Source organism: Acanthochromis polyacanthus, chromosome 13 (genome assembly GCF_021347895.1).
Source record: "Acanthochromis polyacanthus isolate Apoly-LR-REF ecotype Palm Island chromosome 13, KAUST_Apoly_ChrSc, whole genome shotgun sequence".
NCBI lineage: Eukaryota > Metazoa > Chordata > Actinopteri > Pomacentridae > Acanthochromis > Acanthochromis polyacanthus.
The window spans coordinates 14,551,063-14,661,887 of NC_067125.1; the positions used below are offsets into that span (position 1 = coordinate 14,551,063).

Genomic DNA, 110,825 nt, shown 5'->3' on the forward strand with positions numbered 1-110,825 from the left:
ACCTTCATCTCTGGACTCCATGGGCCAAAATACTGCGAAAGATGTTCCAAAGACAAACCAGAGAACATGACAAGAACAAACAAGTTCAAAGCTTCACTTTAATTTGCAGCGACACGCTTAATCCATCAAAGAAGGCTGTAAATCTATAGGTTGTTTTGAGATCAAGTGGCATCTCTCAACAGTGAAACTCAGCTGCAGCATCCTGGGACAAAACCCTGTCAAATAGCTGGCGGGTCTATTTGGAGATGCCTGAGATAAAAACAACTTTGGGGACCTCATTTGTTGGCCGCTCCTCTCATGTTACTCCACTCATCTCAAAGACACTTCAAGAAGTCTCTTTCCCTCCAGATTTTTTGAGGCGGGTGAGCGATCCACGGGCAGGAAGGCAGATGTTTTATTCAGTAGGTAAGCGATAAGAGGGGGGAAGTGTGATTATGATAGCGATCGGCCATGCATCGATACTCAAGCCTCCCGAGCAACGCGACACCCTGCAAGCGCATCGATCGGGCCCCGGTAACCGGAGCCGCCGCCGCAGTTTGTTTTCAAGCAGAGCCACGGTCCGGGTGTCAGAGCCGGCAGGCCAGGTGGGAGAGTTGGGGGGAGGATGGAGGAGGAGGAAGGCTGATGGGAGGAGAGTTATCAGCTCCGTAAATACAAACACCGCCTTCACTTATCTCTCTTTAAGTGCGGCTGACAGTAAGAGCATGCGACACGTGGAGCAGCAGCCCAAACACAGGATCAGGTGGATGTAGAGCAGCACCTGTTTACAAACACACCTGCTGCAGGAGGAGGAGGACAGAGGGACCAGCTACGACCAAATCTGCTCATTTCAGTTCTAATCAAAGTGTTTTTTCCACTCTAATTACTCAGCATTAATCCACTGTGGTTGCATCATGATGTATTATTCCAGGATCGTACACTGATGTCTTCAGTACGAATTTCCACTTTAAAACCCCTCATTGACAAAGACATCTTTTACTAAATCATGTGCTTATCATTTTCTTTTCAAAATTCTGGTAATTGAAAAGCCATTTCACATTTATAAATTCCAAAAATCTGGCATTTCATTTCATATTAGAATTAATGTAGAGCTTGGCACTCTTTATTTCACATTGAAGAAGTGCTTTGCAGTCAAGTTTCAGACATATTGATTAAAATAAATATCAGAATCGGTGTTTAAAAATTCACAATAATCTGTAGGATATGTATGAATATGTAAAAACTTCCTCCATGTAATGCAAATACCCAAATTCCTCAAAAATGATCCTCAACACACTGTTTTTTTTTAAAAAAAATAGTGGCATAATGCATCACATGATATTTATGGAGTCACAGGAGTGCCAAATCAAAATATAAATAAATAAATGAATAAATAAATGTGTAAATATAAAGAGAAATAAATAAATAAATGTGGAAATATAAAGAGAAATAAATAAACAAATAAATAAAAGGAAAAAACAAAACCCATTTTTATTTATTTATTTATTTATTTATCTTTATATTTCCACATTTATTTATTTATTTCTCTTTATATTTCCACATCTATTTATTTATTTATATTTTGATTTGGCAGTCCTGTGACTCCATAAATATTAGGACATACTTTTAAAAAATATTGCTAAATTATTGATTATTATGTATTATTTTATATTGTTGAAAATTTGTACAAATGTGTTTGAAATTAATTCAGTGTAATAATTACAACAACAACAATAATAATACATTTTAATATTTCCTCTGAGACGGAAAGGAAAAATGGGACCACTGTGGTACTGGTGGATGAAACTGGACTCTGAACTGACACTGTGTTGAATGTTTGCAGCAGCAGACAAGATGTAAAAATAAACCATATAGCGGCATTTATGTTGTATTAATAAGTATTCTGTTTTGTTTAGTGGATGCTGATGAGACTTGCTTGAAAAAATAACACATAAAAGACTTAATGGGTGTTTTTTATTCTTGGTTAGTCATAAAAAAACAACAATGTCAACCTTTTAAAAAATATTAATTTAAATGTAATGTTTTTTTAAAGAAAAGCTTGTATTTGAATTTAATTAATTTTTAAAGCATCTGCATTACCTGTTTATTATCACCAGTTACTTCCAAATGAAGCCACAAGACACCCTCGCTATAATGGTGCTGGATGAAAATCCCACATTTAATTTTTAAAAAAACTATTTTACTTCTTTCCCTACTCTTAGAGTTGTTGTGACTCTTTTCACTTGGTACTTGTTCAAGCAAACAGCAGCACACTGTTACACATAAGAGAAGACATTCATACTTCACACATACATTACTGCATGTCTTCCACATATTAAGGTCATATTGCCACCTAGTGGAATAAAAAATAACATACAGATTCAAAGCAGAGACCCTCATTCGGCTTCTCTAACAAGCCCTTCCAGTTGAATGCAGCGTTTCATGAAAACTGACAAATTCATCTTGAAAGCATTGTCCAATTTGGTACACGTAACTATATATGATATGACATGAAACTAAAGCTTTGAGACATATTTTCTTATTTTAATGTTCAGTATAGTGATCTGTTGTCTCTAAACCTTAGTGTGCTGATGTTAAACTGCAGCATATGTTCAGTACCAAAAGCAAACCATGAATTTATTTATTAGGCTTCATTAGTAGCCCAGCTTCCATTGTCCCTGTGTAATGGTCCCAGTTGTCCCCATGAGGAGTTCAGGGCCTACATTTAAGGACATGTCATTCAGACTCTCTCTAAAATCCTTCTGCTGCCCTTTGCTTTGCTGGCCTCCAGCCCAGACCTCTTAGTTGTGTCTCGCTCCCATTTACAGATTTCACCCTCCTCCAGTCGCATTCCTCCCTTGTCAAGAAGAGATGGACGGAGGTTTAAAGCACTTGAACAGTAACACTCTTTCTCTCTGTCCACTGGGTTCATTTATAAATACGACTAAACAGCGTGTTGGACAGAACGGTCCATGCTGTTATTCTTAATCCCTGTCTGGCTAAGTGCTGCCAACTTCAGGATCCAGACTGACACTTTGTTTCCTCGGTTGAAGTTCAGTTGTGTAATTCTCTTTGTTCGCCTGCTATTCAACCCCGAGTGGAGGCTGAGGTTTTTAGACGCTGCCTCGGGACTGTATGCTTTAACCAGTCCTGAACTCCCTGATGTAAGACATAGTAGAAGTGCAGTCTGTTTACATAACAGCCTCTCTGCAAACTCAGACAGAGAAAGATACGTATAGTTAGAATTTTGCCTGGCTGACTGAGCACGTCTACTTTGTCCAAATCTTGCTGTGGCAGCTTGTCCCACTTATTCCATCGACTCCTTCTAACAATACCTCTGAAGATCTATTGTAGCTGCTTTGCTCCAGTTCTTGTTGGGTCCTCAGTGCTGCCGTCCAACGGGTCTTCTGTCAGACTGAGGATACCAAACACACCCAGTCATGCATTTAAATTCCTATTTAAGTAAAATGACAAAAGTATTAGTCTCAAAATATACTTTAATCATCGAAAGTAAACATACTCATTAAGCAGAGTGAAGCATTTCAGAATCACATGCTGGTTTTTGTATGATAATTGTTCATTAATTGATGCATACATCAAGAGATAATTTTAATGACCTCATAAGACTCCATCTATAATAAATGTAGTATAATCTATTAGGTGAATTATTTTGTATCTGAATGATCAGAATCAGCAAAGTAATTAATATAAATATAGTGGAGCACGAAATGCAAGATTTGTCTAGAAAATGTAACAGAGTGAAAGTAAAAAGGTGGACATTCTTAACTACAAATACAAAAATATATACTTAAGTAGAGAACGTGAGTAAATATACTTAGTTACATTCCACCACTGTGACCAACTGACGTCAAGCTGTGGAAATAAAGCTGCGGTAAATGGGAGGAGCACCCTGAAATTACTGCATGACTGTCTCTGATTCTTTACAGGCTACTTTCTGGGAATAGAACCAACTTTTCTGAGCCTTCGCCACCACAAATCACACAGACACATTCACACATGTTGTAGAGCACAAACTCACACAGGAGCCGGTGTTAATATTTGCAAAACTGCACTAGAAGCTGAGGTTTACTTGAGAGTCTGAGTTTCAGCTGGCAGCACAGTTAACAGAGGGACACATGGCTAAAAAAAATACCAGAGCAGCAGTTGCTCAGAGCAGTCAGCTAGTATGTCTGACAGTGTGTGTGTAGCCAGACTAAAGGCATATTGGCTTTCTGGATGTTTACACATGCCATGCAGACGTAATGCATTCCTTTCACATCCTCTCTTCCACTTCTGTCCCCATCAGGGGGCTTTTACTATGTGCAGTATCTCAGTGCTGAAAACTGGGCCATGTGAGGCCATCCTAATGTCTTTTTCCCTTCATGGTTTTATATTACTTCACCCTCTCATATAAGATATTAAAAAACTCGCTGTGGTTCAGCTTGGAATCTTTGTTGCTCATCGCCCTGAAATCTATCCGCTGAATCAAAGCTGGGATTCTTTTGTTTATTTGTTTGTTTCATTCCAGTAACATTACTCATTAAATGCTAAAAAAAAAAATCCTGTCCATGGACTGACCACAGAAGCCACAGTAGCTATTAGAAACCTGAAGTTACCAAGACTGCCGGCAGGGCGAGGTGGAGGGCTTGGCAGGGCCCCTAGCTGGGATGAGATGCTGCCTTCAAGTGCTATTGGGAAATAAAACTGACATCCCACAAAGTTTGAATTGGGGGAAACTGCAAAGGGAACGTCTCATGCATGATTTGTCTTATTGTTAGTGCTGCTTAAAGTCCGTTTTGCTGAGCTATTGTTGTCTGTAACATAAACGATTGCACTGAAACACATAGTTTTCTTTGTCACTTATAGTCACAGTTTAAGCCTCTGTCAGCATGCAGTATATAAATACTACATTTCATCATCTTCCTTCAACCTACTGAGAGCTGATGCAATATGTGTGCGCATATGAGTGTTTAAAGGGTGTATTAGCTCGTAATGGGTTAAAAAAAATGTATCCATATATCCATCCATAGTAAGAAGTGTGAATTATTGTGTATCTTTCACTGGCAGCTTTATAACGAAAGCATCATATTTTCATACATCTTGTGGTCAAAGTTTGTCAGTGAGACCTCCATTTATACTTATCATTTCTTCAAAACTGGACTTCTGAAGCAACAAGGAGTGAGCGTTTCTCATTTTTATTTTTACATCTGTGGCTCTTTAGCTATAATTGTCAAGCACAGTGTGACTTCTGCTCTAGAACATCTAAATGTATTTACAGCTACAGGTCATACATTGAAGTTAAAATTACATCTAGAAGAGAACTTGATGAGAAAGATGGCTATGCTTGCTTTGGTTTTCACTTAACTTTAATATAGCTATCATGGTTACAAGTTTATATAAATGTACTGAAACTACTACATTTGTGTCATGATGTATGCTATACAGATGAACATTGTAGGTTATTTTAGTTGAGTGCATAAAGATTGCTAGAAATATGTACTTAAATTGTTAAAAAAAAAAAAAGTAAATGTAACCAAACAGACCTTGCCAATTAAATCTTATGATTATTCCCTGTGGTGAATTATTGTATAATAGGAATATTAAGTTGTATGTACTGTATGTTTTAATAACAAAGAAGTGTAATTTGTAGACTGGGTTTAGATGTAAAATACTTATCTTCAAACTAACTGGAACTGTTAAGTACATGGAAGGGAGTTCAGTACATCTATGTAGTGCTGTAGAGTAGTTTAACAGAAAGGGGTAAAATTCTAAAACAAAGGCTAAGTTCACTTAAATTGTAGGTTTCAGGTGGATGCAACCTGAATGTGCCCTCTCAATATTTAGAACATATGCAAAGAAATTGGTACATAAACATTTATGAGACTGGAGGGAATTCAGTGTTTGATGCTCCAAATTTCTTGCAAGAGGACAGGACCACCAGACCCTTCCCATAACGTGCCTCCTAATGTTTAAACAAAACCTTCACGCTCATGACTTAAGGTTGGAGTAAATGCAGCTGTTACCCTCCACCACAAATTAGGGGGTAAACCAGACCCCCTTAGGAACAGCGTCTAATTTTTAGTTTAAAGTACCCCCCCCCCCCACACACACACACACACACACACAACCTTTCAAAAGTCTGGGGTTGCCCGGGCAATTTCACATTTTCCATGAAAACTCACACTTTTATTAATGTGCTAACATAATTGCAACAAGGGTTTTCTAATCATCAATTAGCCTTTTAACACCATTAGCTAGCACAATGTAGCATTACAACACAGGAGTGATGGTTGCTGGAAATGTTCCTCTGTACCCCTATGGAGATATTACATTAAAAATCAGCTGTTTCTAGCTAGAATAGTCATTTACCAAATCAACAATGTCTAAACTGAATTTCTGATTAATATGATGTTATTTTCCTAGAAAAAGGCTTTTCTTTCAAAAAATAAGGACATTTCTAAGTGACCCCAAACTTTTGAATTGTAGTATATATATAGTTAGTTAGTTAGTTAGTTAGTTGGTTAATTAGTTAGCTAGTAGGTTAGCTAGTTAGTTAGAAAAACTGCTTCTTATGCATAAAATATACTTAATTTTCAAATTTCTTTGTTGCTCTTTCTTTACCTGCAACATAAATGTTAGCTAACACACATCAAAATAGTCTTTGATGGTTTTGGTAAACAGTTTCGTTATTGATGTACTCATCTAAATGAATGAATGAATGAATAAATAAAAACTTTATTATGATGAATATTAAAATTCCTGACAAAAAAGTATAAAAAAGCAATTATATTACAATAAAATATAATGTCAAATCATCATCACTATGGATGCTTAGACTACAAGAGTAAGGATATAAAAAAGCATGTTTTTCATGTTCAAATGAAGGGATAAGTTTCAATTTATCTCTCATGTATATAGTAACAGAGGGTTTTATATGTATATTAATTGAAAAAAGAGGACAGTTTTGCATAGTTAAAACAAAACCATTTATTTCGGTTTCCCCTCACTGGTGAAATGATTTTAATGCTATTTAAACATCAGGAGGGAACATATTATCCAAGAATAGATCTGAAATGAAATCTAGTGGTTACGAGGGGATTTATGGTCTGCTGCTTGCCTTCTAAGATTAGTCGCACATCTCAAAAGTCAAGCGAACGCCACTCAAACTTCATATGAGCTTTTTCCGAGGCGGCCCTGAACGCTGCGCGGGATCGTAGCCTACTTTGAAGCCGGCGGGTTGGGCCACACTCCAATGAACCTACAGACCGACCGAGCGAGAAAAGCCCGGCGGAGGTACACCGACGGCCCGAAAACCCCACAAACAACGCGGTAAAGCGGCTCAAAGTGTGACCGGAGAAGTTTTAGTTTTCGGTTTGGCCGCTCTTCTTCGTCGGCTTCACCTCGTTCCTCCGTAGACACAGTGTGAGATAGTGATTGGAGTTGACAAGACCGCTCCACTACTGTATCTACCCCCTCCTCCCCCGCCTCCTCTCCCGCTCCGCACAACCAGGAAATCGTCGAGGTGTGCTTCTTTATCCCCGCCTGTGACTACCCCGTTTGCGGGTGTAGATGTGTTTGTTTTCGGTCGTTTTTTTCCCTTTCATTTTTTAAAAAATTACCCCACGAGTATTGACTTTTAGAGCCGGGCTTCACCCTCTGAAGTCAGTCGAAGTTGCCTGCGAGGAGAGGGTCTCCACTCTGGCCGAACAATGAGGTGGGTAAAGCGGCTCAAATCCCTTCATCTTCATTGTGTTTCCAGGCTACATTTAGCTGCTTCCACAAAGGCTGTCTGTTAAATTCTGACCCCGTAACGCCTCTCTGGGCTCTGAATAGTTGTTCGGCGCATTAAAACGCGTTTCTCGGTCAGAAACGACTCGAGCTTCGCGGTGTTGTTTCACCCACATGATAGTGTGTAGCAGGTTTTTGTGACCTTTGCTGGGGATTAACTTGATGCTGTGTTTGCGTGGTCCTAATGAATGCCTACCTGCACTGGCGGAGTCGCCTTTGAGAAACATACTCGCATGTTTGGGCAGTTTAGCAGGCTAGATGACAGCATACTTTTGTATCCGTTTTCATTGTTGTCTGCTTGTTTTGTCACCACTTCCTCTTTTCTGCAGCAGTGCACTATTATTGTCCATTTTTCTGATTTAAACCCTAAAACAATGCTATAAAACCCCCACAGCTGAACAACAGTGCATTCATAACTGAGGTCAGAGGTCAGGTTAGTTTATAAAGCATGAAAAAGAAGGTTTCGGGGTGTTGCTCAAAGGCACTCCAGCACCCATGACTTTTAATAGGGGGCTCCTTCAGCTGCATATTAATCACTAGCTGCCCTCCAATGCATGAGCTCTATACATCATGTCATGATGCATTCCTCAGACACACAGTAAAATGAACCCTTTCCTACTATTTTGCTCCCTCTGGGACTGCAGAGATTTGCACCAGGAACAAAATTGCCATGTGGAAAGCTCATGTCCACAAATTCCACGTCCTGTCGCAGCCTGTGCAGTTGGCAATTACATGCTTTGAAGCCACTCATGTTAGCTGGGCTGACTTTTTTTCCCCCGTCTCCCAACCCCCCATGCTCTTTCGCATTTAAAGCGAATTGGGAAGCTCTTGCATTCTTGGGTTTGAAAAGTTGTGAGTTTAATTCTGGGGCCGAGAGGTGGAGCAGAACATGGTGGTGCAGAGCTGATAACCTGAGTGACTAGTTCCTTATCTCAAACCTAGCAGCGCTGCCCTTTTTCTAACAATGTATCTCAGGTCAGATGCATGGGCTGGTCCCGGGATTTGTATTTGTTTTGCGCATATTTCTGCCCAGTAACTTTGATTACAGCGGGAACAGGAGGCACTCGAGCTGCCTGAAATCCGGTCACAGTAATGCATTAAACATACCCCTCTAATGAGGCCATTAAGTTAATGCAATAATCAGCAAAGATTACTGGGCAGCCGTACGTCACATCATAGCCACTAAAATATCAATTTTGGCTAGCAAAGCAGTAGAAGCTGTAGTCTTAGCTGCGGAAATCTGCTTTTGTCTTTGATGTACAATGTAAGGATTGTGTAAGAGTTATTCTCAGACACATAGGTACACATTACTATGACAACACACTGTCCTGCCCCTGTAGTGCACAATAAATTCACAACTTGTCACAACAATAAGATAAGCAAACCGTTTTACTGCCAAACTGCTCGCCGGCGCTAAAACAATGTACTTCCTTGACCATAAACCACTGCAGCAACTGCAAAACACAGTGTAAGTGTTGCAGAGCTTTGTGGTTTCATCGTGCTGCGCCTCGAAGTGAAGTCTCCAGCAGCTGGAACGCAACATTTGGCTTAATGATTGTAGTTCTTCCTGTATATGGGTATTGCTTTGCCTCTCGGTGCATTGTGGCATGGCCTAAACCGTTCATGTCACCTTTCATAATAGGTAAAGGCTGGTATGCTGCTCCACTGCTGCTCATTGTCATTTGTCCCTGTGGAATGCAAATGTTGACACAGAAGTGCAGTCAGTTGGCCAAAAGTTCAACAATTGACCCAGTTCAGTAAAGCATCCCCACTTGAAGCCGCCTCTTTAGATGAGTCAGTAGAAACACCCTGATAATCTTTTCATGCAGCAGCACCTCCACCGACCACCTTAAAGTGCATATGTGTTGTAGGTGCTGCAGGATGAAAATTGCTGCTTTTTCAGAATTCTTGAAAAGCTGCACACATGCAAATTTCTGTACATCTTTAACATTTTATAAAATTGTTAGAATTGCAGTGTTCACATTTACAAATCTGCCTCTTTCACCGTGAACTTTGACCACGTTTTGGATCATCGCGGCAACATTTCAAACTGTCTTATCCTCAGGTTTGCTTAGGCGGTAGAGGAAGTGCGTTCATCTGCATTGTGATTCACTGTTATTGTCGGTAAGACGGCCGTGACTCACTGGCGGGGTTTGTGACTAAAAGACCTGTCCTATCTGACATCAGTGGTATGGTTGCCTCGGGCCAGAGAATTAACACGCGTGATGTGATTGTACACGCAGACAGGTGTAATGCATCTGCTTAACAGACAGTTTTCAGTCTTCTGCAGAGCATCCTGAGCTCGACCTGTGTGGAAGTGATGCCAAACTGGACTCGGCCTCTGTTTTCCTTACTCTGAAGCATGAGCGTATTATTGATCAGTCTTAAAAGCAGGGAAATGGCTCCCCCCCCCCCCCAGTCTCCTTTGTGTCTCGCCTCAAGCTTTGGAATGGAATGGAATTGAAAGGAATGCAGCTCTCACAGTGAACTTTGCAGTTTTTCTGTCATGTCATCTTCCTCTATTAACACGTTCCACTTTTTGACCTCATGTCCCAGCAGACCAGTAGCTGTTATTTAAGGCATTTAGCAATATTAGCGCATATGTCCATGTAAGGATAACAAGATGAAACTCATTTAGGTTTCAACAGCAGCGTGTTCCTGCCGTGGTGGTGTTGTGTAATGTTTGAGTGTTGTGATGCTGACTTTCGTGTCTCCACTTGTTCTCCTAATTCCCCTGTGAAGTCAGATTTTTCTTTTGAAGTCTGATAGCACTGGCAGGCGACTTTCAACCTGCAGCCACCTTTTGTTGCACGCAAAAATGTATTCTGCGGTCCAAAATATTAAACACAGAAATATTTGTACACTATTTGTACTAGCTATACCTGAACACACAACAGAGATTCTTCATTCATATCCAAGAAATCGCTACACTTTACAGTACAAACACGCCTTTTAAAATTTGTTTCTCAGACAAAGACCTCCTAATATCCACACTTACCCCTGCGCCCCAGAAGCAATAACAATTTCAGCTAATTGAGGAGTGCTTGTGGGAATTCTTATCTATAATGGATTAAGAAGAATGGCTTTATTTCATGCATCATAAAGACTTGCATGTTGATATGCACTTCAAAAGGCTCCTCAGCGCGTCGCCGTGCACTTGCTGTGACAGTGTGTCTAAATGATCACAAAGCCCCACATGCTTCATCATTCCACACTCTCCATTATTGAAGTGGCCTTGCCTTGCGAGTTTTTCTCCCACAACACCCAGTCACTGCTACCTACCCCCTCCCCTGAAACAATTTGCCCCTCTTGGCCCTCCCACCTCTTGTGCTCATAAATAGGCCATTATGCCGGCCTGCCTCTTGGATTAGTCGCTTTGCTACAGGAGTTGCTCAACATACAAAATCCTCTATTGTCTACTTGGTGACAAATCCATTTTCCTTGGTGGTGGCTGATGTTTTTCTGTCTGTAATTGTGCCTCCAGGCTGTTTTGTTCTCTCTCTATGGTGCTTTTTTTCTGCTGTGATCACTCATTTACAACATAACCTTTAGCCTAACTAGTTTGTTGGACATTTGTTGGTTGTTGTTCTGTGAGCTTAGTGCTAATTCTGAAGCTTTTGTCCTTGGAAATTAAGTGGGGGGGAAAGTAATATGAGTAATATACATACCACAGAGTTTAAAGGGATGACTGTCTTGGTCTAATTCATCTCATCCAAATCCTATTTAATAAGTAATTCAGGCCCTAGCGATGAAGCTGTTGCTGGTAAAGATGGAAAACAGGATGTAAACATTTTTTTGGAGGCCGACCATTGTCCAAACAAACATTAGCATGGCCTGAAGCTCAGCAAAATGCTTCTGCTCCAAAACAAGTTGTGTCGTTTCAACAGCCTGTCACTGACTTCGTGCTTACTGACTTCTTGTTGGGGTTGGCGGAGCTTTAGTGTTAAGCACCTAATCCAAAAAATAAATAGGGCTGCTACTAAATGTATTTTTCTGTAGGTTATTCTTTTGACTATTTTACTGATGACTAAAGAAAATGAATCTAAACATTTAAAGTCCTCTAAAAACACAAAATCACAATTTCATTAAGGTTCTTTTTTTAAAAACATACAATAAGTTGTTGTATATTCTATGAGGAAACCAAACAAAAGCTGATCTTAAAATTGTTATGTATCATCAAAGTTACTTGCTGGACACTTCTTATTCACAAATTCACCACAAATTAATTGTTTGCTGTAGCCACATTCTGGTCTGATTCCATTGAAGTTAGTGACTCAGCTGTGAACAATGGTGACGTGACAAAAAAAACAGGAACGTTCTGGCCTGACAGTACTGAATTTCAGACCGTTACACAGAGCAGATAGGAAACAAATTAAATCTGTTTGTAGTCTAGTCTTTAGTATGTGGAATTTTTTCATTATTGGTAACACCTGTGGACAAATGGTGGCACATATTGATTTGAGCTTTGTTTTTTAATTTGTTGAATAGATTAGCGAAGAAAGTCAACTTCTGTTTATTCCTTTTTTGGAATACATTTTTGAGTTCCCTTTTCTTCTAACCATGGTTGTGCTGTTTCTGTACAGGTGCAAGACTTTATTTTGTAGTGAAAATTGAGCCCACGGTGAGTAAAAATGGGACAGGAGCAAAAAAGGCACAGAGACTGCTCAGGATTCAGAGTTCAACTGAACTCAACACGATAAAAACAAATTAAACCAGGACTTATTATTTATGTCAGGATCACAGTTTTCAAAGAAACCTACATTTCTTTTAAATTCCCTAAATAATTTAAAAGTTGGATCTGTTTGTAGAACAAAGTGCAACATGGACACTGGATATTTTACAAGATTTTTTACAGATCAACTAAAACAACTGAATTTGTCAATGTGTAATTGCTTATTGCCTTTTATCATATCTTTTAATTCATGAATATATGTATTTATATAGCAGAATTCACAGCACAGACGTTAATGAAACTCCTGAGTAGGATCAGTTTGTGGGACAGCATTACTTTTATAAAATTAGGATGGTTAACATGGAATCTTAACAGGCTACTGCATTTCAGTCACTATTTCACTCTCATTCTAGCGTCTGACACCTGAAACCTCAAAAAGTGTAAATGAGGACAGCTTTATTGGGAATTCAGCTCTATTAAAATCTAGTATATGTGAGTAGAGGGCCAGAGGAGCAAACAAATGCCTTAGCATTTTATCTGAAATAAATCCAAACCAGTTTAGTGATCCCAAGTTTGAGGAATTCTTGCTTTTTTTCTGTAATATATTTGGAATAAACTGTATATCTTGGACATTTGATTGAATACAGTAGACTATATGAATAAATAACCCTGGGGTGTGAGACTGAATAATGATCATTTTTACTAGTTCTTGTTATATTAATCCTACATATGTTTATTAATTTAAATGATGGAATAAAAGTCAATAGTGAAACCGATCTGTCGCACCAATAGAATTTTCTGCCGTCATAGATCCTGTAGTGGTGATTATAAGAAGCAGTTATCCCAACATTTTAGATTTGAGAATTGACCTACATCCACCTGCACACCTTCTCTGATATAACATGTGCTTGTTGATGTACTGTAGTTCTTTCCATTTTTCTGAAGCCATTTCTCAGAAATGTACCCAGGTGGCTAGTTAAAAATGATCAGGGTTTGTACTGGCTCTGAATGGACCTTCAGTTTGGTGACTACACATGACAGTAGGCATGAGAGCAATGAGTTTGTGTCACCAAATTTGACCAATGTGAACAGCCTCATGGGGCACAAAAAGCACTGCAGAATGTAAAGTGAGGATTCTTTTTAAAAAATCATGTTGTGAATGGTTTTTAGTTACAGGATCTAATAACTTTGTACAATGTCTAGTCTTTTTAGGTGTGTACAGTCAATAACATACTTGGTATGTTGGTTATTGCTGCTGTGGATTCAGACTCCTTCATTTGTTTCTGTCTCTTCATGTAATCCCCAGATTGACTGGATGTTGAGATCAGGGCACTGTGGGGGGCATCTGTTGCAGGACTCTTTGTTCTCTTTGTCATTTAAGACTGTTCTTTATGACTCTCGCTCTATATTTTGGGTTGCTGTCATTCTTGCCACGCTGCAGAATAAATTTAGAACCTGTCAGACAGTCGCCTTCCTGATGTTATTGTGTGATGGACAAGAATGAAAACCTCTAAAGTGGCTAAAACTTTTACAAAGTACTGAGCATTTATTTGTAAATGGCAAAATAGGTCTGAGATCTGGGTCTGAAATCACAATACTAACATAAGGGCATGTAGATTTATGTTTGTTAGCTCGTTTGATTTTTCTTTTGGCAAAGATCTTACTATCTTCGGTGCGAAATCAAGCAGAACAACTAATCTTAGAACAACTCTACGCAGCCTGCATTTGCTGCAGTAGCCAATCCGAGTGACATCATCCCAGCTGATGGAGAGTGTGGGTCTTACACTGTAGTGAAACTGAAGCTTGTTGTGGGCAGAAAAGCTGTAGTGATATACTGGATGGTCAGCACTGCTAATGGGCACAGAGATACAGTGAGTTCATCAGGGGTCCACGGCCTAATGGAGCATAATGGATGCCAGTTAGTTTAAAAACAGCTTTATACTGTCAGCCATTTGAACGATTCCTATCATTCAGGTCCTTGGATCTTAACTTCACTTGACAGGGAGGATGGTGATCGACAAAGGCCGCATTAGATAAAACATTTGGAGGAAATCAGTACGTGCTTTAGTCATCTGTTGGGCAACTTCCTTACGTTATCATTAGGCACCACTTAGAGTCAGGGTAGTAAAGAGGGATGATATTGCCCCTGGAATTTGGCTCCATATTGACTGAGGTTGTATTGCTAAACAGAAAAGAGCATACATACGCTTATGAGTTTACTTCTTCTGTAGAGGACTGGACTATTTTCTGCATGGGTGACATGTTTGTGCATGAACAGTGATGCGCATAATCTTGTTTACTGAAACGATTTCAGTTTTTTTCCGGTTTGTTTGCCATCCTGGTTGCTATACCAGACTGACGGTTGTTCTCTTTCTCACCATCTTCTAAAGTCTGAGGTCTGTCTGAGTGTGGCCTATTTGCGTGGTAAGAGTTAAATTGAGGAAGGAAGAGGTGAGTTGTCTAAGTAGAGTCTTTATGTTAAAGAGTCATCTGTTCGAGTAGATAATGCCAAATGTGCAGTCATGGGTGATCATTGGCCTGAATGCTACTTGTGCTGTTAGTTTGGACATAGTTTCAGTGTTCAGGAAATTATGTTTGCGAAAGAAGCCACAGATTGCTCAGTTGTCAAGCGAATGACAGTCCGGGTTTATCAGCAAGGCTATTTCATGCCCCTGTAGGCCAGATTATGCCCCCACAAGCTTGCAGTATTAGGTTTTTGATTGTATTCCACATGCTGATGAAACAGCCGTATCCACTGTAATACACATTTTTACTTACATTCCTCTTGCTTTCACCTAGATTCTTGCTAAACTATCATGAGCTGAACAAATTATACAGTTGACTTGGTATGGTAATGATCTATCCCTGAATGAATCCAAAAGGGAACGTACAGAACAAATGCTCTTACTACCCGAGTCACCAACTTCAAATTTTAGGAATTTCCAATATGGCCAACAATCTTGCTTCTGATTCCACTGTGACATTTAGATGTCAAACTCAATAGCTCTCAAGTACAATTTCAAAACTATCAGGAACTAAAGTGTGATTTGCCACAAACTAATTACTTTACACAATGACTTTCTTCTGCCTTTGGCCACAATTTACTGCAGGGTATAAATTATTCGAGGATGTTTTGTAACCTGGGGTGAATTTTGGCCAATAGACTTGATGTGACTAACTGATAATATTGCCCAAAAAAGTGGTACTTTTGATTGTGACATAGCAGAAAAGAAACCTTTGTTTCTCTATGCTCTCTCCTCATTTGATGTTCATCTTCTATGTGTTGCATCAGCATGTTAGTTTTAAGCCTCTGTTGGGGGAAAAAATAATCTGGACCTTGAAATGCAGACTTATTTATTAAAACACAAGTGGTTATCTTCTAGACTATGGTTGTATTGTCTGGCCTTAGTCATAACTTATCTCAGGGTATAAACCAGCCTACATTGTTTTATCCCTCAAGGGTATTAGGCCAGAACTGGTGCGTTTAAAAGGAATGTGACCGAGTGCAGAGTAGAAAAAAAACTGGCAGATACAAGGGGAGCATTAACGAGTAACCACGTTTGGGAAAGTAGACTCATTTCAGGTCAAAATCTGTGCACTCATGCTTTGATGTCAGTTAGAGACAGGAAGTCTGACAGAGGTGTTGCCTCCTTCCTCTTCTCAACTTGAGCCCAAAGTTGAGAAAAATATACATGTCTTCTTCAATGCAGAGGAAAGGGGTGTACAAGTCGGGGCAGCTGAAAACAGGGAGGTTAGTTCAGCGGATTGTTTCTTTCCAGCCTCCTTTTTGGCCTGAGTCAAGGAGGATGTGCTTCAACCTGTAAAAGGAATTGAGCTCGGTGAGGAGGACAGAGGTGAGATGGTTCCAAATATGGGCATCGAGTGTGCCAGCTGTGTTCCACCCCCTAAACACACACACACACACACACACACACACACACACACACACACACACACACACACACACACACACACACACACACACACACACACACACACACACACACACAGCTTGTAAAGCAGGAAGGAATTCATCTCCGCTCTTGAAGTGGTCAAACAACAAAGTGAATGTTTTTGGCCAAACGTCTGTTCAGCTTTTCCACAATGCTCGATGCCGGGCAAAGGATGAGTCAGCGCTCAAAGAATGCTGAGGGGTTTTCTCAGCAGAGGAGTTTTAGCTGGAGATGTCTCACTCCATTCAGACGGAGGTATTAAGAGGAAGCGTTTAAGAATAGCAAAGATAGCCTGGGTGCCTGTTTCTGTGCGCCTGATTCATGGAGGCAGAAAGCAGTAGCCCGCAGCAAGTGTGTGTGTGTGTCTGTTGCATTTGTGTGCCTTTAGCAGCGTGCTAGGACCTGTGTGAGAAGAAACACGCAAAAGGAAGTTTGAAGACAGAGTGAGCGAAGTCGGAGAAGCAAAAAGTGAAGAGAAGACTCACAAAGATGCACCTTTTCAGTCTCAGTCTTAGTTGTAAAAGCATTTAAAGTTTTAGCGATGCTGAACTGGGCAGGGAAACGCACGGAAATTACATGCATTTTTTCTGAAGGAGATGCTGATTGAGGTTAATTGCAGTTCTTAAAAAAAGTAGCCCTATTCTCTGAAATGTCACTAAGTTATGTTTCCACCCTCGGTTAGTTCTGCTTTACTATCCCTTTTTAAAATGTTGGATATTTCAGCAAAGTCCTTCCTGTTTCTTAAAAACAAAGAAACCAGCAGTGTAATGCTCAGAATAATTTGCATTTGTGTGACGGCTATTTTGTGATGTTTGTGTTCCTCGTTCGCTTAGCAAGTGGAACAAACCAAGCCGCATTAGTAGGAAGTGTAATCAGAGTCTGCACATGAGCTACATATTAACCTTTATGGGGCAGATGTGTCTCACTGGAGGAGCAGGACTTTGCCAACTTTGCAGTTTGTAAAGCTTATCTTGAACCTCAGGGCATAGTCAGTGAACAGTTTTCAAGACAGTTCAGTAGGTTGGTTTCAGAGTCATGTGGACCCAGCTGAACGTCTCTGACAGCTGTATACATGCCCTCCGAGGGTGACATGAGGACAGTGTACTGTCAGATGATCAGATCCAGCATCAACAGCTCATTGTGTGGGCTCCCCATGTCCGAGTCAACATCAGAGGTCAAGTACTTTACCACCATCATGACCTCAGTTCATTATGTTTTGACTAACAAGCTGTACTGGCAGACTTTAGTGAACTAATTTCCTCTAATTATTTGCATTTGCTCAGTTTTTCTCCCTGTGATATTTTACTGAAAAAACGTATAGGGAATTGACTTCGAAGCACAAAGAATGGAGTTTCAGAATACGGCACACAGAGAAGCATTCACGTTCTGGCACATGGCGGGGTTTCCCACGTTACCCCCTCACAGTTAGCGCTTCCTTTTCTCACTTCTGTCCACAGCTGTGTGTCTGCAGCACGATTTTCCCAGCTTTGTCTCGTGTCGAGCCGTTCTGCTGCTGTGGCGGAAAGAGAAACTTTCACTCTTAACTCAATGATTTTATGTACTGTATATCCATATAACCATATTGTAATCTTATCAGCTACAGATTTTATTTTGCCAAATTCTCAGTGTAAAATACTAAGTTAGCAGTAAATCATTTTTAGCTGACCGTAACATTTCTAAGAACTAAAGGATTCACCTTCTCCCTACACCGGAAAGCCACATATAAAACATTGGTCTTCTGCACAGGCATAAAAGTTGATGCTTTTCTCGGAATATCAATGTTTATCATGTGTGACCATCATTTGTGAAATGTGGTGCCTATTATTATCCTTCTGCGAACTAGAGGGAAGTAGCACTTTGGTTACACGCAGATATTATTAAGTGACTTTTTGTCAGTCCATGTCCGGTTTCAATATGACGTTGTGTTGAAGGAAAAGATGGAAATAAGTAATGAATCATGGATTGCTCATCTAAGGTGCAGCGCAGCCACCTGGGCTTTACTAATTTGAGTGTGACACCTGTTTCTCATCTTATGTTTCATATTGTATTGTGAATTGTGTGTAAATCATCCCTTGAGGCTATTCGTGTTGGTCTGTATCACTGTATCTGGAGATTCATAGAAGGCCACAGTAGAAGGCATTTACTCCTGGAGGCAAGAATAACTCAAGAAGTCTGGACATCATTAAAAAATGATACTTGGCTGTAGTTGCGAGGGGGCAGCTTTTCATATTCTGGTATTATGCACCCCTGGAGGAGAAAAAAGTATGATGAATTATGCGGGCCTGTCGGAGATGGATGCAGAGACAAATAGCATTACTCTCCTTAGTGTCTTGACAGCGCTAAGTAACTTCAGTCTGGTTTGTGTTGGCGTGACGACTGATGTATTTTATGTATGTGTGTTTGGTAAAATATTATCGTGATGAACAAGATAAATAGTAAAATGTGGATTAATCTGTGCTCAGTTATTCTTCAACTGTAGTCAGTTCTACTTATTCCTGCACTGCATATACAGCACTGTTATATAAGAAGTATCTCTGCAAGGATGCCACCGAGAGGGCTCCTTGTACAGATTTTCTGCCTGTTAAAACTGTTTGATTTGGAGTAGAAGAATGGCACAGGAGCACAGTGGGAGGGTCAGGTAAGAGCAGGAGCAGCAGGAGGAGGGAAGAGACAGAACCACTGGGCCTGACTGTACTTGCCAGCACATTTGGAGAAAAGCTCTGAGCACAGCCTTATACAGACATTTCCAAGTGAGCAAATGCCCCAGCCGTGCTCTGATTTCCTGTTAACCCCTCAGTGACGAAGAAGACCAAACCGCAAAAGGGGATGAGGAACTTTCTCTGGTTGCAGTAAGTGAAGAGAGACCAGGTTGAGCTTCAGCAAATGAGTAATTTGCATATTTTCCTAGTGGTCACGTCTGCTGCTGAAACCCTCGGTTGTGTTGAGTCCTTTGAGGTATTTTAAAGATGAGTGTCTCAAATCCCTCCTAGAGCATCAGCCAGTGACCCATCTGTGATTAAGAGAAAACCTCTTAAGTCAACTGTTCGCTTAGTTAGCTTGACAACCGGCTTCACTGACCTCACTAGTGGACTTGGTGGTCTTCATCCAAGGAAGGACAGGAATAGATTGTTTATGGCCGCGCCTGTCGTGGTTTGTAACACACAGTCCAGTCTAACTCGGTCGCGAGGCCTCTGCAGCCCGCTATACCCAGAGGGCCGGGTCAACACGGACACACGTGTTGGCAGGTTGACAGGTGGAAGAGTGTGCGCAAGTCGCTGTCTTATTGCGCTTGTGCCGCACACGCTTTTAGCGTCTCAGTGTCCGTCGTTCTATCAATAATGCAGCTGCTCACTCTCAGTCTCACTCCTGAGCCCTCGCTTTCTCTGCCATTAAATATGCATCCGTTTCCCAGTCCTAAGTCTCTGTCCCCTCCAAGTTCCCATAAGCCCCCTCTGCCCGGCACATCGACTGCCGGCTTGATGCTGATGAGATCAGAGAATATTGCGGTGCTGTGTTTGATGTAGGATCAATGCAGCCATACGAGGTTTTAACCTGCTAGAGTGATTGATGGCCAAGCCTTTGTCTGCTGAAAGACTGTTTGGAGTTTGCCTAGTCTTCCTTGTAAAAATCCTCTTTATATACACAATTGTTAAAATAGTTATGCAGCTTAGATCTCTGTGTGCAGGACTTTCCTACTTACATTTAAGCTCAAATAACAAAACCAATATCCAAGGTAGAGCTCTAACATTCCAGAGGATTTTGTGAATCTGCAGAAACTTCGCCATGCCTTATTAAACTGTAGTATTTGGTTTCAGAACACCCTTTGAGTGTTTCTGAAGCACCTTTAATGTTAGCGTTCAATACAAACTGGATTTTAGAGACTGATGGAAATTCGTATTAAGAATTAGACAACATCCTATAGTGATAAATCTGTCTGAACATACAAAACAAAGACTACTGGTAGCGACACTTCAAGGGTTTTCTCAGAATTTTGATCAAGATTCATACACAGTGGGACATTGTCATATAAAAATATAAACTAAGGAAATCAGTGCTTTTAAGCGGATAAAATCGGTATAGGCACACAGCGTCAACATGATTTCAACCACATCTTTGCCATTTCTCTAATATACTTATTTATTGACCAACATTATAGAACTGCAGTTAGCTTAATCAGCCAGTATGTCAACCCCCACAATTGATCTGTATTTATCATCTATTTAGACTGAGGCATCTGTACAGCACACTGAGACTGCGTACAATATTGGAATAAGTGTATTTATATTCTGAGTAATTTTAAAATTCTGGGGTGAAAAAACACATAATAAAAATGACCTCTAACGCTGAGGTTCCTACCTCAACCGGTTTCATCCACTACTATGTATCATACAGTGAAGTGAAGTTCGTCTTCAAAAGAAAATATTTTGCACATCATATTGCATTACCTATCTAGGAAATTACAGTTAGATATTTGCTCCATATTGTTCAACCCTGTGTGAAAGTGTTTCTCATGAAATATTAAGACATTTGAAGGAAAATGGAGAGATATAAATTTATATAACAAATAGTTGATTTTTTTTATTTTACTGTTGTGATATTTTTTTAAAAATTCTATCTGAACTATAGTAAATATGAGTAAAGTGCCAGACTTCTGCAGGGATCTGTACAGGTTACCAAAAAGCATGAAGAAGTTAAAATCACGATGAAAAACTGAACCGGCATTCACTTTGGGCACAATTATTGTAAGACTTGTGCCAAATAACGCAATCACAGGAAGGTGTTTTGAAGCTTATGTAACACACTTTTTGCTGTGATTGAAAGCAAACCCAAGATTATCTGCGGTGGTGTGCACACAGACAGATTCTGGTGAAACTTGCAGGCTAAAATACTCTTGTTTATAAAGATGCTTGGAGGCCTGAACATCTGAGTAGTTCCTGGTTGGAGAGGAGCCAACATGTGAACACTTAATCAGTGAAATCCTGCTTTACTCACTATACATTCTTTCATTTGGCTGTGTTGTGAGCATCAAAGTCAAAATGTAATTTCCAGTTAATATGGACTGAATTTAAATGTTAACTTGTTGAAAAATGTACAACCTGTGTGTGTGTCTGTGTGTGCATTGATTGTTGAGGCAGGAGCAGTCCTTATTAGGCAGTGTTAGCAGCAGGAAGGGGGTTGTGGCTTTGGTGCTGTGTCACCGGAAGTAGCAGATTGTATCACGGGTGGGACAGATGGAGGGAGAGGTGGAAGAGATGGATTAGGGGACTATAAGGAGAGCATGGGGGGCAAATAAGGAGAGGAAGGGGGAGCAATGATTAAACAATTCAAGTTGGAATCAGCCAGTCTTTGTTACGCTGTCCTTAAAATTTATATTGCTTCTTGGCAAACCAGAAAATGCAATATATATTGAAAGTTGTGCAGGTAAATTAATGCATGCAAACTGTGCATTATTTGCGAATGCTTATTGACGTTTTATCAGATAGCTTTGTTCTTTGTTCACACATAGCAAGAGCTTGCAAGTGTGTGTGTGTTGTTGCACAGGCGGCTTTTTGTGGTATATCTATTGTGGGATTTTTTTTCTAAAAGGAAACATTTTTCTGTCTTTCGATTTCAGTGTCTGAAATGCAAACGCCGTCTGCAGCCTCTTTGCTGCCTAACCTGTATCTTAATAAATACCTGACTGATGTGTAACTTTGTGTTTTCTGCCCACTTGGAACTATAAATAAATGTGTTGTCACTGATCTCACAGCACATCACATGACTGTTTTCTTACAAAGTGTGTGGAGGTGGAGGTTGATGCGGAGCAGGTGGAAGGTTCCAGTGCCTCGTCTGTTTGCCGGAGCTCGGCACAACTTCCCGTCTTTGTCAGCCTCCATTGTTGTCTCACCTTCCATCTTGTTGAGGATCAAACTGATCTCTGTTTTTCCAAGCAGACAACAACGCTTTACTGCATTTGTTTTTTCACATTTGCTCCATCTTCTGCCTTTCATTTGCTTCTCCCTACAATTTGTACATACGCAGAATACTTCCGCATGTATGTCAGCGAGTAGCCAGTCATACAGTTTGGTGTATGTTTCTGTGGTGTCTGGCAAGACACAACCTGAAATTCACATATATTCACACACATATATACCGTTTGAGTCAGGTGCTGGTTATGTCCATGTAGTGTATGGTATATGCCTAGCACACATTCAGAAGGACTGTGCTGTGACATTGTGGATTAATTAGAATGAGTGTAGGATCATCTGGAAGGACTGACTCTCATCTCTAAAAATGCTTTGTTTATAACGGAGTGTCTTTCAGTCATTTGTCCATCTGGTGTCTCCAGTTGTCCCTCAGCTCCCTTGTGTTTGCTTCTTCCATTTAAGCTACAGTCCACATTGCATGCTAGACAAAGAACTAGTTGTTTTGATGTGAAAATAGATAGAAATGTTACAGGACCAGGACTTTGATAGTCAGTATCATTTACCTTCCACAATTGTCAGTATCAAAAATATATATACTGAATTTCAAAATAAAGATTTTTTTAAAAATCTGCAAAAATGTTCGAACACCCACGTGGATGTACAGCATTATATTTTGCCATATTTTGAATGTTTTATGTTAGAATACAAACATTTGGACGATATCTAGTCAATACAAAGTCACAAGCTGAGATTCTCACTTTGAATGCTTTGTGCAGTTAGGATGCTTAAATAATGCTGAGACGTTTTCTCTTGCTGCTTACATTCTGGTGTTTGGTTGTCTTTTTTTTGTCCCTGCTCAACTGATGGGACTGTAAAATAATAAGAATCATAACATTACATTATACTCATATAGCGCTTTTCAAGAACCTCAAAATATCTCCATACAAGACTCCAGATGTTCTGTTTCTTTTCTCCTCCACAAGTCGCAGAGTCATGGAGTTGTACTTGTGTAGTCTCTCTCAAATCTATGAAATCTGTGGCTTGTGGTACCATAGAATAACAAGTAGTGACTTAGAGCTGCAGTTCTTGTGATGTCCATACACACAGTCATGAGGATATATTGTCAACAGACAGTAGATCTCTCACTGTCATCAGATCAATAAGTGACGTGTTCATAAGGATCATTTGTCGCTGAGGTTGAAGTCGCTGCCACACATGGTTGTGGTTCAAATGGAGAAGAAGTTTAATTTTAAGCATGTCTTCTAGTGGAAAGGACAACAATCTTTCTTAACTATATCACCAGGTGAGATCCTCATACTCTCATGACTCACTTATACCGTGCTGTGAATTAATTTTGTCTTTTTTTTGTTCCGCCCTCTGTCTCTCCAGTGAGTCGAGTATTTGCCAGGCTCGGGCCACTGTGATGATCTATGACGATGGCAATAAGAAGTGGCTTCCGGCAGGCACTGGACCCCAAGCCTTCAGCAGAGTCCAGATCTATCACAACCCCACCAACAATGCCTTCAGGATAGTGGGACGCAAGATGCAGACGGACCAGCAGGTGCGGCTGCCAGCTTTGGACTGATTATGTGTCCGACAGACTTTGTATGTTTGGTGTGCGTGAAATATTTTGCCTCTGGTAGTGTGAGTCTTGTGTGTGTCGCTCATCTGTGCCTGTCATGTGGCCCGTGGGCGTCTGTGGTGCCTGCAGGTGGCTGAGTAATCAAGTGTGAGTCGGTCTATATTTGTAAATGCCCACTCATTCACATTATCAATCTATAATAAGACACACTCAGACTTTAGGTTGAGTTTGTGGAGAGTATTTCCTGTATATATGATTAAAGTTCTATTAGAGATACCAAAGAATCCATTATTTTTAGCCAATCTATTGCTTTTAATGCACTTAATTTGCATTGATATAGATATATGACAGCATGAACAAGATACAAGCAAGAAATGTAGTGCAAGAAGAACTAACTGGTGTTACAATAAACTGGAGCTCCACTGAAGTTGTTTACCTTATCAGCATAGAGTGGCTGTAGATCACCTGTGCTGGTTCATGTTATCTCATTTGATCATAAATCCTGATGTTTAGGGAGGAATAAAGCAACAGAGGGTAAAGTATGTTGGACTTATTGTCTCTCCCATGCTGTAAGTTACTTTACTTAATCCGCTTGTTTTGTTCAACATTTAATGAACAAATGTTGTGAGAGGAAGCTGGAAGCCAAACCCAAACTCACAGATGAGCTTTATGTTTTGACTGAGTGCAGCTTGTTTTTATGATTTTCTACACTGCAGTACTTTTAATCTATTTGGTCAAACTGGAAAAGGACTAAGATTGCTGTGTTTTAAATGTAAGCTTGTGTTTAAATTCTTTTGTCTAAAAAAAAAAATGACATGCTCACATATTCCCCAGGTTGGGTTTTGTGCTTAACCCCTTGGCACAGAATGCTAATCACCACTCTTGGACCTGGAGCTAATTTTGTGCAGCTCATAGTGTTTATTTTGGCCATGATGTTGGCATAGTGAGGATGCCCTGTAAAGCCATATGAGAAGGAGAACAAAGAGGGTTCCTTGTTGTTATCACCAGATAAAGGTGGGCAGTTTCCGAGTTAAAAAGCTGAATAAACTGAGCTTGGGTGGGTCTATTCTCGACTACACCCCTCTCCTCCCTGCTGCTTCAGTGTCTCTCTCGTTCTTTGAACATTCAGCACTCTGAAGCGTTCCCCAGAGACAGCTCTTAAAGTGGATGATGTTTCCTGTGAGATAGTTAGTCTGTTCAACCATTTCCTGTGACAATTTGGGAAGAAGCCTGATACCCAATAAGAACGCTATATTTGTGTGCGATGGAGACATGCTGCTGGTTTAGAGCAGCAGGGAGCAAATCAGAATAGTGTGGATGTATTTTCTCTCTCCTTCCATGTTCTCCTTTCTACCTGCTCTGTCTCTGACTGTCTGCATATAAAGTAATGCTTAGTTGCCGTCACACTTGTGTTTTCAATTAGTTTTATCCATCCTGGGGTGATTGGATGACTTCAGCAGCACTGGAAACAAGCAGACCTGTGGCATTAAGGTTTTCCTATGGACATTCCGGTTTTTCAAACATGCGGCTTTCTCTTACATAGATTTTCAAAATACTATTTATAGTGACTCCTAACGTTTCTGGCCACATCCTTATTCTGTCATCATGATTGAGATGAGTTTTGGAAAATACCACTGTCTGCAGTAGCAGCTGAACTTGCTACCCTCTCTTTTCATGTTTGCCCCCTATGATAGCCACTCTGACAGGGTCTCCTCTCCTCCCCTCCGCTCTGTGGAATCCAGAGGCTGTTAAACAAATAGCGAAATGGCGTGTCAGCACATTCAAGCAAACCCATAACATTTTTCTCCCTGGTTCATAGGCTTCACGCCACCTGCTGGGTGGAATATAAACCAGGATAATCCATAAAAACACAAGCTCCATCATTTTGGACTAAAGCAGGGATGTGGGTTTGTGGGGTCCTTTAATAGTTTTTTTTTCCAGTTTTTCAGAGATGGTTACTGTTCCCATATGCTACACGGTGTTTTTTCCTGATTTGGGTATTTAAATATCTGACCAGCTAGTTCAAATCTGGTGTAATATTTTAAAATAAGAACTTTTCGAATGGTTTACAATTTACCCATCAGTGTTTACAATTTTGGAATTCATTTATGATTTGTATAATGTTGAGGGTCCTCTTATTTACTGTATGTTATCAAAAATAATCATTTAGTGGGATGATGTTATCAAAAATCTCATCTTTCTTTGGTCTGTGGGGTATTAGTTGTGGAGTTATAGTTACTCCTTTTCAGGCTGGTTTCTCTTTTTACTACACTAACTGCCTGATGAATATCAAGCACAGAGTTGTCGAAAATAAGTGTATTTCTGCAAGTTAGACAGTATGGGGAGTCTGTTTGACATTTTTGGAAGGGCTCGTCTACCTGTTGCATGAAATAGATGTGTAAAGAGTTTGTTTAAATATTGACAGATTGCCACAAAGCTTTCATTTTGCTAACCAGCTCTATCATTAGGATCCTTGTTGATTGACCATCTGTTGTCCTTCTCTCACAGGTGGTAATAAATTGTCCAATCGTGAAAGGTCTAAAGTATAACCAGGCCACACCCAATTTTCACCAGTGGCGGGATGCCCGGCAGGTGTGGGGGCTGAACTTTGGCAGCAAGGAGGATGCTGCTCTATTTGCCAATGGCATGGCTCATGCTCTGGAGGTCCTCAGCTCCATGGCAGATGCAGGTAAATGAGTTCTCGCTTCTGAAAGAGGAAAGGGCACTGTGACTGGCTTAATGTTTGCACAAGTTGTAAAAGAAATGTATCCTTGCAAATCATAGATAAGATTTTAAATGTGCAACAAACACAGCAGTAGCTCGGTTAATATCAGTGTACTTCCACTTTGTGGCCTAAAACAGCCAACTGATATATTTTGATTACCAGTTTTAACCTTTAGTTTTAGCAGATTATTTTCTCTCACAGCATTAGGGGAATGCTGATGTATTTAGAACAGAGTTCCTGGAATGTGCTTCCAGTTTAACAGCAAACATGATTCACCAAGACTCAAGAAAAGCAAATCAATCGCCTGAGACGTTACAAAAACATGATGCACTGGCAAACCCTATCCTGTTGTGTCTTTGTTTTGTCTTGTGTGTTTTAAAAAGTGCCGTACTAGGTCTGGTCTGAGTGTGGGTTTTCACAGTGTAATTCAAGATTGATACCATTTGTTTTTGTTTTTTTCTGTTGCACATGCAGTTTTTAATCAAATGCGATTTTGGTTACTCAGATCACATAGTATCAACTTTTTTCTAGTTTATGAGAATGCACATTAAGCTTGGCATTGTTGTAGCTATTATTTCTGAGGTCCACAAAAAGCTTTACATTTTGACATTTCACTATAGCAACTGATCATAAACATTACAAATGCACATGATGGCAACTAGAATGCAGAGCAGGCAAGCTCCTGACAATAATCAAGATCTATGAAGTATGAAAAGGTTTTCTAGGGTAATATTAATCCCTGCTTACTCCGTTCTCCACTGTTACTCTTCCCCATGTGACCTGTTTATGACCTGTTCTGCTATAATCCATGTCTCAGCTGTTAGAAACTTGTTTTTTGTGGCATTAACTCTTATTTTCATTGAACAAAAACATGATTAGAGCTACGTTTTTCACACTGCATTTTTTATATTGTCCAAAGTTAATCTGTTTTATGGTATTTTTTCAGTCTTTGTTTATACAAAGATCTGATTATTTCAGTAACATCTGATCCTTTATGCATTTTGTGCAGCTGCACAATAAAACTAATTAGAAAAAACAATAATGTACTTGATTGGTGTACATCACCGTTTTTAGTTCCTCTGTCACATCATGGATTTCTGTACCTTCTACAGACTTTGTACACTCAAGGATGGAAAATCCACATACATCAATAAAAACACATAGACAAGGACACAGTTCAGCGAGGAATTGTTCAAGAGCAATTAAAATATGTTTTCTGTCTTTTGATTTGACAGGTTATGCAACCCTCCCCCGCCCAGTGTCAAATGGACCTTCTCCAGAAGAGCTTGAACAGCAGCGGAGGTAACTTCAGCCTTCCTCAATATGCAGTTCGCCTTTTATTTTACATTCCTTATTGTAATAAACCACTCATCCCATTTAACTGGTGTTCTACCTTTATGTCCTCTTAGTCTGATGGAGCAAAAAATAGTGTTTCCAGCTGATAACGTTTCCAGATGTCTTTGGGGTTTTCAGACTGAATTTAGAACAGCAAATTCAACAGATCAGCCATATCGGTGTTCAAACATCCAATGTTTTTTTGGCAGTGAGTTGTTTGACCACATACCCCAGTGTGGTGTACAGTGGGGCCATGTGAAGTTTAATGTTTCTGACAGAAACAAGCTATCCTCTGGGTTTAGTTGCATAACAATCAATAGCAAATCAAGCTGTCTTGGCTTTGCAGTATTTCAGTTGGCACAGTTTTGCACACACGCATATGTAGAGGATTTGATGGCATTAGCCTGACACTGCTAAACCCTCAGTCAGCCTCTGTAGGTTAAAGGTTAGAAAGAGCAAGGTGGACGCCTCTCGCATCAACTCCACCTTCTCTCCTTCCATTTGTCTGTTCCTTCAGCGAGACCCAGTGTTGTGACTCCATGCATGCCTGCATTAGACTAGGCATTAACCTTTTAATCCCATTTTAGACTAAAGGGTGATATACTGCCCTGTCAGAGAGGCTTTGTGATTGGCTGTAGGGACTGCCTGTTAAGTTACTAGCTATCCCATTTGTTGCTGGCATGCTGTGGCTTAGTGAGCTTTTAAAACCTTTGGAATTCAGTATAGATGAAGGTGTTTGTGGATGGTATTTGTATTATTGGTTTTAACTTTACAAGAATAAAAAGATTGTGAAAAACAGATGAAGTAAAATACTTGAATGTGATCTCCCCTCATCCTTTCCCAGACATACAGTTTTAAATTCCAGTTTGTGTGTGTGATTGTGTATGGACCTGTGTGTTTATGAGTGATTGTGTACATTGTACTGTTTTGCATACAGCTGTTGTGAGTGGCAGATGTTTGTGGGAGAGGGGAGGGAGCAGTAGCGAGCTGAGGCGGCTCGAATTAGGCCGCCTTGTCCAGCTGTGGACTTTTTCAGTGGTAGGCTAATCAGATGTGTTGAAATCAACCTTCCATCTTTTCACTAACTTCACTGTGTTGAATATGAATCCTGTGTGTGTTTCTCTCCACCCAGTGTTAAACGCTGTAATTAGACATGGTTGTTTTGTGCACAAATCATCCAATAATCTAAAAATATAAACATTAATTGGGGGTGGTTGAAAGCCTGCATTGCTTATCATTACTCTTAAGTTCAACTCATTTTATGGTTGAACTGTTTTTACCGATTTGTATTGATTAGGATAACTTTTAACATAAAATTTCTGTTGTCATAATTCGCTACTTTGTTTTAAGCCTGTTTACATGTGCTTATAGCAGATGTGTTTGTTTGTGCACAGGTTGGAGCAGCAGAGGCTGGAACAGCAGGAGCGAGAGCGACAAGAGAGGGAACGACAGGAAAGAGAGAGACTGGAGAGAGAAAGACAAGCTGCTGCAGGTCAGGAAACACCTGGGCTGGTCACCAAACTGTAGTCCAGTCATAGTAGTTTTCATCATATTTCGTTATTTCTCTTAGGTAGTTGTGCATGACTGGGTTGCCTTAAAAGCACACTTGCAATTTCGTCACATTAAACTGTGTGAGATGGCGTCTATTAAAACTGTAAATAAATCTGTCAGACTGTATGATGCCCATTTCAGGCTTGTCAGACTGTAATACAACCCTAGTGATTCATAGTGCTGCGAGGTAAATTTAGTATGCATATGCATTAGCAGAGATGTGTCACCAGCAGGAACAAAAAAACAAGCTATGGTAACACCACTGCTTTAGTCCATGGGCCTGGACCCAAAATTTCTAGTATCGGTACCACTCAAGGTGACCAATTCTTTTTGGTATTTTTAACTTGCTATATGTTTGTAGTTTTCATTTGGATATGACAGCCATTGCAAACTCACAGCTTAATATCTGTTATCACTCATTTAATGGACATAATGAAAGGGTCTGAGCCAGAAGTCGAATTTGATAGGATTATTCCTCGTTATGAAAAATAAGAAGTGCCACATGTCATCTGTGTTAATAGCTTTATAACACATAAAAATGCTATAACAAGCTTGAGTTTTAGAAAGATTTTGTTGCTATGGTAACAAGATCGTCTGTAACAAAAACAAGAAACGGAATGACAGAAGCAAGATACAAAACAACAAAAACAAGACACAAAAAGGACAAAAAAAGACACATAAAGTAAGGCACAGAACAGAAAAAACAAGACACAAAAAGGACAAAAAAAGGCACATTATATAGCAAGGCACAGAACAGAAAAAACGAGACACAAAATAACAGAACAAGACTCAAATAGACCAAAACAAATAGCATTAAAAGAAAGTACAGACAAACAAGAAATGCATTTCTCAAACAATTTTATTTGATTATTGACTTACATTAAATCTGATCTTTGCATAGAGTGAGATTTAAATTAATTGTTTAATATCGCAGTTATGGTGTGAATGTGACAGTTTCACAAATAAGTGATAAAGCTGCCAGTGTGGAAAGGCTATCACATCTTAATGTACTTACATTAAGACAAAGTACATTTTAGTACCACTTAGGTTTGGTCACCTGAGGTGGTACCAATGTCTGGTCTGGCCCATGGACTGTTTTTTTTAACTTTATTTAAAAGGCTGTATAGGCCCTGTTTCCTGACATTGATATGTGGACATGGATCAAAGCAGAATTGTGATTATGACAACTTGATCCCTCCCTCTTTGAGCCCAGAAGCTCCACTGATCATTTATGGATATGATCTAGGACCCCTGTTCTAGATTTTTTTCCCCACCTGTCTTAAAGCCAGTTCATGCTTCTGTGTGCTCACAAGATATATGTAGGCAGCCCAACATTTGTGGTCGTGCGGACGACAAATGAGCTTGGAAAACAAATGATGCTAAAACCAAAGGCTTGTTTTGAAGAGAGACTGTGCAGGAATTTCATCCATAAAAGAGCAATCCTTGTCAGACTTTGGAGATGCTTTGATTTGTACATCCTTTCCTTTTCTCTCAAGCACAATGAGAAGTTGCAAATTCTCTGAAAATGTGCTTTGTCCACCCACTGTGATTGGGACGAGAAAGCAACAAACTCAGCAGCAAGCTACTCTATCACACAGCTCAGGAGTAATCAGTGGCCAAATATGTATCTAGCTGCTATATCCAGTAAAAAAGTGTGAAGTCACAGTGTTTTAGAGCAGAGAATCTGTGTCTTTTTCGGTGTTGAATGTGAGGGGCAATGTGACCGTCTATGCAGCAGACCGACAATTCCTTATAGTATTTATTGTATTATGAATGGCACCACAGTCCACATTCAAAGTCACATGGGGATTTAGAAACATAAACTGGACTTTACCTGTATCACACTGCCACTTGTGTGCATCTTGATTGTCCTTGTTTTTGAATAGTTAGTGATGGTCCCTCTCTGTCTTTAGTCCAAGCTCCTCCTGCCCCGCCGATGGCCCCTGGAGGCCCTCCTCCTCCACCAGCCCCTCCTCCACCCCCTGGCCCTCCCCCTGCTGCTGGCGTCCCTCCCCCTCCAGGACCACCTCCCTCAGGACCTCCACCAGCCCCACCCTTGCCCTCTGCAGGAGGTGGTGGCGGCTCGGGTGATGGTGGTGGCGGATTAGGAGGAGGTGGGGGCTTGGCGGCAGCCCTGGCCGGAGCTAAACTCCGTAAAGTATCCAAGGTAAGCATGTGTCAAATTTTAGAGTTTGAGCTTTTTGTTAGGACTGTTACTTTGCAGCTGTTTGAAGGCAAGATTATCATAATGGGCAATCACTGAAGCCATCCTGTGCTTTTCTGATTATGCAAATAGTATTCTGCTGCCTTATTGATCCAGTCTAGCAGTCGTTTACACTTGCAGACCTAAGATACCATCTGTGTTTTTGTTATTTGCTGCCCTCAGCAGGAGGATGGAACTCCTGCACCTTCAGCAGCCAAGTCTGACTCCAGCCGCAGCAGCAACTCCTCCATTGGAGGAGGCGGCGGAGGAGGAGGAGGAGGAGGAGGAGGAGGTGGAGGTGGAGGAGGAGGAGGAGGAGGAGGTTTGATGGGTGAGATGAGTGCCATCTTAGCAAGAAGGTGAGTGACACTACAAGTTTGCAGTCACATAAACTGTCCAATACTCATCGAGTGTATCTCCACTTGCGCCATATTTCCTCTTTGGGTAATAATTATATTTTAAATTTATGACACATTTTCTAAAACTGACTCTTCAAAGTTTCCAGTCTAAATATGTTATAACTTAAAGTGGTCCTTTCGTAACAGGAGAAAAGCTGCAGACACTGGAGAGAAACCGCCTGTGAAGACACACGACAATGTAAGGGTCTGCTGTTGGTCACATCATTTTTGAGTAACACCAATCAAGCACTGTTCTGTTCTTTTTTTCTTTCTTTTTTTGCATGGGACCAAATACTGTAGATGATGGATAGCTAGCTTAAAAAATAGAAATAGATTGAGGATGACTCATTTTTAACAGAGCATCCCTGATCTTTTCTCTGCAGGATGATTCAGAGCCTCAAGGTCAAAGCGGTGAGCACCATACAGTTTTATTGGTAGCACTGCCTACGTTCATCTCACAATGAAATGAATGTAAAACGCAATAACAAAATTTAACAGCTCATTTTTTTTTTTTTTTTTTAACATTTTCTCTCAGAGCCTGTGAGAAGACCTTGGGAGAAGGCGTCCATGAGCAGGTAATCCTACATTCAGTTATTTGTCATCAGTGAATGTGTAACCCCCAGTTGTCCTCTGTCTTTACTCACCCTACAGACAGTTCTCCATCAGTGTGTGTGCATTTTTGTGACCATGTGTACATCTCTGCTCACCTCTGGACCAGTGTGCTTTTGTGTGTGAATGCTGTCCATTTTCATTCTAAGAGAAGAGTATGTGTGTCTCACTAACAGGAATAACTCCATCCCCAAGAGCATGGACTCCACTCCCTCATTGTCTCAAGGTTCCAGGTATACATGCTGTCCCATTCACTCATGACCTTAGCTCCCCTCGTTCCTTTCCCCCTCATGCTAGCACAGTGTCACTGCAACCTACATATTAGGGTAGCATATTTTGCAGATGATAGCACCATCTAATGGATCAGAAAATAGCATGCACCCAAGGGACTGGAAGATGTACCAGCGGAGTGTGTTAAATGTAAAAACCGAGAAATAAGATGGATGACTGGCATTGCGATTAATGCTTATTTTTACGTCATTCACTGGGGTTGGTTTGGGGTGCTGTCCTTTCATGGGAAATGATGTCACCCTCTGACAGTGATGATGTGATTGATAACTTAGCTTGTCTGTATATTGTAGTTGATGTGCACCTACCAGTACAGACTATATATGTTTGCAAAAAGCATCACTATGTTTCCCATAGTTACCCGTTTGATTTCTTTTCCAATCAGTACCAAGTAAAAGCCAGGCTGGTATTTCTGATACCAGTTAATGCTTCTAGTGTGCAAAAGCTTAATGTGTTCAAAAAGGTAAATAAAAAGTAGGAGGGATGAGAAATTGACATAGCCTCGTTGTTTATATACACTGACTAGAAATGCCAGCAATTGCATAATGATATTCCAAAATAAATGTATAGGTGAGTCAATAGTCTGTCAGCTGTCCAGTCAGAGCAAATGAAACTGGGTCAGTGAACACCGCTGGCAGCTCATACATTTAGTAACTAACGTTGTTGCTTATAGAACGAATCCTTTCAAATGGCTCTGTAAATGTCATTAAAATATGTAGAGGTTTGGCAATAAAACAGATTTCAGCATCACAGGCTCGTAAAAATAATACAATGAAGAGATGCTGTATTTTCTAAGCTGAACTGAGTATTTGCAGTCGTAGGCTTTATTCTATTATGGTGGTATTTATTTATTCTATTCATTACTTCACAACCACATGCATTTATGTTGCTGTCATACATACTCTTATCAATATGAATAAAACTGCAATTTGTCGTTTTAAAAATGCAGGGAACTCGTGTCGTTTAAGCATCAACACACAAATGGCGCCTAATATACATGCAAACCAGAGATAGATGTTGCCATAGTTACAGTATGTCTGTACCTGAATATTAACTTGTCATTGCCAAAAGACTCAGTGATAGAAGTCTGTCTCGCACCTCTCTTCTCTTCTTCAGAATGGATTTAGTGACTCACATTTATAGGGCTGTGACTGACAGGTGGAAGTAAAACTTCCTGTTGACTGGGTCTTATTTTAGAACAGTTCCTGCTCGTAGCATATGAACATTCGACTGTTTCCCTGATGATGATAAAATCCTCATTTACCCCAGTCACTTTTGCAGAAGTATTGATATTTTAGTTTCAGGTTAACCTTATTGAATCTCTGGGTGTGTATTTCTTCATCAACCATTCACTATTCTTTGTTTTCTTTGTATTATTGTGTTGAATTTAATTGATTGTTTCCCTGTCTATGCAGCACCTTTTAGTGAAACACAAAAATAAATCTTTGTATTTGTCTTGTCTTTTTACAGGGCAAAAGTTGCAAGCAACAGTAATGATGCAGGTGGACCGGATGACTCAGATTTAGAGAAAATGAACAGGTGACTTTCTTCTTGTTCTAGTATTATCGATCGTTGGCCAAAAGAGCTGAAGCAGTTTAATCATTTTACTGGAGAAAGCTGACAGAAATTAGTTATTTAAAGGTGGAGTAAGCTATTCCTTGTTGATATGTGAACGAAATAGTCAGAAACCTACACCCTTCCCTTCAGTGCTCTTTACTTACTCAGCATCTGACAAAAAATGTTCAACCCTTACACAACATGGATGTGGATTTTCTCCTTCTCATAGTTCAATCAAAACAAACATAAACTTCAAAACTCTTCAAGGAAATGACGTATAAAAAACAAAAACGGTAAAACCTAATGAAACCTAGTTGTTTTAATATTGACTGCAAATCTGATTTTCCAGCCTGCTGCACATGTAGAGATTTGCAGTCACTATAGTGTACATGAACACGTTCTTTAACACTTTGTCTGATGTTTCTGCAGGAGATCTTGGAAGAAGTGCGGAAAGAATTGCAAAAAGTCAAAGAGGAAATTATTGGAGGTGAGATTGCTTTGTACTGTCAAAAAAAATCCAAATTTTAATGTTGTTTCAGTGGAAGGATTTCGAGAACCTTATGCTTGTTTCTCGTCTCTCCTTTTCCAGCCTTTGTTCAGGAGCTTCAGAAGAGAAGCACATAGTTCTGCTGAGTGTCAGGTGTAAAGGAGGGATGTGATAGATGGAGGTGGTTGAGGCCCCATCGAGGCCTCTCCTCCACTGCGCCCTCTCATGTAGCCCAGGGATTTCTCTTTTTCTCCTACACATTTTCTCTTTTCTCTATCTCTCTTACGCAAACACACGTGAACTGCTTGCTTCATTGTAACAACATGCATATTCACTTCATGTAAATGGTAACCCAGGGAACCTCCTCACGCCGCCATCCAACACTGTTGATGATCACTCATACGTTGCGGCGGTGATCCCATCCTGTACCATCTCTCCCTGGTCAGTCATCCCGTCCTCTCGTGTTCTCCATGCGTTCTGTTCATCTGCACCAATTCAGAGCGCACAGCTACAATCGCTCTCGCGTTTGTCATCATTACCCTTTTTGCCGCAGAATCCTGCTACTTGTGTCCTCTCCCTTCTGCTATCAGACGCACCATTTATCGATAGTGCAGTATTCGGGACAGTGTATGAGTCATATTTTAGCTGTATAGCAAGATGCTGGCATGCTGGGGATCATTTTCTCTCCTCCTCAGTTGGCACAAATTGTTCAGACATCTGCTAGTAGGTTATCCTCTCTTGTGCTAGTTGGAGGTGGAAAAACCAACGATAATCGAGATGGATCAGAGAACCCAGCTCCCTCACTACTGATCTCCGTCAAGTGGACTTTGAGCTCCCAGCAATGACTAAGAACTCGAACAGCACAACTCAGCCTTCACTGCTGCAACGAAGAGATGTTAGAGGAAGAGGAGACAAGCAAAGGGAATCTGATGGACAACCTGAGTGCTGTGAAAGAGAGTTGTGTTGTAGTTTTATGATGTGTGAGAATGTATTCTCTTGCATTGCACTTGTTCCAGAGGAAGTGTGTCTGCGTGCCACACTGCCTTGATAGACTATTCCCTCTCACTCAAAAATGAGATATTTGTTGGCCAGTGCAGTGGGTCCTACTGTAAACTGTGCTTCCGCTTGTTGTTTTCTTCCATTCTAGCTGTTTTCTAATTTGAAACATGAAAAAAATGGCCATGATGAGGTCAATTAATTTGGCCATGACCAACTGCCTTGAGAATAAATATATAAATATAATATAATATATATAAGGAAATATATATTTGTTTTGAGGGAAAAATGAAATGGTGTTTTCTATTTAATTGAAATGACTGGTGAATTGGGATTTAATTTTTCTTTTTTCATTGATTGTTTTCTTATGAATGTATTTGGGTTTACTGTTTCTTTTCTAATAGAGTCTAGGCTTTTTACACTGAAATATAAAGAAAACAGCTTAGAGACACTGGATTAGAAATGCCTTATAGTCGAATACAGCTGCTTCTTAAAATGCATCCCTTTGTCTCGAGTCATCTTTTGCATTCTGCTGCAAACCTGAACAGTAAAAAGCAACCGGACCTCCTCACAAGAACCAAAAACAGAAGTCCAGTCGCTTTCCAGTGAAGTTCCCTGAAATACCTGATGTGGATTATTTAGAATCGACACAGACATCTTGTTTTTATATTTTATTCCTTCTTTCGACTTCGGTCCAAACTAGTAGAATAGAATGCTTCGATACAAAAATTTGAGTTAGAGAATGCAGTTAGAGTAAAGAAATTACATCTGATATTTGTCATGTTAATAGCAGGATTTCATCTGGTTCATGACCAAATTCTATCTTCAAGACAGCAGAGATGCAGAGTAACATTTGAATGTGAAAGATTATAGCAAAAACAAAATCATACAAATCTGAATACATTTTAATAAGTACATAGTTGAAAGTAAAAGTGCACACAATTTTTTAGAGAATAATTCAAACTGATGCACTAAAACATCAGAAAATGCCTAAGGTGAACAAAACGTGAAAGATAATGTATATTTTAGACAAAATAGAAAAATAATCAGTGAATAAAAATGAAAAGTTTAATAACCAGACTATCAAATAAAATTTAAAAAAATGAAGAGTAAATGTCTTTAAGTTGCTTAGATTTTTTTCCTCAAAGGGAAGTAGTGAGGCATTTTAACTGTACGGGTTTACAAAATTTAAATTTTCGTGAACTGTAGGATTTTCTCTGAAGGGTTAATAGAGTAAATCTTTAAAGATATGCTGTCAATTATGTTTTTGAAGAAATAGTTTTCAAATTTGTTACGAAACTGGCGTACATGGGCGCATTTTGGATTGATTTTAAGGAACACGGAGTATGGCTGCAAAGTGCAGAACACAAATAATAGTCTTATTTTTTTATTCACACTGAAAAGCTTGAATTTGTTGGTACATACGAGCAGAGCCAGTGTCCTTCCAGAGCTCCCTGGATGTTTCCGGACTGGGAAGGCTCTGAGCTGTTTCCGCCGCCATTGCGGATTTTGGACAGAAGATCAGCCGCTGCTATCCATCGATGCAGTGCAGGAAGTACATGCAGAAGGGGGACGTATTTAACGGTTTTATTGATACCGGATTTCGGAAACACGACTAACAATACAGCATATCGTATTTTTTGATCGCGTTATCGTTTTCACCGACTGGCTCTGACCTACAGTGAGGAGGTCGTAGCTAGCGCGGTGCTACTGCCGAGCTAGCTAGCTACACGGCTAGAATTTCAGGACTCCGGAGAAGCTCAAGGAAACCACCATGGCTCAGATACTACCTATCCGCTTCCAGGAGCACCTGCAGGTATGTGGGCAAAATGTGCACCCATTTAAACTCCAATATTTTCATTACTCGTTGATTTATCTGCTTAACGGTTGTTTGACAGCTTGCTAGCCAAGCTAACGTCAATACCCGCAGCAAATGAATGACCTCCCCTCCCCCGTTTAGCCAACAGCTAACTGCTAGCTTTTCAGGCTAGCATCTCTCATTCATTACACTGATGCTGTAGCACGGTTGACTCAACGTTAGCCGACGTTAGCCGTCAGCGACGACCAAAGGGTAGAAACTAGCTGACATTTAACACCTTTGCTGACCTTCAGCCATTATTTCTGGATTATAACGTTAGACGTGCGGTGGCTACATTTCGGTTAGCTAGTGCAGGAGCTCGTTACCACTAGTGTGTCGTGAGGGATGTTGGAGTCACGTCATTTAATCGTAGCCACGCAAGACATTTCAGTCGCTGACCTGATATCATCATAGATCATTGCTAGGATCGCTGCTTTAATACAGCTCTAATGGTATTGCTGTGCAGACCCTCGGATGATCACGTCTAAAGCGATGCACGTAAAGTTATCAGCTGGTAAAACCGCGGTCAGCTGCAGTGTGACTGGACACTGAGCCATTTAACGTCATACAGAAAGGTTATGTCACTGACAGGCCTTTTTTATATCTGAAGAGAGACTGAGGATTTTCTGCAGGGTTTTCTAAATGTATTGTCACCTCCTCGTCCTGCTGTTAACCAGCCGGACCACTCAATTTAGTCAGAAATCCTTCGCTCTCAGCTATTTTTTAGAGCACATTGTAGGATGGATGAGAGTAAATTCAGACAGCTTTAAGCTCAGCTGGTACATCCCAGCTTCTGACTGTAGTGGATTGTTAGATGTGCTTAGGGTTCTCACTCAACCTCGATTGAACCTCACGGAGCTGTTTTCACACCCATCCACTTAAGATGACCTTTTTGCCATAGAACAATGAGCGCTCAATTCCCAGTTTATCAAATATTTCCTGCTAAACTAATGCAATCTAATACAATGTCTGCAACAGTGTGTGTAGCGTTGAATGCAGCCGTTTATAAACACCATGAAAACAGAGTTTATTGCAGAGCTGATGTATTCAACTAGATTGGGTTAACATATGTGTACTTGATACGTGGGTACCTGAATTTCTGTTATACATTCTACCATGAGCAAGCTTAGCCTTGAAAGATGAACTTATTGCTTGTGGGACACTTAGATGTGTAAGTTCATCATCCCAGTTATAGTTTGGGTTGAATCATTTGGGGAAAATATCCTATCCTTACTTAAAGAGAAACCATCAAAAGCACAACTATCACACAAGGAGGTTGGCTCTAATTTGTGAAACCACTGACACGACAGTTTAAACCCTGGGTCAGATATGTTGAATTAAGTACTTTCTAAATTGCAGTCTTTGCCATTTGCTTATTGCATTGTTTATAAATGCAATAACAAGTTGAAACTGATTAATTGTTCAGTAGTAGTTGTGACTTGTTTGAATTTATGCATCTCATGTTTGACTGGAAATGGATTTGTGTCTGTACACAATGGACAGTGATATTGACATCATCTGTGGCCGATGAAATGAAATACTGGCATTAGGCCAAATGAAACATTGACAGGCAGATAATGCCTGTCAAGCTAAAACTGTGCAGGGTTTTTTTAATGTTGCATAAAAGTAAATTTGGTATGTTAGTTTTCTTGTTCTGAGTAATGAATATTTACATTTGAAAGCATTATATTTTGTATATGTGTCTAATAGTGGAGCATCATGATAAGAGTTGAAAGAGGTATATGTTAATTCCACCACAGGAGACACCAGATTTTCTCTGCAGTTAGGTGAAAAAAATAAGTCATTATATCGACAAAGGCAGTTGGCTACAATGAGCTGGAAAATATTGGATATCAAGCATTTTACACTGTATTAGAAAGGTGCAGTAGAGACCAAGACCAGAAATGCAGCGAAACAGAGCAGGGGAGGGACATGCAGAAATGGTCTGACTGCCTGGGATCTGGACTGCGTGATGGCATTTGTGCCCACGTAGTATGGGCCCTAATCATTGGCAAGAGGATGGCTATCTGTAAAAAATATATAGCATTCTTGCACCTACACAGTCATCCGTAATATTTCACAGGAATGGTAGCAGCTACCTGCACAGTGGAGTAGTGGTTAGCAGATCCCCGGTTCAGATCCCGGCCTGGGATCTTTCTGCATGGAGTTTGCATGTTCTCCCTGTGCATGCGTGGGTTTTCTCTGGGTGCTCCAGCTTCCTCCCACAGTCCAAAAATATGCTGAGGTTAATTGATTATTCTAAATTGCCCGTAGGTGTGAATGTGAGTGTGATTGTTTCTCTGTATATGTAGCCCTGCCACAGACTGGTGACCTGTCCAGGGTGTCCCCTGCCTTCGTCCGAGTCAGCTGGGATAGGCTCCAGCACCCCCCGCGACCCTAGTGAGGATAAAGTGGTGTATAGAGAATGGATGGATGGGTAGCGGCTACCTTAGTAGCACCCAAGTTGTTATTATTTTTTCTTTGTAGTCAACAGTGTAGGTCATGCCACTAAACAGATTTTGCATACCCATGTCAGCTCCAGAACCTGGGGATCAACCCAGCCAACATTGGATTCAGCACTCTTACCATGGAGTCCGACAAGTTCATCTGTATAAGGGAGAAAGTGGGTGAGCAGGCCCAGGTTGTCATCATTGACATGGCTGACCCCAACAATCCCATCCGCCGCCCCATCTCTGCCGACAGCGCTATCATGAACCCTGCCAGCAAAGTTATCGCCCTTAAAGGTAAGCTCCAACTAAAATGCATGTAGGACTGTTAGCACATAGCAAGTGTGCTAGGTATCTGAAAGGACATGGACTAAACAGTAAACAGCTAAGATTTTTGGCTGATCACATATCTTGCTATTTTGCTTCTCTAATACACTGGGCCATTTGTGTAACTTTTGTTTGTGTTGTCAGTCAGTTACGTAGCTGTCACAGTCTGCTTTTCATTTTGATGTTCATATGTAGACCACCCCATTTCTGTTTGTCAGAAAACAAAGAGTAACTTACTAATAGTGTAACACATTTATATTTTAGGAATCGTAGAAGTAGTAACAGTAAAATGTCATGCTGTCATGAATGCTTTGTCTATTTTGCTTGTTTTGCTCTTTTTTCATTTCTTACTGCTTTCTTATGTTTGCAGACGGTGAGTTGAATTTTACATATCATGAGTTGTCAAAGTGATCCTGTATGCACTGTCTTGACATGTTTGCACAGTACTGAAAGCAATTTTAATGAATGCTTGAATTTAGAATGAAAATACAAGCAGAGCATAACTAAATTAAGATTGTAGCTTAAAGGACTGTATCTTTTTTTCCTTTCTGTGTTTTGTGTGTTTTTCCCATTTGCTACATTGTACATATATTTTATATCACGGCTGACCATTTTCCAAAACATGCTGGACTTCAGATTTTTAAATGGTTTGGTTTTTATTAACTCCAGTACAGCATGAACACACTTAATGGTGTAAAATGAACTTTAAATAATAACAGATTACAGAAAACATACTTCCCACAAGTGATTTTCCTTCACAAACATAATTATTGTGTTATAAATAAGGGACATAGCGTAAATGCATTGTTCTGGTGTTGACAACATCAGAGAAGTTGACTCACAAGTAACTAAACTGAAGGCAAAAAGACACTGCATCATTTCATAATGCAGCTGCTGTGTCAATTTCAAGCTGCCAGTCACAACCTGAAGACACCCACAGATCAGAATCCACATCTGAGCTACATTTTGTCTTTGAAAAATGTTATATAAATGAAATGGAAAATTTTCAGTGACAAAGAAGCATTGGAATTTAAGAACAACCCGGTGAATATTCAGAAATGCTGCATGCCTTGGAAAATGGTTGGTAGTAATGTATAGTACATATGTATGTAGTAAAAGGACTAAAACATGCCGAAAAAATGATACGGTCATTTAAACAATGGGAAAATCAAGCAAGCAGTGACTTATCGACCAGTCTTCAATGAATAGTAGGCCATTATGTACATACTGTCTTACAGGGATGTCCCTGGGATGTAGGCCTTATTCTCTTAAGAATTTTGTGTCACTGGCTTGTGATGTTATAATCAAATATAATCTTAATATATATATATATATATATATATATGTATGTATATGCACATAATAGCAGCAAGCAGAGACCAGTGCATTCACACTGCTTTAAAGAGCATTATACTTGCAAAGTCTAAGGAGAATGTTTGTTCTCCTCCTTTGTTTTTATAAATGTTCTCGTAACTTAGAGCTGGCAGCAACCAGAAAGGCCAAATTTGTAAAAAAAAAAAAAAAAAAAAGTTATGCTCTATATGCTAAAATGTCCTTACATTTACCATGTGCAGAAGAGTTCTACTTTTTTGCCCCAGTTAGTAGATACTAGTCGATATTGTGGCATTTACAAAGCACAGAAAAAAATGATATAGGTAAATGCACATAATTATTTAATGAAAGTAATTTATCAATAAAGGAGAAAGCTGAAACACATTTTGTTACACAATTATTTTATAAATTATGAATTAGTCTATTATGTCATCCAGCAAAACAGTGAAACACGAGTTTAGACTTGTGTGGTTTAGTAATATCATATAGGCAACTACAGTTGCTGTAGTCACAGATGAACTGGGGACACCAGTCTTAAAGATTAAATAAATGTGCAGGTACAATTTTGACTGGCCAGCCCCAGGACACTGCAGAGATTAAAGCCAAATGCAGTGCTTCCTTCCTTCTGTCCTACACTTCTAGCTTCAAACCTGTCTTGCAAATACTTACATTGCTTGCAGGTTTTCAGTAACTGTGCATATATTCATACTTTGAATTACAAGTATTATTCCACATTATATACTGTGAATGTGTCCACTGACTATTCCTAATGTATTGAAGGATTCATTTCATTTGACTTAGAAAATTTATGCTTAAATATGATAAATAATTTCAGTTTCAGGCATAGTTTGAATAGACAAGCTGATTAAAGGACAAAACTGCATTATTTCATGTTGCTTCACTGCATTTTTGATTTTTCACTTCACAACCTCTCATCATATTTTATGTAGTTAGTGTGTGTTACAACCCACTATACACACAGTATTACCAAAATATTTGATCCTAAATGTCACTGTACTGTCATCTGTATCCTGTTTTTAATAGTTTTTGTTTAACTTGGTTTAGGATTGCTTGGGCTAGATTAAATCTAGAATACATATCTTGGCCCCAATCATTGTAGTGTCTTTCCCCCAGTGAGACTGAGCTGGAGGAAATGAACAGAATGGGTGTGAGTGCATCTGTCCAGCATCCTCCTCATCACCACATCTGTTTGTGTGCTTTGTGGTCTTCTTTTGCTAATCTGCATTCAGACCCAACCCAAATTCCCATGTCACTCATTTTAGGATTAAATTTCAATGTGAATCCCTTAAGAGCTGTAACAACACGCCTGGAGTTTCATTTCTCTAGTAGGTAGTGGGGTTGAAAGCCATACAATTCTCTTTTTAACTTGCACCAGACACAATGTTTTTGTGCAGACACCGATACCTATTGGGTCTGGTTTTGGTTGAAAAGATAAGTAAAGAAATTAAAAATAACATGGAAAGTCATTGTTTATCCAGTTGAGTGTAGACAATGTAGTTGCAGTATATCTAAGCAAACTCCAGCACTGCATCAAAAAAAAAAGACTGAATTGATGCAGGTGTGTTTTTACACATACTGACTGTTAATGAAATTGTGTCTGGGAAGAACAATTTGACCAATAGATCCATGACCTTAACAGCTAGTCACACCCAGCACTGCAGATTTATTATCATGAGACAGGATATTATAAGTTTGGAAAATAATTAGTGACAATCATTTCCGTATCCATCCTGCTGATTGCAAGGTCAACAGTAGCAGTACTCCATTGACATTGCAAATTAATCTACCTTGGCTGTACCCACATATATTTAGCCAAGGCTGTGGCTCACCGTGACGCTGCTTTGCTTTGTGGAAAAAGTTGAGCCATGTTCAGCTTTTTGTTGCCCTCAGTTGCTGTGCCAACACAGTAACATTGCTGAAATGATTGAGGGGCTGCATGTTTTTGATGCAGTGCTAATCAGTTGGGGCACAGTCTGAGTTCCTCAAATTAAAAGTCTATTTGGTAGATGAGTAATGATTTCTGATTTTCTGCTCACAGTATCACAAAAGGGTTGCTTATTCGGCTGCAGCTGAATGTGCTTCACATTAACTGTTAATTGCATCAGACATATCTGAATGCAGATCCACTCATTTAAGTGGTTGCCCTTTTGTTGGTCTTGCACCTTGTTTTGACACCGGTCCTGTTTTTTTGTATGGTCTGTCAGTGCTACTGAAACCAAAACCTGCCTACCAATGTTTCTCTGGCAATTAAGATAGTTTTGACTAAATGATTTGTTGACTCCCGAAGTCTGCGATGGGTTGTGTGTTGTAGCCTTGTCACTAGATTGATTTTGTTGTAAGTTTTCTTGCTGTCAAAAAGTTTATTAAGCAGGTATTGCGCTGTTCACCCGTGACACTGTGCATTAACTTCGGCTGTTAATATTTTCAGCGGCAAAGACCCTGCAGATCTTTAACATCGAGATGAAGAGCAAGATGAAGGCTCACACGATGACAGATGATGTGACCTTCTGGAAGTGGATCTCCCTCAACACTGTTGCCCTGGTCACAGACAACGCAGTCTACCATTGGAGCATGGAGGGTGACTCTCAGCCAATCAAAGTCTTTGACCGTCACTCCAGCCTGGCAGGCTGCCAGATCATCAACTACCGCACTGATGCCAAACAGAAGTGGTTGCTGCTCATTGGAATTTCTGCACAGGTGAATTAACTGTGTGTTTCAAAAATTACTTCAACCTCAGGTGCCCGGATAGCTCAGCTGGCTGATTGGGCAACCCATAAACGGGCTGTAGTCCCTGACACAGCGGTCTGGGTTCAATTCCAGCTCAATGCCCTGTGCTGCAAGTCTTCCCCGCTGTGTTTCTCCCTACTTTCCTGTCTGCCTCTCTACTAACCTGTCTAGTGAAGCCAACATAAGGGCAAAAAAAATTTACTTCAACCTTATTGTTGATCCTAGATTTGTCTGTTTTCATACACAGCTAATACACTAAGGAAGTCTGACAGTTTACTAATAAAATATGTGATCTCACTCTCTCAGTAACCTAAAATAGAACATTTATTATGATTAATTGCTTAAATATTAAACCAACCATAAAACACAATGAAAAATGCTCTACTGTGTGAGATGTAAAGGTGAGTTTATGCAGTGAAGTAATAGATTTTATCAAAGAATCAATAAAACAAACAAAAGCAACCCTAGTGCAACAATAAAGTGCAAAACACTTTGACTTTAGCCTGAACTGTAGTTTTTCTCTCCTCAGCAAAACCGTGTTGTTGGAGCCATGCAGTTGTATTCTGTGGACAGGAAGGTGTCTCAGCCTATTGAAGGGCATGCCGCCGGCTTTGCACAGTTCAAGATGGAGGGCAACACCGAGGAGTCAACTCTGTTCTGCTTTGCTGTGCGAGGACAGGCAGGAGGAAAAGTAAGATTTACTAACGCTGCAAAGCCTTCGGCTCACAACTGTAAAAATAGAGAGCATGTGGAATCCAACTTGGCTGCATTTAAAAACTTTCCATTGAGACACTGTCGATTTACTTTTGTTTCTTTTCTCTCACTGTGTTTTTGCTTCTAGCTCCACATCATTGAAGTGGGGACTCCACCAACTGGGAATCAACCATTTCCAAAGAAAGCTGTGGATGTTTTCTTTCCTCCAGAAGCCCAGAATGACTTCCCTGTTGCCATGCAGGTACAAATTCTACCTTAAGGCAGCTTGTAGAGCCCGTACTTGTTGCTTATTTGTCTTTATTTTGTATAAATGACTCCCTATTTATCTGGGTTTAGTACTATTTTCCTCGGTCATGTATCATCATTCACTGTAAAGGATTGTTACCAAAATCAAGAATCGTCGGCAGTGAGGAGGGTTGAGGAGTTGAAAGGTGTTATTTAAGCACTGCTCAGTTTTTAAATTTATTTAACCGGTATTCAGTCACTGATTGACAGTATTGGTAATTGCACCTTTTACACAGGGCACTTTTAACTGCACCTCAGTGAGTGGCTTTAACTGGGGCCTGGCAATACTTAATCTGCTTTTACTTTAGTGTCTTGCTGAAGGGCATCTTGGTAATGAGCTCTTTGGTTATGCTGTACACTTTGTAACCTGATTTTTCTGTCTGTTCGTCTAGATCAGTTCCAAGCAAGATGTGGTTTTTCTCATCACCAAATATGGCTACATCCACCTGTATGACCTTGAGACTGGAACTTGTATCTACATGAACAGGATCAGTGGGGAGACTATTTTTGTCACTGCCCCCCATGAACCTACTGCTGGTATCATTGGAGTCAACCGGAAAGGACAGGTACTGTGATCTACACCCATGCATTCTATCGAACAGAGTGAATTTTGTGTTGAGATTCAGCTTCCAGTACCCTTTTATCATTAGTGCAGTTTGTGTTAATGTCATAAAGCAGAGTAACCAGATTAAAGACACAGTAGAATAGGAACATGTAGCTTTACTTGTCACAGATTGTTTGACAGACACTGGGCAAAATGTCATTTTTACTGCTTGCTTCTTACTTGCACTGACTGAAGAAAATATATCATTTGATGAGCTTCTAAATTTTGATAAGATCAAACAATACAGCCAGCTGCTTTAGCAAACTGAGTCAGCTGCTTAATAGTTTCCAGTGGAATAACCAGCCTCATCATAAACATTTGCTCTTGGGCTTTTTTGCAAATTGACAGCTAGAACTTTCTATGTCAGTGATAATATTTCATATTTGATTTGGGTTAGTTGGAGTTAAATGGATATTTTTGGTGGAATTTTGAAATGTGTGACAGATGAAACCATTGGTAGCTTTATCGAATTTATTTATTTTTCCAGTTTTAAGTGCAACTGTAAAATACATTTGGTTTTTAAAAATGTTTGAATTAAGATGATGTTCTGAAAATGGGATATGTGTATGGACGCAAACAAAAAACCTTTAGTCTTAATTTCTAAATCAGTATCAGTATGTACACATGTATAGTATATTTTAGTCTGTCACTGCTGGCATTTGTTGGTAACTCACTTTCCCTGTGGTATGTCAGCTCTTTTGTATATCACCGCGGGTCCTTGGGTGTGACCTTGACTGAGGGAATGTCTGTGAAAATATCTGACTGTAGCAGCATCTTCAGTGTCAGGCAGCATGTGACAGTCACAGCAGGAGGGCACAGCTTGGTCAGGCAGACTACACAATCTAATCCTGTTATTGCTCTTGGCTCTCACCTGCAGGGCTGCCACACACACACACACACACACACTTAGACGCGAAATGTAACACTGTACACGACAACAGTGGGGTAATCCATATGTGTAATTTAGGAATGCGACAAGTATAGGATGTAATTCACTTAGTCTATTTTTGTGCACACAGGTGTGTACAGAGAACTTAGAAGTGGCTTCAGTTCTAAGTTTACCAGTATTTTCTTTGTTGTTCACTGTTTATTCAGACAGTTTGATCTTCACTGAGCAACGTGTGTGGTTCATGGCCCATGAAGAATAACTATAAGTGTTCTGGCTGAAAAATGATTTTGAATATTTGTATGACTTTACACCATGACCACTGTAAATTTGGATTATGATTAGTTGGAAGGCGTTGGCTAACTTTTCCTAAAAGGTCAGTTTTGTTGGAGATCTTTGACATACGTGTGTGTTTGCCGTTCTAAATGAATGGGCAGGGATTAAACAGAAGTTAAAGATAGAGACAGCTGAGCCACAGCTAAAAACCTTGGAGCTACGGTTATTTGCGTAACCACTAAGTGCTGAAAAAGATAAATAGCTTCTCAGAGAGAACCACAGTGTAATTTTAAATGTGTGTAAGCGAATCTCAAAATCTAAATCGGCTGGCTGCAAAAAGTGGAGCAATGCTCATTACAATTATGGAATGTACAGCTTTTTGGGTGATGCCCCTTGCATGCATGAGGGTTTGAGGCTGTTCTTGAATAGCCAAATGTATAAAATACATAAAATGTTGAGGTGGACGTTGATGCTGCACTTTTTTACCTTTAGGAATAATACCCCATCTGCAAGGTATCATCTGTTGGGTACAGATAAGAAAGCATGCCAATGTGCTTTTCCAGGTGTTGTCAGTGTGTGTGGAGGAGGAAAACATCATTCCCTACATCACCAATGTGCTCCAGAACCCAGACCTGGCTCTCCGCATGGCTGTGCGCAACAACCTTGCCGGTGCTGAGGAGCTGTTCGCCCGCAAGTTTAACACCCTCTTTGCAGCAGGGAATTACTCAGAAGCTGCCAAGGTGGCGGCCAATGCACCCAAGGTACTTTGATCGTGCACTCTGATTGGGGTCAAGGAACATGAGATACAAGCTCAGACTGTTAAGACTAATCAGATTTTGGTAGCTCAGTATGCCATTAAACACAAAAGCGTATATGTAAATATAATTTAGATTTGTTTGATTGAAATAGCTTAAAATCAGTAACAGATTAACTGGGAATGCAGTTTATGAAATTTCCAAAAAGAAATCTACTTGACCTGCCATCTTTGCTCTTCAGGGTATCCTACGGACCCCAGACACCATCCGTAGGTTCCAAAGTGTTCCAGCTCAACCAGGCCAGACATCTCCTTTGCTCCAGTACTTTGGCATCTTGCTGGACCAAGGCCAGCTTAACAAGTTTGAGTCTTTGGAGCTGTGTAGACCTGTCCTCCAGCAGGGCCGCAAGCAGCTACTCGAGAAGTGGCTAAAAGAGGACAAGGTATGTGTCCATCGGTTAGTTTTGTACTATGCAACCTTCATCCTGTCTTTAGAGGAATCACTTATTCATGTATTTCTACCTGTCATACCTAAAAAAATATTGTCCTTGGAAAGGTATCCGGTCTTTTGAAAATAATTTATATAAAGTCAGAGTGCTGAACTGACTAACTCCACCACAAAATTGAGAATTTATTCCAGAGCAAGAGATCCATGAGTTGCGAGGTGAAGCACTATTTTTTTCTTGTCCAGACTATAGTGTCATGAAGATAAAGCCCATTTCAGATCATTGTTGTAGTTTACGAGGTTGCTCCTCCATTTCTACAAATACTACCTTACTGCTGATTTTTTTTTCTTGGAATCATCTGTTTTGTTGACTAATATAATACAAATTTGAAAGTCAGTATGGTGCCTTCATCCTTTCGGTGTGACTAATTCACACCGAGCCAATACTTGAGAATTACGTGCTACTTTGGTTGTGCTATGCTGTTTTCATGATTTATTCCTACTGGTTCCATAATTGCTTTGTATTAGACTGGATTGATTTGATTTTGATGGCAGTCTGTGTGTCTGTTTCCAGCTGGAGTGTTCCGAGGAGCTTGGTGACTTGGTGAAGTCTGTAGATCCAACTCTTGCCCTCAGTGTCTACCTCAGAGCCAACGTCCCCAATAAGGTCATTCAGTGCTTTGCAGAGACTGGCCAGTTCCAGAAGATTGTTCTGTACGCCAAGAAGGTTTGTCATGACTGACTTATGTTGATTAAGACAAAACAAGACGTGAGTGAGTGATGATTGTAATCTCTGTTTCGCTATTGTGTACATTTGCTGTTTTTTACATGATACCCTTCTAGCTATTGAGCACCTCATATGTAGGCTTATTATCCTTAAAGATCTGTCATTCCTGTAGGTGGGCTACACTCCAGACTGGATCTTTCTGTTAAGGAACGTAATGCGGATCAGTCCAGAGCAGGGCCTGCAGTTCTCACAGATGCTGGTTCAGGATGAAGAGCCACTTGCTGACATTACACAGGTAAAGGCACTTTTTTCTGCACTTGGAATACTTGCAGCATGGGTAGTCTTATGAGCAGCCTTGTGATCGAGCAGAATCGTTTAGTGGCTGTTGCGCTATTGTCAGTAACTAAACTACAAATCAAAGATAATTGTTAAATTTGATTTAAAACACAACCAAACATGCTTTTTTTTTCAGTGTTTGACATCTGTGGCTGTTTCTTTCTTTTGTTTCTCCAGATTGTCGATGTGTTCATGGAGTACAACCTGATTCAGCAGTGCACATCCTTCCTACTAGATGCCCTGAAGAACAACAGACCTATGGAAGGACCACTGCAGACACGCCTGCTGGAGATGAATTTGGTCCATGCACCACAGGTAGATGACCATTTCAAGAACCAGATGCATTAATTAATACATTTTAACCAAAACGGACAAACGGACAAAGACAAAGCTAGTTTGTTGGTCTTACCGAGAAAAAAAGACTGAACTACCAGTTTAGCTGGATCAACAAAAAAAGAATCCTCTTTTTAATTACAAACTTGTTATTAAGCATACTGTGTATATTCAGTGAAATTCATTCAGACTGTAAATTTCATCATATTTAACTGTATTTTTTCAATTCTTTGCAGTTTGTTTTTAATCCATACAATTTGAAACTCAGCTTATAGGTTTCTTTCTTCTTTAAAGTGTGTTTCATTGTCTTTGGTTTTACAGAAATAGTCATTTTTGCTGCCTCTTTTGCAGCTTTTTCTGCCAACAAAACTTCAAACAATGTTGAAATGTCTTTGTACATGTGTCGTTTTGTACAGGTTGCAGATGCCATCCTCGGCAATCAGATGTTCACTCACTATGACCGTGCTCATGTGGCACAGCTGTGTGAGAAGGCTGGTCTCCTGCAGAGGGCGCTGGAGCATTATACTGACTTGTACGACATCAAACGTGCTGTGGTGCACACACACCTTCTCAACCCAGAGGTACAACACTAACGCAGAAAAAAAAATAGTTAAACTAACTCTGATTTTGAACGTGACTGTGGAGCTGTTTGTACGCATGCTAATTTCAACAAAACATATTCTGTATGTTTTAGCTTTTGAGCACTATATGCTAATGAATGACTGTTTTGTATTTTTCTTTGCAGTGGTTGGTGAATTTCTTTGGCTCCCTCTCTGTGGAGGACTCTCTGGAGTGTCTGAGGGCCATGTTGTCTGCCAACATCCGCCAGAACCTGCAGATATGTGTGCAAGTTGCTTCCAAGTACCATGAACAGCTTACTACTCAGTCCCTCACTGAACTTTTTGAATCATTCAAGAGCTTCGAGGGTAAGTTGGAATGTACCCAGGTCCAAGGACTCACGCTTTTCATCTGCAATTTGAAAAAACGTCTCAAAGTGAAAGTTTCAAAAAATGATGATTTTCCCTTTTTTATCTTTTAGGTTTGTTCTACTTCTTGGGCTCTATTGTGAACTTCAGCCAGGATCCAGAGGTCCATTTCAAATATATCCAGGCTGCCTGCAAAACAGGCCAAATCAAAGAGGTGGAGAGAATCTGCAGAGAAAGCAACTGCTACGACCCTGAACGTGTGAAGAATTTCCTCAAGGTCAGAAAGGGACAGTGCAGAGTACACATTTATCTGTAAAATATGTCTTTCAGCCACTAATTTATCCCATGAGACATTCATTGAATCTTTTGCTCCTAACAATTTTAATATTTTTCTCTACAGGAAGCCAAGCTCACTGACCAGCTGCCTTTAATCATTGTGTGCGACCGCTTTGATTTTGTTCACGACCTGGTCCTGTATCTGTACCGCAACAGCCTGCAGAAGTACATTGAGATCTACGTGCAGAAGGTAAATTACTACACCCAGAAGTGTAAATACCAATCCTCCCTCCAGCTAAACATGTATACTGTCTCATTAAGGCAAGAAATACCCACTGGTTGTGCCTCTGTCTACTCAAACTGAACTGTAGTTGTGAATTTCTGTTTACCTTAATGGAAGCATGTCATAATTTCATGATTATTTATACCAGGTGAATCCAAGCCGTTTGCCTGTAGTCATTGGAGGGTTGCTGGATGTAGACTGTGCCGAGGATGTGATTAAGAACCTCATCATGGTGGTGAGAGGACAGTTCTCCACAGATGAACTGGTTGCCGAAGTGGAGAAAAGAAATCGGTAGGAACAAAAGAACTACTTAAACATTATAGCAATAGGGGAATCACTCACTCACCCATCTGCCATAGACTAGTGCTGGGCGATATGACGATATACATCATGAGAACGATAGAAAAGTGTCTGTCGTGCCATTTCTCTTCTGTCGTTTCTATCGCGATAGAGAGAGCAGTGTGTGTGAGTGAGAAAGAGAGAGAGAGCGTGCGCACGAGCGAGCGCAAGTTGTCCGAGTGACCCTGAATGTAGCAGGAGCGAGTGAAGACGAGAGCCGGTTAAGAGAAGAAGAGTTCAGAGAAGCGTAGCTTCTGGGTTATTGCAACTGTACAGTATAGTCACAGTCTATCTGCAATAAAGGCCGCAGCATTCTCAGACAAGGCCAGGCTCCTGTGTTTTGCCTTCCAAAACTGCTGGTAAAGTGAAGGGGTTAACCTCGGATTGAACTGCAGTAACTTCGACCCTGGAGAACTGACCTCCCCTATGCCTTCTGACCCTGGTCGGGCAGCTGAGCAGGAACGGTTTCTAGTCTAATTTGATCAATTATTACAGCAAATACATCATTAAATGGCCTGTGACGATTATAGTAGTGCTTTCTTGACACTGTTACCGACCGGTTCCTGCCGGCCGCCGAACCGTGGTTGGGTAGCCTCGGGTAGCGCTAGCCTGCTTAGCTTAGCGTGGCTCGTTAATGGTAACAGCCAATAAGTTTGGACAAACTTTGCAGGGGGAGAAGAATGAGGAACTTTATGGAACCAACAGCAACTGTCCACACTTATAGTCCATCCAGGGTACACTGGCTTCTCACATTTGCCCTCTATGACCGGCTATACCACCACGGTGCAACTCACTATATCTCCGCTGCTACACTCATCTCTGCAACACACATACCGCCGCCGCAGCCCCCCTTACGTCACCTTCACTCGCGCGCACACACACACACACTTACACACCGCAACCTAGCTTGGTTAAAGGAGAGCAGCTTGACTTGCAACATCACTATGCATACTCTAAATTTATATATGTGAAAATTAAGAAGAATTAAAAAAAAAGATTTGCAAAGAAACTCCGTCTTGTGGTTTTGCAACGTGACACTGCTTTATGTTCTTTGATTCTCACATGAGTTTGCGACATGCTTAACGTTACTTAACTCATGAATGCTGAACCATGGACGCGCAACAGGTTGAAGTTTTATGCCCGGAGTCACGACAAACAGAGATAGCTATGCAGGCAGCCCAAGAAGAAGCACTTTTACTGAAAAGAGGAGGTACATCTGTGATTTGGTTATATTTTGGGTTCAAGAGGTCAGACATGGAGCAGAAGATGGCCATAAGCAAACTATGCTACAAGACTGTTCCTGCGCCCGATGCCAACACAACAAAACTCTTCTGTCACCTAAAGAAGGTCCACGAAAAAATTGTGGTATTGTGGTATATCGTGATATATATATTTTTTAAAAAAAATCCATATCGTGATATATAATTGTTTCCATATCACTCAGCACTACCATAGACTATAGTATTATACCTTGGAAGGTGTTTTTCTGTTCTTAATGTCATGAGTCAGCATGTAAAATTTAGTGTAAAACTTGTAATGTCATTGCTGTGTCTCTTTGTCCAGACTGAAGTTGCTGCTGCCTTGGCTGGAGGCACGTATTCATGAAGGTTGTGAGGAGCCCGCAACCCACAATGCTTTGGCCAAGATCTACATCGACAGCAACAACAATCCTGAGCGCTTTTTGAGGGAGAACCCGTTCTATGACAGCCGTGTGGTGGGCAAGTACTGTGAGAAGAGGGACCCTCACCTGGCCTGTGTGGCTTATGAAAGAGGACAGTGTGACCAGGAACTCATTCATGTGAGTATAAATTCCAAATAATTTTAATTGAAGACAAAATTCTGGGAAATATTGTTCTGAAATGTATGAATGAGCTGTTGTTGTCTCTCATGTCAATTTGTTTCTTGTGCTATGTTTTTTAGGTGTGCAATGAGAACTCACTTTTCAAAAGTCTGTCCCGCTACCTTGTACGTCGCAAGAATCCTGAGCTGTGGGCAAGTGTGCTGTTGGAGACCAACAACTACAGAAGACCACTCATTGACCAGGTCAGACCCTTTGGTATCTCAGATACTAAGTTATACCACATGAACTCATTTATTTGCATTGCAGACCCATCTTCTATGCTAGTCATGTAACACTGTTAACTTTCACATTGTGTACTTACCGTAATCAGGTTTTTCAATGCATTTTGTCTGCTTATCTCCCTGCTACTTTAAGGTCTTGTTAAACTGAAATGTTGGATAGTTTTTCTGTTTATTAAAACATCAGCTGCAGTTTATCAAGTCTGTTGTCTGTGCCTGCTGTAGGTTGTCCAGACAGCCTTATCAGAGACCCAGGATCCAGAGGAGGTGTCTGTCACAGTCAAGGCCTTCATGACCGCCGACCTTCCCAATGAGCTTATTGAGCTCTTGGAAAAGATTGTTCTGGATAATTCCGTTTTTAGCGAGCACAGGTAAGACAGATTTTCTTACATATACATGATGTTTTTTGACTGACTGATGCATTTTCCATTTCCTGTATTATTTAATAAAAACAGGAAATAATGTTTTCAACCTGTTTTTCAAAGTTTTGGACACAGTACAGTCAACTGCTCAGAATTGTCTTGTCGCATAAAAAACGCTTTTTGTCATTTCTTGAACTGGTAGAATGTTCAAAATGCAGATGAAATTCTATTTTATGTATTTTATAAGACATTCACCAAAAAACTTTCTGTCTTGGTTATTTCAGAAACCTCCAGAATCTGCTCATTCTAACAGCCATTAAGGCTGATCGGACACGTGTAATGGAATACATTAACCGTCTGGACAATTACGATGCCCCAGACATTGCAAACATTGCCATCAGCAATGAGCTGTTTGAGGAGGCCTTTGCTATTTTTAGGAAATTTGATGTCAACACCTCTGCTGTGCAGGTGAGTGTGTTCCTTCTTGACTGTAATGAGCCTTTATGTTGTTTTTTTTTGTTTTTTTTGCCTAAGCTTTGATTGAACTCCATCTGTGTTGTAGTTATAAATGTTCAGTGATCTGAATGTTGTCTTGTGTACAGGTTCTGATTGAACACATTGGTAACCTGGACAGAGCTTATGAGTTTGCGGAGCGTTGTAATGAGCCCCCAGTTTGGAGTCAGCTGGCGAAGGCCCAGCTTCAGAAGGGCCTGGTCAAAGAAGCCATTGATTCCTACATCAAGGCTGATGATCCATCTGCTTACATGGAGGTGGGACAAGCTGCAGCACAAAGCGGTAAGATGATCTTTGTCATAGCAGCAGCTTGTTGCTTTGATGGACTTGGGCCTATGATTTTTTTTAAAGTCATGAAGCCGTTTTATTTGTGTTTTGGTAAATGTACAGTAAATTGATGTGCACATAAAAATAATGAGAGTTAATTGTTTGGTGCAGGAAACTGGGAGGACCTGGTGAAGTTTCTGCAGATGGCCCGTAAGAAGGCCCGCGAGTCGTATGTTGAAACGGAGCTGATCTTTGCTCTGGCCAAGACCAATCGCCTGGCAGAGCTGGAAGAGTTCATCAATGGGCCCAATAATGCTCACATTCAACAAGTAGGCCCAGAGAGAGACACGCGTGCAGCACACACTCAGATACTACTTCATTCTCTTTCTCTTGTTTACAGTTGCCACTTAACTGATCTTGCCTCCATCTTCCCTCAGGTGGGAGATCGTTGCTATGACGACAAGATGTATGAGGCAGCTAAACTGCTTTACAACAACGTTTCCAACTTTGGCCGTTTGGCTTCCACTCTGGTGCACCTGGGAGAATACCAGGCAGCTGTGGATGGAGCCCGCAAAGCCAACAGCACTCGTACCTGGAAGGAGGTGAAGAACAACCTAAGAGTTTTAGTTTACCTATTTACTAAGGTTTTAGTTTTCACCTTTTCTGTCTGCCACCATGCTGTCTGATACTGCCAGAAAAGGAAAAGTACTCAGTACCGTGTATTGTCTTCTCACATACATTAAACAAGATGTTTGATTTGATTATCTGCTCTTCCAGGTGTGTTTTGCTTGTGTAGATGGGAAGGAATTCCGTCTTGCCCAAATGTGTGGCCTGCATATTGTCGTCCACGCCGATGAACTGGAGGAGCTAATCAACTACTACCAGGTACACAGGCTAACTGTCAGAGATCACAGTAATTTCTTTGAACTACCCCTGTTATTATGACAGAAGAGTACTAATGTTAAGTGAAGTGTATGCTAAAATTTTATTTAGGTGTGTTGTTATTTTTTTATGGACTGCAGAGTCTTTGTTTAATTGTCTTGTAAGCTACATTTGTAAATGCATAACACAGTCATGAAAATCAGTCATGTAATGCATAGGACAGTAGGATTTTCAGTTGCTCTTGTCTTGTACCGAAATACTAGAGCTTGCAAATTAAACTCTGTTATGCTTTGCCTTTATTACAGTAAATCTAATTGTTTACAAACATGAGTTTTGCAAAGTGATGTACCTTAATTGAAATACTTGACATAAGCTCTCCTCTGTTGAAAAATCAGAATGAACGTTTTTGTAAGGGGTATGGATCACGCTGTTAAATCTGTCTGTATACTTCAGGACCGTGGTTACTTTGAGGAGCTGATCACCATGCTGGAGGCTGCCCTGGGGCTGGAGCGTGCTCACATGGGCATGTTCACTGAGCTGGCCATCCTCTACTCCAAATTCAAACCCCAGAAGATGAGGGAACACCTGGAGCTCTTCTGGTCCCGTGTCAACATTCCAAAGGTAGGCACAGGAAGCAGATTTACTATAAACTTTGCCGTAAGACTTTATTTTAACTGTTAATTTGAACCAATCTGAGTCTGCTCACAAAAAAAACAAGTTAAATGAGTTCATGATGTGATCTGTGTTTGTATATCAGGTTCTCAGGGCAGCTGAGCAAGCCCACCTCTGGGCAGAGCTGGTCTTCCTCTATGACAAGTATGAGGAATACGATAATGCCATCATCACCATGATGAACCACCCAGCTGATGCCTGGAAAGAGGGCCAGTTCAAAGACATTGTCACCAAGGTGATAAAAGCAAAACTTAAAACTGTGTGATTTATGCTAACAAGTTCTACCATTAGCAGCCCAGCACTGCCCTGTTACTTAGGTAGAGATTCTGTGTTTGTTATTGTAGGTGGCTAATGTGGAGCTGTACTACAAGGCCATCCATTACTATCTGGAGTACAAACCGTTGTTACTGAATGACCTGCTCATCGTACTCTCTCCAAGACTGGATCACACACGCGCTGTCAACTTCTTCAGCAAGGTCTGGGGATATTTATTGCTTTCTTTAAGCAGTTCTTGGTAATCATGTCCTACTTAGCTTCAGTTCAAATGATCAAAATTTGTGCTAGTGTGGCTCGCTGAGGTAATGTGATGATTGAATATCCCCACATACAGGAGACGGCTGATAGGTGGCAAAATAACAACTGCCGCTGATGGTTTTTAATCTGATTCTTTGTTTAGGTCAAACAGCTGCCTCTGGTTAAACCTTACTTAAGGTCTGTCCAGAATCACAACAACAAGTCGGTGAATGAGGCACTTAACAACCTCTTCATCATTGAGGAAGACTATGCGGTATGATGTCATCATTTTTCAGTGTGCTATTGCACCGATAGTGTTTGATTTATTGCCAGTACAGCACACAAGATACATCACATATTCAGTTTCCTCAGTTTTCATCAGCAGTTTGTGTGGCTTTTACTCATAATGCCCCCTTCTGTTATCTAGGCACTACGCACCTCCATCGATGCTTATGACAACTTTGACAACATCTCGCTGGCCCAGGGCCTGGAGAAGCATGAGCTGATTGAATTCAGGAGGATCGCAGCCTACCTTTTCAAGGGAAACAACCGCTGGAAACAGAGTGTCGAGCTCTGCAAGAAGGACAAGCTCTACAAGGTGCATGGCTACAAAAATAAATTCTAACTTGCAGAAGATACTCCAGTTGTTCGAAATAACCTAAATCACAAGATTGTGTTTCATTCCAGAAACAAACTAATGGTGCCGAAATGTAAAACAGCCGATGCAGGCACTTCCTCCAAGTCGGTTTATTGACCTGTAATTGTGCTGTTCTCTCTGCAGGATGCCATGCAGTACGCATCAGAGTCCAAAGACACCGAGCTGGCAGAGGAGCTCCTGGCTTGGTTCCTGAAGGAAGACAAGAAGGAGTGTTTTGCCGCCTGCCTATTCACCTGCTACGACCTGCTGCGGCCTGATGTAGTGCTGGAGACCGCCTGGCGGCACAACATTATGGACTTTTCCATGCCATACTTCATCCAGGTCATGAGGGAGTATCTCAGTAAGGTGGGTTGGCCAGATTGTGAGTATTGTACCAAGTAGTTGGCTTTATGAAAAGGTTTATAAGGACCAAAGCACGCTGACTCATGTTATAGATACCGTTTGGGATTCTAAAATAGCTTCAGTAAAGAAGATAATTAGAGTTTTGGTGGGACAGTTATACTACATTTTGACAATGGGTCTTCCCTACTGTTAGGTGCAAAAGTTTGTGAAATAGCATTTGCAAACCTACATCATCCAACCTTTACCTATGTGGAGACCAACATGTCTGACATTTTCCGTGTTAGAATTATTCGGCTGGGTGAACCACAGAAAGAAGTAAATATTAAATCGAATCTTAAAATACTTTCACTGATTGATGCCCCGGATTTCTACACATTTGTTAGGTAAAAGAAGTGGTAGAAGCTGCTGAAATATATTTGCAAATACTATTTCACTATAGAAAGTGTCACAGTGTTTCCCTGACACACTATCAAACATAAGGCCTCCCCAGTGCTGCCAATTCTTTCCTCCATTCATGCTCATCTTCCTATGCTTCTGTCAGTCATCATGTGTCATCACTGGTGTTTTCCTTCATTTGGGTCTCCATTCATTCAAGCTACTTTTCCATACAAATGTGTTACCAAGGAGATTCATAACTGCTGTGTTGCTCATCATGCCATTTATCTCTGTTACATGGCAAAATATATACAACCCTCGTGTTGCTTTCAAAACAGACAGCAGACCTGAGTAAAAAGCTTTAGAAATTTTTCTTCCATTTATGTGCCAAACTTGGACTACTACACTAAAATATGTCAGTAGCTGTGAGTTACTCAGAATTCTTGTTTCACATTAAAACAAGAAGTAATTTGTATATTTTCAATGATTAATTTGAAAATTATCTAGATTTCAAATTTAGAATTGCACATTATTTAATTGAAGTATTATTATTATTTGTTTACACTAGTGTGAGAAACAAGGTGAAGTTCACAGTACCAGATTAATCTCAAGTCTGCATTTGTATCAAAAGTGGCGTTAATTACCTGCATCACTCTTAGGATTTTTGTGTTTCTTCTTTAAGTGACGAGTCCTCTGTTTGCTCTTTTTCTCTCTCTGTCAATTTCTGTTTTGGGAGACTCCCATTTGTTTTTTCCTCCTTAAGTTGCCTCTCTGAATTTCCTTTCCAGGTTGATGCGATAAAGGAAAAGGTGAAAGTCGAATCCATTTTCTAGTCATTCTTTTTGACCCGTCCCCTGTCCTGTAGCCTGTAGTTTGGAGGAGTAAAATTAGCAGAAACTGCATGTCTCCTCTCCCCCCATGTCACTCTGCTGCTTCTGACTGTATACTCCACATCTCCACTAGACCACCTACCAACCCACGACACTCCAGAGCGGGGCTCTTCACACCCACCACTGAAGGCCCTGCTTGGTTTGCTGGCGTCAGTGATGGCTCAGGACAGGAAATGAAAAACTGGTTATTGAATCAAACGGGTGCACAACTAATAGCAAGAGGACATGTGAAAATGTTCTTGGTGATACATCTAAGTCATCAGTGATAATTGGACACCATATGTTTAACAGATTACTGTGAACATCTTGGTTGTTAATGTGGTCCCATGTTACAGTGAGGTGCCCACGTTTGAACAGACATGTCATTACACTATTCATTAACTCTGATCCCAACTAAAACTAGCCAGCATTAGCCATCTATATTATTAGGCACCGTGAAAATAACACCTTTAGTCCTCAATACTAAGTCCTACACCTCTATGAAGATGGCACAACCATGGCTAGAAGTAGAGAGAATTCAAAAATGTCTTCTGTGCAGTGACAAAATTATAATGCCATAAATCTTAAAAATTAGAAATAACTGTTGAATTTGCCTGATCACCTGGAATCAACATCAGCACTTTCCTAAATGCCCCCAGTACTAGAAAAACATGATAAAAGTAAATATGATGCATGTTTTACTACTTATTTTGAATTTGTTTAAAATGTGTCTCCAGTCAGCTCTGTGTAAACACAGCTAGCAGTTAAGCCTGGTTTACCTGAGAGGTTTCTGAGGATTTATCTTGTGACTGTTGGTCACAGCTGAGTCAGTCATCACTTCTCAGTTATACTGAGGAACCAAGAATATTGTTTTTTACCAAATCTGACAAAAGAACAAACAGTTTATTTCTGATGAATTTTTAAATTAGACATGTAGAATGAAGTGGTGTTGATGAAATATCACAATTTTAAGCTTAGATACAGTGAAGGATCTCCAAAGGCGCCACAGAATAGTAGTTCAAGGACTAAAGAAAGTCAAACAATTCTTTGTTTTTACATTTTTGTTTCTGCAGGACTCTGAATAATGGTGTAAATGAAAATAAGACTTATATGTAAATGACTTCTTGAAAAAATGATTACTACTGTTATGCTTTGACAACTTATTTAAACATAACATGCCTTTGAAACTTGCTGATGGGTTTTGGGGATTGGCGGGTTGATTTGTTAATTTACCAACTTTGTTCTATAAACCTGCACCTTGTTAACAGTAATGAAGTATCATGCAATGTTAAAGAGGTCATTGCTAAACTGTCATCTGAAATGGTTTCTTTGGGCTGCGTAAGGACAGCAAAAAATAAAGAGTAAACAAGCCCTGAACGTATCATTCTTTGACAAACTAGAGCTTTTTGCTCCAGAATACATTTCAAGCAGCTGACATCAACATAATCCTTCCAGTGAGAGTGAAACAAAACTGTGCGCCAGGAAACCAAGACAGTAAGATGAATCCTGTTCAGTTCCACAGAGTTGAGGGTAACTGCAGACTCTCTTATTAGATCTTTGTGGATTTGCCACAATGAGCAAACCCTTTTAACGCATTTCTGTCAAATGTGCAACTAAGCCATCCGCTTCAGCCAGCATGCCCATCAGTTCTCCTTAGCGGTGGGTGAAGAGCGCCACTCTGGGTTGCTACCTCACCTGCTATGACCAGGTCCTTTTCTCACACACTTGTAGATGAATTCTAATGTTAAACTGTCCTGTAACACCACTCAGCTGCAGTCTGCTGCAAGCCGTCATCCTGACTTGGTCCAGCATAATTTCAGGAAACATGCTTTCACCCTGTAAAGGTTTATGGGGGTTTTAAACATGTATGATGTTATTAATCCTTAATTATGTATTTATATGGGGGGGGCATGTTCATATGTGTCTGGACTGTGGTGCAGTAGCATAGACTGCAGCTAAGTGTAAGACCTAATTTCAGTAATAGAGGCAATATTTTTAATCAAGTGATCATTTTTTCAGAGACCTTTTTATTATTTTTCTCAACGTCTGTCTCTACTGCTGAATTTGTCCCAATGTTGTAGAAGAACCCAGGCAATAGAAGCCAGAAATACTAGGGTGAGGCATTTTCAGAGGGACTTTATTCTGAAAAGCAAGGTTTTCCAGCGACAAACAACTCCAGCATATGACTGCAAATAACATTTAGCTTAGGTGTACTCTTTGGGGAAACGGTACATACCATGTAGAGCGACAAGCATGCATTTCCCCTCCCTTGGTAGCATCAGCAGCACTCAGGCCAGGCTAGGAGACATCGTTGTTGGCTGTGCCTGCTTTTGGAAACCTTGAACTGGCTGTACAAAACCATCCCTTCCACCCTCGTTCACACTCCCTCCACTATGGCTCTCTGCTTCTGTCTTCCTTTCTCATGCACTCTTCGAGAAGAAAATATACTAAACTGCTGCTTCAGCATGTCTCTCAACCCTTCTCTTCTCAAATGAAACAGCCTGTCTTTCCTTGAAACGGCCTGCTTAACCAGATTGACTGACTGTAGTAGTGACCCAGACAGTATGTAGAGAACTGAACCCAAAACCACCGTAGGAGGAGAGCTGTCCTGATGCATTATTTAGCACAATCTGACTGATTTCATCACTATTGAAAGCTGTCAGCTGTGGGTAATGAAGGTAATGTCTGAAGTTTTTCGCTGGCTGCTTAATACTTTGAATTGTTTCAGCTCTTATCTTTCTCCCTTTCCCCGTCACTGTCTGCCTCTCAGCTGTTCAGCAAATACTAAAGCACTATAGATAAAACAGGCAGCTTTGGTGGCTTGATTCTCAAGGCTTCTACATGCTTCACAGAGCTGTTTGCACTCAGTCGGTATCTTAATTTGAGCCATGTGTGACGGCCTTAAAATGTAAAAACACTCAAAGTCTTGTTGGTGTTTCATGTTTTTTAAACACATGTAGCATTTAGGAAAGAATACAAACCATAGAATAAGCAAGTGGGACAACAGGTGTTGGCACAAACCTCCCCAGATATTTTTGACGGCTTCAACCACAGATAAAATTAGGTGATGAATTAATTATGCTTTGTAAACAAATTAATTGATAACATCATTACTGATGGTTATAGTGACGATTTTTCACTATTTTCTGATAATCTTTGGATTAATCCATTAATATAGAGTGAATCCCTAAAGCTAGTTGTGTTTAAATCCTCTGCTAAGAGATGGACAAACCATCCAACGGGGAACAACATAAATCCTAGTGAGTGTGTTTGCTCTGGTGTGGGGTTGGTTCTCTACATACTTACATTTCCAACGTGTTAGAGTAGATGTTTTGGGTGGCTGGATGGTGGGACCATTATTGCCCAGTAGCTGTTTCTCTGTCTCCCCTCCTTATTCCCCGGCTCTTTCCACAAATAAGTGGATGACTATCTGATAGACCGCTGTAGTGGAGCTTGATAGAGTAGCTCTCTAGTTGTAGTTACTCCTCTTGCCTTGTAGAGGGCCTCCAACACATTAGCAAGGCCTGCCTCCTGCAGCCTGTTTTTATTTAAATCTGGACTGTATTCGTCTTCGCCTGTCAGGAATGGTCCCATCCGTCAGCCAGTGAAATAACCCCGAGGTCAGTTTTTACAAACTCGGCGTCTCAGCCCTTGCTCTTAAAGAGCCCCATCGGCAGCAGTTTAAATGAAGTCTGACACATTCACTGTTGTCGTGTTTCCTACAGGTGGACAAACTCGAAGCCTCCGAGTCTCTGAGGAAACAGGAGGAGCAGGCTACAGAGTCTCAACCCATCGTTTATGGTAAAAAAAAAGAAAAAAAAAGCCCACATCAGATTATAACTGTGTTGCTGTAATCCTGCCTTCACAAGCTGTTAGGACATATTAATGAAACTAGAGAATGAGTATTGTCAACTTCCTAAAATAATGGCCTAAGTCATTTTTTGACATTAACTTTTTTTTGCCTAAAATATCTCCTCATGATGCTGGCCACCTTTAGTAAAATCATCTACATCCTCAGTTGAAGAGATCATGCAATTCTACACCTGCAGTATAACGGCCTAGCTCAAGGTCCAGTGTGGTGTGCTTCAGTCTTTTGTGTTTTCTGAAAAAATGACTTCGGCCATTATTTTAAGAGGGTGTCGATATGACAGTACGACCACAGCTGTGCAGTTTTAAGTCGTAATTTTGACGTTTCTATTGCAGGAACACCCCAGCTCATGCTCACAGCGGGGCCCAACGTGGCCGTGCCTCCACAGCAGGCCTACGGCTACAGCTACACAGCAGCTCCAGGCTACGGCCAGCCTCCACAGCCCAGCTTCGGTTATGGCATGTGAACACCCAACAACTCCCCCCACCACAATTTGACCCCGCACCATCCTTCCATCTGTCCTTCTCTCTTTGTGTTCCTCACCAGCTTCCCATGGTCTTCTACTCACAACAGGGGCCACAAGCAAGCAACAGCCCACTTGCGTTTTGAGTACTATTTTTTATTATGTTGTCGTGTTACAAGAGAAAACATTTAACTGCATTGAAGGACTTTTATTTGTATTGTTTGAAAGAAATTGGACCACATGTTTGTTTTTCACATTCCATATTTATGACTACTTATTTAGATTTTTTTGTGTTTATGTTAATGTAATGTTTTTTTTATCGGTTTATGGTTTGTGCAGAAGTGGACTTGCTAAAGCTCAGCAATGAACCTTTGAAGTAGGTGGAGGAGCATTGGATTTTGCACTCATGAAGAAATTAATGTAGAGAAGCTCTTACTTTTGATGTACTGAACATGTGAACAGCTTACATTGTCTCGTTTGTCTGTATAATGCATTTCATCATTGTATATTCTGAGGAAAAAAGGTTACATATAATATTGAACATATATTGCCATTTCAATGGCTATAGCTAGCAACACTAAGTAATGATAGTATATTCTGCACAGGCGTGTAGCTTTATGGAGTTTTAAATGCATACAGACGTATGTCACTGTGTGACTGAGGGTGTGTTTGTGTTTGTGTGTGCGTGTGTGTGTCTGCGAGTGTGACCTGAAGGTTTAAATAAGAATTTTAAACCCCCTCCTCTCAGCCTGTGTTGGGCTGTTCAATCCACCGTCCTAGATATTAGCTCTCCTTCATTGGCTCCATGTATTTAGGTGACCTCTTGTGCCGTGTACAGTGCTTGTGTGAGACTGTATCTGTGTATGTGCAAGGACGGGACCACGGCTACCAAACCCCAGGGCCCATAACTGTACCGTGTGTGTGTATTTACTCTGAACCCTCCTCGTACTGAGGTCCGTGTATGCCAGGTGTTGTGATGTTTCCCTCGGTCACCATTACCTTTTTTTTTTCCTTTTCTTGCGTGTACAGATGTGAACATGACGAATTGAAAACTTTTAGATGGAGACCCCAGCTATCTGTCCTCCACCCACTCCCCTAGTCCCGTTTCCTCCTTTGTTGATGCTTAAGAAATAAGGAGGCAGAAGGAGACAGGCTGGTGGAACCTTTGGTGTTCTCATGACGGCTTGATTAGATCCATAAACACTCCTGTAGGTCGTGTGTTTAGATGGTTAAGATGAAGAAATTAGGTCTCCTTACATCCAGGTCTTTGTCAAGAATGGTCTGAAATAAGAGCCTGTTATTTACCTTGATGTACTTAACTTCCTTACCTGCTTTGAGCTGTGTGTAAAGTGTCATCCTAACCCTAACATAAGTTGAATTCCTTTCTGTTGTCATGCATAATAATAATAAAGGGGATCTGTCACTGATAAGTGGAAGAATATGACTCAACTGAAAGGGAAATACTAGCCTAAATAAAAACTAAAAATTGTATCCAGTCTGCTGTGGAGTCAGTGTGTGTGAGAGGAAGCAGTCGAGTTAAAAAGCCGTTTAATCTGTTGACTTGATTGTGCTCCTGTGTAGTTACACAAAAAAGTCTTCTTAAATTACCTGTAACTCAGTTAGCAAATACATCAGCAAGCAATTTTCCCTTGGGGAGCAGGCATTTCTGAGTCTGATTAAACAAGTTATTCTTTGTTGGAGCGACCAGGTGAGGACTTTTGCATGAATCAGAGTTTGTTAATCTGGGCCTTTCTTTCCACTTCACTGACGTATTTTTCTGGGAGTCCTGTAGCCCTGCACATTGACAAACACATCAAATTTAATCATTTACTGCTCGTTCACAGTAGAGCTCAATGGCAATAATGTAAAAATATCAACCTTGTTGACCTGTGCATACTTACTTCAGCTCTTGAAGCTTCTTCCTTTTAATCTCATCAAGGCGCACACGTCTCTGCCGGGCTTCCTCAATGAGCTGATCAGCCTCTTTGAAGATGTCGCTGCGCTTTGTTATGGCTGAAAGCTCGCGTTCCCTTATCTGCTGCCGGACGGCCTGTGCATGTCGATGTGCTTTCTGGTGCTGCCTCTCCTCTTTCTCCTTCTGTTTGGCTATCGCCTCCTGCTGTGCCCTGTGTGAAGGAAGGTACAAGTGGAAAAGAAAAATTAAAGGGGAGGGTGTTATAGCTATGTGAAATTTGTTTTTTTTTTTCTTTTGATTTTTCTTACTTCAACACCCTCTCAAACTCGGCCTTCTCCCGGGCAGCTTCGATGGACAGGCAGTGCTCTTTCCTGTGAACTTGTTCCAAGTGAGCCTCCCTCAGCATCTCTTCCTCCTGCGCTTTCTTTACAGCCAGCTCTTTCTCTTTTCTCCTCCATTCTCTGTCTGCAATTTCTTGGTTCCTCCGAGCACGGAGCTCATCCTTCATTCAAATCCACAAACACAAGTAGCTAAGTACATCTGAAAATGTTATTTAAAAAAGCTGAGCAGCTGTCCCATCCATTGACTTTCAATCAGCTGGTGCTTTTATTCCTGACCTGCTCTGCCTTGCAGTCCTTTGCTTTTTCTTGCTGGGCCCTCAGCCTGGCTATCTCCAGCTCCTTGTCCTTCTTGATTCGTTTTTGCTCTGCTTCATATTCTGCTTCCCGCTGCTGCAGGGGTCAGGTGGTGGCAATATGAAACAAAACGTGAGCAACACGTGCAACTAGAAAGGAAATTGGTATTTTAATGATAGAATAAGTCAAAAACAGGCCAAATGATATATTTTGTATATTATGACCTGTTTGTTTTTGATGTATTCCATAGCTCTCAGGGTAGCCAGCTTCTCCTCCTCCTTCCTCTGCTCCTTGGCCCGCATAGTCTCAGCATTTATGCGCATGATCTCCTCCTGCAGAAGCTGTTGCTCCATCTTCTTCTTCTCCAGGGCCTGAAAGAAGAAAACCGACTCCAGTGCAAGTGTATCTTCTGTACATGTGGCTACATCTCCCTCTGAGCATGTACTACATGTGTTTTAGCATGTTTGTGTGTGTGAAGTATCTACACCTCAAGGTCTTCCAGATTCATTCTCTCCTGCTTCTCTCGTATCTGCTGGCCCTCCTGCTCTTTTATTTCATCTTCCACTTGCTTCTCTTCCAGATGCTGCTTGATTTGGTCATAGATTTGCTGCATTCCTCTGAAATATAACACACATGGTGGCAAAGCTCATCAGCAGCCACACGATTAGAAAATGGTCTAATGAAAAAGGTGGAAATGGGTTTCTTGAATCAGAACATAGGAGTGATTTTTTTTAAATGTCACAGTTTCAGAACATAAATGTGTTTGTATGTGCTCTCTTTACCTGATCCTCTGCTGTTTGCGAAGCTCATCAATCCTCTCCACAGTCTCCAAAGCCTTGCGGCGCTCTACCTCCATCATGATGTCCAAACGCTTCTCCTCCTCTGCCATCTCCGCCTCCACCTGTTTCTTCTCCTGCATCTGGGCGTCACGTATGGCTTGACACTGAGCACCCTGAATCAGCTGAGGCAATCACACACACAGAAGTGTGAATGTTCATGTGTCATGGACACCATCACCAGTTTTTGTTTTTTGTTGTTGTTATTTTTGTAATTTTGCCATCCACAGCTGCCTCCTACCTGGTTGAGCTTTTTGATCTCATCCTCTTGCTCCATCCTTAAAGCGTTGGCCCGCTCCAGCAGACGCTGTGCACGATCCCGGGCCTCCAGCTCCAGCTCAGTCAGTGCCTGGTTCTCCTTATGGGACTGGTCTGCTTTATAAATCCGATGCTTTCTTTCCTCTGCAGCTTTCTGGATAAGGAATACATGAATAAAGCCAAAGTAAGCTTACTGTGTTATTAATCTGCAAGTCAAATGACATTTTTTTATAGATTGGAGCCATGTTTCCTACAAGTTCCTCTTCTTTCTTCTCCTGATATGCCTGCTTCAAGGCCTTTCTCTCCGCCTTGTCGAGACAGCGGGACATTGGGGTTCGCTCCAGCTTTGCTGCTGGGAGAATCATGAACTCTCCTGAAGGATCGTGGCGTGGGATCCTGGCAAAATGACAGGTGGTAGTTTGTTAGCAGACAGTGTGTAAAAGAAATGGACGTAACCATGGCAGTGCCACCCACTGGTTTGTGGACTACCGATCTGAAGACTCTAGTTGGTACTGGGGCTCAGTTGGTGCTTGATTGGATCTAGAGTTGGGAAGATTTCTACTTTCAAATTTTCTCATACATATTGCAATTTCACCTGCAATATAATCTGTTAAGTCCAGCTTCAGTACAGTATTCACTGCGTTTTAGACAGAAACTTGTGATGAAGCCATACCACACGAGGGGCCGTCAAAGGCATGACATCACAAAGAGAACTGGATGAATTTGTAAAACCACTGACATGACATGATAAGGTTTAAATTTTGCTCAGATGTTCTGCAAAATGTAGGAAGTGCAGCTAATAAATACATATTAATCAATGGGCAGCATAAACAACCCCTCAAAGGCAGATCAGATTTAATGAAACAGAGCAACAGCATTAGTCCCATCATTTGATAGCAACATGTAGTATGTCCTTAGCTAGTTCCTGGTTGTATTGTTTCAAAATTGTGATTTATAATTGATTGATTGTTCAGCCTTATTGAGCTCTGAAGACAGAAGGGACCATAAATTGACAAGAAGGTGGAGCTGAGAAGGAGCAATGTCTGGATCTGATTGAGAACCCATCCTTGCAGCCTGTGTAACCATAGCAATAAACTTCAACTTGGACACATGAATGAAACACAAAACACACATCTTTAACTGGATGTTGGTCAACTTTATCTTTTAATCGGGCTTTGAATGAAAAGCTACCGTCACATTACTCTGACTCACTAGATGTAGGCTGAAGATTTAAGTGGCTTCCTCTGCTATCCACCTGTTATGGGTATCAAAATCCCCTTTACTACGTGAAAAGACACAACCACACTGATCATTTTTGCAGAGGATTTGGATTGTGCAGAAAGGCTGCTCTGCTGGTTTATTTCCATGTTAGCCATATGAATGAGTGCTAGCCTTCCCTACATGCAAATGTTCCACTAAAATAATCCCCCCATCACTATTTTGAAGGGACACTATTGCTGCATGTTTTACTTAGCTCCAGCCAATCTGATGGTTATTGATTTAATTAATTACAAACAAGCCAGTATACTTTTTTTTTTTTAGCAGAGTGACAAAGAATGCGGTCAGACCCTTAACTGATGCAGAATGGTCTGACATTAGCTCATGGATTAACACTTCTATAGTCTGATTAGCCTGCTGGGCAGTGCCTGGTATTATTAGCACAGCAAACACTAGCTGGCGTGCTTGGTGAACAAGGTCCATTAGTAATTCAACAGTGATTAACATTAACTGGGATGTCTATTTTGATCTGCAAACAGGCTAAAATCCACTTAGTTTTAAAAATTTGTCAACTTCTTAAAGTATTTTTTAGAACAACGTAAATTTGGTGAAAAATATTTTTGGGCAAGCTGAGACAGAAAAACTTCTAAAACAGAGACACAATCCACATGCAGATATAGTCCGTCTATTATAGACAGCCTATGTAGTTCTAAAGTGTGAAGTATGGAGTTTAGAGTCTCCCTCTGCTGGTCTTTACAGAGAATGCACGTTTTAAAGCAGTGACATCTGCACTCTACTTCTCTTAAACAGTCCATAATGGTTGTTAGGTATGATTTTAATATTCAGTTCGATTTTTTAAAAACACATTTGTCCCCTGGAGGAAATTTAAAGCAAGTTGGGTAGCAACAACTGTACAATAGTAGTAACACGTGGTAGTGAAAATGGGATGAATAAAATTAAATATATAAACTGTAAAAATTAAACAGTAACAACAAATAATGGGCATAAGGTGGTAAAATGCGCCAAGATTAAGAAACAAAACAACACAAAACAAAAACAGAGCTCAGGAGCATCCCTCGCTGTGCGTGTGAGTTGATAAAGTTCTCGGTCAATCCCGAAATAAAACATAAAACAGGAACAATGGACGACGCACACGTGACATTTGAAATTGCAAAACTTAGAAAAAGCAGCCTGAAACAGATAGGGTCAATCTGAGAGACAATATATACTCTCGCAGACTCCCTCGAAAAAGTACTTAAACGCTACATATACAAATAGCCTATAAAAACAACGCAAGCTGTTGTCAGGACAACCGCACGAGCAGCGACCCGGAAGTCTACCTACTGTAAACACCTTTATAGAATCATTATCATCTCTACAGTAGATCCAAATCATAGGGACTGATTATCAACAAGCACACACTTTTCCAGTTCCTTATGTGTTGTTTTCAAATGCAATGTAGCTGTCCAATAAAATCTACAGACACTGACAGATCCTACCTGAGGCTGCGAATGAGGTCTTTGGTGATGATCTGAATAGTCTCTCCTTCTTTCTTCTTCTGGGACCAGTTCTTTGTCCTGCTGTCTGGGTCTTCACGTCTGTCTAACTGTAGTGATACATTCAGAGCATCACTAGTCATAAAGTTGTATACAGTAAAAGCGTCACATTCCACTGTCTATGACGGGATGTGGTCTGTAGCACACTCACTGGTGATGGGACCCCGAACAGGGTTTCATCCACCCGGGCGCTGGGGGCCAGTGTGCGGTACCGGCCGGGAAAAGATCTGGCCCTGGAGGTGGTGGAGCCAGAGCTGAGTCTCTGTGAGGACTAACAGCAAGGGCAGTCAGGTGGAGTCTTGAAAAAGTGGCACAACAAGGTTTCTTAGTTCAACGATAACAATTAAACTTACCATGATCCTCGATTATTGACGAGATGTTGAGAAGAAATCCTTCTAACTACACGACACCCTTAGCAGTTAGTTGTTAGCGAGCTTTCAGGGACTAATAATACGACTTCAAAGAGCAGAGTCGTTATATAAATGTTAAAAATGCGGCTGCCGTTTAACGCCATCAATGTCGGGATGTTTGTCTGTTGCCATGGGAACGAAGCGAGGAGGAGGGTCTAGCTAAACTACAGCGTTCATAGTTCACAATAATATATATTTTTTAAAAAAACATTAGAATAAGTAGATTTTTACCAGGTTTTACATGAAAATGAAAAAAAAAAACAGTAAGAGTATTAAACGAAGGGAATAAGTCTCCTAAATAGTGACTGCTGACGTCCTCATTTAAAAGCAGCTGCTTTCTGATGGTGGTTTCTGAGTCAACAGTCAAAGGAAAACTTGTAGAGCTGCAAATCACAGCTGACATTTTAAATAAATGCTGTCCGAGACGATATATTAAATTTGGGAAATCGATCCTATTAGTGAAAAGGAGAAAAAATCGAACAAAATGTTGTGTTTTTGCTGTGTATTTGTATTTGTATTTGCTTTCTTGTTTTTGCATTTTCCTAAATCAGAAACAGCGTTTCAAGGAGGTTTAGCCTCTATATGACCCCATGGTTGTATAGTGGTTTTTCTTGTGGCCCTGGTCTAATGTGGTCTGTATGCAAAACGATTTGTTTATTTTTTTGACATTTTCACAGATAGAATGAATGTCTATACGGTTTATATCATTAAAATACAGACTAACACAGAATCAGTTCCTCAGCACTATAAATTCAGCTTACCACAACTTTTTAAGTAAATGCTGATTCAGAAACTACAGACCTGGCGCTCACTTCAGCATATTATTAAACTACATGTTCACCTGCTTGTAGGTGAATATTCAGCAAACGATAACACTCAAACTAATTCGTCTCTAAATTTAAACAACCAATGATAGCTAATTTCTGCTTCTTTACATACCGAAAAAATGATTTATGTGGTTTTACAATTAATCTATCCACCATTAGTGCTGCTGAAACAGGACGCTGTGTTTGTAACAGAAGAGCTTATTCATTCATTCAGGGCTGTGACGTCAGTTCCGGGCGGAGCCAGCTCATCACATGATGCGGAAGCTGCACAGACCACACTTACATTCCTACTACAAACTCAGGCGAAGTTGTTTAGTAAAAAGGGCGTTTATGACCTTCAGGTACAGAAAGAAGAGCTGGAGACAAAGATACTGCTGTTTTGTTGGCACTAAAGTATACTATACTTTGTTTTTTTACATACTACTTACTGTTAATTGTGGGATTTTAGCTTAACTTGAACTTAACTGACACATTTGACAAACTAATACAGTAGTGTTTATCCTTTATTCAGCTCATATTTGTAACTGAGTACATGCTTGACAACAATGGATACTATCATTTCTGTGTCTGTCCAACAGGTGTTGTGCTGATGAGGATCACCCATAGTGATCACCACAGTTCACTTCATTTGCAGAGGAGCCTCCCCCTGCTCTGCTCTACCTATTGGACTCCCCGGTAAATCATTAAACACCCGAATCAGAGGATTCTTTCCATAACATCCTCACACGAACAAACAGGAGCAAAGCAAAACAACGCCAAGACCACTGTGAAAACAGAAGGACTGAAGCCTCAAGGAAACTACACATCACATTCAGTGTTCATGTCGCAAATTGATGGTTTACTTTTCCAAACCTGGCCGGCCTGCAGCACATGGCAGCAAACCCAGATTCAATCAGCTACAGGGCAGAGAAGTTGACCATTAACCTCCTGCGCTGATTGCAAACACCTTTTCACTCGCAAGCAGCTGCTTCTGCACAGTGGATCCTGAAGTAAAGTTCACTGTCACAGGCAGCAGAAGTCTGTCAAACAGCAGGAGCTAGCTGTCTTCTCTGGATTTTCTTTTCTTTTCTTCTTTTATTTAAAGGACTAAATCTGCAACGATGGCTAAAGCAAACTATGGATACTACAGAAACACTATATTTCTGGCCATGTTTGTGGGCTACACACTGTACTACTTTAACAGAAAGACTTTCTCCTTTGTGATGCCGTCTCTAATGCAAGAAATTAAGCTGGATAAGGATGACCTGGGTATGAAACAGACCTACGTATTGCATGCATTCTTCTTACAGCCACAATAGACAAGCTAACAACAGTTTTTCCTTGTATTATGCTTCTACCCCTGCTGTAATATTGAAATTTCCTTGCATATATTTCATGTTTAAATGATTAAACTCTGTATTTCAGGTGTGCTTTTATCCTGATATCACATCCTGCTGTAGGTTTGGTTTGCTATGTGTGTGTCCTACTTTCCTGCACTCTCTGTGTTCAGGGATGATCACCAGCAGTCAGTCGTTGGCCTACGCTATCAGTAAGTTCATCAGCGGCGTGCTTTCGGACCAGATCAGTGCCCGCTGGCTCTTCTCCATTGGCCTGTTCATGGTGGGAGGCATCAACGTGGTCTTCTCTTGGTCCTCCACCGTCGCTGTCTTCTCTGCTCTGTGGTTTGTCAATGGTCTGGGACAAGGCCTGGGCTGGCCTCCCTGTGGAAGGGTGCTGCGAAAGGTATATGACCCAAATCAGTGCTATGATGTCATTGCATCTGGTTCAAGATGTACATTTTTAGCTCAAATGTTACAAAGAAGAAGCAGGCACCATAACACTGTTTGTTAGGAGCATGAAGTGTGATTTGGGTAAAGTTATAAGCAAAAGCACAGCAAATCCAAATCAGGAACTTGAAATACATAAAAGAAGTCACACTAGAAATACTGGATTTTTACCCAGTTCTACTACAGATTAAAGACATTGTATGTTCAATATAGTCAGCTGACTATAACTAAAATGAATCTAATTTCATTTAAACAGCTATTTAAAAATACAATACAACGTTAGATTATGAATTATATACCCATATTCGTCACGATTTTAAAACGGCACAAATAAATTGAAATCAAAGTTTTCATGTATTTTCTGTAAAATCCTCACCTCGACTTGTTTCAGCTGTTCTATCTCCAAAGCCATGAATTCAGGAGGTGTCTCTTAAAACTGATGTTTTTGCACAGAAGATATATAAAGTATGTTTGAGGGTGATCAGTGAAATATTTACCAACAAGACAGCAGAAAACCTGCAGCTACAGAAAAGTGGATTTAATGTCTAATAAATGTTGGCTTTATGAAATGTACAATTATCAGAGGTTACATTTTTCATAATTGAAGGACATTTTTGGTGCAGATTTCAGTATCTAGTCACCATGTGTAATATAACAACTGTCAAATACTTTCCATTTACATTTTAACTGCTATCAATTCAATTTATTCATCATCCCTTTGAATCAAAGACCAGTTTGTGACACAGCCTGCTAGCGATACCCTGATTTCATGTCATTCTTCTGCCTTTTCTGCTGTCAGTGGTTCGAGCCGTCTCAGTTCGGGACATGGTGGGCAATCCTCTCCTGCAGCATGAATCTTGCCGGCAGCTTGGGCCCCATTATTGCCACGGTGTTGGCCGAGAGCTACAGTTGGAGGACGATACTCTCTGTCTCTGGGATGATTTGTTTGGCAGTGTCCTTTGTTTGCCTTCTGGTTATCAAGAATGAGCCTAAGGATGTGGGGCTGCCAAATATAGAGGCAGCCGCCAAGAAGAGCAAAGGAGGTGAGACTGATTTTTTAACAATCAAGCTGTGTCCAGTGCTCTTCTCTGACGGTGGCTGAATCTTGTTCAAACATGCAGGGAGATAACAGATAACTGTGCATTGTGAACATGCGTGTGTGTTGTTGTACTGCTTGTGTTTCTAGTGTTGTGACTAAAGGTCACTGACTGGGTGGACTCTGCACCCAGTGTGTCCCTCGCATGGCACGAGTGCGAGTCTGACATGAACTCAGCATGTGAGCCTGAGCCAAAGAGATGTTTTATATATGAAGCTGATTAGAAAAAAGATCCGTGTCACCCCATCTCAGCTATGTAGATATCATGTTAACCCTCCTGTTGTCTTCATTTACGGGCACCAAAAAATATTGCTTCCTTGTCTGAAAAAAAAATCCAAAGATTCAGCAAAAAAATTCCCAAGATTTCTGATAATTTACAAAACCTTCAGGAACAAAATTCCAATAATTCCTTAAAAATGTCCCTTAAAAGTTTTATTTAAAAAAAATCCGCCGAATTTGAAAAGAAAATTCTTGTAAATATTTTTTTTAAAAATGAGTAAAAATCTTCAAAAAAAATCCTAAAAATATCTAAAGTGATTGCATACATATCAGTAAAACTTCTAATATTTTCTTTAACAACATGCACAAAAAAATCAATCAAACTCCAGCGAAATTAAACTAAAAATGTTCTTCGGAAACATTTTTAACATTTCTTTTTTCCACTAAAAAAATGTTCAAAGATTTCCCAAAAATGTTTAAAATGTGGACATCAGAAATTTCACTGTGATTTTTTTTTTCTTCCACATTTTCAAACTTTAAAACGGGTCAATTTTGACCCGCAGGACAACGCGAGGGTTAAACCCACCGTGTCATGTTGATAGTAGCGTTCATACAAAAAGTGCTCAAAAACATACGATTAGCAAATACTGATGTTTTGCCTTCGGTTTAGGATCCTCCAGCAGTGAGAGCACCCTGTCTGAGTTCCTGCTGTCGCCCTACCTCTGGCTGCTGTCCGTGTCCTACCTGGTGGTGTTTGGGGTGAAGACGGCCTGCACCGACTGGGGCCAGCTGTTTCTCATCCAGGACAAGGGCCAGTCTACACTCATGGGTATGGAAAAGGGGTAGAAGAGACACCTCCAGAGTCTGATAATAAATACACAGAGGGTCCAGCTCATTATTTCTTGTGAATCACTGTATTCCTCTTCGTAGGCAGCTCATACATGAGTGCTCTGGAGGTAGGAGGCCTGTTGGGGAGTCTGGCAGCAGGTTACCTCTCTGACAAGGCTGTGGCCAAAGTGAGCTATCTTTTTGTTTATATGTTTATCCTTAATGGTTTATTATTTAACTTTAAAAAAACGCTATTTTCATCTCACTTCTCTTGTATGTGTGCCTACATCTTAGGTTTATTTGTCTCTCTGCTCAGCTTTATTAGAAAAATAATAGACTGATGTAGACACTGTGATATTACAAGGATGTGGTACATTCAATGATTTTATTTGTCCCAGAATGGCCTCCAAAATCAGCTATGTGCGTCAGAGCTGCGTTTTTAATTTTACCAATCTCAAAAGATTTCTGCTGGCTAATTAACATTATGAATTACAAAATATGCAGACCTTTCAGCATTGTGTGGTATTTACTTCTACTCCGCTTCATTTTCACACTGACTTGTTTACATAACTTTGTAGAGATTTCAGTCATGCGAAGGACTTTGAATGTCTGAGTGGTCATGGTCTACCCTCTTACAGTGACTTTTTTTGTAAAAGCAAAGCAAGAGCTCTTTATAATTATTTTTTTAAAAAGTATGTATTCATTAATGGTTAGTGTGGAGGGGTGCTGTGTCGGACCACTTTTGCACATCCCAAGGCTTAGATGTCTCATCCTTAAATGAAAAAATACTCTCCAACCTGTCTCATCCTGATTTTGTGATCAAATAGTTTTGCAACACTAAAAATCAGTAACATAGGGTAACCATATTCTGTTTCTCTGAAAAGAGGACACATTTCCAGCTTGCGCGCGAAAAATTTTCAGTCTTTCTGTGCTTCAAACTCAGTTAAACAGATATTCTGAATTCCCCAGAAAAGAACACTTTACCTGGATATACAGAAAAATAGCCCAAAACACTCACAAACAGTTGCTCTATAAATAATATATTTATTAATTTAAAGCAATTCTCCTAAACAATATAATCAGTCACATACAAATATGGCATGCTCTAGTCTTTAATAGTTATTGACTCAAGTTGTGTAGGAACACATGTATTCAGATGTTTAACAAAATAAGAAATAATCATCTCTCTTAAGTCTGACACTTACACCTTAGTTAGGAAAAGTGAGGTAGAGTACCATTCTTCAAAATAACCTCCCAGTTATCAATTATGTAAAAATAGAAATAATGCCTCAAAATATTAAACAAAAAGAAAAAAGAGAGGTAGCCTATTCTTCAGTGTTCAGTTAGCCCATTCTTCAAAATAATGTGTCTAATGGCAAATGAAAAAAATATAGAAATAATGCCTCAAGTTAACAGTCCTTTTTTTCCTTCTTTTTCCTTTTCTTATTAGCCACAGAGACATAAGTCCCAGCTTTGCAGACTGTACATTCTGCCTCCCATTTGACACGACCCGGACGAAAACAGGGTACTTTTTCGCATTTCATCAGTGAAATGACATTTGCTTTTCGGCATTTTCTTTCTGTTCGAGTGTTCTCTCGCAGTGTGTCTGCCTGCCTGTCAGCCTGCGAGGAGTGAGTGTGGAGCGCCTCTGTACTGCTTTGTGAAAGATTAATACACTTTCTGGGGTTCGGCTCAAACTCCCAAGACAGTCTAACGTGAATGATAAATACACTGGTCTGTGACGCGCTCAAGCTAGGCAAGATCAAAAACCTGGACATTTGAAGGACTTTATAAACACAGGCTGGACAGCCTCTCAAAAAGGACATGTCCGGGCAAAAGAGGACGTATGGTCACCCTAAGTAACAACTGCACCTTTACCTGGCCGATCATGGGATTCTGCTTAGATTTTGCATATTTGTCCTTCTTTTGCGCAGCAAGGGATGAGAATCTATGGCAATCCTCGACATTTCATCCTGATCTGCATGATGGCAGGAATGTTCGTGTCCATGTACCTGTTCAGAGTCACAGTTACTCCTGACAGCTCAAAGGTAACAGTAAAATTGAAAAGGGCAAAAATCGATTACTGCATGTCAAATTGGCTCATCATCACCCAGTTATCTCTCCTCTGACCATTCAGGTGTGGATTCTCAGCCTTGGTGCAGCTTTTGGGTTCTCTTCTTATGGACCAATAGCACTGTTTGGAGTCATAGCCAATGAGAGCGCTCCATCTAACTACTGTGGGACGTCACATGCCATCGTTGCCCTGATGGCCAACAGTAAGTTGACTGGTTTTCATTTCAGAATCATTACATTCTTCTAACAACCGCTGGGCCTCCCCAAGGGACACAGCATTGTATTTTTATGGTTCTTTTGAGTGTTTTGCTTCCTATATCTTCTCGTCATTGGGGTGAACTCGTCCATTTGTGTTTCCTTAGTTGGTGGCTTTCTTTCCGGTCTACCATTCAGCACCATTGCAAAGCACCACGGCTGGGAAATGGCCTTCTGGGTAGCAGAGATTGTCTGTTTAGTCACCGCAGTCGGATTCTTCCTGCTGCGCAACATCCGAACCAAGATGGGACACGTGTCCAAGAAGGCAGACTAACATCTTCACACCTGAGCCTCTGCGCCCAGAGGAAAACTCAGTACTTTGAGCCTCAATTGTATTTTCATATTTTTTCAGACCGAATTCTTTTTGTACTACTGTTTCCACTGTCAGTTTTGCATTATGTAAACAGAAATGAAGCTCGGAGAAGTTGAGCGTTTTGTCTTTAAAAAGCAGTTGTGCAAGGTGCTTCTTCACGTAAAGTATTTACAGTCTGCACACAGTCAATCAGTAACTTGGCAAATGTGGCAAAAACACAATTAAACAAATTGTACTCTTTGAAGGCCAATACAGTTTGTCAATAGGAACAGCATCAAACTAAAGCCTGGTTTAAAAACTGGTATATTAAACAATACCTGGGTTTAAAAATAGAATCAAGCACAAGTAGAAGTACACAAATTAAATGATCTTTTCTGAAGAATGCACAATGTGTGGGCTGCATTACAAGAGCAGTCAAAGGCTTGAATAAAGGATAGTTTGTTGTTATGCTTTTTTTTAAAAGTTATTTTCATCTCTCAGCATTTTAATATGCATGCAGCCAAAGACAATGCAAAACATATACATACTGCAAGTCATTTAATCGTTTAAGTATTTACAAGACACAATATATTTACAATCTGTTAAAGAGCAACTGGGAGAAAGAAATTAGTTAACAAAAAAAAAAGCCCCAAAAACAATCCACTTATTTCTTTCCAGTCTCTGAATCTGTTGTCCTCTCTGGTTTAAGATCCAGCTCCAAAGTTTCCAGCTTTCTCCGCAACCTCCAGCGCACTTTTCAGATTCTGATCAAAGAGTTCACACCTGAAAATTAAAGGACAAGGATTTGATGTGTGGCTGTCAGGCACTGGATATGGGCTATGTAATGTCTGTAGAGGGGGGGACACTACAAAACTGAATTTAAGACCTGAAAGCAACATGATCCTAGTTCTGTTTATTACCTGATTGGCATTTCCAAAGAATAAAATGGGTTCTTGAGGGCAAAGTCTGAATAGATCTCATAAATCTTCCTCAGCAGCGCATCAATACCAGACTGGCGAGGGTCCGCCAGCACGATAAACTTTATCCCTGTGAGAGCAAAGAGGGAACGAGAAATCAGAGAGACTAAAGTTTAAAAACAGCCTCTTTAAAACATAGAGCAAGAGGCAGTAAGGTATATTTTATAGGATGTTTTAGAAATATGTTAGTGGCAAGGTAAGTTATTAATGGGTAGATATAAGCTGCATGTTTCTGACTATGGTGTATTAACAGACAAAATGTATCTGAAACACATACTGCTTTCAGATACTTGTCCAAAAAAATAAAAGGAAAATCAATGTCAGAAAATACTGTTATTTTCCCTGCAATCACACATTTGCACCACTGACCTGTGAGAGTCTGGAAGCAGTGGAGTTTGAAGACGTCCGTTTCTAGCATCTCAATCCCTGAACTGCCAACTTCAGGGGACAGCTGTGAACCTATAGCAAACAACCTACAGGAGGAACCACAAAAATAGCCGTGTCTATTGACGTTAGACACATCCGTCCCCAGCAAGTCCTGAGTGAATTAGCCTGCCCACCACTGAAAAACAAAAGACCAGAGCTAGACATACAAGAAGATCCTGAGGAGCTCCAAGTGGTGTTTTTAGTGTCCTGTTCTGAAGCTTGACAGCACTGGAAGTTAAATCTGGTTCCACTTAACCACCCTACAGTCCCAGAGAGAATACAGAATATACAGACAGGTGACAAACTAAACAAAAGATTGACATAAAGTGTCTTACAAAGGTATTGGGTCAGAATAGCTTTGATGCATATTGGCACTGATTTAACAAGTCTGTGGAAGTCTATTGAACAAGACAGTCCAAAATCCCCTACAGGTGTTCAACTGGGTTGAGATCTGGTGACTGAGAGGGCTATAGTAGATGATTCACATCATCTTCATACTCATCAAACCACTCAGTGGTGGTTCTTGGCCTATGGATGAGTGCAAAACCACTTCCACTAATATAATAGACATCAAAAAAAGTGCCACACGCTACCAGTCTGAACTGTGGCGTCACTGGTACAGTTGTCTGCTGTAGTATTTTCTTCTGTGTTGTTTTGTTGTTTTTATTTATCTGGACCCTGTGTCTGTAATAAAGTTTGATGATTGAGAATGAAGGTGAGAATTCAGAACTTTGTGCTGATTTGCAATAGGGACAAGTGGACCCAAACCATACAAACAAAATGCCCCCACAGCATACCACAGACCTTAGTATTGAGGTCATTGGTTCAGGGTTTTCCTTTAATCTGTCACCCCTCTGTAGACATGACTTACGAGTGGAACATGGAGGCCAGCATCAGCTTCTCATTGGAGCTCAGACGTGCTCGTCCAAAGCGAATAGACACCGGATAATTGGAGGGATCCTTCAAATATTCCAGGATGTCCTTTCCTTCAGCTGTATTCTTTCCGACCACATCGACTCCATTGATGGACAGCACAGCGTGGCCCACTGAGGAATCACAACACAAACACTTCAGAATTAACGCTTTAAAGTTAGACTGTCAGTCGAGTCAAATGGACAAATGATGAAATAATTACACCAATCCGGATACAATGTCACATCGGTGCAATAGGGTCACTTTAAATTCAAAATGAAATGTAGCTACAGCAGAAGGCGACGTTTTAGCTAACTTAGTCCATAGGAAAATATCAAAATTAGTGCAACCTAGCTAATATGATACTTGCTATGGATGTCTTGTCAGCATTGGGACAGGCCTTGTTTAGCTAGAACATCATATAGTGTTCAATGGGTTTCCACCGCAGCTAGCTAATGAAACATGCTAACGCTGTGCAGTGAAACGTTACCTCTGATTCCGTCCCGCTGTCCGAACGAAACCACGACCTTCTCATCGTGGTGCTTCAGCACTAAATCTAAAGGATGACTGAAGGTCTTCTCCACTTCTGCTCTCGGCACATAGTTGTCATATTGGTAAATTAAACCTCCAGCTTTATTCACCACATACACACTGAATATCACCATCTTTGCGACGTCCTGTCCAGCTGACAAAACTGTCACGTGACCTGGGCGTTTTGGCTGAAAGTAAACGTTTAAATTCGCTCTTTCTCATCCTGTTTAAATTTCTGAAGATTTAATCCTCGTAATATCTTCAAACCTACCAGTACGTGAATTGTAAAGTACTTTGTGAGTTGGTAATGATGGTTAAAGTCAAGAAATGTTAGGGACACAAAAAACTCAATTTCCCATAATTCCCAGATTCACTTCCGCATATACAGGTTGTCTAAGGGGCTCGTGCACGGGCGAACTTCCTTTCGCTCCGACATCTTGACGAGGAAACATGGTGAGGACAGTTATTACACGTTTCGTTGAAGCAAATAAGACATTTACGGTTTTAATTTGACTTAGCCGGAGTCGCAACTGTTCGGAATACGTTGTGGTAGGAATGCGCTGTCCTATACTGTGATAGGAGAGCGTGTTTTGAAGCCATAAATAGTGAAATTTTACTCATTTAGCGGCTGGCTTGCTAGCTAGCCACTGTGCTAATTCCACCATGCTTGCAGCTACACTGAGCCTCCCGAAAACGAGCCGAATAAAGTTGTCGCAGATGCTTCCACGTAAATGATTACTCTATATGTATACATACAATGAATAATTTGAATTCTATCCGATAAAGCTAACGATGGGATTATATGCACTATTTATAGCGACACTAGAAACCCGTTTTGAAGACAAGGCCGTTCCATGCCGGTCAGCCGATCACAGTTTAAACGGATATCTTTATTAACTAGCTTCATCATCATCCCAAATACATACCTATGAAGCATCCTTGTCTTTAAATACGTTATGGCATGTGCTGCCAGGTCGCGCTTGTAGCGCCAGACTGAGCCATCGTGTTGTTTTAACGTGCCGTCCTCCGTTTCCAGCCTCCTAAACAAGACAAGAAGAAGGACACTGGGAAGTCCAAGAAGGACAAGGACCCAGTCAACAAGTCTGGAGGCAAAGCCAAGAAGAAGGTACGCAATGGTTGCTGAATATTTTTATTGAGTGAGATGCACTGTGGAGCTTAGCTCATCATTTGAACAAAATGTCTCTGTGATTTCGAGCAGAAGTGGTCCAAGGGAAAAGTGAGGGACAAGCTCAACAACCTGGTCCTTTTCGACAAGGCTACCTACGACAAGCTGTACAAAGAGGTTCCCAACTACAAACTCATCACCCCCGCTGTTGTGTCAGAAAGGCTGAAGATCCGTGGCTCTCTGGCCAGGAATGCCCTCCAGGAACTGCTCGCCAAAGGTGAAACTCACATTTATGGTTTTAAGTTACCAATAGTTCATGTTGAATCCATAGGACTAAATTCTGTACTTGACAGTGGGGCTGGACTTAAGGCAGATGGGGCATTGGTGTTTTTTTACCCTTTGAAATGTATTTAAAGCACTTTATGTTATCTATTCCCTCACACACCAATGACTGCATGTGGAGTAAATTCAGGTATATAGTCTGCTTGGGGACACTTAAGCAATTGAAAAGGCTGGTGATCATCCATTGATCTTGAGATTAGTGATCAACCTGTTCACCGCCTGAGCCACAGCTGCCAACTCTTGTTTGCCTAACAAGTTGTTTTGACAAGTGGCTTTTTAGCTAAAGAAGCAAAAAAGAAAATTAGGTGTCTACATACATTTACATTGTTTTATTTTTAATTTTTTTTTTACATCGAATAAGTGAATCTAGTGAAAAGTCAATTCAGAGTTGCACATGTGAGCTTGGCAGAATGTTTTCTTCAACCATCAACAGAAAGCTCGTTGACCAGAAAACATAAGTTCTGCACTAAAAGCAGAGGTGGAGCTGGCTCTAGCTGCGGCTCTACAAAAAGCAACAATTGCATCTCTTGCCATCTACAATACTGTGATGCCACATTAAGTTCATCTGATGAATACCCTACATAGTCATCAGCTCTGCTCATTGGCTGTGACTAATGTTTACAAATGCTTACGCTGTATGTATCCAGGCCAGAGTGCTTTTGTAACAGTTCATCATTTGTTCCTCAGTGACACTGATGTGTTTGGGTAATATGCAGCGTGACTGCTTGTCATTTCGTTTGAGATCATTTAGCCTCTCCTCGTCTTAAAAATGCTGGATGAAAACAAGTTGTGTAACAGTGAATGCTATTTTAAAACACTTGAATAATGTAGAACTGTCATGCATCTCAGCACATGTCAAGTAAATAGTTTATATAAATGATGACTAACTTGTTTCTATCTGAAACCTGCCACCTGTAACAAAAAAAGCATTTGCTGTCTGCTTTGAATTTTTTTTCTTTCCTTGAGATGTATTAAGGTGGGAAACAGATTACTCATTGTTTCAGTGACATTGTCTTGTGGGATTACTTTGCTTTTCTTTTTTATTACCGACACAAATTAGAGTGCACTAAAGCATAAACGCGTTTTCACTGACTGTGCAGCATCATTTGCTGGTCGGCAGCACTGATGACATTGTCTGTGTAATTCTTGGTGCCAAAATTAATTTTAATTTCCAAATCTCAAAAGACTTTAGAGATGTTATAGCTACATCATCTGTGGAGCCAGAACAAGTATACTGCTGCATTTACAATTCGTCTCCTTGTAATATATGCATGTGTTGGTGTTTGGAAAGTCAGACCCCTTGACTTTGCTGTGACATTTGAAGTGATGCACACAAAGACTAGTCAAGTACATTGCAGTGCCTGCTGAATAAAAAGTGAATACATCAGATGTTTCTCTGTGAATATGTGGATGAATCTGCTGACAGAACATGGTCCTGTTTTGTTTTCCAGGCATGATCAAACTGGTGTCCAAACACAGAGCACAGCTGATTTACACACGTAACACCAAGGGTGGAGATGAGGAGGCAGCAGCGGAGAAAGCATAATCAGGTACAGCGGCAGAAACTGTAAATCATTGTGCTGCTATTTTTTCAAGCTGCACTCACTGACCTGCAGTATGTTTTTCTTTTTTTTCTCCTGCAGGTCCTCCTGTTTGTTTCCTGCAATGAGCTGTTTGTAATGAAAAGTAAAATAAAAATGTAAAGACAAAATCTCTGCTTTGTATTTGATTTTTCCTGTTCATGCAGATTTACCAGAGTTGTTATATGGTGGTAATGTAATTTTAGATATTAGAAAGAGTCAAAATTCTAGGGAACTGTATTGCAAACTATTTTAATATCATCCAACAATGTTCTGATCAAGAAATACTAACTTACACTAAAAAAATGTTGACATGAAAAGATAAGGCCCTAATCAGCAAGTGTGCACTAACAAGTGTGGTTCAGTAATTTATTAGTTACCACTTCATCTTCAGGCTCTATCCACACAAATATTATTTAAAAAGTAGCTTTTTCTGACTGAAATTGCAGTTTAGATCACTGAAAACTGAGCTTTTGGAAAATTTTCAAGGGTTACGATTATTGGAAACCTCAGTGTTGATGTGCAGCCAGGGAGAATGGTATTTGGGTTGTGACGCTAGTGTTGCCTCCTTTTATTTACATGAGACAATTTAGCACAATGGCAGATGTGGCGCTTGGCTTGTTAACAGGACTTTCTACACGTTTACACAAATCTAGGCCCTTTTCCACTATACTGAGGAACAGAGGTGTCAGAATGAGTGCACGTGAGTCAGCTTTTTGTTGATGTACCGTTGTTAAAATAGGCTTCTGATTGGCCAACAGGGTTTAGGTTACATCATCGGCTTTTCTTGACAGCATTTTAGCTCTTTTTTTGCATTTTAACATGGATATGAATTGAAATTTTAGGATGAAGAAGGAAAAAAAAAATCATTGTCAACATTGTAAATTTACTCATATTCTCGGTAGTTACATTATTTTTTTTAATGTGTATTGTGTAGGATTCCTCTTACCTGGAAAGCAGTATGGAGTGTAAATAACTTAATTCTCATGCCTTACACCAGACTGAGGCACTCGTCTCGGAGCTGCAGCTGCTCCCTGGGTGATTCACTGCCTAATGCTCCTTGAAGTTAAGATGACTACAGAGCAAAAATGTCCCCATGTACAACAGGCTTTTTGTTGTGTTCAAAAATTCTCTTCAAATTCTGATAGTGAAAACAAAGATGTAAAACAGACCAGAGGAAGGAAGGAGGGGCCACTTGGATCTAGCAGCAATTCTAACATAGATCAGGTCCTCCCAGTGTGTGTTGACACGGAAGAAAGGGAAGAGATTCCTTTAAAATTCAAGACACATTGCGTCGTTAATGTGCAAAGTTAAAAGGTGGTTATTGTGGCTGTATGATTCACGTTGGTCTAGTTTTGAGCTCAGTAATAAGGACTTTTATTGGTTTAACACAGCAGGAATGATGAACTCACAGAGGAGGAATGTTGTACCGACCCCAGAGCTCATTCTGCTGGATGCTTTCACACCTCCTGTAGTGTGTTTCACTTACTATCAGCCTTCTTGGTAATGAAAATCCCCAGTTGTGCGCCTTCACTGTACCAAGTGTTGTCATCCAGTAAATTTAAAGAGACATCCTGACTCAACTGATCTCGTTTCCAGTTTAAGAAGGATCCTTTCTAACCTCCTTCTAGAGATTCTTCATTTATGCACCCCGTTTGTCTGTTGAAAGCCACAGGCAGTGAAAGGTTATGAGATATTGATAAGAACGGCATGAAATGAAGAAGCTATCTTCACTGTCAACTGTTTGCTCAGGGCGTGAGATACACAGGAGTCAGTGATGGATGCTGTCAGATGTCCGTTTGTCAGCACGCGGCGGCACCTCCAGCAGCTGCAGCGAAACAGACTGCATGTTTCACAGCTCCGGCAGATGCACCATCCATCAGCTCCTGCAACATCAACCTGTGAGAAAACAAACACAGTGCTGCCTCCGTCTCTCCACCAGTGGCTGTTTAACAAACCAACTGTCACACAGAGTATAAGTTCATCTTTCCACCACTAAATTCTTGGATGGAAGTGTCTGAGGCAAAAACTCAAAATCTTACCAAGTCTATTTGTCTTATTTTGGGTCAAAATGTCTCATCCCACTTGATTTAAGATAAATTCACTTAACAAGTGACATTTCAGCAAGATGGAGGGACTGGTTTCAAGACAATGCATCTTAAATGTCTTAAGTCAAACAATCTTGAAATTATCTTGTTTTAACCCTCATGTTGTCCTGCGGGTCAAATTGACCTGTTTTATAATTTTAAAATGTGGAAAAATATATATATATTTTCACTGTGAAAACTTCCACATTTTCAAAAATTTTTGAACATTTTTTGGTGGAAAAAAGAAAACTGATTTTTTCAGAAAAAAATCAACCAGAATCCAGCAAAATTACCCTAACCCTAACCCTGTTCTTAACGAAAATAATCACTAGATATTCTTAGGGGTTTTTTTTTGGAAGATGTTAATTCATTTTTTGAAAAATATTTACAGTTTTTCGATTTTTTTAAAAAATTTTAATTTCTTGCCAAGTTTGGGGGGGGTTATTTATTTTAAAATAAAACTTTTAAGGGAAAATTTTATGGAATTTTATTCCTGAAGACTTTGAAAATTTCTATGAATTTGGGGAATTTTTTTGCTGAATTTTTGGATTTTTTTTCAGACAAGACAATATTTTTTGGTGCTGTAAATGAAGACAACAGGAGGGTTAAGACACCTAAGCTTGACAATCCTGGTAAAATAGAGCTTAAAATAGGTTTTCCCAGCTAATTTTAAGATGTCGATATCATAAATATTTCTTATTTCAAGAGATCCTACCAAGCCATTTTTCACTTGTTCTATTGGCAGATTTTTTCAATTATTTCAAGGTAAAAGTTCTTTGCAATAAGTTTTTCTTTTCTTGTTTTGAGAAGGGCATTTTTTCCATTGTAAATGTGTTAATGGATTTTGATTCACCAGACAGAAGACTTTATAAGACATAACAGCAGCAGAGTGTTGACACATTTTCATCCATGGAGAGAGCTGAATAAGGTGGAAGTACATTCCTGTGCTCATTCATGTAATGAAATACACACGTGGACAAAATTGTTGGTACCCCTCAGTTAAAGAAGGAAAAACCCACAATTCTCACTGAAATCACTTGAAACTCACAAAAGTAACAATAAATAAAAATTTATTGAAAATTAAATAATCAAAAACAGCCATTACTTTTGAATTGTTGATTAACATAATTATTTAAAAAAACAAACTAATGAAACAGGCCTGGACAAAAATGATGGTACCTCTATAAAAGATTGAAAACTATTTGACCAGAGTGACATGATTAACTCAGGTGTGTCATTTAATTGACATCACAGGTGTTTCCAAACTCATAATCAGTCAGTCTGCCTATTTAAAGGGAGACAAGTAGTCACCCTGCTGTTTGGTGAAAAGGTGTGTACCACACTGAACATGGACAACAGAAAGCGAAGGAGAGAATTGTCCCAGGACATCCGAAAAAAAATGATAGACAAACATCTTAAAGGTAAAGGCTATAAGACCATCTCTAAACTGCTTGAAGTTCCTGTGACAACAGTGGCTCATATTATTCAGAAGTTCAAGACCCACGGGACAGTAGCCAACCTCCCTGGACGTGGCCGCAAGAGGAAAATTGATGACAAATTGAAGAGACGGATCGTTGGAATTGTATCCAAAGAGCCCAGAGCAACCTCCAAAGAAATTAAAGGTGAACTCCAAGGCCAAGGTACATCAGTGTCAGATCGCACCATTCGTCGTTGTTTGAGCCAAAGTGGACTTCATGGGAGACGACCAAGGAGGACACCACTGCTGAAAAAAACTCATAAAAAGCCAGACTGGAATTTGCAAAAATGCATGTTGACAAGCCACAAAGCTTCTGGGAGAATGTCCTTTGGACAGATGAGACCAAACTGGAGCTTTTTGGTAAGGCACATCAACTCTATGTTCATAGACTCAAAAACCAAGCATACGAAGAAAAGAACACTGTCCCTACGGTGAAACATGGAGGAGGCTCAGTAATGTTTTGGGGCTGCTTTGCTGCATCTGGCACAGGGTGTCTTGAAAGTGTGCAAGGTACGATGAAATCTGAAGACTATCAAGGCATTCTGGAGAGAAATGTGCTGCCTAGTGTCAGAAAGCTTGGTCTCAGTCGCAGGTCATGGGTCTTCCAACAGGACAACGATCCAAAACACACAGCCAAAAACACCCAAGAATGGCTGAGAGAAAAGCGTTGGACTATTCTAAAGTGGCCTTCTATCAGCCCAGATCTGAATCCCATTGAACATATGTGGAAGGAGCTGAAACATGCCATTTGGAGAAGACAGCCATCAAACCTGAGACAACTGGAGCTGTTTGCTCATGAGGAGTGGGCCAAAATACCTGTTGACAGCTGCAGAACGCTCATTGACAAATACAGAAATCGTTTAATTGCAGTGATTGCCTCAAAAGGTTGTGCAACAAAATATTAAGTTATGGGTACCATCATTTTTGTCCAGCCCTATTTCATTAGTTTGTTTTTTTAAATAATTATGTTAATCAACAATTCAAAAGTGATGGCTGATTTTGATTATTTAATTTTCAATAAATTTTTATTTATTGTTCCTTTTGTGAGTTTCAAGTGATTTCAGTGAGAATTGTGGGTTTTTCCTTCTTTGACTGAGGGGTACCAACAATTTTGTCCACGTGTGTAGTTGTGCCTTTATTTGAGTTCACACTGAAGATGCCTGTGGGGCTCAGAAAACACTATAACAAAGAACACGAGTTACTATAATTTTGTGAAGCGCAATCAGTGCTTTAATGAGTTTGTTTTTACTGACAGCTACCATTTAGTCTGAGGTATTAAGAATAAATGTGCATATTAATTATGCACATTTATTTATGCATATTTTTTACTTATTCCTACAGCTGCTGCAGGTAAAGAATGAGGAGGAATTTAGTCTCACAATCACAGACAATAAATATTATCTGAAAATCGGGTTATTGTTGTTTATCAGCACAATACAAAAAGATTCATGTCAGAAAAATTCCAGTTTAGACTGTAGAATATCACGATTTATGTAAATTTACCTCAATAATATCAATGTTCAGGTTAAGATTGTGCAGTGATATTTATTATGCGAGTTTAGCTGATTAAAGTTTGACTCCGCACTATTATTTATTATTTAAATTTACATCATAATATTTAGGGTCTGACCCTACAGTATTGAGATTATGAAATCAAATATTCTATAAAATGTAAATACACTGAACTAAGTTTTAAGTGAGATTCTAAAATATTATTTGACAGAAATCTATCTAAATCTACATTTTAATCATTTTACTCCATTTACTGAACTGATTTAAATATTAAAATCATTTTCTATTCCTCTGCTGTACGTTCAAACCTGAGGCCTGAAACAGAAACACACAAGTATCTGTTTGAAGGAACTTCTGCAGAGTCCTGGTCCCAGAGCATGATGATAGAATTATAGACAAACTTTAACAAAAGTGGTCGGAGAGTTTACAGGTTCTTATGTTAGATTTCTTCAGTAATTTAATGAGAATTATCAGCAAAAATCAAGTGTTCATTTGATGAACTTCAGTTCCTAAACATCCAGAATTGGAGCTCAAATCATGGGCAGCTGTAAAGTTTCTGCTCCTTCAAAGTTCACAACACAATGAATGAATTCCTGAAACACTCAGTGCTGGAGAGCGTTTGATGCTGAAGCAGTGACCAGTTTTTCTGTTTCTTCTCTGGAGATGTAGCCTAGCCGCGCTAGACAACCCATGGCAACAAATTTAATTCTCTGCCAGGGTGGGTCCATAAGGCTCGAGGCTGGATGCTCCTAAAACTGGCCGGACGAATCACCATGAAGTATAGAGTCAGAAGGCGGGCGTAACAAAGTGACGACAGAGACGCGACGATTCTGACAGAAACAACCAGCGCACAATAAACAGTTATCTTTCGACTCGGCTTTGGCCACAGCCCTTAAAGATTTGAAGCTAAAATTCAACTTGAAAGATAAACAAAGGACGGCACTGAAGTGTTTCATTGAGAAGAAAGACGTATTTGGACTTATGCCGACGGGATATGGCAAATCCTTAATATACCAGTTGGCTCCGCGGCTCCGCTGGTTGGGAAGCTAATGGGACTTAGCCACAATCCGCCGGTGCTCTAGGAACTACGTCAGCCTATTCGTTGCGTTGATTGGTTGCATACCTACCCAATTGCTGCAGAGGGATTTGATAGACAACCTTTTAGCCCGCCTCCCTCCCTGTCGAGCGTGCCTAGACCCTTGTGCCTTCAGAAACATGGGTCTAGCGTGGCTAGGCTACTGGAGATGCACAATGAGGGACGTCTGCAGCCACTGAGAAAGAGTCTCACCACATCCTGACATGAGGAAAAAGAGTTTATTGAAGACTACAGTGAGAAAAACTATCAGACAGCAGACGGCATGCATTCAAGGTGAGCTCTGAACATTTGATCTGGAACAGGAATTCGATAACAACAGCATGAGCTTCATTAGGGTCCAAGCACCAATCGTGCGGAAGGACCCCATTGATACCCTAGAGCAGTGATCATCAACTGGCGGCCCGCGGGCCGAATCCGGCCCGCCGAACCGTCCAATCCGGCCCACGACTGGATTCCAAAATTGTGAGGATCAAAGAGAAAATATCATGTGGTCCACACTATTAAAGCAGTCAGTCCAGTCATTATTAAAGGATCTGTTTTCCACATCAACTTTTCGTTTCGTGGCCTCAGAGAGTGCCATTTTACCCGTGTTAAGAGGCCTTTTCCTGTCACTTCTGCGGTGTTTCTTTTTCAAGTGCTCTGTGAATAAAGTTGACTTGAGATGAGGCAAAATATCTCTGTCACTCCTAGTGGTTGACTGTGGTACAGGTGATAGGAGCACTGTCTCATAAAGGCTAAAAATGCCTTCAGTTTTGCAATGAAATGGAAAAAATATAAAAAATAAACATCAAATAATAATGTTATGCCAAAATTCGATTTTTATTTAATTTTTGTTTGAGGGTCCGGCCCCCAAAGTGACTGTCCGGTAAAATTCTGGCCCTCTGGCAAATATAGTTGGTGACCCCTGCCCTAGAGTTTCTTTTTCTTCTTCTTCACTCTGTTCCCGTCTTTTCAAACTCCACTTTGGCAGCCTAAACATACCCCAAAACGTGTCAAACTTGGCATGCACATCAGGACTGGCGAAAAATTTGATATTTTATGGGAGTTGCGCACATGTGTGGCAAAATTGTTCCACAGTGCCCCCTATAAAATTTAAAAAGTGGTCATTAGGCCAACTGCCACGACGTTTCATCTACAGCCACAATATTTGGGGGGCATATGCAGCACATCAGGACACATGGAAAAGTCAATCACAGCCACGCCCTAAGCCCAACAGGAAGTCAGCCATCTTGAAGTAGCTGTAAATTTTTTCTGATTACTAACTCATTGGGGGTAAGTCCGAGAGACCTCAAATTTGGCCAGTATATGCAACAGACCTTCCTGATGAAAAGTTATCAAAATGTTCCGCAAAAGTCTTAGGGTGTAGTCATGGGGGCCCCCAAAAATATTGATCCTTCACCATCAAACAGGAAGTGATGTCTAACTCTCCTGAACATGCTCCAATCTGCCTAAATTTTTTTTTTGAAATGTATGATCAGAGTCCCGCCCTGACGACATCCATGTAGTTATATACATGCACAGTCATAGGTATGGGTGATGAAAAGTCATCAGAATGCTTTGCAAAAGTCTGAGGTCATAGAAATGTGGACCCCTGGAATTTTACAATTCGCCATGAAACAGGAAATGCAGTGTAACTGCCCTGAACATGTTCCAATCTGCATGAAACTTTATATGTTTGATCAGAGTCCTGCCCTGATGACAATCACAAGCAGATATACAGCCAAAGTCATAGCGCCACCTGGTGGATGGAAGGAAATGCTCTAAATCTAGCTGTACATGCTCCGATCTGCCTGAAACTTTACATGTGTGATCAGAGTCCAGTCCTGATGACATCAATGGGCCCAAATACAGTCTCGGTGGCAACGCCATCTGGTGGACATGCGTGGATTCACCGACCAGCAAGGATGCGAGCACTCGTCCATCGCTGCTTGCAGCTTTAATTTCAGTCTGTAACTGCTGAATTCATGGATGAATCATCTGGCAATAGAGAGGAAGACCATCAAACATCCACGTCAGCTGATGGAGGTCTAAGAGTCTCACCAAACCAACAACCTACAGAGTGAAGACCTTGAATCTGATTGGATGGGCTCCTATTCAGCCACATGTATGAACAAATGCCTCTAATTTGTTTTCTAAAATAAATCTAGTTTGAGTTTTAATCTATGCCTGTGTGTTTGCTTCTTTACAACGCTGTTTACAGTTTAGGCTGTTAGATTGTTCCAGATAAGACAAGTACAAGATATTTCAGAGCCGTTCTACCACCAGCTTGACAGGAAGAACTCCAACAGCTACTGAATGTTCCTGTGGTCCCCTCAAGGCTACAGAAGGAGTCCAACCAGGATGAGCCGGTCCACCTGATGCTGGTCAGTCGCTGTGGTTCAAAGCCAACACCGACTACGTGGACTTCTACTGGACCACAAGGAGGCCTTCAAACCAGGCCAACAAGCTCATCGACTCCCCGACTCGTGGGTCTGAAGACGCCGCCGAGCCTCGGCCCAGCCGGTCACCTGTCTGTCGGTGTTTGAGTGCTGAGAGGTTTGTGGATGCATGTGAATGTGTCTGTGTTGAAACAGCAGCTGTTGACTCAGTAACGCCAGTAAAAACCAAGAGCTCCTTTATTTGTGACTTCAACTAAAAAAACTGATGAAAATAAGTTTGCCAGTGTTCTGACTGACAACAGATGATTAAATAATGAAAATAATATTTTAAATATTCCTTTAAACAATCCTTTTAGGTCTACATTTCCTTTACACTGACTTCTTGGTAAATGTACAAGTATTTTGGGTGGAATATACTATTAAGCCCAATGTTCAAAGGTTTTTCTGGGAATATACCATTAAACCAACCTTTTAGGTAAATGTTCCAGGATGTTGGGTAGAATATACCATCAGATAAACCTTTTAGGTCTACACTGGAAGATTTTAGAGTAGAATATTACTCCAAACCATCCTTTAGGTCTACATTTAAGGTGGGATACTCCTTTACACCAGGATTTTTTGGTCTACGTTGAAGGATTTTAGGTGGAATATTTTTAAGTTTATGTTCAAGGATGTTGGGTGGAATATACCATCAGAACAACCTCCAAGACCTACAGTAGTCAATTTTAGGCGGAATATACCATTAAACTCACCTTTTAGGTCTACATTGGAAGACTTTAGGTGTAACGTTCTTCCAAACCATCTTTTAGTCTACATTTAAGGACATTTAGGATGGTATATTCTTCCAAACCAACTTCTCAGCCCTACATTTCAGGTGGAATATTCCTCCATACGAACTTTTTTGGTCTACACTGAAGGATTTCTTCGAAACCACCCCTTTGAGGTTTTAGGTGGAATATTCCTTTTCACAAGCTCCTCAAGGTCGCTTTAAGGATTTTGTATGGAATACTCAGTTAAACCAACATTTTAGGTGCATGTCCAGGGATTTTTGGTGGAATGTTCCTTTAAGGTGGATGTGTGAGGACTTTGTAGGTGGAATACGTCTTGAAACCAACCTTTTAGGTCAATATTCAAAGATTTAAGGTGGAATATTCCTTTAAACCAACCTAAATTTTATGTTTTAAAAAAAAATTCAACAGCTTTACAAACTCTAAGATTAAACTCTCCACAAGGATCCAAAATAAGTTGGACTGCTATATGAGAGCTTTAGTTATTCTTCACCTACTTCCTGAAAAGTTTGGTCAATAAAAAAGACAAAAACTAATATTTTCAGCTGAACTAAAGACAGACTTTGTGATTTTTCTGCTCACATGTGTTGTTGTAAACTTACTCTTTCAAATAAATAGCCGCCTAACCCCCTGGAAATCAGTGTTTGTCCTGTTTTTGTGTCGCTTCTCGGCGACTCCAGTTTTAAAGTCTTTACACTGGCTTCCTGTCACTCAGAGGGTAGATATTAAAGTCTTGCTGCTGGTCTACAAAGCTTTAAATGGTCTAGGACCAAAATACATCAGAGACCTCCTGACTCAGTATGAACCAACCAGACCACTCAGGTCATCTGGATCAGGTCTTCTATTAGTTTCTAGAGTAAAAACCAAACATGGAGAAGCTGCATTCAGCTTTTATGCTCCATATATATGGAACAAACTAACAGAAAACTGTAGATCAGCTGAAACTCTCAGCATTTTAAGTCCACTCTGAAGACTTACCTGTTCTCAGCTGCTTTTGACTAAATTATTTTAACTTATTTTATATCTTATTTTATGACAGTTACTTTTAACAGTTATTTTAAATCTCATTTTATGACAGTTACTTTAAACAGTTACTATTTTATGACAGTCACTTTTAACAGTTATTTTAAACCTTTTTTATGACAAACTGCAATGTAACTTTTAAAATGCCTATGTTTCCTGACTTCTGTTTCTGATCTTTTTACTGTTCTGACCTTTTTAATGATTTCATAAATGTGTTTTCTTTTGTCTTTCTTTTTATAATTAACCACGCCTGATGAACGTCAGCGGGGTTACTGCATTCAGTGCGGTATCTGGCTGGCTTGGTAAGTATGTATGTATGTATGTATGTATGTACGGGGGCGGCATAGCTCAGTGGGTAGAGTGACCGTCTCACAACCGGAGGGTTGCGGTTCGATCCCTTGGCCTGTCGTGCTCATGTCAAGGTGTCCCTGAGCAAGACACCTAACCCCTAATTGCAATTGGGTCGTGGTTAGCGCCTTGCATGGCAGCTCCTGCCATGAATGGGTGAATGTGATGTATCATGTAAAGCGCTTTGGATAAATACAACCATTTATGTATGTATGTGACTATGTCCGTTCTGATATCTCTGCAAGTGCTGAAGTCAGGCTAATCAAACTTGGCACCGAAGATCAGTCTAAGGTCCCCTGCTCAGTTGTGGAGTTACAGGTCAGCAGATCAAGTAGGAAGGGAGATACGATGATCAAAATTGATACATATTGCATCATTTGTATAGGGAGGACAGGGTTTTCGCCAGTAGAGGGCATGGTTCTGCCCTCTACTGAGGGCTCGTCTAGTTGTGTTTTCATCTGCTGTCTTAATGTCTTTGTAAAGCACTCTGAATTGCCTCGTTGTTGAAATGTGCTATATAGATAAACTTAACTTGCCTTACCTTGCCTTGCCTAGACAGCCGGTTCATAATGTTTTTTGAGCAACACACCACACAATGACGTTTTTACATTGAAGGTTCTACTATGGAACTAGTTTGACATGTTCAGGTGTTCTTTGTGTGAAAACTCAGAGATTTCAGGTATCAGAAGGTGGTTATCAACTTTCTTTGTTAACTTTCTGCTTCAACTTTTACTTCACTAACCCAGCTCTCTGGACTTCCAGTAAGCTGTGTTCCTATTGGCTGTCCAGGTGGCTGCTTGTTATCAGGAACACCTGAGCAGCTCAGTGTCTTCCTGCAGTCAAACATTTCCTCTGCTTCTCTTCACTGAACCGGGTTTGGTTTGTTGCTTTAGTTACTGGATATTTGTCTTGCTAAATGTGGTTCTTGAGCCACAGTTAGCACATGGTGCTAATGTGTGCCGTGATTAGTGGGTTTGGTGCAGCTGAGTTGTGTCTTTATCTTGGCTGTAGTGAGTTTTTAGAGGTTTTTGGTCAGACACATTCTATATTCTTGTTTGTGAATCAATGTTGGTTGTCCAGAAGGTAAGAGTTCCTGTCCTGATTCTGTTTAAAGAGGTTCTCTGGTAGGCTGAAGAAGACTTTAGCTTTTGGGTTGTGCTAGTTTGGTTTTTGTACGGTTTCATTTGGACGACTATCTTGAGGCCCCTCCATGTGGTTTAGTGAGGTTTTCTGTAACAGTTCTACAAAGCAACCTGCAGCAGAAGAGACTTTGAGAGTTTTTAGGAAGTTCTGGAGACCAGACTTTAGAGCAGCAGAAACATTTGTCAGCAGTTTGTGCAGGAGAAGGTGAGCTTCAGAGTAGAAATGAGGAGAAGGAAACCTTCTTGACCCGTGTGGTGAGGTCCTGTACTAAGAGTTTGAGCAGGTTGTGAAGAGTCTGTAGTTCTTTGGTCTGAAAGCACAAGAAGAGTCGACTCATTAAAGGAGAAAACAGGAAATATTGTTGGTTCTTCTGTCGCTCTGCAGTTTCCTTAGACTGAATATCAAGTTTTTATTTGAAATGATGTACAATGTGAGCCCAAGAAGACTTCAATAAACTCCCTCCATTCCCTGGACACAGCATATTTTATTATCATGTTAATTTTTTTTTTTTAATGTTGAGTTTTAATCTTAGTTTTAGCATCATTTTTTTTCTCTTTGCTTGTGTAGTTTTATCTGTGTGAAAGGTATTAAACAAATAAAGTTGAATTGATAAACTGAATAACTAACTCATGATTGTGACAACAGAAGTATTTTTTATTGTGATTTAAGGGTTTGTTTTATTTTTAAGGTTGGAGTTAAAATCTTGACAGAAAAAATATTTAAAGAAATAAACTAATTTTAAAAAGCAATTAAATGAGAGGAAAAACATTTCATGCAATAATACTTTTAAAAAGAATTAAAAATCAAATACAATTAAATTATATGAAACAGACAAAATTTAATTGGATAATTAAACAGAAGATATAAAAAATGTAATTATGAAATGAAACAATATTTTAAACAAAAATATTAAACATGAAAGATGAAATATTTTAGATAAACATTTGAAATAGGAATATTAAACATTTTTACAAAATAGGAAATTTTTAATTAGATTATTAAACCTTTAAAAAACAAACCATTTAATTAAAAATTAAATGTTTAATTAGAAAAATAAATCTTAAAGACAATAAAACTTTAAATAGGAATTAAACAGAAAATACTATGAAGCATTTAAAAAGAAAATTAAACATTAAAAGGTGTTAAAACATTTAAAAAGAAAAACCTTAAAAATTTAATATAAAAATTAAAAATTGGGAAAGAAATGGAATTTTTTCAAACAAGCCGATAAAACATGAAAAAACAACAATTAAACATTAAAAAGACAAAACATTTCAAAATCAAATCAGACATTAGAAAAGAATAAAAGGTGAGAAAAGAGCAAAACTAAACATTTAAGAAGAATCAAACTAAAGACAAAACATTTGAAAAGACACCAGTTAGACTTTAGAAGATCAAATTAAATAGAATAGACACTAAAACGATCAAAAAGAGCAAAAACAGATAATGGTCTTAAAGTGTTTTCTAGTCTGACATGAAAACACAAATGTTTCTTCAAACATTTCCTCTTTTAATGTTCTTGGTTTGATTGTGGACAGATTTACTAAGAACTCATTTCAGAAAACTGCTTTCCAGATAAAGTCTACTAGTAGCTGAAGGCATCGATCAAACTAATGTTACCTTCTGATCTCCACAAACTTTACTGTTCAATGAAGAGAATCAAAGTTTGTTCAGTATTTCTAAAGAACCCACAGGTGAAGGTCTGAGAAGAACTCAGATGGATGGTCTAAATGTGAAATCAAGAGTCACGGTCACAAGTTTTCAGGCTTCTGTTAACCACAAAGTTCAAACTAACAGAGAAAGTACTGAGAAACTTTTAAAACTTCAGTCCTCAGACTGTCTAAAGGTTCAAACTAACAGGGATCTACTCAGGAACTCAGAAGATATCAGTCCTTGGACGGTCTGAAAGTTAAATCTAACAGAGCTCTACTGTGGGACTTAGAAAATTTCAGCCCTCAGACTGCGTGAAAGCTCAGGTCCTGAGGACTTGGGAGGTGTCGAGGCTTTGGAAAGTCTTGGAACTGAGGGTTCAGCCCTCCAGCACAAAGGCTAAAGTCCAACCTCCTGAGAAAAACAGTCGAGTCAAGACTCAAGTTAAAAAAAAACACCTCGAAAACGACAAAAAATCGATGATAAATACGCAAAAAAAAGAAGGATTAGTATCTGAGTGAGTAGCTCAGGGGGTAAGAAGAGAGACTATCAAGTGGAAGGTAGCAGGTTCAAGACCTACCACTGGCCTTTTTCTTTCTTTGTCTAAGTTTTTCAAAAAATTTAACAAGGTTCTGCTTTTGAACCAGTGACCTGTAGCTCCATAAGCAAACCCTTAACTCACTGAGCTACAGATCAGACAAAAAAACATAATTTCGTCGTCCCTTTGACATCGTAGTTTCTGTTCCTAATAAAGTGACCACATGGGTGGAGCCAAGGCGGAGTCTGGGTGGAGTCAGGGCGGAGAGTAGGAGGGGAGGTGGGTGGCGGCCTCCCCCCTCTACTCCCCCACCTCCCCCATCACCCCCCTCTACTCCCCCGACGCCCCCCACACCTTCCCCCACCTGACGAGTTTTTCGAGTCTCCACAAGTTCTTCGAGTCTTGACAGGTTTTCCCGAGTTTCTGGAGTTTCCATGAAGTTGGAGGCAGAACAAGTTGTCATGAAGAGGTGTTGAAGTCGGCGAGGATGGAGTGACTTTTTACAGCGGCGAGAAGGAAGACGACTAGAAGAGCAGGTCTTGCAGCATCCCTAAAATCCATGGAGAAATGAAGGGAGGTCAACTTTTATCAACCTCCATCCAGATGTTCAACTTGATATCTTTACTTTGAGATTTTTAGCACCACAAACCTTTAGTATCACACTTTATTATCATTTATTAGGACTTTAATGGAATCCACCAGCAGACTTAGTTTTTGTTGACAAACTTTATTCTTGTCGTGGGACTGGAGGATTTAAAACTGTTCCTTCTATTTTATCTCATGTTTATTAGTTTTAGTGGAGAAACTTATTTTAATTGTTGATTAGTCTCTTAAAAACTAAATAATATTTTGGATTAATCAAGAGGTTTAAATTTCTTACTTTGTCATATTTTAATTATGACAAAAAATATAAAAATAAAGCATCTTGAGACAATTTGAATTGTAATTGGCATTATATACATAAAATTGAATTTAAATTGTATCCATCCATTCTCTATACACCGCTTTATCCTCACTAGGGTTGCGGAGGGTGCTGGAGTCTATCCCAGCTGACTTGGACGAAGGCAGGGGACACCCTGGACAGGTCGCCAGTCTGTCGCAGGGCTACATATACAGACAATCACACTCACATTCACACCTACGGGCAATTTAGAGTAACCAATTAACCTCAGCATATTTTTGGACTATGGGAGGAAGCTGGAGTACCCGGAGAAAATAATTTAAATTGTATGTATCTTGTAATGTTGGAAAACACATTTTCTTTTTCCATTAATCTGTTGATTGTTTTCTCCAGTAATTCATTTTGTTTTGGTTAATAAAATGTCAAACCCAAATATTTTCAGTTTACTGTCACAAAAACCAAAAAGATTTACATTCATGATGCAGGAATCAGGCAGTTTTTCACTTTTTATCTTAGTTTAGTCAGAAAGATAGTTAATAATGTGTAAACTGTTGCAGCTTGTGAGCCGTAAAAGGTTTTAATGTTTGGGGCCGAGTGTCAAAAAATATTTAGAAACCAACATCAACAAAACACTCAAAGATTTGAACATCATTAAAGGGAAATCCAACTTTTGCATGACAATGTCTAATTAAAGGGCATTCATTTCCAACGTAAATGTGTGATATTCATTCTCTGGAGCTTCTCTTCACATCGTCTTCCACCTGGACTGGTTTGGTCAGGAGCATGTGCAACAAAACTCTGAGAAACTGCACTTTAACATCAATGAATGACACTGAAGTTTAACCTCTACATAAATGAGACTGATTCTGGATGTGCTGCTCTGTCATTAACTCCTAAGTTTAGGGAAAGTTCAAACAAAAGAGGACAGTTCAGATAAGCCTTGAGAATGAGCTTATTTTGAACAAACATCTCAGACTTTCTGAGCTTTAGCACCTCTAGCAAGATATTTGAACAACAAGCAACTCAAGAGATCCAGAAGTTGGAGAGAGTTAGCTTTAGCTGAGCCAAAGAACATGTGGGATGCTAACCTAGCAAACATTTCAGACTTTTCTCTGTAAATACTGAGAAATAATTTCCTATTTAATGACAGAGCTACACATCTGAACTCAGTCTCATTAAAACAGACTCTAATTCAGTGTCATCCATCCATATTAAAGTGCAGTTACCCAAAATGTTTGCTGTATGAGCTCCAACAAAACCTGTCCAGGTAGAAGGCCACTTTGACAAACAGGAAGTGGAAGATTCCAAGCAGATTTATAGAAGGGGGAACCAGACTGTACTAAGTGTGGTCGAGTATAGAGGGGTGTTTTGTGGGTTTTTAAGGCTGATAATGATTATTAGTGAGATATTTGGAGTAGATGTTCATTTGCAGTAAATTAAAGTATTTAAAATCTTGGAGTTAAACTTAGAAGAACACAAACTCTAACAGAAAACTTTGTTGATCCGTTTTTGTTTTGTTTACAGATGTTTAGTTAAAGGAGTTTTATTCGTGACGTATAACCAATCAAATCACTCTAGAAGACAGCGACCACAGGTAGAGAAAGGTTCAGAGCCAAAGTAGCACCATTTTAAGATTTATTTATAAATGGCGGTTTATTTAAATAGGTAAAAACTAAAATACTGATAAGTAAATCAGTCAGCCCACAGTTACTACAATTCTACAATGTATGTCTCTTTCCTTTGACTTATTTGTACTATATACGATGTATATGATGCCGTTTTCTCATACCACAGGCTATACTATGATGTTTTCTCAGAGACATACTCTGTTTGTTCTGGCCCTGGGCCGCTGCAGTCCTCCTCTGTTGTTTTCTGTATTGTTCTCAGCTTCATGCCTTCGTCCACCCGGCCTCCGTTGACTCGTCCCGCCTGCCGTCTCTGGAGCTGAAGCTGGATTAGATCAAACCAAACTACAGTCCAATCATGATGTCAGCTGCCTCTCAAAAAGCTCCTTCATCTGGCAGCACAAGGGAAGCTGAGCTTCAGCAGAACTTTGGAGATGTGTTCCAGTGGTTGGTGGATGTGTGGGGAGATAGAGAGGGACCTTTGAATTGTTCAGAAAGGAAAACAGGAAACCCATTGGTAGTTTTAATTTAGGGTGCTACTGCAGTGTGTTTTGGGGTTTTAAGAGGTGAACAGGAGGAGTTTTTTTCCGTATTGACGATCTTTTACTTTGTTCCTGGTTGGAATCCCCATCAATGTCAACGTGAAGTTCACTTTTAGTTCTGTTGATTTATTTTTATTTTAATAACACCCATTTGTTTTTAACCCCCTCACATGTTGTGTTGTTGTAAACTTACTCTTTCAAATAAATACTTGTCTAACATTCTGGAAACCAGCGTTTGGACTGTTTTTGTGTTGCTCCTCACCTACTTCAGACAGCTGGGACAGAACGTTTGGACCAAAGGCTATACTATGATGTTTTTAGAACGACCTGCTATACTATAGGCTTTTTTTATTGACATATTACTATGACGTTTATTTTTGTTTTAATGTTGTTGTTTTAGAAACGTATAAGAATTTGACCAGTTTTAAACATTACTATACTTTTATTTCTGCAATGAACTACTATACTATAACGTTTTTTGGACAACATGTTAAACTATGGCGTTTTTTGGACGACATGCTAAACTATGACATTTTTACAGTGACATGCTATTCTATGACATTTTTTGAGCGATATGCTATACCATGACGTTTGTTGGACGACATGCCATACTGTGATGTTTTTACGACTACAAGCTATATTATAACCTTCTTTGAATCAAAGGCTATACCATGACGTTTTTTTGGAAACATGCTATACTGTGATGTGTTTTGGACGATATGCTACAGCCATGGCCATAAGTTTGGACACAAGTACCATGACGCTTGTGAATCTTAGAAAATACCACAAAATTGTCACTTACAATACAGTACACAACTCCTGAGAACTATATTAAGTTTCATATTTAAAAAAAACATCAAAAGAGTTTGTTATCATTTTGTTATTCTTACCAAATTTGGTTGTGAAAGTACTGCATTTTTTTGTTATTTTCTTCAAATATTATGTTTTGGGAACAAAGTTGTTCCAATTGTTGGAATTTATTGATAATATTATATCCTTTGTTGATTTGTTGACTAATTAAACTGGTGCTGTCAAAAAATATTAGTTATGTTCTGTAATAGACATCAAAACAGACATAGTAAGTCATGCTGTGTCCAAACTTATGGCCATGGCTGTATACTATGACGTTTTTCGGACGACATGCTATACTATGATGTTTTTTGGACGACATGCTATACTATGAGATTATTTGATGACATGCCATACTATAACATTTTTTGGATGGCATGCTATGCTATGACGGTTTTAGAGCGACATGCTACACACGTGGACAAAATTGTTGGTACCCCTCAGTTAAAGAAGGAAAAACCCACAATTCTCACTGAAATCACTTGAAACTCACAAAAGTAACAATAAATAAAAATTTATTGAAAATTAAATAATCAAAAACAGCCATTACTTTTGAATTGTTGATTAACATAATTATTTAAAAAAACAAACTAATGAAACAGGCCTGGACAAAAATGATGGTACCTCTATAAAAGATTGAAAACTATTTGACCAGAGTGACATGATTAACTCAGGTGTGTCATTTAATTGACATCACAGGTGTTTCCAAACTCATAATCAGTCAGTCTGCCTATTTAAAGGGAGACAAGTAGTCACCCTGCTGTTTGGTGAAAAGGTGTGTACCACACTGAACATGGACAACAGAAAGCGAAGGAGAGAATTGTCCCAGGACATCCGAAAAAAAATTATAGACAAACATCTTAAAGGTAAAGGCTATAAGACCATCTCTAAACAGCTTGAAGTTCCTGTGACAACAGTGGCTCATATTATTCAGAAGTTCAAGACCCACGGGACAGTAGCCAACCTCCCTGGACGTGGCCGCAAGAGGAAAATTGATGACAAATTGAAGAGACGGATCGTTGGAATTGTATCCAAAGAGCCCAGAGCAACCTCCAAAGAAATTAAAGGTGAACTCCAAGGCCAAGGTACATCAGTGTCAGATCGCACCATTCGTCGTTGTTTGAGCCAAAGTGGACTTCATGGGAGACGACCAAGGAGGACACCACTGCTGAAAAAAACTCATAAAAAAGCCAGACTGGAATTTGCAAAAATGCATGTTGACAAGCCACAAAGCTTCTGGGAGAATGTCCTTTGGACAGATGAGACCAAACTGGAGCTTTTTGGTAAGGCACATCAACTCTATGTTCATAGACTCAAAAACCAAGCATACGAAGAAAAGAACACTGTCCCTACGGTGAAACATGGAGGAGGCTCAGTAATGTTTTGGGGCTGCTTTGCTGCATCTGGCACAGGGTGTCTTGAAAGTGTGCAAGGTACGATGAAATCTGAAGACTATCAAGGCATTCTGGAGAGAAATGTGCTGCCTAGTGTCAGAAAGCTTGGTCTCAGTCGCAGGTCATGGGTCTTCCAACAGGACAACGATCCAAAACACACAGCCAAAAACACCCAAGAATGGCTGAGAGAAAAGCGTTGGACTATTCTAAAGTGGCCTTCTATCAGCCCAGATCTGAATCCCATTGAACATATGTGGAAGGAGCTGAAACATGCCATTTGGAGAAGACACCCATCAAACCTGAGACAACTGGAGCTGTTTGCTCATGAGGAGTGGGCCAAAATACCTGTTGACAGCTGCAGAATGCTCATTGACAAATACAGAAATCGTTTAATTGCAGTGATTGCCTCAAAAGGTTGTGCAACAAAATATTAAGTTATGGGTACCATCATTTTTGTCCAGCCCTATTTCATTAGTTTGTTTTTTTAAATAATTATGTTAATCAACAATTCAAAAGTGATGGCTGATTTTGATTATTTAATTTTCAATAAATTTTTATTTATTGTTACTTTTGTGAGTTTCAAGTGATTTCAGTGAGAATTGTGGGTTTTCCCTTCTTTAACTGAGGGGTACCAACAATTTTGTCCACGTGTGTATACTATGACGTTGTTACAGCGACAATCTATACTATGACATTTTTTGGATGACATGCTATACTATGACGTTATTTGACGACATGCTATACTATGACGTTATTTGACGACATGCAAACCCTATGACATTTTTAGGACGACATGCTATACTATGACATTTTTTGGACAGCATGCTATATTATGACGTTTTCTGGACGACATGCAGAAAACTGTGACGTTTTTTGGACAACATGCTATATGCTGACATTTTTTGGGCAACATGCTATACTATGATGTTTCTTGGACAGCATTCTATCCTATGATGTTTTTTGGACGGCATTCTATACTATGATGTTTTTTTTTGGACAACATGCTATACTATGACATTTTTTGGAAGGCATGCTATGCTATGATGTTTTTGGACAACATGCTATACGATGACGTTATTTGAAGACATGCTATATTATGATGTTTTCTGGACGACATGCTATACTATGACATTATTTGACGATGTTTTTACAGCGACGTGCTATACTATAACATTTTTTAGAGCGACATGCTATACTATGAAATTTTGGATGACATGCTATACTATGATGTTTTTTAGATGACATGCTATACTATGACGCTTTTTGGGCGGCATGCTATACTTCGATGTTTTTAGAGTGATGTGTTATACCATGACGGTTTTAGATCGACATGCTATACTATGACGTTTTTACAGCGACATGCTATACTATGATGTTTTTTGGACGACATGCTATACTATGACCTTTTTTTGGACAATATGCTATACTATGACGTTTTTAGAGTGACATGCTATACTATGATGTTTTTTGAGCGGCATGCTATACTATGACGTTTATAGAGTGACATGCTATACTATGACTTTTTTGGGCGACATGCTATACTATGATGTTTTTAGATGACATGCTATACTATGACGCTTTTTGGGCGGCATGCTATACTTCGATGTTTTTAGAGTGATGTGTTATACCATGACGGTTTTAGATCGACATGCTATACTATGACGTTTTTACAGCGACATGCTATACTATGACGTTTTTACAGCGACATGCTATACTATGATGGTTTTTGGACGACATGCTATACTATGACCTTTTTTTGGACAATATGCTACACTATGACGTTTTTAGAGTGACATGCTATACTATGACTTTTTTGAGCGGCATGCTATACTATGACGTTTATAGAGTGACATGCTATACTATGACTTTTTTGGGCGACATGCTATACTATGACGTTTGTTGTACGACATGCTATACTATGACGTTTGTTGTACGACATGCTATACTATGACGTTTGTTGTACGACATGCTATACTATGACAGTTTTAGAGTGACATGCTATACTATGACGTTTTTTGAGCAGCATGCTATTGTCACGGACTGAGCAGGTGGACCCGAGCAGAAAGCCACACTACCAGGGCTGGCTGAATGCAAGTGGTTTATTGTTTGGGGGTGAAAATGGTGGCTAGGTGGGGGAAAACCAGGGTGTAGGAGCAGGGGGTTCCGGGCAGGAGTGGGGGTCCAGGCAGGAGTGGGGGTCCAGGCAGGAGTGGGGGGTCCAGGCAGGAGTGGGGGGTCCAGGCAGGAGAAACCGGTGAAGGCTTGTCGGGGAGAGCCGGAGGGGAAGGAGGATGGCGGGGGATCCCGGACAGCTGAACTGAGGGAGGCAGGAGAAAACAAGGTCAGAAATTATGGCAGGAACTCAAAAACAGATCGTATAGTATGGAGTAAGATTACTGTCAAAAGTATTCATCCACAATTCTAACCATTCGTATTCGTAATGTTAAACGTTTGTATGTTAATAAAAAATGTGTACACAAAATTCTGCTGTCATATGCATGAGTTTGATAAATTAAGGGTTAGGATTGTTTTTACGAGTATGAACCTAAAAGTTGTGAGTGCAACTCTAATTTCTACGACTACGAAGTCTTCCCTGTGAGGACGAATTCAAGTTTATGGGTACGAGTAGAAAAATACTGGAATGACGTCACATAGGTCACAGGGGAAGGTAATCGAACACAGATTGCTCCAAACGCGCATGCGCCATTTATAAAGAGTAGACGCCGGGTGGACCCGGTGGACCTACCGGGGCAGGTGACGCCTCACAGGTCAAGTAAATAACACATCCAACTTCTTGTAATTTATTTATTTCATGAAACTGTACTGTTTTAATTGATATACAGTTTATGGACGAAAGACGGTACTGCTTAGCTTGCACGCTAACGAGCCGGGCCGGTGACACATTAGCCTTCTAATGCAAAGAGGCTAATGAGGAGGCTAAGGAGGCTTAATAACAAAACAAACATAATTTGAGATTATGAATCGTGGCAATTGGCGTATGAATCAGCCCATTGTACAGCCTAAATTGCTGTAAATTAAGTCCAGTTTTAGTTCTTTGCAAACTCAGACACGTGCATTAGTTTAGTTTACAATGAATCTGGCGGAGTTCGGTAAAGTTGGAAAGATATTCACAGATTCGGACTTCCGGCATCAATAACTCATGAGATATATGTTGTCAAAACATGAACGATGCCTCTTTCAAATCGTTGTAAGGTAGACAATGTGCTACAAGGCCAATTTTATCAAAAGTCGCTGTATTTCAAGCTACAGAAATAACATTGGCGTCTATGAGCAGCCGGCGGTGCAACGAGTGAACAGGGACCGTCTGCAAATAGCAAAACCGCTGCAACAGCGAAAAGAGACACTGCACATTTATTCAATAACTTTACTCTTGTACCCTGTAGAGCCACTAAAATCACTGGAGCCATGAATCGGCTGCGGCTGGTCAAACTACAACTCTTTGTTTGGTGCTAAATGAAAAATTGAATTTTAAGGATTTTTTATGTTTTGTATGATTATTTTATGAGTATTAAAATGGCACTTTTCTTCATGTATGTGGTATATTTTATATAACACACAGGAAAAATGGCATAAGGGCATAGTGTACTTGTTTGTCCAAACACATAATTCTGTATAGTAATGGAATTTACAATCCTTACCAAAGAGAGTATCAGATAACGCCAATATACCAAACAAACTGTTTAGACTGTCACCTCAAGTACTGATGATTGAGAAGAAAGACGATAAGACACTTTATTGCAAAGTTTCAGTGTCAATTGATTCATTTATACCATAATGTTAAATTGAGAGTAATATTTTTCTAGTTAAGGACTGTACAGACAATACTTGGAGGTAATAAACCTGACGGTCTGACCAGCACAGGTCACAGCAAGTACACTATGCCCTTATGCCATTTTTCCTGTGTGTTATATAAAATATACCACATACATGAAGAAAAGTGCCATTTTAATACTCATAAAATAATCATACAAAACATAAAAATTCCTTAAAATTCAGATTTTTAATTTAGCGCCAAAGCAAGAGTTGTAGTTTGACCAGCAAGAGCCCATTCATGGCTCCAGTGATTTTGGTGGCTCCACAGTGAAGTTATTGAATATATGTGTAGTGTCTCTTTTCGCTGTTGCAGCGGTTTTGCTATTTGCAGACGGTCCCTGTTCACTCGTTGCACCGCCGGCTGCTCATAGACGCCAATGTTATTTCTGTAGCTTGAAATACAGCGACTTTTGATAAAATTGGCCTTGTAGCACATTGTCTACCTTACAACGATTTGAAAGAGGCATCGTTCATGTTTTGACAACATATATCTCATGAGTTATTGATGCCGGAAGTCCGAATCTGTGAATATCTTTCCAACTTTACCGAACTCCGCCAGATTCATTGTAAACTAAACTAATGCACGTGTCTGAGTTTGCAAAGAACTAAAACTGGACTTAATTTACAGCAATTTAGGCTGTACAATGGGCTGATTCATACGCCAATTGCCACGATTCATAATCTCAAATTATGTTTGTTTTGTTATTAAGCCTCCTTAGCCTCCTCATTAGCCTCTTTGCATTAGAAGGCTAATGTGTCACCGGCCCGGCTCGTTAGCGTGCAAGCTAAGCAGTACCGTCTGTCGTCCATAAACTGTATATCAATTAAAACAGTACAGTTTCATGAAATAAATAAATTACAAGAAGTTGGATGTGTTATTTACTTGACCTGTGAGGCGTCACCTGCCCCGGTAGGTCCACCGGGTCCACCCGGCGTCTACTCTTTATAAATGGCGCATGCGCGTTTGGAGCAATCTGTGTTCGATTACCTTCCCCTGTGACCTATGTGACGTCATTCCAGTATTTTTCTACTCGTACCCATAAACTTGAATTCGTCCTCACAGGGAAGACTTCGTAGTCGTAGAAATTAGAGTTGCACTCACAACTTTTAGGTTCATACTCGTAAAAACAATCCTAACCCTTAATTTATCAAACTCATGCATATGACAGCAGAATTTTGTGTACACATTTTTTATTAACATACAAATGTTTAACATTACGAATACGAATGGTTAGAATCGTGGATGAATACTTTTGACAGTAATCTTATTCCATAGTATAGAGGGCTAGAGAGCAACCCGAACTGCGTGGTTCTTGTTTAATACTCTGGCAGGGAGTGGAAGGCTGAGCCGGTACTTATTGTAGAGGTGAGTCGTTAGCATGATGATTGTCAGCTGCCCGGGAGCCGTGGAGGTGGTTGATTGCCTGAGTGGAGTCAGCTGAGAAGCTAGACTCCACTCAGGCACCGAGCTGCAAGGGAAGAGACAGGGCAGAGGAGCAGATGGGAGACAGGCAGGACAGGCAGGACAGGCAGGGCAGAGGAGTGGATGGGAGACAGGCAGGACAGGCAGGGCAGAGGAGTGGATGGGAGACAGGCAGGACAGGCAGGGCAGAGGAGTGGATGGGAGACAGGCAGGGCAGAGGAACAGGAGAGGGGGAGAGAAGCATGAACGGGAGGAAACAGATGGGAAAAGGGGTATTTGGGGATGTCAGATGGGAAGGATGGGGGTGAGGAGGGAGCCCTGACAGCTATACTATGACGTTAATAGAGTGACATGCTATATACTATGACGTTTTTTGGACAACATGCTACACGATGATGTTCTTAGAACGACATGCTATACTATGACGTTTGTTGGATGACATGCTATATGATGATGTTTGTTGGACGACATGCTACACGATTGCTTGTCTTGTCTTGTTTTGTAGTGATGGAACCAATGTCCGTAACCCTCATGAATAAGAAAGGTGCAGAGGTCTTTTTGTGATTTTCAGTGCCAGCATGTTGTATTAAATGCTATAACTGCATGGTGAGCCTGTATCTCACATTTGCAAAATCAGGGATTGCCATCTTTCAGAAATGAAAATAAAGGACGCCCACCACGGCTCCTCGGGGCCACTACCACCAAAGGGGTGGACGAGTCCTGGAAAAGGACAAACTAACGGGTTTTGCTTTGTTGTGGAGAACTGGGAGAGAATCGGGAGGAGTTCATACAGGCAGCAAAGCAAGTCCAAATACACCACTACACTTTCGAAAACAAGCCTGATGAGATTTACAAGCGACTTTACAGAAAAAAACAAGCCCAAATTCGCTTATAATAAACAGACTTGGCAACATTGCCAACAGTGATCATATCAGAGTTAATCCAACCATATACAGTCTATGATCCAAATGAGGAGAGCAGAGTCTGGGCTGTCTCCTCCATAGGACCTGTCAGTCATTCCAGACCGGACTGTCGAAAAATTTTAACGCGCTATAGAAAAAAATTATTATTGATTTATTTTAAGATCCGCCACTTGAGCTCTCATTTTGACCATGAAAACTGACGAAAAAAATTATATACACTCTATGTATCGTACTCTGAACAGCTCAACACTTGCTGATGACCACTTATGGTCTCAGAAAATGAAAAAACTGACATTTTTTTTTTCATTTTCTGTCTCTTACTGATTTTATGTTTTGTTATTCTGAATATAAAATGAAAATCAAAGCATTTTTAAAATTCACATATCTCTTTTTGATAATGAAAAGGAAAAGCGCCTTGCATTTCAATATTAATTTGTTTTTTAATATTAAATTTTGTATTTTAAAACAAAAATCAAATAACCACTCATTTCAATACCCGTTTCAGAACAGAAAACTCAATTGCCAAAATATACATGGACCGATCTGGAATTAACACACTTCCTTCAGAGGTGTTTTTCTAATGGGTGACTTAGTTGAAAGTGATTTCTCTGACACAGATAGAATTAATTATTTTCAATATAAAATTTGATATATTGCCAAAAAAGAAATATCTGTCATGATTATCTCAACTTAAAAAAAAGAACACAATCAAAACAGTTTCTGAATAAGTTCATTTTATTATTGTTTAGCTAATTAGAAGGTGGTTGTTATTAAATTCAAATGGTTATTTAGTTTACATTTTAGTGACATTCAGTCATTTTTATTAAGTGATTGCTTCCATAACAAATAATTATGGAATTTGTAAAGACGGGATCATAATGAACATAAAAAACATTAGTTTTTTTTTTTACTTTAAAAAAAAAGTGTATGCAAGATATATCCCATGGACTTCAAAAAACCCTCAATTATATATTGACCCGCATGTTCTTTGTGTCTCCTGAAAGCTTTGTTGCACCTGTCTAAGGTGTCATCAATCATCCATTCATCAAGGCCAGTTTACATCTGACATGTTACAGTCTGTATAAGGAGTAAAACTAAAGACAGCTGAATCATTAGTATGAGCTATGGTGTTTGTGGATCGGCTCTACATGATTGCTGTGACTATTCTTAATGTGTATATCAAAAATTGTGCATGCAAATCCCCTAGATTGCTCCTTTAGTTCATTTATTTGTTCCATTTCTATTCAGGCACAGGCATCAGACATTCATCAGTGTATGATATTATTGTTTAGCTTCAGGGCTTTCCCCCTGTTTACCAAAGAGCCAGTTAATCAATACATGTGTATTAGGCTGTTCCAGCTTAATTTAATTCTCCTACTCAAATCCTATTCCTAATATTAAATTTGATAAGAGAACACATAAACAATA

At 40.1% G+C, this 110,825-nt stretch overlaps 6 protein-coding genes across 11 annotated transcripts; 4 read left to right on the top strand and 2 right to left on the bottom strand.

The window, feature by feature from the left end:
• Positions 1-7,186: 7,186 nt before the first annotated feature.
• vaspb (vasodilator stimulated phosphoprotein b) lies at positions 7,187-36,529 on the top strand. Of its 2 annotated transcripts, XM_051958073.1 has the most exons (14): positions 7,187-7,693; positions 23,688-23,859; positions 26,389-26,569; positions 27,841-27,907; positions 29,335-29,432; positions 31,405-31,658; positions 31,878-32,053; positions 32,240-32,291; positions 32,476-32,503; positions 32,628-32,667; positions 32,878-32,934; positions 34,460-34,525; positions 34,972-35,033; positions 35,136-36,529. In XM_051958073.1, the coding sequence occupies exons 1-14, from the start codon at positions 7,689-7,691 to the stop codon at positions 35,168-35,170; spliced, it is 1,293 nt and encodes a 430-aa protein (XP_051814033.1). In that variant the 5' UTR covers positions 7,187-7,688; the 3' UTR covers positions 35,171-36,529. The 2 variants fall into 2 exon arrangements, 1 of the variants encoding a protein (XP_051814033.1); XR_007945995.1 differs by lacking the exon at positions 32,878-32,934 and having other exon boundaries at positions 7,189-7,693; positions 34,460-35,033.
• A 938-nt stretch (positions 36,530-37,467) lies between these two features.
• LOC110948699 (clathrin heavy chain 1-like) lies at positions 37,468-65,279 on the top strand. Of its 4 annotated transcripts, XM_051957467.1 has the most exons (34): positions 37,468-37,845; positions 40,424-40,631; positions 44,443-44,711; positions 45,271-45,432; positions 45,583-45,696; positions 46,133-46,306; positions 48,070-48,267; positions 48,503-48,703; positions 49,280-49,432; positions 49,605-49,727; positions 49,946-50,083; positions 50,518-50,682; positions 50,847-51,027; positions 51,141-51,304; positions 51,428-51,553; positions 51,735-51,877; positions 53,489-53,723; positions 53,846-53,968; positions 54,230-54,375; positions 54,651-54,834; positions 54,969-55,161; positions 55,318-55,475; positions 55,584-55,748; positions 55,924-56,031; positions 56,482-56,649; positions 56,786-56,935; positions 57,045-57,176; positions 57,377-57,487; positions 57,641-57,811; positions 57,995-58,216; positions 59,377-59,397; positions 63,040-63,077; positions 63,183-63,258; positions 63,661-63,807. In XM_051957467.1, exons 1-33 carry the CDS (start codon positions 37,804-37,806, stop codon positions 63,211-63,213), a joined length of 4,917 nt encoding a protein of 1,638 aa, XP_051813427.1. In that variant the 5' UTR covers positions 37,468-37,803; the 3' UTR covers positions 63,214-63,258; positions 63,661-63,807. The 4 variants fall into 4 exon arrangements, with proteins under 4 accessions (XP_051813427.1, XP_022046064.1, XP_022046066.1 ...); XM_022190372.2 differs by lacking the exon at positions 63,040-63,077 and having other exon boundaries at positions 63,661-65,279; XM_022190374.2 differs by lacking the exons at positions 59,377-59,397; positions 63,040-63,077 and having other exon boundaries at positions 63,661-65,279.
• Positions 65,280-65,319: 40 nt separating this feature from the next.
• On the bottom strand, positions 65,320-70,777 carry cfap45 (cilia and flagella associated protein 45). The gene is made up of 12 exons (XM_022190375.2): positions 70,560-70,777; positions 70,358-70,477; positions 70,150-70,256; positions 67,687-67,828; positions 67,416-67,586; positions 67,121-67,299; positions 66,826-66,955; positions 66,563-66,709; positions 66,321-66,434; positions 66,012-66,205; positions 65,690-65,914; positions 65,320-65,582 (listed from the first exon to the last, which is right to left on the bottom strand). The coding sequence occupies exons 1-12, from the start codon at positions 70,560-70,562 to the stop codon at positions 65,516-65,518; spliced, it is 1,599 nt and encodes a 532-aa protein (XP_022046067.1). The 5' UTR covers positions 70,563-70,777; the 3' UTR covers positions 65,320-65,515.
• A 900-nt stretch (positions 70,778-71,677) lies between these two features.
• Positions 71,678-78,233, top strand: slc37a4a (solute carrier family 37 member 4a). Of its 2 annotated transcripts, none has more exons than XM_051957469.1 (9): positions 71,678-71,784; positions 72,022-72,691; positions 72,933-73,165; positions 74,009-74,252; positions 75,195-75,353; positions 75,455-75,540; positions 77,287-77,400; positions 77,490-77,628; positions 77,788-78,233. In XM_051957469.1, exons 2-9 carry the CDS (start codon positions 72,544-72,546, stop codon positions 77,952-77,954), a joined length of 1,290 nt encoding a protein of 429 aa, XP_051813429.1. In that variant the 5' UTR covers positions 71,678-71,784; positions 72,022-72,543; the 3' UTR covers positions 77,955-78,233. The 2 variants fall into 2 exon arrangements, with proteins under 2 accessions (XP_051813429.1, XP_022046068.1); XM_022190376.2 differs by having other exon boundaries at positions 71,705-71,836.
• Positions 78,234-78,513: 280 nt separating this feature from the next.
• trappc4 (trafficking protein particle complex subunit 4) lies at positions 78,514-80,992 on the bottom strand. The gene is made up of 5 exons (XM_022190377.2): positions 80,778-80,992; positions 80,247-80,421; positions 79,319-79,422; positions 78,893-79,019; positions 78,514-78,755 (listed from the first exon to the last, which is right to left on the bottom strand). Exons 1-5 carry the CDS (start codon positions 80,950-80,952, stop codon positions 78,677-78,679), a joined length of 660 nt encoding a protein of 219 aa, XP_022046069.2. The 5' UTR covers positions 80,953-80,992; the 3' UTR covers positions 78,514-78,676.
• A 139-nt stretch (positions 80,993-81,131) lies between these two features.
• On the top strand, positions 81,132-83,997 carry rps25 (ribosomal protein S25). Its single transcript, XM_022190379.2, has 5 exons — positions 81,132-81,271; positions 81,855-81,944; positions 82,038-82,221; positions 83,738-83,836; positions 83,930-83,997. Exons 1-4 carry the CDS (start codon positions 81,269-81,271, stop codon positions 83,830-83,832), a joined length of 372 nt encoding a protein of 123 aa, XP_022046071.1. The 5' UTR covers positions 81,132-81,268; the 3' UTR covers positions 83,833-83,836; positions 83,930-83,997.
• Positions 83,998-110,825: the final 26,828 nt, after the last annotated feature.

Excerpts from the sequence above, each read along its gene's own strand:
- vaspb (XM_051958073.1), top strand. Across the intron at positions 29,433-31,404 it reads AGAAAGACAAGCTGCTGCAG|TCCAAGCTCCTCCTGCCCCG; the intron begins GTCAGGAAACAC and ends CTCTGTCTTTAG. Across the intron at positions 32,504-32,627 it reads AGAGCCTCAAGGTCAAAGCG|AGCCTGTGAGAAGACCTTGG; the intron begins GTGAGCACCATA and ends ATTTTCTCTCAG.
- LOC110948699 (XM_022190372.2), top strand. The coding sequence starts at position 37,804 with ATGGCTCAGATACTACCTATCCGCTTCCAGGAGCACCTGCAG. Across the intron at positions 57,177-57,376 it reads CTGTCAACTTCTTCAGCAAG|GTCAAACAGCTGCCTCTGGT; the intron begins GTCTGGGGATAT and ends TTCTTTGTTTAG. Across the intron at positions 58,217-59,376 it reads TGAGGGAGTATCTCAGTAAG|GTTGATGCGATAAAGGAAAA; the intron begins GTGGGTTGGCCA and ends TTTCCTTTCCAG.
- cfap45 (XM_022190375.2), bottom strand. Across the intron at positions 67,587-67,686 it reads AGAAGAAAGAAGAGGAACTT|AAAGCTGCAGAGGAAAGAAA; the intron begins GTAGGAAACATG and ends TTCCTTATCCAG. Across the intron at positions 66,435-66,562 it reads AATACATCAAAAACAAACAG|CAGCGGGAAGCAGAATATGA; the intron begins GTCATAATATAC and ends TGACCCCTGCAG.
- slc37a4a (XM_051957469.1), top strand. The coding sequence starts at position 72,544 with ATGGCTAAAGCAAACTATGGATACTACAGAAACACTATATTTCTGGCC. Across the intron at positions 72,692-72,932 it reads GCTGGATAAGGATGACCTGG|GGATGATCACCAGCAGTCAG; the intron begins GTATGAAACAGA and ends CTCTGTGTTCAG. Across the intron at positions 75,541-77,286 it reads CTGACAAGGCTGTGGCCAAA|CAAGGGATGAGAATCTATGG; the intron begins GTGAGCTATCTT and ends TCTTTTGCGCAG.
- trappc4 (XM_022190377.2), bottom strand. The coding sequence starts at position 80,952 with ATGGTGATATTCAGTGTGTATGTGGTGAATAAAGCTGGAGGTTTAATT. Across the intron at positions 79,020-79,318 it reads CTGCTTCCAGACTCTCACAG|GGATAAAGTTTATCGTGCTG; the intron begins GTCAGTGGTGCA and ends TTGCTCTCACAG. Across the intron at positions 78,756-78,892 it reads TCTTTGGAAATGCCAATCAG|GTGTGAACTCTTTGATCAGA; the intron begins GTAATAAACAGA and ends TTTAATTTTCAG.
- rps25 (XM_022190379.2), top strand. Across the intron at positions 81,945-82,037 it reads GAGGCAAAGCCAAGAAGAAG|AAGTGGTCCAAGGGAAAAGT; the intron begins GTACGCAATGGT and ends GATTTCGAGCAG. Across the intron at positions 82,222-83,737 it reads CCAGGAACTGCTCGCCAAAG|GCATGATCAAACTGGTGTCC; the intron begins GTGAAACTCACA and ends TTTGTTTTCCAG.